Here is a 144,179-nt window from a genome sequence, read left to right on the forward strand (position 1 = left end):
GTTGCCTGGCAGCCCTACAGATCCTTGGCAGCTAATATGTGAACCAACCCTTAGCCATAGACCATGAGCAGGCATATGCAGATCATGCGTTTCTGACAGTCAGATCTGACTAGATTAGCTGCATGCTTGTTTCAGGTATGTTATTCAGGCACTACTGTAGCCAAATAGTTCAGTGGGGCTGCCAGGCAACTGGTATTGTTTAAAAGGAAATAAATATGGCAACCTCCATATTCTTTGCACTACAGTTGTCCTTTAAATTAGTCAGAGTTTAGAGAAGCTCTTTTGTATAGATAACAAGTGAAGTTTAACTCTTCCCGTGCTGGAAACAATATGAGACTTGTATCTGTTCTACTAATGTTCTAGTTCTTAGCTGTACTACACATACAAATCAATCATTATATCATAACTTTATTTTCACTTCAGATTCCCTTTAAGCATTACTAAAATTACAAATGAAATACTCTGCTGTTACACGCATGTGAACACGTTTTACTTTTGGGATGAGTGAAACAGTTAATGTGTGTGGTTGGTTGAATAAATCTTTAGTTTTTCTGTTAGATGTTTGCAGGGTGAATATTTGTGTGCATTGTATTCACCACCACTGAGAACAAGGAAATGATGTCACACACCCTCCCCACTTCCTTTATGAGAGCTGCTCAGCTGAACAGTATTAAAAGCACTTTTCATCCCCTGAACTTCAGAATGTGTTTAACATAACCACTTCAAGTTGTTAATATTACCTTTAGTGCCAAAAGCGTTGGGAGTGTCCAGTTGGTCTAATTATGAATTTAATTTTTTTAGACGTCAGGGCTTAATTAGCTACTTGTGATAAGACCAACGCATTAAGCAGTTAATCAAATAAAGACAAACCAGAAACTTTCTAAGACTCTTAATAGGTTTCATGGCTTAGGAAAAGGCGAAATGCCTATGGAACCTGTATTTATGTGGTATTATTAAGCCTTTTGAATATTGTATACATTGTTTATTAATGTACACTTCTGTACAATTGTGAATTTTATCTTTAGATTTTGATTTTCAACTTATAGGTGTGCAATAAATTGTCTTTATGTGACCCTCCTATGCTTTGTACTTTTTATGCTGTAATTGTTTGAAGAATATGTAAACCTGAAATGCATTTTTATATGAAAATACAGATTCCCATATATGGACAATATTTTGTTTTCCCAGTTTATATAAAAGAATTAATATTTTTATTGGCTACGCACAACTGGGTCGTGCCTGGAATTAGATTTGGCACATACAGGACTTAAGAGAAAATATAACATAATGTATACAGCAGCGTAAGCGCGATATGCAGCAGTGTAAGCAAGAATACTGTATTTTTCGCGGTATAAGATGCTCCGGAATATAAGACGCACATAGGTTTAGAGGGCAAAAACCAGAGGAAAAAAAAAACTAAACCAGGTGTGTCCATATTTCAGGATCGTCTTGCACATGACCTCCCCCAAATGGTGTCCTCCTGTTTCTCCCATGTGTCCTCCTGTCACCCCTATGTTTCCTCCCGTCTCCCCCATGTGTCCCACTGTGGCTGTCTCTCCCACCCTTTTTTTTTTTTTTTTTTAATATAGATATACTGTACATATGTACAGAGGGAGATACTGGTTCCTTGGCAGTTTAAAACAGCCCTTATTTCCCACAATGCAATGAGGCTCCCACAACGTGATGTCAAGACCTAGGTTCTGACATCACAGTGGGAGGGGTTTCACCACAATATCCACCATACAGACCCCCCCCCCCCCCCCAATCTATTTGAGAAAAGGAAAAGATTTTCATGGGAACGGGGCATAAGCTACTGATTGGGATGAAGTTTAATCATTGGTTACAGTTTGTCTTTAAACTGTTAAAGGAATACTATCGATACAAGTGTTCTAAAATGACAGCGTGCAAATAATGTCTAAGTAGCTGTGTAAAAATTTTCCTACTTTTCATGTTAAATATCAGAGGCAAAAGCTATAATTTGAGGGTAGGATTTAGTTATATTGGAACAAATCAATTGCAGAAGGGGTGTCTGCTTCAATGCACAGCCAGAGTTGCATATCAGACTACAGAAAGCAAATATCAAATATATCAAACTCTGAAAGCAAAAACAGTATGAAAAAGCTGTGACAATTAGTTATATTTCCTCTGCTTTCTTCAGACACTTCAGTCAGAAACACAGGAGCTGCAGCTGTTGGGAGCTCTCTCTCTCTCTCTGTCACACACAGAGTTACACATAAGTGTGAGGGGAATTTCCCCTCTCCTCATAGCTCAGTCAGCCATCAATTTTGGCGTCAGTAAAGTTTGAAAGTATTTTGCTAACAGTAAACAATGAAGTTGCTACTAAAATGTATACACCAGTACTTAGCAGCGCTTCCCAAACAATTCCTGTGTCAATTGAAAAAAATGTGAATCGATAGTATTCCTTTAATTGCTTTATAGCAGGTGCTTCCAAAATACAGGCGCTAACCTCATACTGTGGATTAAACAGACAGAAGATTGCAAGGGGACTGCTACAAGGATCATTTTAAACATCCTGCATCTCACAATGCTTGCACATCTTGCAGTCTTTTAGCTTCCCTAAAACCACTGCCAGCTTCACTTTCAAATTCACCAAAGAATAGTGGAAATGATGCGTGACTAGAGTAACAAAGTACAAGAATATTTACAACTCATAAAATACTGTATTTTATTTTTCACACGCACACATTAAAAACCTATTTACAGTTACATCAAAGTATTTACAGTGTGGAATGCTAGAAACATGAAATATTCTTCCTGGTACAAAGTTCAAGTCAGTGAGGCCAAAGCAGCTGCTTGTACATGTGGATGTGTCAGTCTACCTTACCACCGCATCAGGACCAGGCAGACCTGGGGTGGCCAAATATCTGGAAAAAAAGAGGAAATGTATCATAGTACTGCTGATTGTATCATAGTACTGCTGATTGGCCACATAAGTAGACTGTTTTATAGCTAAAATGCTGATAATGTGCAGAAACCTTGGCAACCACTTTAGTACAAAAGGGATAAAATAGTAAAAAGAAATTAAATAAAATGTTAAAAGGACATTAGCAAACACATTTTAAGGGTTCATTCACATTGCCGTTAATCTGCACTGTACATTTTTCCCCACACATCTTCTGACACATAACATGCATGTTCATAGGTTTTAATATGTGTGCAGTCAAAAAATACACTAGCTGTTGTTTTTTTTAAATGTGAAAGTGGAAACTTATTAGATGCAAACAAACCCATTGGATTGTCGGTGCTAATGGGTGTCTGGAGTGCTGAAAAACACAAACTAATCTACTTGGGCCCATAATTCACTTTTTCTCTAAGTTGATATTTTCACACCTTGTCAATTTAAATGCTTTTTAAACTCCCAGCAAGCAAGATAATACATAATCATTTTGACAGTACTTTTTCTACTACTTTTGGTATTTGTTGAATTGCGATGCAAAAAAAGCTATTTTAAAAGGAAACTTGTAATCTGGATGTTAAGTGTTTCACTAACCTCGGGCTTCTGCCAGCCCCCTGCAGTCTCCCTGTGCCTGCCGTCTCTGAACAATCTTCTGGTTGCCCATCACAGCTCAGTCTCATTACTGCAAGTTGTGGTGACTGCACTATGTGCGTCCTCGTTCTCCTCACCAGGAGCGTCCTGTGCAGGTGCAGTGTGAGGTTTCCTCTCGGCGATGGGAGCATAAACAAGGACTAGTGTGGCCAGGGCCATGCAGGCGCAGTGGCCATTGACTTGCAAGTTGGCAGTAACAAAACTGTGCTGCGGCGGGGGACCGAAGGATCGTTCTGAGATGGCGCAGGCACAAGGAGGCTGCAGGGAGCTGGCAAAAGCTCCAGGTAAGTGAATTTTTTTTAATCCACATTACAGGTTTCCTTTAAAGAGAAGATGAAAAATTATCTAGGAGAAAACAGCAGAAAAATTTGAATTGAATATGGGCCTTGAAGAAATTCAGCACTCCTGCGAAGTAGGCCTCATTCATAACTGGCACAGCTGGATTCTACATTACACTACATGAAACCTGGCTCCCATTTCAGTGTGAATGGCCTTTGATTATCTACTTCTGTCACTAGGTGGTGCTGTGCTTCCAGCTGTATATACAGTATGAATACTATCTCCAGCAATAATAGAAGACGGTTAGGATTCTGAAAATTCATTGGTTCATATAACTCCGACACTTGCTCATGTAATTGTGTAGCCACTCATTCTTGCTGGGCTTCTCAGAACTCATTTTGTTATTTCTGAATTTTGGCAGATTTCAAAAGATAAAAGAAAATGTTTACTACTATGGATTTACAATATCGTCATGCCAATAGTATATGATACAGACGCTAATCAAGTTTCCATCTGTGAAACTGCATATCAAGATAATTTGTAGTTTTAGAGATAGACATGAGTAATCAATCGGCTATAGTGAATATGTAGGGATTTATTCTTCTAAGGTTAAAGGGACTCCGAACCGTGCAGAAACTATGGAAAGATGCATACCATTTTGAAGCTCTCTTTCTCCTCTTTCCAACAATATATAAACCGCTACCCTATAGGTTTTTTTTTTGCTATTTTCACGATCGAAGTCGCGCCAAATGTATTACACAGGATGACACTTTCACCAGTGTCAGCAGCTCCATTCAGCTGCGGACTTTGGGGAAAAGTCGTCCTGTGTAATACAAGTAACTATGCATACCATTTTGAAGCTCTCTTTCTCCTCTTTCCAACAATACCTAAACCGCCGCCCTACGCCTTTTAGTTTTCGTTATTTTCACGATCGAAATCGCATTTGCCACAAATTCAATCGTGAAAAAAGCGAAAACTAAAAGGCGTAGGGCGGCGGTTTATATATCGTTGGAAAGAGGAGAAAGAGAGCTTCAAAATGGTATGCAACTTTCCATAGTTTCTGTACTGCTCGGAGTCCCTTTAAGGATTACTACTGTGCAAATGCACATATAAAGGTGTTCATTTCCAGCATAGCAAAAAAATAAAAAGCTAATAAGCTGGAGGAAGGAGGGCCGCTTTGGTCCAGGGACCCGGTGTGGTCGCTACCTCTGCACCTCCTATTGCTACGCCACTGTTCACAAAGAATGTGAGCATAGTGTTGTAACATAAATGCCTTTCTGCACCAGAATCAACTGAAAAAAGATCCTATTCTTATCTCTATCCTAAATGTACTGTAAAATAACAGTCATTTAGGGCTAGCTGAGAAGGAGTTAGAAACCTGGAGCCTTCTGAATGTGGTCCGCTTGGTGCAAAAGTGCTTTTGGAGTTTCCGATTATTCCCATTTACTCATTTTGTGTACAGATCTCTAAGGAGCAAACAACAGAGACAGGCTTGATAGATGTAGAAGACTGAACCTATAGCTCACCACTACAGAAGCTATAAAAGAGCCATAAATACAAATATCTCAGGAACTACAGATACTTTGGACACGCAGTTTCTATATGACAGGTTTGTGACAGGTAAGAGACGATTAACAATAAAAGTTTGATACATACCTGGTGTTTCCTCCAGCCCCATGTGCATTGATCGCTCCCACACCGCCGTCCTCAGCCTTCTCCAGCTCCGGTATCGGGACCTGTAACTTCAGCCAGTCGCGGTCAGTCTACGCAGGAGAAGTGCGCCCTCTACGTATCTCTCCGGTCACCCACGGCAGCGTGGAAGCGATCCCTACGCATGGGGCTGGAGGAAGCCCCAGGTATGTATCAAACTTTTATTGTTAATTGTCTCTGTTACACTTTAAAGGATACCAGAACCCAAAGGCTCTGGTAAACACTGAAAAGCAAGCGTCAGATTGTAATCACTTAGCGTCTGACGCTTGCTTTTCAGTGAAGCGCAGACGCTAGGACAGAGGAGGTGGGGGGTGTGTGCGTACCTCTGCCCATCATTATGTGCTGGGCAGAAGTGAATATTATCCAGGTTAAAGGTCAGCCAAGTCACCAGGATACGGAGGAATAGGAGAAGACTGGTGGCTGACTGCGGGAAATGACGGAAGCAGTAAGTATCTTATTTTCTCTCCCTACCCATTGCAGGTTTCATTTTACCAGAGCCTTTGGGTTCTGGTATCCTTTAACCAATGAAAGCTACAATTATACAAATGCTATTAGCTGTGAACTACAAGCACTAATTGTACATGCGAAGAAATCATTCTACATTGTTAGTCACTTTCTATTTTATCACTTATGTTTTTTCAAAAACATATTGGCCCATATGCAATTCACGTTTTCTCTTGAGTTTTCTCCTAGGTGATATTTTCACACCGTGTTATAAAATGCCTTTTAAGCCTCCAGCAAGTAAGAAAATACTTAATATAATTTTGAAATTACATTTTCTTCAACTTTTGGGTACTTTTTCAATTGTAAAACGCTGAAAAAGAGAATATGAAAATTATCTCCTAAACCCGGGAAAAAGTTAATTGGGCCCTTATAAGAGAGCCAACTGAAATCCATAACTAGTTGTGTATGCTGGTTAAAACATTGTAAATGTAATGTATAGAATACAATTACTGAAGAAGCAGTTACCTTTTTCTGATAACCCCTCTGTGTCATGATTTCTGCCTCCTCTTCCACCAATTCATCTTCCTGCTCTTCTGCCAATTTCTCTTCCCTTTCCTCCACCTCTAGGCGTATCCTCTCCTCTCTCTCTCTTAGATGCCGCTCAGAAATCTAGGAAACAACCAACAGGATGTTACATAGGAGTAAAATATTTAGTTTAGATTCTGGTTAAAACTATACAGGGGCATACACACATCCAATTTTGATTAGCCAGAGCTTACCTACACTATCGCTTCATAGTATTCAAAATCTGTTTCTCCTACTACATTGAGGTGGTGTATCAGGCTTAAAGGAAACCTAAACCGAAATTTATTTTTTTTTAAATTCACTTACCTGGGGCTTCTACCAGCCCCATGCAGCCATCCTGTGCCCTTGTAGTCACTCACTGCTGCTCTGGTCCCCTGCCGCCAGCTAGTTTAGTTTTTGCTGCCACGTGTTCATTTGCACGCATTCCCGCTGGTGCAGAAAGCCACTGCGGACATTAACACATACATTTTTATGCGTTGCGCCTCTAACGCATAAAAATGTATGTGTTAATGTCCGTGATAGCTTTCTGTACCAGCGGGAATGCTTGCAAATGTACGCGTGGCAGCCCGCCGACTTTGAGTCTGCAAAAATGAAACTAGCTGGAGGCAGGGGACCGGAGAAGCAGTGAGTGATTACGAGGGCACAGGATGGCTGCAGGGGGGCTGGTAGAAGCCCCAGGTAAGTGAAACTCTTTTTTTCGGTTTAGGTTTCCTTTAAGAGTATTACCCCATTTCCAAAAACCTTGGGATGCTATTTAAATTGTAAATAAAAACAGAATATAGAAAACCTGTATTTTTCCAAAAATAAATTACTGTAAAAACCAATATATCAAATGTTGAAACAGAGCAATGCTATTGTTTTATGAAAAATGCTTGCCCTTGCAGAATTTAATGTCAACAATGTAGTTTGTAAAAGTTTGAGTGCGGCAAGAAAAGGCTGGAAAGGTTGTGTGATGCTTAAAATAGTGTTTCTTACAAGCAAACCTGTGACTATTGGGCAGGCACGGCCGCACTCGTGCCAGAGGAGGAGCTTTTGCAATTGGCAACAGGGGACCAGAGGCCAGTAAGGGAAGTCTCATTAGGAGCCAGAGGCTTCCCTTTCCTCAGGTAAGTACGTGTTTCTGTGTTCCCTTTAAATTTTACAAATGTTCACAATAATTGTCCTTTAACCAGCTGAGCGGTCTGGACGAGCTCAGCTCGTCCAACACCGCCAGCGGCTGCCGCTCAGGCCCTGCTGGGCCGATTTTGATGAAATAAAAAGCAGCACACGCAGCCGGCACTTTGCCAGCCGCGTGTGCTGCCTGATCGCCGCCGCTCTGCGGCGATTCGCCGCGAGCAGCGGCGAAAGAGGGTCCCCCCAGCCGCCTGAGCCCAGCGTAGCCGGAACAAAAAGTTCCGGCCAGCGCTAAGGGCTGGATCGGAGGCGGCTGACGTCACGACGTCGGCTGACGGCTGTCGGCTGCCGCTCATTGCGGCCTTCCTTGTTTATTCTGGGCGCCGGAGGCGATCGGAAGATCGCCTCCGGAGCGCCCTCTAGTGGGCTTTCATGCAGCCAACTTTCAGTTGGCTGCATGAAATAGTTTTTTTTTTATTTAAAAAAAACCCTCCCGCAGCCACCCTGGCGATTTAATCAGAACGCCAGGGTGGTTAAAGGATGCATGAGGCAAATAACAAATTCAGATTTACTTACTTGGGGCTTCCTTTTTATGTGTCCCTGGCTACAGCTCCGCTCTCAGCCAGTGTCCTAAGGTTCCCTCCGAAGTGGCCAACATGGCTAGGAGTGTTCCGTGCAGACGCAGTACTTCTGCAGCTGTGCAGAACACTCCTGACCACGGGAGCATGACTGCGCACATAGAGGCCGCCGACCTGGTCAATTAGACGGACGCTATGGAGGGGACCACAGGACAGTGGCTGACAGCAGAGCTGCGGCGACGGACACATAGGCTTCCAGGGGCTGATTTTATTATATTTGCCTCCTGTATTCTTTGAGAAAATCTAGCTACATATTAGGTATCCAGATGCAGGTTTGGTGAGGAATAGACAGATCTTCCACCGCCTTCTACTCACACTGAAAAATTATCCATATATGGAACTACTTGGATTGCAAGTCTCACCTAGAAGTGACCAGAGCGGTGGTGGTGGTGAACAAGAAGGGAAAAGACTTGCACTATGGAGTTACCTGCGTCTCCAGCTCCAGCTTACGTGCGGTCTTCTGCGCCTCCTCCTCTTTCTTCTCTCTAGATGTATGCTGTTTGACTTCTTCCAGTTCTCGGATGAGTTCTTCACGAGACTGTAAAGATTCTCTCTGAGCCTTTTTGTTATGTTCAATTCGCTGCTGAATCTGCATCTGTCTTCCAGCTAGAACCTACAAAAAAAAGAAAACAGAGGAAAACCATTGAAATGACGAGTCCCACGGCAGTTAAGCCTCAAGCACATGCACAAGTACCTAGAGACTATGAAACTATGATGAGTCTTGCTATAGAGGGTAGGAAGAAGCTGGAGGACAACAGAGCAGTTTCTGGCAGGTGGGGTGGGTGGACAATAGCTTGTGGGTCAGTGTTGCTAAAGATCTGGCATGCTAGCTCTTTAGATAACTTCAGGGGGCTTCTGTATAGATGCCAGGTTCTTAGCTGAGATGATCCTCTACAACCGCTTCAGCAGATTTTAATCAAACATACATATATGCACACATTTGAAAACGCTGCCCGCTAAACGGATAAAAAAAATGTAAATGTAATTGCGGTAGTAGAATATCAGTAAATTTACCAGTAAATAATATATTCTAATATTTGCCAATATGTCAAAATGACCTAACCTCTCTCCACTCTACAAAGAACCCTCCCCCCACGGGCAACTAATAATCCTCCTCCCCCCCCCCGGGCAACTAATACAACCCCCCCTCCCCACAACTGATAACCCCCAAAATGTGCCAGATACTCAGCCGAGGCAGCCGTTATGAGAATTTCGGCTACCAATAGCCATTTGTAGCTGAAGGTCCCATAGCGGGTGCCCATTTTTGGCTGCACTATTATTAACTGCTTTCTCCATATATAGCTTTATTGCAGCCACTGAGGTCCATGTAACTGCTGTATTGCCTTCAGTACAGTCTGGACGCATATTGATTTAGCAATAACATCTGGCTAATTTCCTTAAAATATCTTAAGTCCTTTACAAAAGTGGTTTTAGTTTGCCATGACTAAGTAAACCTGAAACTAAAAAAAAATGTACATACTTAAGTCAGTTCCCTGCCTGCTGGGACCCTCTTCATCTTCGCGGCCGCACTCCCCTCTGTGTATGAGCGCCGTGTGTTCAGGCTTGCACAGTAGCATGCACCCGCTCATGCACAAAGAAAAAAGCCATACATGAGCGCGCTTGTACATGGAGGGCAGTGCAACCTTGAGCAAGCGTCGACTTTCATGTTAAAGATTGTTCAAAAGGTCCCTGCACAGCGCAGGAGGGACGTAGGGAGACCGGGGAAGCCTCTGGGCCATCCATAGGCTTTTTCCCTACTGAAGTAACTTTTTTAAGGTTGCAGAAACCGGGTATTCTGTACAACTATTTCTCAAGTCCTACCCATAGAGCCATGGTTGCACTGATGAAGGCCAGTTTAGGCCTGAAACAGTCATAGGCAAGTTGAAGGAGTTCGGCTCTAAAATGATTAGGCATACTATGCATCAGCGCCTCTTGACAGAGACGGATTAAGACCACACAGGGCCCCAAGCAGAGCAATAAGTTTGGGGCCCCTCTCCTCAGCTGCCCTGTTGAAAGCATGCCCCCCCCCCCCCCCCCAGTAAAGGTGACCAGATGTTCCTGCAGTATGGGTAGTTGGAGGTCTCCTTACTATAGGTAGTAGCCAGACAACCCCCCAGTAAAGGTAGTCAGATGTTCCCCCAGTATAGGTAGCCAAGTGACCCCCCCACTATCGGTAGCCAGATGACCCCCCAGTATATATAGATACAAAAGCAGTAGTCCCCAGGCTCAACTGTATATGAATGGGCAGCAGGGAGTCAACCAGCAAACACCTGGATCCAGCAAGGGTGTGAAACAGTCAAACGCAAAGAAAGGATAGCTGGGTCTACCTGGATTTTGCAATTATAGCTGTGGCTTTATTAGCACCATATTAGCAGAAAACACCAGTATATATAGCCAGCTGTTACTCCGCAGTATAGGTAGCCAGATGTCAACCGATGTATGGCCACTACAATTCCCCAAGGCTCATTCCTCCCCCCCCCTTCCCACTTATGTCCTCCCCTTCGCGACCATCTCGACTAATCCCTCAAATATGCCCCCAGTGTTCTCCCCAGATTTTTTTTCCAGCCAGGTGGCATGAAAAAGCAGCCAGGTGGGGCGAAATAAGAGAATGCAGGGCCGGTGCTTCTGTGAGCAACTATGCTTATAGCATAGGAGGAGGCAAGCCGATGACAGCCGGGTGCTCACCAAAACTAGCTGGGTGGAACAACCGGCTAAAAGAGCCTGGGGAGAACACTGGCCCCTCTTCCATCTCGGATATCCCCTCCCCCTTTACCAGACCACCATCTCCCACAGTCAGGTAAACACATCTTTACTGACCTCCCTCCTGGCACCATGATCCCTGCCTCGCTAATGCTAATTTCCGAAGTTTTCGGTACCCCTACTTCCATCACTGTTTTAACTCTCCCCTTCCCTCAACATCCATGCCTTTTTGGTGGTCAGTGGCAGTGCATCACTGCCTGCACACAACCCACTTTACTATAGTATGAAACCCTATAGGCCACATCCACACTCAGTACTGACAGGTGGAAAAGCCATTATGATTCGATCATAGTGAAAGAATCTGCCTGTAACAATTGATGCATGTATGGCCAGCTTTAGATTATGGTTTCTAATAAGACTGGAGAGAGGAGAAAGAAGGCAAAGCAGGTGGTTTTGGTGCACGGCGCTCAGCACCAGTTACCCAAACCAGGAGCCCCATAGCAGCAATAATACGCAGGGCGCATAAGGGAAATTCGCCGTACCCCAAATTACACCTCTCTCAGAGTTGCGATGACTTGGAGGGGGAATATTATTTAACGCCGCCGGGGAGTTTAGTGGCAGCAGGAAGAGCCGTCATTCGGTGCTCCCGGCGCCCAACTCACCAGCAGCGTACAAATACTAAGGGCTCAGTCATACTACAAGCGATTTTCTGAGCGCTTTTAGCCATCAGAGCTTTCTGAGAGCTTTTTAAAAAGCTCAAATTGACTTACATTAAAATCATGGTAAAATCGCAAATGCGGTAAAATCGCTCAGAAAAGTGCTTGTAGTGTGTCTGAGCCCTTATGCAGAGAAGGGGAGAAACGGTGAGGAGAGAAAAGCTGAAAGAGAGGGAAGAAGGTATTTGCCTCACCAGAATTGCACTTTTATTTAGCTTTCTTGTATGACACAAGAAGACACAGACACCCAGCACTAGGGGAAGAGGGAAACAAAGGTGAATGAGGGAGGGCTGGTGCACACCAAGAGCGATTTGAAAAGCGCTTGGCTAATGTTACCCTATGAGAGTGTTCCCACAGCAGACTTGTACATTTTTTTTAAAATCGCAAACATGCTGCATGTAGCATTTTTTGGAGCAATTTATTCAAAAATCGCTTCACAAAATTGCACTCGCAAATTGCTAGCAATTGCTATTGTGATTTTAGCATACACTAGCACAGAGAGAGTAGTGGAGAGAAATTGAGAATAGCCTGAGATGGAGCAGAGAGCTTATCTGTATTGCAGTCCCACATCACACAGGGGCTACTTGCCTGTAATAGGACTCCTGTAATAGGACTTGCCTGTAATAGGACTCCTCCTGGAGTCTAGGGACTGTCAAAAACGTCAACTTGTTTAACACCTTATCCACACAAGCAGTCATTATAACAATGGGCAGAGTCCAGACAGATATTTGCCCACAGACCCTGCAGGCAAGCTCTGCATCATGCTGTGTATATTTACCAGCTTGCCTGCCCTCTAATTGCACTTGTATCAGCTAGCCGAGTGTTTCACATTGCCTTACAACAACAAATCTGAATACAGCAGACACCAGACCAGCCCTTAATCACCCCCTTCCCCCCTGTATTAGATACTTTGCTCCCCTCTGCTCACACTCTGCAAATTGCATCTTTTTTGCTGCTGGGTAATGCCAAGGCGTGTCAAACTAACATGATTCACGTCTGAGCATGGCTGTGGCCGCGCTCAGGTATAACTTGGATGATAAAACTAAGGGTAGGAACACACTAGGCAGAATCGCATATGCGTTTTCCATAGCCCTGGCTAACAAGCAGCTTCTGCTGTTTTCAAAACATTTTTTATTAGTGGAGAAAGCTGGACAGAGATCACACAAATAACATTAATCATTCCAGACCCCAGCCTGTGTCTGACAGCTAAACTAAGGGGGGGGGGAGAGATCCAGGAGGACACTGTCTGTATTTGTTTTATTATCTATGTTACAGAGAGCATTACTGAAGACTGTTTTTAACGGACCATAAAGAGTTACATCAACAGGGGCAATAAATCTTTATTGGGGCTGCCGGGCCCCTGACCTTTCACTAGATCAAAGCAACTGCCTCTGTTGCCTGGTGGCTAATCCAGCTCTTAATAGACACACCAAGGGGCGCTGCTAATACAATAACTTTACTTTAGAAAAATTTTGGGGGTTCTGGTGACACACCTCACATTGACCCAAACACAATGGACTTATAACTTCCACCCGCTGCTTCCTTATCTAGTGGGATACCCCTTCTCTCCCACCTACAAACTGGTCAGATATATACAATGAATAGGGAGCGCTGGGTATGTAAAAAATATATATACCATTTATTTCTTAAAAAACAAGAAACATAAAATTGTTGCACATGTACGTTACTCACACCTGCATTCCACATACACACTTGAGTATACTGGTTCCTCAAATTATTAAATTGCCTAAAAAGTCTAAATGCACAAAAAAGTTGCAAAAAATAGTATAAATATTAGTGCTTTTTATATAAAAGAATTCCTAATAAAAAGTCTCCATAGGTTTGAGCAGCTTGCCACCGGTGTTCGCAATAATATTCACAATAGTATAGCTGTAGGACCAAAAAATACAGTGATCACATTAACTCGTTTGCTGCTATGTCTAGTATACAGGGGAATAGCTCACCCTCCTATGGGTCGTGGTAGACAAGTCCTGTGGGTCCGCTTTCAGGTCCTCCGTTGTAGTTCTATTATTAGCTCCAGCGTGTGTCTCCCCTGTGCGCTCGTAGCCAACTCACAGCCAACCGCACAGCGCTGGTCTCCAAGGGAAGCCGCTAGCGTGATCCGATCAAGCCCTTCCGATCAGATGGTGGAGGAGCGTGACGTCACTTCCGTCCGCGTTCCAGCTAAATCTTCAATCCACTTCCTTGCGTTCCAGTAATAAAGATCTGCCGCTATTTGTACTTATGCGGCAGTTTGGATGCTTATAGTGGAAAAAATCTTGTATCCAGAGGGATAAATGGGGCGCCCCACACCTCAAAGAACAAAACAACAGATTGACATGTTTCAACAGAAAAATCGTCTGTCTTCCTCAGAATCACTAGATTGTTGCTGGTCGGACATCTTTTATAGTCTTTTGACCCGTGCTCCTCCCATCCATCACAGGGTAGATTTCTTAAGGTGGTATTATCACAGCAGCACTCTATTTATCAATTATATCACTCTCCATTATCTATAGGCTCTCTTATTGCCAATAAAATAACTCAGCAAACAAGTTGGAATAGATGAAAAATTTTCAAAATCCTATCCTATACATGTGACTACCAACCTCCTATAGGAACCAGCATATCTCCAATGGAACCAGGATACTCTTACACCCACATCCCTTTACAATTATATGTATATAATATTAGCCCCAATAAATAAATACAGAATGCCTTTACTGTACAAACTCTACTCCCCCAAAGTATATGATATTAGTTATAGAACCCAAAAAGTTCCATCTCTTCATTAAGACCCTTTGGGGACATGGTGTCCAGATCAAATATCCATTTGCTCTCCCTTCTCGACATCTTAGCTATATAATTACCTCCTCTCTTATCCCTCTGTACTATCTCTATCCCATAATAAACCACATCCCAAATCCTACAATTATGGTATAGCTTGAAATGTTTAGATAATGGGTGTTCTTCCCATCCCTTAGTTATATTGTTGAGATGTTCCCCGATACGGCTATTAAGGGTTCTCTTCGTTCGACCTACATATTTCTTCCCACAGGGGCATGTCAGGCAATAAATCACGCCCTTCGTATCGCAGGTAATGAGATCTCTAATTTTATAACTCTCATCAGCCCCTTGTACTGTAGTAACTTTACCATACCCCCTAGTCTTCCTACAATTCTGGCACCTCCCACATCTAACAAAACCCCCCTCCCCCACCCCCGTACCACCCATAGATTTTCTATTCATTTCACCAGCAGCCATCGCAACCTTAAGGCCTATATTATCACATTTTCTGTAAATAATAGATGGATGAACCGGGAGTAGCTGGTTGAGGAGCCTGTCCTCCCTAAGTGTGGGCCAGTGTTTATTGATAATATTATTGATCTGCTTACTCTGCGCCCCATACTTCAAATTTAATTTTAGGGAATGGTCCACCTCCCCTCCAGCCCTCCCTCCACTTTTTTTCATTAATAACACATCTCGTTCCAACAAATCAACTTCTCTTCTAGCTACCTCTATACTTTCCTCATTATAACCTTTATCTTTAAATTTCGAGGTCAGGGTTACTACCTCTTTTTGATATTTGTTATCCTCCGTACAGTTTCTTTTTAATCTAATAAACTGTCCCTTGGGGATATTATTAAGCCAAGAGGGTAGATGGCAACTAGTAGCAAGAATGTACCCATTTACATCAGTTGGTTTCACATAGGTACATGTTTTAATTATGCCGCCTTCTATGTAAATACTCAAATCCAAAAAATTGATGATCTCCTGGCTTACTGTGGATGTAAATTTTAGATTCACATTATTAGTGTTCAGACTATTTATAAATGCAATCAGGGAGCATTCAGTGCCCCTCCAGACGAGCAGGACGTCGTCAATAAACCTTTTCCAGAGGACGAGGTCCGCGCCGGGCCCCCCACGCCCGTAAACATGGGACCGTTCCCAATGGGCCATGAAGAGATTAGCATAACCCGGCGCGAACCTCGTCCCCATCGCCGTCCCACTCGTCTGCAGGAAGAACTCCCCCTCGTACTGGAAGTGGTTATGAGTCAGGATGAACCTAATGGCATCGAGGATGAAGGTGGACTGTTCTGCCCTCATAGTATCATCCTCCCCTAAAAATTGGTCCACTGCTTCTAGCCCATCCTCATGCCGTATACTCGTATACAAGGAGCTCACATCTAGTGTTGCAAGGAACCAACCCTCCTCCCACTGTATTTCTTTCAGAATGTTCAGTGCATGTCTCGAGTCCTCCAAGAATGCCGGTGTAGTCCTCACATACTTCTGGAGGAATGTGTCCACATACCTCGATAAATTCGAGGTAAGGGAACCAATGCCAGATATAATCGGCCTTCCCGGAGGACTCACCATGCACTTATGAACCTTAGGTAGATGGTAGAAGATAGCGGTTCTTGGATATGCGACTTCCAAGAATTCTTTTTCTTTTTTACTTAAGATGCCTTCTTGATAAGCTTTTTTCACCAATAGTTCTAGCTCTTTCCCATACAAAACTCCTGGATCACTTCTCAGCATCCTATATGTATTCTCATCATTAAGCAATCTATAGGCTTCCTGTTTATAATCTGTTGTATTTTGAACAACAATCCCCCCTCCCTTATCCGCTGGGCGGATTATAATATCTTTATTTTGTTGCAAATCCTGGAGGGCTTTCCTTTCGGCCTGAGTCAGATTATCTCTATATCCAGACAAACATTTTAATTTCCTTACATCTTTCTCTACATTTCGCTCGAAAATGTGCATTTCTTTGCTCATTTCGTTGGCGGGAAAGAATTTCGAGGGATTTTTCAAAGTAGTATGTTGGAAATATGATTTTGTCGGTTTGGGGATTGAGGGGTTCTTGTGAAAATATTTTTTAAGACAAAGTTTCCTGGTGTATTTTTTTATATCTACATATGTCTCAAATTTATTAAGTTTATTGGTCGGGGCAAACAGATTAAAAAGAAACTGTACGGAGGATAACAAATATCAAAAAGAGGTAGTAACCCTGACCTCGAAATTTAAAGATAAAGGTTATAATGAGGAAAGTATAGAGGTAGCTAGAAGAGAAGTTGATTTGTTGGAACGAGATGTGTTATTAATGAAAAAAAAGTGGAGGGAGGGCTGGAGGGGAGGTGGACCATTCCCTAAAATTAAATTTGAAGTATGGGGCGCAGAGTAAGCAGATCAATAATATTATCAATAAACACTGGCCCACACTTAGGGAGGACAGGCTCCTCAACCAGCTACTCCCGGTTCATCCATCTATTATTTACAGAAAATGTGATAATATAGGCCTTAAGGTTGCGATGGCTGCTGGTGAAATGAATAGAAAATCTATGGGTGGTACGGGGGTGGGGGAGGGGGGTTTTGTTAGATGTGGGAAGTGCCAGAATTGTAGGAAGACTAGGGGGTATGGTAAAGTTACTACAGTACAAGGGGCTGATGAGAGTTATAAAATTAGAGATCTCATTACCTGCGATACGAAGGGCGTGATTTATTGCCTGACATGCCCCTGTGGGAAGAAATATGTAGGTCGAACGAAGAGAACCCTTAATAGCCGTATCGGGGAACATCTCAACAATATAACTAAGGGATGGGAAGAACACCCATTATCTAAACATTTCAAGCTATACCATAATTGTAGGATTTGGGATGTGGTTTGTTATGGGATAGAGATAGTACAGAGGGATAAGAGAGGAGGTAATTATATAGCTAAGATGTCGAGAAGGGAGAGCAAATGGATATTTGATCTGGACACCATGTCCCCAAAGGGTCTTAATGAAGAGATGAAACTTTTTGGGTTCTATAACTAATATCATATACTTTGGGGGAGTAGAGTTTGTACAGTAAAGGCATTCTGTATTTATTTATTGGGGCTAATATTATATACATATAATTGTGAGGGATGTGGGTGTAAGAGTATCCTGGTTCCATTGGAGATATGCTGGTTCCTATAGGAGGTTGGTAGTCACATGTATAGGATAGGATTTTGAAAATTTTTCATCTATTCCAACTTGTTTGCTGAGTTATTTTATTGGCAATAAGAGAGCCTATAGATAATGGAGAGTGATATAATTGATAAATAGAGTGCTGCTGTGATAATACCACCTTAAGAAATCTACCCTGTGATGGATGGGAGGAGCACGGGTCAAAAGACTATAAAAGATGTCCGACCAGCAACAATCTAGTGATTCTGAGGAAGACAGACGATTTTTCTGTTGAAACATGTCAATCTGTTGTTTTGTTCTTTGAGGTGTGGGGCGCCCCATTTATCCCTCTGGATACAAGATTTTTTCCACTATAAGCATCCAAACTGCCGCATAAGTACAAATAGCGGCAGATCTTTATTACTGGAACGCAAGGAAGTGGATTGAAGATTTAGCTGGAACGCGGACGGAAGTGACGTCGCGCTCCTCCACCATCTGATCGGAAGGGCTTGATCGGATCACGCTAGCGGCTTCCCTTGGAGACCAGCGCTGTGCGGTTGGCTGTGAGTTGGCTACGAGCGCACAGGGGAGACACACGCTGGAGCTAATAATAGAACTACAACGGAGGACCTGAAAGCGGACCCACAGGACTTGTCTACCACGACCCATAGGAGGGTGAGCTATTCCCCTGTATACTAGACATAGCAGCAAACGAGTTAATGTGATCACTGTATTTTTTGGTCCTACAGCTATACTATTGTGAATATTATTGCGAACAAGGTGGCAAGCTGCTCAAACCTATGGAGACTTTTTATTAGGAATTCTTTTATATAAAAAGCACTAATATTTATACTATTTTTTGCAACATTTTTGTGCATTTAGACTTTTTAGGCAATTTAATAATTTGAGGAACCAGTATACTCAAGTGTGTATGTGGAATGCAGGTGTGAGTAACGTACATGTGCAACAATTTTATGTTTCTTGTTTTTTAAGAAATAAATGGTATATATATTTTTTACATACCCAGCGCTCCCTATTCATTGTATATACCGGATAATCCAGCTCTGCCTCTTGATGTAGGTTTGGATTGGCTGGGAAAAAAAGGAATAATTTACATATTCACTCACTGAGCAGAAGTGATGTATAACGAGTACCTTCTTGCTCCCAAACCTGAATAATTGTAAAATGCCTTCTGTCTTAATTAGGCTTGTTTATAGCTCAAATGCTATGAATGCAGTAAGTCATTCTGTTAGAATAGCCTGGTTTTAGTATAGGACAGTCTTTGAAATAGAGATTGAAGAACCACAGGGCTCTATAATTACTTTTGCAACAGGACCAAATTGAGGTAGTTCTACCAGTCTCCAGTCCTGAAAGTTATACAATACTGGTCTCATTGTGCTAGCAGTAACTAAAGGAAAATTTACAAGGTACCACATCATTATAATTAGCTTGAAAAACTGGGAAGAAATGCTCAGAACATAAGTGGAATAATGAGTGTGTCAGAACACCTTCGGCAAATAAGCTCTGTAATCCGCAGTAGAGAACATAAAATCCCAGCTCGTCTACCTCTTTCATCAGGCGGTTGCGTGCATTGCGCTCTCTCTCCCATTCAGCCTCTCTTTTTTCCCATACTTGTCTGGCTTCTTCTCTGAAAAGCAAAAAGTATATTATCAAACAAAAGCAGACCTAGATATTAAAAGCATAAGCAAGGTATTGTGTAATAATATGTATGCAAAGCAGAAGGCACTCTGAAGCCACAAGTCTAAGCATGTGACTTGATTGTAAGCCAAAGTGCCATGAGTATTAGATGACATGCAGAAATCAAGGCTTATGTTTGAATATCAGTTATTTACAACAGCTTTTAAGGTTCGTACACAAACAAGTTCAATGTTGGCTGGGGGCGATCTGTACCCGATCCCCCAGTAAACATCGTAGGGCCAAGGCTAACAGATGGGCCCCTAGCCTGCAGGCTAGTGACGAGGTCTGTTGCTATGCGGGGGGTGTAAGGCTGACAGAGGTGTGGGAGTATGTGTGTGGGGGGGGGGGGGGGCTGAACGCTGGTCGAGTGAGGTCGGATGCTGCTGTACACATGCCAAATTCTTGGCAGAGGCGGTCGTCATCGGCCACCTCTACCAAGTTTCATCTGGCGTGTGAATGGAAATTTACCTAATGCATATGGATTTAAAAGGACAGTTTTGTTACAGGAATTTGTGGGAAAGTGTTGCCATTGTGTACATGTGTCACAATATTACAAGTGCTTCATAAATGTGGTTTGTATGAGAGGGTTGTAACAAAAAAAAACCTAAATACTCTTTAGTAAACTACATAAAGTCTTGATTGATTGTCACCAAAGGGTTTTCCAGGCCAAGTAGGCTACAGGCAGATAAGGCCAACATCTAACTATATAGCCTCAACACCAAATATCTGGCAGAAAGCCAATACAGATTACTATCCAAAGAACATCATACCTACAATGAAGTATGGAGGAGTAGCACTCTGATGCAGGGTGTTTTCTGCATCAGATACAGGGTATCTGCAGCAAATACTGCAGAGTCTAGATGTGCTAATTTGGTAGAGAAGTATGTAAAGCTGTAGCTAAGCCACAAGGGTCTGGCAAGGGGGTAATAATCCTTAATCAATTTCAGCGATTTGTTTTTTTCATTTCTATCTTGTTTTTAACTCTTGCTACTAAATCTTTCATTTGGCTGTTTTATGTTGTATTCAGTAAATACAAATGGATTTGTACGGGATGCGTGTTTTCATTACAGGCTGCAAAGCAACAAGGTGTAAATATTTTGAAGGAGATATATTTAATATGTGCTTGTTACATGTTCCCTCTCCTTTAATAAAATTTCCCCCTATCTTCCCTGTCACTTCATACTTCACTTATTACTATGCATCTTCCTTTAATGGCCCATTTGGCCAACATCGATTCAAAGTAAACCAATGACCCTAGGCTAAACAAATCTTGTAAATAATTTCCCCATAAAGGGCAACTGAAGAGAAAGGAATATGGAGGCTGCCATATTTATTTCTTTTTAGGCAATACCAGTTGCCTGGCAGCCCTGCTGATCCTCTTTCTCCAATACTTTAAGTAAAAACCCTAAACAAGCATGCAGCAGATCAGGTGTTTCTGACATTATTGTCAAATCTGACAAGATTAGCTGCATGCTTGTTTCTGGCGTTATTCAGAAACTGCTAAAGGCAAAAAGATCAGTAGGGCAGCCAGGCAACTGGTATTGTTTAAGAGGAAATAAATATGGCAGCCTCCGTATCCATCTCACTTCAGTTGCCCTTTAATATATACAAGAAATTACTGCAGGCAGGCTTTGGACTTTATAGATGCACATTAGGCATAGCCCTTAACATTGGGGTTTATGGTGCAAAAAAGGCAGACATTTCATCATTCACTCCTTTACATTTTACAGTATGATGCATACTCACAATAAAAAGATAAATATATACCAACATGACCATCAGCGGCACTTGAACATTAATCTGTGATACATGTCAGAGCTATTTTTAGCAGTAAGTACAGAGTAGAGCACCTTGAGAGGATTAGTATATAATTAGACTGAGCGGTCGTAATAACTATTATACAGACAGAGAATGTCACAGCTAGTCATGCATGTCACACATCTAGTCATTATTTCAGCGCTAGGGCTGGTTTCAGGATGTGATCATCACACCTTGAAATAAGAACGCTGGACAATCTTTACCTTTTTTCAGGAATCTGGAAGAAAATGTGTGGGCTGTTTCCGGGTTTACAAGTGTGAACATAGCTTAAATGTTTTCTGGTTCAGCATGATCAAAGCTCATTAACAGTTTGGCCAGGTATGGAGAGCATAAAACCAAAAGCAGGTAATTCAATGCTGGCACACACAAGCCAATCACTTTTCAACAATCAAAAATGAACCATCAACAATTGTTTTATCAGTCAGTGAACGTCTGGGCCTTCATGTAAATATTGATCAGTCTTATACATGTGAAAACAAACTAGTTGTGTGAAAGGTAGCCCAGGGATCTACTCAGGCGTACAAAAGTTTAGAAAAAAATGGGAAAACAGAGGAGCGCTCCATAGTGTAAAAACAGATTTATTAGGTTAAAATGCGCATAAAACAATTGCACTTACTAGAGAGTAGATGCATGCAAGCATATCAAATGTGGGCGAGGCCCTGTTCCTGGGACACCGCATTCTACATCCTCCGTGGCCTGCGGGGGTCGTTGTCTTGGTGGAAAGGATGGGGGGTGGCTAGCCCAGGGAACTTGTGCGTGCTGGCAGTGTCACAACGCGTTTCGGTAAATCTAGCCTTCATCAGGTCGCGTTGTGACGCTGCCAGCACGCACAAGTTCCCTGGGCTAGCCACCTCCTGTCCTTTCCACCAAGACAACGAGCCCCGCAGGCCACAGAGGACGTAGAAGGCGGAGCCCCAGGGTCCCAGGAACAGGGCCTCACCCTCATTTGATATGCTTGTGTGCATCTACTCTCTAGTAAGTGCAATTGTTTTATGCGCATTTTAACCTAACCTGTTTTTACACTATGGAGCGCTCCTCCGTTTTCCCATTTTTTCTGTTTTCATACAAGAATGCCTTTCAGCCAGGCATGAAGGAGCTGCCAACTGTGTGAAATCAAGTCCTTTTGCCCAGAAGCGCAAGATTTCCCTTCTCTGTTATCCGTACAAAAGTTTAGGTTTGCTTTACATATTCACTGACAATAATAACTTCTTTTCAACTAAATTACTTTATTCAATAATCCACTGTAACTATAATTCAGCAGGATGATCAAGAGCCAACAGCACACTGCAAGTAGATAAAATCCAGATACTTTATTGGCACATCCAAAAAGACACATACAATGGCTGATGCGTTTCAGACCCGCGGTCTTTAGTCATGGCTCACTCTAGACGAACAGAACCGATATATAAAAGATTAAGATCCCATCTTGTGTTCAAAGCCATCCAGCACTCTCGTGCCCAGATTAAAAATCCATTTCGCTTCACATAGTAGCAAATTATGTTAATTATTTCCTCTTCTAACAGAGTACTTTTTTTCCAGTCCCCTTAAAGGTGAAACTGCTCATGTCCTCTTTATGCACTTCAAGAAAATGTTTGGCAGCATTTTAACTATTGTCAGTAGTATGAGAAGGGCCGCAATAATGTTCAGCAATGCGTTGGCGTCTTATGATACACCCAACAAATTGTACCCTACATGCAGGGCACGAAATGACATACCGTATATACTCAAATACAAGTCGATCTTGTCTATAAATCGACTCCAATATTCAACCCTCTTAAGCTGGATTTTTTTATTGACTTAAGTATAAGTCTACCCAGCAAAGTTAATGGCTGCAGTTGGGGCCCAGGAGGGGTTAATAACTGCACTGCATACACTATTGCAGCCATTAACCCCTCCTGTCCCTTTAGTGCAGCCAATACCTCATCCAGGCCCCCAAATGCTGCAATTATTCACTCCCTTTTATGCAGCCCAGTATTTCCCTGCTGCCCCTTTCCTTGTTAATTGTTGTGGCCAGGACTTTCAGACCTGTGTTTTCTTGGCATTTCCTTTCCTCAAAGTATCTCTTACCACAGGGTAAATAGCTGCAAATGGGAATGTCACTATTAGTACACACATTACTCAGTGTTACTCAGTGTTGCCCCATGATTCGTGTATAAGACGACCCCTATACTTTAATGAAGTGAATTAGACCTAAATTTCTAGACTTATAATAGAGTATATACAGTACATCAGGTACTGGGTATTACAATTAACAAACTGACGGAGGGGATAAGGACCACCAATTGAGAAGGAAATAAGGCCTCTTTCAGACGGGAGGCTGAACTGCGCTCTTGCAGAGCAGTTCAGTCCCCTGCCAGCGCCCGTCACTGCAATTCGGATGCAATTTAAATTCAGCTGATTTGCAGTGGTAGTAACACCATGACACGCAGTGGTGTTACAGGGTGACAGAGGAAAGCGACATGTCGCATTTGAGCATGGCTGCGGCCACACTAAGATGTGACTTCATGAGGGAACCACCTGTCTAGCACTGGTGCCTGGCTGGTGCAGGAGAGCAGCTGACAGGCGGGGAATTCACCTCCTTCACCCTCCCATGCGAAAGGGGCCTACCTTCTCTGCTTGTGTACACGGAAATACTTATACATAGGAAAAAAACCAAAGATTTTTTTGTACAATTGAATTTGGAAGGAACTATTAAAGTGAAGTTACCTGAACATTGTATCGATCTCTGCCTCCCGCTGTCTCTCTAAGTGAAGCTGCTCCTCAATGACTCGCTTCATCCATGCAGCATCAGCCGCAGCTTGCTCCCTTCTAGCTGAACGGAGACGCTGGTCTTCATCCTCCTTACTGATGAGGGCTGCAAGGATCTTCATATCCATTGCCTATAGTGTTATAGCAGATTCATATATAACAGTCATCATATAACACAAAAACGGGTGCATATTATTTCGGCGCCGCTCAGTTCGGCGCGGTGAGAGCTGACTGTCAGCTCTCACCGCTGCCACTAAACTTTCAGCCGGCGTTAAATACTATTCCCCCTCCGAGTTGTTGCAACTGCCAGAGCCCAGAATTACTGCTACGCGCCCTGCACAGCATAGCATTGCTGCTATGGGGCGCCCAGTTTCGGAGCTCGGCTCTCAGAGCCGCTCGCCGAAATCAGCTGATCCGCACAAAAACTAAGCAATACAGCATAGATTGTATGTGTTATTATCAGCATCATCAAACATTTACTTAGTGCTGACACCTTTTCTGCAGCTCATAATTTCTATCATTAACTGTTCTTTAATGGAGCTCACAGTGCTGACTTCATGCAGATAGTGTCCTGGCTGTTTAAAGGGGGCAGTAACAACAAATGCCAAAAAAAAGATAGTGCCCCAAAAATATGTTACCCCCTTTTTTAGTTAAAAAAAAAAAATAGGCCCCTGTATGTCCCCAAATGTTTTTTTTCTTCTGACCTGTTGTGGGTGCCTTTGTCTAACTGCATGATCTGTGCAATGCCTGCGGGATTGTGGAAGGTTTTTTTTAGCTACAGTAACAAGCTTATCTCAGCATGAAAGTAAAGGCGCGTGCACACGCTGGACTTTTTCAAACTATGGGTCGATCGTTCTGACGACAGTTGCACGAGAGTACAAGCTTTTGTCAGACTGATATGATATGATATTGTTTTGACTGTCCAGCGTGTATACACGCCTTAACACCGCTTCCTATTTCAGATAAGATAAGGTCACTAAGACCAGAAGGTAAGTGAATCCACCTTTCCCTTTGAGAAGTTTACACAGTGGTGCAAGCCTGTTGTTGCAGGTGAAAATTAACACTAAGCTGGGTTAAAAAAGAAGAAGAAAAAGGGCAGAGGTGATGTCACTTTTGGCATCACAGACAAACAGTAAAGATGGAAACCAGCAGAAATATTTTCTTTTTTCAATATCACATTTCTCCTATACCTGACAGTGTACACTATAAACAACAGGATAGGTAAGATAAGTAATTTCTTTAAGATAATATGGAGCATTACAATGGATCTCTGACCAATGATGTCTACCTCTTAGGGCCCGTTTCCACTATCGCGAATCCGCATGCGGGCAACGCATGCGGATTCGCACAGTCAGTACAAGTGGATGGGACTGTTTCCACTTGTGCGTTTCCCCGCACGTTTTTCTGTGCAGAAAAAATCTGCAGGGTAGGGGCCTCAGAATTCGCCTGCGTGTGGAATGCAGGCGAATCGCACGCAATGTATTTAATAGGGAAATCGCATGCGTTTTCCCCATGCGTTTTTTGCCGCGATTTCGCATGCGATTTCGCATAGGTACCCATGTTAATTCACACAGGCAGTGACATGGTTAAAATCGCATACAGCCTTACCTATGCGAAATCGCATGCGAAATCGCGGCAAAAAACGCATGCGGAATCGCACCCGCATGCGATTTGCCTGCGGTGATTCGCCGGCGATTTCGGAACGCTATAGTGGAAACGGGCCCTTATACAGAAATAAGAAAGTATTACTTTTCGTATGGCAAGGCTGAATTAGAGTAGCAGATTGTTACAAGTATTTGTTTTTATTATGCCCTGAAATTGTTATCCATAAATTGTACTGTCATTTGGGAGAGGCAAGAGGAAAGTATACACACCCAACATGTGACTGTAATTTGGGGGAACATTTAAGAGAACCATAAATAAGAACTTTTTTCTTTGATTATCTTAGATGTACTCTATAGGCCTTATGCAGTGGGAGGGGGAACAAATGAAGAAAAATCTGGGAAACTGAGTATACAATCTAATGCAAAATACCAACTCCATTTTAAGATACTGGCATGCTACATGCAGTGTGTACCATAAAAGCTGGTACTGTGTGCCGATACTGATAGTAACCTAGCTGCAGAGTGTTCTGAATGCTGCCAGAAATACTGGTCTGTCTCTAAGGCTCCTTTCACACTATGCACATTGTGATCTTGTTGTGACAGTGCCAAAAGTCGCATTTTACATTATAAGTGCAATGCAATGCATACAGTGAAGCATACAGTACATTCAAAATATGCTTTACTGCCACTATAAACACGCACGCTGCATGTTACGCCAATGGAACATGCTGCACCAGTGATGAGTGGATGTAAATATACCATAGCTGTACAGTATACTATAAATAGAATTGCATTGTGTTGGGATGCAATAATATTGTCTGTTGCAATGGAGTGCAACTGGTGCCGTGTGAAAGGAGCCTTAAAAGACAACTGAAGTGAGAGGGATATGGAGGCTGCCATATGTATTTCCTTTTAAACAATACCAGTTGCCTGGCAGCCCTGCTGATCATTCCAACATCAGCAGCATCTGAACCACACCAGAAACAGGCATGCAGCTAATCCTATCAGATCTGACAATAATGTCAGAAACACCTGATCAGCTGCATGCTTGTTCAGGGTCTGCGGCTAAAAGCATTAGCAAAGGATCAGCAGGGCTGCCAGGTAACTAGTAACACTTAAGAGGAAATAAGTATGGCAGCCTCCATATGCCTCTAACTTCAGTTGGCTCTTCCAAATTGTAAAATCTCTCCCTGTACAACTTAAACACAGAGAGACAACTGAGACACACAATGCACATATCTTACCAGTTCTTCTTGCACCATTTGAGCTCGCCTCTTCATCTGAGCTGTATACTGCCGACTCAGGAAATGCCTAAGAAAAAGTATCACATGACATCACATTTATTGAACTAAAAATATTCATTTCAGTCATCCCACAGCTCTCATATTTTTTTAAAGATAGGCAAACAAGGACCACAAAGAGAATTATAAATTTCCTTTCGACATTTTGTCACACGGTTAATGCAGTAGGTAGAAGAAATTTGACAGATGTTAAATGTTTTGAACTAGTCCATCTCCTCATAGGGGATTCTCAGTATTTCCTTTATTCTTTACAAAAGCATCGCCTAGAAAAGATGTATATAAAGATGCTGGCTGGCCCCCTTACCTGCTTGCACAGTATTTGGACAGAGCAACTTTGTTTGTTTGTTGTCAGTAAATGCTTTTGAAAATTAAGAACACCCCAAGAATCCCCCATGAGGAGGTGTACTACACCAAAACCTGTCAGATTAATAACACCTACTGTAGGGGATCCCATAAATTACTCAATTTTATGGGCTGATCGAACTTCCAGTTTAATAATTGTATGGAACTAAAAGAAAATCGTTGCCACAAAACGGCCGTCCGATCAGCGATCAATCTTTTGATCGATTTCCAGCCAAAATCGGTCAGACAGATGAATTGGGAATGCTGGAAAAAATTAGCTGATAAACACTATTAGACAATCCATAAAGTGACATCCCATCATTGCGGATCTGCACTTTATAAACATGGTGATTGTCACTTGCAGCTGATAATTATTGGCACTCTTCTGCGATATTTATTTTACACAATTTACACCTGGAGGTGTCTGTACATTGCTCCAGAGTTCTTTACAGGTTGCTGGTAAAGTCAAAGCTTGTATAAGGTATTGGAAGGAATACACAGCATACATCATACATCTAGCATACATCTACTTTCATTATCTTCATACCCAAGCTCTGCTTTTTTCTGTCTTTCCTCAATCTTCCTCCTCTCTTCCTGCAGCTCTTCTACTTCCCACTGCTGGCGTAGTAAGTCCTCTTGTTCCTTCTTCAGCCTCTCAGCCTGCATAAACATAGCAGAAAAACACCACAGTTATACCTGTAACAGTATAGTACTGTGTTAGGCCCCGTCCACACTTGCGGTTTTTTAAAAACCGGAACGGATGTCCGGACCGCACCGGATCCGGACCAGACCTGATCCGTACGGTTCCTATCCGGATCCGTTCCGGATCCGGTCCGTTTGCATCCGTTTTCCGTGCGGTATGAACACGGTTGCGGTCCGGATCCGTTTGAGATAACAAGCTGTATAAAATAATACCTGGGGTCTGGGAGGTCGGCAGAAGCTCTGGGGTCGTTGTAGGGCCTCACTTCCTCGTTATCAGACGTATCGGACATGTTGCTGCCGGGGAGCTCCAGCGTGAGGTCGCTGCTGCTCCACTCTGTGGGCGCTGGGCCCATGTGTCCCCGTCCAGGATGGCAGCTGTAGCATGGAGGAAGCATGGGAGGTGGGGTGGAGCGTCCGTTTTTTACGGCCAGTGTGTTGTGCGCTCTCCGGTTCTCATTGCTTTGTATTGGCCGGATGCAATAGTCCGGCTCTGCTCCGGATACGTCTGCCGGAGGAGCCGGACCAAAAAATAGCGCATGTTGGATCTTACTCCGGAGTCCGGATCCGGTCCGGCTCCGGTCCGGACGGAACGGACGCATGTGAACGGACGCATAGACTTTCATTGCTGTGCCGTGCGTCCGTTCCGCATGCGGTCCGGCTCCGGCACGGCGATTCCGGACGGCGACCGCCAATGTGAACCGGGCCTTAGCCATCAGTAAACGTGGATGATACAATTTATAGTTGTGGAGGTTCTCATTTTTACGGGTCAAGACACATCCAAAGAAAAGCAATGCAGTTACCTTTTTGTAATCTAGAAGATATTTTGGCACCATTCAAATTGCTTCTTCAATTCAAATGAGGTTACGGAAAAGCAAGAATCAAGGCATTTCGCATGCAGTTGTATGTGAATTTTCATGCGAATTCGCATACGATTTCGCATGAATGGAGATGTATGCGAATTTAACCATGGCAGTGCCTGTGTGTTTTCCATTGATTCCATGCGAAATCGCATGCAAATTTGCATGAAAATTTGCATACCAATGCCGCATGCGAAATTCCCTATTAAATACATTGTATGCGATTCGCATAGCGGTATGCGAATTCTGATGGCTCTGCCGCGCAGATTTTTTCTGCACAGAAAACCGCAAAGGAATACTGACAAGTAGAAACAGTCCCATCCACTAGTATTGGCTATTCGAATTCGCATGCAGCAAACGCATGCAAATTTGCGATTGTGGAAACGGGCCCTTAAGGTATGTACACACATCCAATAAAGTGCACGACCAACACTGCAACATGACCGACCCCACAACAACCCGTTTACACAATTTGCATTTTCCTGGCACCATCCAACTGAACGACCAACTCATGAACATACTGCGCACGCAAGTGAAATGACATGGCCACATTCAAGTACGATGTTCGAACCCAACGTTGTACACACATGTCCAACTGCACGATCTCAGCCAATCAGTCATGTGAGGTAATCTGCTGGATGGATCTGGCAAACCGCCAGTTATCAGTCGCTCGTTTAGTAGATTGCCACACATACACATGCCAGATTTTTGTCAAACAGACCAAAATCAGACAATAATCAGGCAGTTTAGTTGAGCGTGTGTATGGGCTTTAACTGTGACTCCATGACAATCCAGTAATACTGAGGAACACATGGTATCTATGTACATAAGTGCTGGTGTGAAACATTCCTTGTGCTCAGTGAGCCTAAGTGCATTATCTTAAAGGAGAATTGAACCGAGAGAGATATGGAGGCTGCCATATTTAATTCCTTTTAAGCAATACCAGTTTCCTGGCTATCCTAATGATCCTCTGCCTCTAATACTTTTAGCAATAGACCCTGAACAATCATGCAGCAGATCAAGTGTTTCTGACAGTATTGTCAGATCTGACAAGATTAGCTGCATGCTTGTTTCTGGTGTGATTCAGACACTAGTGCAGTCAAATAGATTAGCAGGGCTGCCAGGCAACTGGGATTGTTTAAAAGGAAATAAATATGGCAGCCTTCATATTCTTCTCACTTCAGTTGTCCTTTAAGTCATGTGCAGTTAAAATAATTCATCCAAAATGACTGTTATTATTTAAAATTGTTAGTACAGACACACTATGACTCATTATGTACATGTTAATTGTTCAAGTTAAATAACTGAAAATGTAGATGAGTTAAATTAACAAGGTAAAATGGTGAAAGTATGATGTTGTTGGGCATAACACTTTCTGTTAATTATTCTGAACTGAAACCCCAATACGAAAACATGTCTAAAAGTTTACATTTTGCATAGCAGAAAAGGAAAAACCTATTGGCACTAATTCAAAGATCTTCATCTTCTTAACAACCTTTAGCTGCCTGTTCATGTTATGAATGGGAAACTATGGGATGAGCTGAATATTAATACCATCCTGCAGCCTTCTAATGCCAGAACAGCAGTTCAAGAGGGGTATTATACTTGGTCCAGGTGTGACACCTTTTTATATTGTGTCATCTTGTGGTTGCACATGGCCAGTAATGTCTTGTTTTTGCAAGATAGGAGAGGCCTTCCAGCCAGGGTTGTGGAGTTCGAATCGAGAAGTTGGAATCATTTTTGGGTATCTGAAGTTGGATGATGTTTGTACCAACTCCACAGCCCTGGTAAGTGTTAGACTAAGGAGTACGAGTCGATTTTGGGTACATGGAGTCGGTGATTTTATAAACTGAGGAGTAGGGAGGATTTTTGTCCCGATTTCACAGCCCGGCTTCCAGCAATTCTCATACTATTACATTTTACGCTTGTGACTGAAGTTCTTTGTTAATGATGCAGTATAGATCAATAGCAAATCTTTTTTTTCTTCTCAGTAGATGCTCATGCAGAGATGTGTGAGACCATAACTTGGTTCTTCAGTGAATACTGCAGGTTTCTGTCATGCTTTGTACATTTCTTAATATATTTCTCTTACCTCCAGTTCCCCCAGTCTCAGCTCCTCCATTTGTAACCGAAGGACCTCAACCCGTTCCTTCTCTGCCTGACGCCGTTTCTCCTCTTCCCTCCTCATGTTTTCTATAGCCTCACGCCGGGCAATTTCATACTGGTTCTCAAACCTTTTCTTTTCTTTCTCCTCTTCAGCTTTTTCCTGTCAAGATACATAATGATGGTTCAAAGCCAGGTACATCATTCATTACATTAAATTATACTTTTCAAAAGGCTCTATATCAGTCTAAATGCACAGATTGACCAAACCGTTGTAAAAATATGTGCATTAGTAATTGATATCTGTCTGTAAACCAATCTATAAAAAAAAAGTGATTACCTTAATTTTCTCTGTGATCTGACCTCCCCAGGCATCAACCACATACTTCTTATGCAAACTGGATTCCACCTTTGAAGAAGCAAAACATTTAATCAGAGCCAAGCTTTCCAAGGATACGATTATTTATAATTTAGTTCCTAGGAACCAGTAGGTAAATTGTGGGAGAGAGAAACAGTGGCAGCTTCCATTTCACAGATATTTAGTCCCAAAATGGGGCTTTACAGCTTCTGCAGCAGATGCAGTCTACTGAATATAAATATGCTTGGACATACTTAAACACGGGATAAAAGTCCGATCGGTTTAAACATAAATCAGAATAGCATCCCTTCAATATTCCACTACAATTTTGCAGAGGATTCTCATATGTTTAGTAATTTATTTGTTCAACAATGCTATTTCTGGTATAAAAAAAAATGTGTATACACATTTAGCAGTAATCTTTTATGAATGGAATGCTTTAAAGGACAACCGAGGTGACATGTGACATAATGAGATAGACATGTGTATATACAGTACCAAGCACACAAATGACTAGGCTGTGATCCTTTTTTTCTTTCTCTGCATGAAAGAGTTAAACATCAGGTATGCAAGTGACAGAGACTGGGTCAGACTATAGCATAACCCTCACTGATGAGGAATTAAAGCTATAAAACACTTTCCTGTCATTAAATGGCTTCTGAGAGCTGGAAGGGGATAAAAAGGGTCAATAGGTCATAGATTTTAGCTCTGGCATACTTCAATGCATGTGTCATTTAGCAGAGACAATGCAACAGTAAAAACTAGATTTAAATATACAATAAAACTGCGGGATATTTAAAAATGTCATTTTTAGGAGAAGGAGGATAGATACAATTGTTTATCTCATCAGGTTTTTTTTTTTTCCACCACGGATGTCCTTAAAAGTTGACATTTCAGCAGAGAATAAAAAAATCGCCTTAGAAATTAAAAAAGAGTTAGCTACTTACCTCAGTAGCAGGAAGCCTCAGGACAGTCCAGAGTTTTCCCAGATCCTCCAAAAGGCCACAGTTACAGCGCAGAGACCCCTCTATACCGATTCAACTGAGCACAAGTTTCTTCTGGTCACAAGCGGCTGTGGATGAACACATCCAGACCAGGCATGTCATGGACTAAGGTTCGCATAGGTCCAGTTGGATAAACTGCTCATGCATGGAGGGGAGATACGTGCATGAGTGGCTTCATTCTACTGAGCGTGCTCCACAGCCGGGAGCACAGCCAGAAGGTGGAGAGGGTCCATGCTCTGTAAACAGTGGGCTATTGGAAGATCCAGGAGGCCCGCTACTACGGTAGGCAAGTCGCTAACGGTTTCAGGTCTTCTGTAATAAGAATAATAACTTTATCTTACTAGCAACCCCACTGTGAATGACCTCTGCCTCAGCAATTTTCAGGTCCATGCTGCTTGGTAATTTTAATACAAAAAAAAGAAAAGTGTCTACCAGTGAACAGAGAGGGGGCTGAGAAGTCTATTTAGGATTGTGGTACTCTTTTATGGAGGGTTGGGGTGGGAGGGGCATTCATACGGCTATTGAAGATTACCAAATTGTTTTTCTTTTCTTTCTGTGTTTTTTTATATTTTCTTTATTTTGTGGTCATGTTTAACCCCCAGAGACTCAGTGTTGTAATGTTACAACATCACATTTAAAGGAGTACTGTAGGGGGAAAAAAGGGTACTATTCCGTTAGCCGGGCGCAACCACCAGGTGGCGCTAATTACTATTCCTCCTCCAGGCCGCCATGGATAGTAGGGAAAGATGTAACTCTGGTGGAGTTTTATCGCCACCTAGTGGATGCGCCCGGCTAATGGAAAACAACCCCCCCAAAAAAAGAGTTGAACTTAACCAGGGCTTCTAATGGTCCCCCGTAAACGTCCTGTGCCCCCGCAGCCACTCACCGATGCTCCGGTTCCTGCCTCCGTTTCATTTCTGGCATTTCAGATTTTAACGTCGGAAAACCACTGCGCCTGTGCAGCCGTGTCCTCGCTCCTGCTGACGTCACCAGGAGTGTATTGCGCAGGCCCAGTATGGTCTGTGTAGTATGCTTCCTGTTGACATCAGCGGGAGCGAGGACACGGCCGTGCAGACGCAGTGGTTTTCCGACTTCAAAGTCGGAAATTTCAGACGTTAACTGGAGGCGGGAACCGGAGCATGGGTGAGTAACTGTGTGGGCACAAGATGTCTGCGGGGGACCATTAGAAGCCCCAGGTAAGTTCAACTCTTTTTCCCCCTACCCCCCTACAGTAGACCTTTAAGGCTACAAAAATTAAACCCTCCCCACATTCTTCTTTTCAAAACCTCATATACATTACTAATAGGTTCTGCTGTGTATAGCAATGTACATGAGGTTTTATAAAGAAAATGAGGGAGGGTTTATTTGTGTAGCCTTAAATGTGATGTTGTAATATTACAACACTGGGTTTCTGGGGGTTAATGCATGGTGCTTGCTTGACTGTACAGTGACTGTTAAAGCGGACCCAAACCAAACATTTTTTAATCCAAAAGATTTAGGGTACGTACAGACATACGATAACGATCGTTCGTTCTGAACGATGAACGATGTTAAAGGAGGTATCGGACGATGATCGTTTGAAGAAAGGCTACTTTGAACATCGTTCGTGTACGAACGATCTTGGAACGAGCGTTGCGTGCGCAACATGATGTATAAACTGATTTCAAACACAAGTGTCAAAAAGAACTGTTTGAGCATGTGCAAAGCTTTGAGAACAAACGATCAACGACCGATCGTTGTACAGACATTACTTTTTGAACGATGGTCGTTGAAAAAGATCTGGCAGAATGGATCGTTCTTTACCAACGACATATCTCGTTGGTCGGTCGTTTTAATGATCGTTTGTGCACTTTTTACAAACGATCGTCGGGCAATGCCGTCGGTAACGATCGTTTCAAACGACTATAGTCGCATGTCTGTACGCACCCTTAGTTGCACCACTCTGACACATACAAAGATAAATAAACACTCCTTCAAGCCTATGAGCATTTCAGTGCATGCTTTTCACCCTTCTCTTTGCATAACTAGGGTTATACAGGTGGCAGCCATTAGCAATTCCTCCTTTGCTGGACACCATCTACTCCACCAGTCTGCCGGATTATTTCCCGGCAATATGAAAGGAAGGGAGGGGATCCTCCAATAAATGTTAAGTATTTTATATTTGTCATCATGCAGCTGAAAACAGGCTGCTATTTATTATTATAATTTAGAAAATAGATTTTATTTCTGAAATCTTGTATTTTTAATTTGGGTCCACTTTAAAGGGACCCTGAGCAGAACAGTAAACAGTATTTATTGAGACTCCTCTCCCCAGCAATAATTGTCCTGCGTTATTAGCACATTTCTGTACAAATTTTTTTTTTTACAATAAACAAAAAACATATATGAATATTTTTTAAATTAAATTAAAAGTGTCTACCTCACGTAGTTTTGTATTGTTCTTCTTCCAATTCTCAAACAATAACTCCTCTGCAAGCTAGAAGTAAAAAAAAATACAAGTTACCGGTACTACTGAACTGCAATAAAGGAAATAATTAGTGCTCTTGCTTTGCAGTGATACACCAATTAGCTGAGCTTGTGTGTAGTTTGCAGTGTACCTGTTTCCTGCGTTCCTCCCGCGCAGACCTCAGCCCCTCAGCCTTTTCTCTCATGCTAGTGAGGTCAGGCTCTCTGTTCGTATTAAGCTCTTTCAGTTCTGCTTCAAGCAAGTTACGTTCTTCTTGCAACATTTTCCGAAGCTCTTCTCTTCGGCGCTCCAGATTCTTCCTCTTCTCCTCTTTCTGCTTCTCACGGTGGTATGCATTCATACTGGAAAAAATAACAGAAATAAAGAAAAATTCACCAAAACTCAAGAATGTAATCCCACATCTACTAAACTAAAAATCATGAAAACTCAAGAATGTAATCACGTCTACTAAACCATGCAAAGAGCAATGGAAATACTGTAGCACTTGAACTTCCAACAGGTAAAAGGCAAGCCTCCCTATACAATTTTCATTGGCCAATGACTGGCCAATTTTACCACTCCATGTAGTATGAAAGCTTACCTACACAATCTGCTCAAAACATCCAAAATCTGTTGGCCCTTATACTATAAGGAAGTGAAAAAATAGGTCAATCATTGGCCAATCAAAATTGGATCACCCTGAAGTCTGGTACACACTTTCAATTATACAATATAAAATATATATCAGCGCAATCACATAAAGGCAATCATAAAAAATGGATTAATCATTAAAGTTCTCCCCTGCTGACGCAAGATTGCGAAACCGGTCGGGAAGGCGTCAGGCGGCACCATTTTATTTGAGATCTACTTTTTCGGGGTTCCTAGTGCACGGGCCCCGTATGTGAGTTTTTCTTTTATCCTTGTTTTTAAATTGTTTTACTTGTTATGTAATAAAGACGGTTTACACTTAGATGTGCCGTATATCTCTTTCATGTCACTATCCTACTGGACGGACTCCCCTTTGGCGAGTCTCTGCGACCTCAGGATATCTACTATATTCGGGAGGAATCTGTGGTGTGCAACATCGCTGGTGAAACGACACCATTTGAAAGTTCTGCGGACCATCTATCAAACTCGTTTACAACCTTATAATGTGGGTTGTTGGAATCTGGTAAAACTTGCTTCTTTACCTTTTTGTTCGAAGATCCTGTATACCAGAAAATGACGAAAGCTGTATTACTATAGACCTGCGCTGACTTTATATATTCTTCTAAATCTTTATATTCTTCCACCAGCAATACACCACAAAACACAGTGCGCTTACCAGATTTTATCAGACCTTAATTACAGGGTCTGAAATAAGGCATCATACGACCAGCAGCTGGTGTCTTCCCTGCCGGCCCTCTTTTTCGGACTAGGATATCAGCACTTGTTTGGATATACCCACAGTGTTTGCATGCATGGAAAATAAAAGGCTCATCTAAGCGTATCAACCTTATAAAATTTATTCCACAAGCTTCATAAAACAACAATATATAAAACTCACATAAGGGTCCTTGTGACAGGGACCCAAAGCGACAACAGCATATAATCTCACAGGATTATATACTAACATCCCCTGAAGAAACTGAGTAGTGAAACCGGTCGGGTGAGGTGGGCATTTGGCTAGACAGCGTCCTGTGAGATTATATGCTGTTGTCACTTTGGGTCCCTGTCACAAGGACCCTTATGTGAGTTTTATATATATTATTGTTTTATGAAGCTTGTGGAATACATTTTATAAGGTTGATACGCTTAGATGAGCCTTTTATTTTCCATGCATGCAACCACTGTGGGTATATCCAAACAAGTGCTGATATCCTAGTCCGAGAAAGAGGGCCGGCAGGGAAGATACCAGCTGCTGGTCGTATGATGCCTTATTTCAGACCCTGTAATTAAGGTCTGAAAAAATCTGGTAAGCGCACTGTGTTTTGTGGTGTATTGCTGGTGGAGGAATATAAAGATTAGCACCGAAGGATACAGATTGTACTTTCAATTATAGTTTGCCAATTATTGATCAATTTTACCACTTTCATGTCGTATGAGGGTCAAAAGATACTGAATACTATAAGCATTAACCAATTTTACCACCTCCGCGTAGTATGAGAGTCCATAGATATTGAATACTATGAGCAAATTGTGTAGGTACCTCATACTACATATATGTGGTAATATTGGTCATTGATTGGCCAATCATAATTGAAAGTGTGTACCATGCTTTCAAGTGATGAAACATCTTCTAGAACAGAGAAAGGTGTCCAGATGAAGCTACTTTATAATTCCAGTCAATTGTCTAGCTAACTAACCCTATTATGTTCCTATTGGTTCTTTAGGAGAGAGAGAGAGAGAGAGAGAGAGAGAGAGAGAGAGAGAGAGAGAGAGAGAGAGAGAGAGAGAGAGAGAGAGAGAGAGAGAGAGAGAGAGAGAGAGAGAGAGAGCGAGCGAGAGAGACATGCTTTTTGCTAAGTGTGACAAAAATCAGTGAATTCATTTTGCAGGAAGCACTGAAAGGGGTGTGTTTACTGTATGAGGACAGCTGCCTCAGCAGAGCTCCTGCGGTCTATTCACAGCTGCTGTTAAGAGCTAATTAGAAACTTTGATCTGGCTAAACAACCACAGAACTCAGAGCAGTGGATTTCTTCACCAACTATATGTGGAATAAAGACTTTTCATTGTGTACTGTGCAAGAGTTCAGTTCCGTTTTAAAGACACAGTGGATCGCAAAACAACCCCACTTGTTATCTCTACTAAAAACATAAAGAAAAGAGAAATGATATATAATTATAACTTATTATAAAATTTATGTGCTTTTGGCACAGGTTACATTTAAAGATTTACACATTTTTTAATGGACACATTGCAATCATATTAAAAGATGAAATGTACTACCTTTGTTCATAGGAAATTCGTGAACTCCACTGAGCTTGTTTACTGCTGCACACGTCTGACTGCTTAAAATACCGATTAGCCATATCCCACTCATGCCGGAAACGAGCTTCTTGGTCTCTGTGACGCACAATCTGCTTCTCCAGTGCTCTGCTACGGCTGTGGCAATTAGAGGGAAGTGTAGGTAATGCCATCTGGTATGGAACAAAGAAAATCCATTAGGCAGTTAGGAAGGATATTAAAGCAAACCTGAAGTGAAAATAAACTTATGAGATAATTAATTGTATGTAAAGAAGTAGAAGTAGGTAAAAATATTTTTTCAACACATTCTGTAAAGAAAAACAGAAAGGGACTTGCATGTAGTAAGGCCTCTTTTCCACAGGCGGCTGAACTGCTCATTGGTCAGGCAGTTCAGCCACTCGGCTGCCGGCTACAAGCGCCATTCACCTGAAATGATACGCAGCCAAATAGCAGCATTTGGTAACACTGCGCTTGTCACATATTACTCGCAGCTGGTTTACTCAGAGGACTCCAACCGCCATCCTTCCATGGAGAAGATTCATAGCAGACTCCCCAAGATGTCTGCCTCTGGTACCCATTACCCTTCGTCTCTGTTCAACAACCATCTTCTCTTTCAGCAAACTTGGACTGGATTTTCAAAAAAGGGTCTAATAAGTGATAACAGTTTTCACAGCTTGTCTGGGTCATATCAGAACATGGTGATGATTATCGAAAGGTTTAAATTAATGTGTGCGATTCTAGTAACACCTATATCAAGAAATTGTCTTTAATATATGCAGAACAGCCTGATTTCACCAACTAGGCGACCAGCAGTGAGCCACTGCACTCCTGCTGGGCAATAAGGCAGAACCTTATGTAGCTTACTACGGCCATAAAGCAGGCTGTTGTCACAAACAGGGCTCTTCTGAGTCCCAACCAGCCCACACAGTGAAATGAGAATACAACCATGATGACTTAACTTCTAATGCCCTTCCCCTGCCTGCATAGTGAAATGAGAATACAACTATGACTTGACTTCTAATGCCCTTCCCCTGCCTGCATAGTGAAATGAGAATACAACTAGGACTTGACTTCTAATGCCCTTCCCCTGCCTGCATAGTGAAATGAGAATACAACTAGGACTTGACTTCTAATGCCCTTCCCCTGCCTGCATAGTGAAATGAGAATACAACTAGGACTTGACTTGACTTCTAATGCCCTTCCCCTGCCCATGTCAAGAAGTGATAGTAAAGTGTTTAGTTTCCTCTGCTGACATGTAGCAGACAGAAAAACTGTAAGCTATGAAACTGGGTTTCTTGTGGCTTTAAGTCATTTAGAAGCTAGCGCTGTAATCACAGCGCAGGAGATTTGGGTGCACACTGAGTAACTTTGGCACCATCAGAAGACGGAGCAGAAGTTACATTTTAAAACACTATAATTCGGGCTCCAGCAATAGCTGGAAGCCGAATTATATAATTCTCCACTATCCACGTGGACCTTGAGGGGGAATAGTAATTAACGTTGCCGGGAACTAGTGCAGCAGCCGGATAGGTGGCCATACACTGGTCGATTTGCCATCAGATTCGACCAACAAATAGATCCATTTCTGATCGAATCTGATCAGAGAGGGATCGTATGGCCACCTTTACTGCAAACAGATTGTGAATCGATTTCAGCCTGAGACCGATCACAATCAGTGGAGCTGCCGCCGCCCCTACAAACCCCCCCGCCCCCCCGCATACATTACCTGCTCCGACCGGCGTGAGTTCCCTGGTCCCCGCTGACTTCTTCTCCACTCCGGGCTCCAGACCATTCCTGCAGCTACTGAACTTCCTGTCCAGCGGAAGTTTAAACAGTAGAGGGCGCTCTGTTTAAACTTCCAGCCGGGACAGGAAGTTGTGTAGCTGCAGCCGGTTCGGAACCCAGCGCGGAAAGAAGATAGCGGGGACCAGGGGACTCGCGCCGGCCGGAACAGGTAATGTATACCCGCTGTATTGCGTCGGTCATTCGAACGCCACAATCGACGCACTCCTGACCCGCCGGCGATTGAGAAAAATCTTCCACATGGACGGATCGACGGGAACGATCGATTTCGGACGGAAATAGAGGCTGTATCCTGCACCCAAGTCTCCTGGCGGCAATTACATAGGTACGCTTTAGAAGAGCCTAGCTACGTGGCCTTCTAAAGCCCAGGCAAGAAGCTATTGCTGAGCCTGTAGTGGAAGTAAACACATGTTCCTGCAAGATCTCAGTAGGGATGGTCAGTACTGACGCAAGCCAGACAGAGAAACGCTTCCTACTCAGATAAAAGCATGCCAATGCAATTCTGGGCGGCATCCTACAGTTTTCTGCAGAACGCATCCTAATCTATATAGCCGGGCATAATACTGTTATATCGATTCAGCTGTGGCTTTGCAGCCGCACAGGTGCCGCGTCCAATTCAGAACAGATGCAGCACCCAGTGGGAATAGGGCCTATAAAACACCATTCCACTGGCTACTGTTTTGAGTGACACATTTATGCAGTGTTTCATAAAAATAAAACTCAAACAGCAATGAGCATGCAGTATTTCATCCCATGTCCTGCCGCATGCATTTCCACAAAATTATATATGTACATTTTTTTTATATATATATATAGTATTTGATATTTTGATTTGCATTTAAAATAAAATTGGAAATAGCTCAGCAGCAGCTTGTGGGATTCCTGCTGGACTACACAGTAGCATGCATAGGGTATACATGCAGGCACTGAGCAGCATGCCACACACATGTACCCCAGATCATAGCACACTGCTTCACGTCACTTACCTCTGTACTCTATTGCCCGCTTTCAGCACTTGTTATTAACGGATCGCAAAGCTTAGCTAGCCACATGCACTTCCTGTTCCGGTGTGTCTCGTTGCCATGGCGATAGCTTCAGCGCGACTATGGCAGTTGCGGCGGGTCAATCCTCGAAAATGACAGTTGGAATGCGTTCTACTGAACTCTGTGACGTGTTCTGAATCAACTGGTCGTTCTAACCTGCAAGAAATCATCTCCAGGCCACATGTATTACCAGAGAACAGCCCCGCATAACACAGCACGACACGGTTGGCAAATGCCTTAAAGGGGAAAAAAGAACAAGAAATATATACATGCGCGTTCAAACATACACAGTCAAAGTACCCCAGTGTTTCTTATATTCCAGCAAACACTCCATATGCATGATTACATTTAATGTAGCATTGTTATTCTAGGTTAACAGGGAGCGTTATCCGCTTCACTGTAAGCTGTCAGGCTTGGTTTCCACTTCTGCAGGTGTGGTCAAAGTTTTTGCAACTTTGTAAGATTTTGCAACTCCGGTTGCAATAATTTTTAGGTAATAGAATGAGAAAGTGCAACCTAAGGATTGATGTAAACCTTTTATTATCAGAAAATGCCATCCAACATAACCCTATTCTCGCACTGAACCCTCCACTACCGGGCAACTAATAACCTCCCCAAAATTATTGTTTTTTTTAAGCAACTTCGGCTCCGTCTTCTGACGGCGCCGATGTTACTCACTGAGCGCCGCAATAGATGTGATTCCCATTATAGTCTATGGTGTCGCCCAAATCTAGCAGTGCTTTCCCCAGTATAGGTAGCTAGATGACCCCTCCCCTCTTTCCCTCTAGTATAGGTAGCCTGATGACTCCCTTATCTTATTTCCTCTCTTTCCCACTCCCCCGCTTTCAGTGCAGCTTGCCTCCACACCCATCAGTGTCACTCACTTCTCTGCTCGTCTCCAGTGCAGAAGCTCCCTCTTCCCCTCCATCTCCAATGCTGCCCAAGTCTGTAGCTGCCCGCCACAATGCCAACGTGTACAGAGAGCAAGGTGGCCGCTGCACAGGTGGCTGGCAGCAGGGAGATCAGGCACTTGCCTGATCTCCCTGCATTGCAGCATTTGCAAATGCTGCACCAGTTTAGCCTGCTGCTTTAGTGCCCTTGTTCCTGTGGTGCCCTAGGCCATGGCCTAGGTCGGCCTTGGCTTAAATCCGGCCTGAGAAAGGATCAGTGTGGTTTGAATAATAAAACTACACTTTGTGCTTATGAATTCTCTATGGTATGACTGACTAGGGGTGTAGTGGGGGGCGTGACTATGGGTGTGTTAGGGATGTGTCTAAGACCCGGTTCACATTGCATAAAGCCAACTGATCAATCCAAACAGATTCGGTACAGCGGATTCAGTCTCCGCTTCACCGGATCCGTATGGCTTGTTGCACACCGGCAAAAAGATCCATCAAAACGGAATGATCACTGACTGATCGGATCGTTTTTCATTCCGTTTGCCAGGTGAGGGAGGGTGCAGCAGCCGGGCGGATGGGTGAGTGAGGGTTAAAACATACTGAGTGGTCTATTGAAGCCGGCGGTAGAGAGGGTTTCAGGCTTTCCACTTTCTTCTGCATTATGTGACTAGTCACATGACACGTCTTGTAGTCATATGACGTGAAAGAAGACGGATGCCTATAACCATCTCTACCACCGGCTTCAATAGACCATTCGGTATGTTTTAACCCTCGCTCACCCACCCGCCCCCAATGCAGGGCTTTTTCTTCCGTTTCCGGTCCGCTAAGCTCAGCGGTCCGGAAAATTTGGTACTGCAGCAAATTTGCGGTCCGTCCAGCGGAATGTACGAAACTAATCCGTACGAACGGACACATGTGAACGGTTCCATTGGTTAACATTGGATCCATTCACATTCGTTCCGTTTGTACAGTATACGTTCCGCTCCCGTTATGCTTTTTAATGCTAATGTGAACCGGGACTTAAAGGGGTTCTGTGGGGGGCTGAAAATAAAAACAGACTCTTACCTGGGGCTTCTGTTGGCTCCCTGCAGCTGTAATGTCCTACACCGTCCTCCAACTATGCTCCGTTCCCCACCGCCAGTCCCGGTCTGATATTCGTCTAGTAGTGCTCGCTCCCGCGTGCATCATCAGGAACTTACTGTGAATGCGCAGTATGAAGTTTTCTTGTACTGTGCCTGCGCAGTAAGCTCCCGATGAGGCGTGTGGGAGCGAGCATGCCCACGGCCGCGCAGCCGAGTCTAATTAGACAACGAATTAGACCAGCGGCGGGGATCGGAGCATTGTTGAAGGATGGCGTGGGACATTGTAGCTGCAGGGGGCCGTTAGAAGCCCCAGGCAAGTGTCCGTTTTTAATTTGTAACACACACACACACACACACACAACACACACACACACACACACACACACACACACACACACACACACACACACACACACACACACACACACACACACACACACACACACACACACACACACACACACACACACACACACACACACACACACACACACACACACACACACACACACACACACACACACACACACACACACACACACCCCTCCTTTACAGCTGGAGCCTGGGACAGATGCCTGTCCGTGATTATTGTGGATTGCACAGAAGTGCGGCCCGTTTATCGCAACAGATGCGAAATGTGAACAGATCCTATTCATAAAATTGAATCCATTCACTGACAGTTTTGCAATGACTGGACAATGGACAAATAGTTCCGGACCGGTTTCCGCTCAAGTAGGGACAGAGCATTCACTTGTCTATTTTGTGTGCGTTTATTGCACATAAAAACTGATTTTAACTGAGAACTCATGTTAATCAATGAGTTAGTTCACACTTGAATGCGTTTTTCACACGCAGAAAAAAACTGACATCTTGCAGCATAATTCTGCTGCAGACCTGTGTTATTTTTTGGGGGGCAAGCTGCGGAGCTGTTATTTTGGTGGGCTGAGGAACCGTGTTATTTGGGTGGGCATGCTGAGGAACTGTGTTATTTGGGTGGGCATGCTGAGGAACCGTGTTATTTGGGTGGGCATGCTGAGGAACCGTGTTATTTGGGTGGGCATGCTGAGGAACCGTGTTATTTGGGTGGGCATGCTGAGGAACCGTGTTATTTGGGTGGGCATGCTGAGGAACCGTGTTATTTGGGTGGGCATGCTGAGGAACTGTGTTATTTTTCGATAGACATGCTGCACAGCTGTATTACTTGAGTGGTTGCTGGAGTTGTCATCTCAGTGCCTCAGAACTGCTGCATTCGTCATTTGGGAGCTTGTTATATTTTTAAATTAAGAAAAAATAAAAACTAATGTAGGATTATATTCTTACTGTGGGATGCAAAAGTTTGGGCAACCTTGTTAATCGTCATGATTTTCCTGTATAAATCTTTGGTTGTTACGATAAAAAATGTCAGTTAAATATATCATATAGGAGACACACAATGATATTTGAGAAGTGAAATGAAGTTTATTGGATTTACGAATGTGTGCAATAATTGTTTAAACAAAATTAGGCAGGTGCATACATTTAGGCACTGTTGTCAATTTATCGATTCCAAAATCTGTAGAAATAATTATTGGAACTCAAATTGGCTTGGTAAGCGCAGTGACCCCTGACCTACATACACAGGGGAATCCAATTATGAGAAAGAGTTTTTAAGAGAGTCAGTTGTAAGTTTCCCTAATCTTTTAATATTCTCTGAAGAGTAGCAACATGGGGGTCTCAAAACAACTCTCAAATGACCTGAAGACAAAGAATGCTCAACGCCATGGTTTAGGGGAAGGATACAGAAAGCTGTCTCTGACATTTCAGCTGTCTGTTTCCACAGTTAGGAACATACTGAGAGAATGGAAGACCACAGGCTCAGTTCAAGTTAAGGCTCAAAGTGGGAGACCAAAAATCTCGGATAGACAGAAGCGATGAATGGTGAGACCAGTCAGAGTCAACCCACAGACCAGCACCAAAGACCTACAACATCATTTTGCTGCAGATGGAGTCACTGTGCATCGTTTAACCATTCGGTGCACTTTATACAAGGAGATGCTGTATGCGAGAGTGATTTAGAAAAAGCCTTTTCTCCGCTCACAGCACAAACAGAGCCACTTGAGGTATGTTTTTTGTCATTGTCATTTTGGAATAACGTGCTGTGGACTGATGAAACTAAAATGGAGTTATTTGGGCATAACAAGGGGCATTATGCATGTAGGAAAAACAACACAGCAGTCCAACAAAAACAGACCAACAAGAGATGGGCAATCTTGCGCTGCTGAAACACCTGGGCCGATGGCGGATCACACACTCTGGCAAGCTCCTGTAAGCTGGGTTGTACAGCTGAACTTGGTAAACCAAAAACAAAGGGAGAGAGGAGCGCTCCGTAGTGTGTTATCCTTTAATAGAAATAAAAACTATGTGCATACAAGTTGCACTTACTAGATAAAAAGTGATTCAGGCATAAAATTGGGCTATCCCATCCCTCTCAGCAGCAACCAACCGGGGAAACCTGGGGACAGCTATGGCCAGTAGCAATCCTGGTCTTGGTGGTGTGGTAGACATGAGGTGCCCTCCGTGGTGCTCGACGTGTGCTGGATAACGCCATGACGTGTTTCCACTACTGTGTATAGGCAGGTGCATCTGCACACCTCTCTTGATCGCACTCCCATGGCTGGAAGCATTGTGCGCTTGCGCAGTTCACAAAGACTAATGCTGGGTACACACGATGAGATTTCCCGTTCGATTTGCGGATCGATTCGATTAAATCAAACATGTTCGATTGGATTTCGATCGTTTTTTTCATGATAGGTATGCAAAATCGACGGAAAAAACGATCGAAATCCAATCGAACATGTTTGATTTAATCGAATCGATCCGGGAATCGAACGGGAAATCTCATCGTGTGTACCCAGCATGAAACTGTACAAGCGCTATTGAGAGAGGTGCGCAGACGCACCCATGCATGCGCAGTAGCCCACAGCCGCGACCACAACTGTAGTCGGGGATATTTTGGAGGTGACAGCAGCAACCTGGAGGGCAACAGAACTACAGTGAGGTGCCTGATAGACTGCTATTGGCTGGAAGGTGTCCCAGGTAAGTAAATTTAATCTCCCGCCATGTGGCAAGTTCAGCAATTGTATGTGGCCCATTGAAACTTTACTACAAGTGTGGGCAGTTTAATAAGAATTCTTCTTTAAAATCCCTGGAAGCCAGCTCACCCACCCGTCACCCGTCTCAGTTGTAAAAACATTTTATGCCATTGAGAAATTACAAAGTACAAAAGTTACTTGAAAGTTACCAAGTTACTCATTGCTACAAAAGGATACAGACAGCTACAAAAAGTTGACAGTTGTTGCGATATATGTCAATGCTAAAAGCCCATACACACCTGTGACCGATGCCACTAGACAGGGATCGGAGGCAGCTGTATAGTTGATGACACATTCCATCACTATTGGGGGGGGGGGGTCAGCAATCGGAGGCTACAGTACACACTGTCGTTATTGGCCGCCTCAGCCAACTTTGATCAAGCGTGTGCGCAGAGCTTGATAGAGGTTTTATTGCCTCTTGTCACTGCTGGGGAAATTCCATCTAATGCTTGTCCAGATCAGACTTGTCACCAAGACACATATTGCTCTTACCATGGCAATGATAACAGTAGGAACTTGATAATTGTTGTAGAATTACAGTAGGATACTCAGCTACCGTAGTTCTCATTAAATTAAAAACGATGGCATCAATCTCACACCTGCAGCCCTGCCCAGCTACTTGCACGTTTGTTCAGCACCTCTGATGCCCAAATGACAACTTACAGAAAGTTGTTAAAAAAAAAAAAAAAAAACTTCCACTACCAGGGTATGAAAGTTCACTTGTGACCCGGTAAATGGCAACTTCCAATGTCTGTGGAAAGTGGCTCTAAATATTTCATTAGAAAACCTGGCTTTCATCTGAGACTTTATTATTTATTCACACCTGTGAAAGCAGCCACTACTCTACTATATCATGGCACAGGCTACACTGATATCTCCAGCACGTGATTGGCCAGAGCTCGCCTTCTTCCTGATGTTACTGAGATCAGTGACGTGCTAACCCCGACTGGCCCGCCTTATTCGCTGAGAAGGCTCTTGCTGATTGGGCCTGACGCGCTGTGTGAGATCCGCCCCTGCAGCCAGCTGTATGGGGAGAGAGTGGTATGGTTTAGTTCCGCTTCGGTCAGAGTCTGGGCGTTGGGTTAGGGGAAGCTTGACAGGGAAGTTTTACCTTTCGCAGGTGATCACTGGCTCGGGACCATGGCTCTACTTGTTCAGCACTCATTCAAGCCGCTGCCCGCCGACAAGCAAATAGACACCTGCAGTTTCCTGGAGTCTGTGTCTCATTTGCCGGCTTTTTTTGGTAAGTCAGCATGTCTTGGGAATAAGTGTCAAAGTCAAGGCGACAGTTTCCTTAGCAATAATCTGATATTCCCCTGTGCCATGGCAGAAAGGCATTGTGGACTGCTCTGATTTCTTCTCTTATACGCCTCTGAACTGTTGCGTGGCTGATGTTGTCTGTACTGTACTGTACTGAGTTAGTGAGTGATGAGTTCTGAAGTGTTCCTCAGTTGTTATAAAGTACTTTTTGTGGGACATGGAATCTCCTCTCTGTGGTGGATACTTACATATCAATATAATACAATAACATTTGTATAGCACTTTTTTCCCATAGGACTCAAAGCACTTAGGTTCTCTCAGATTCAGTAGTTGGTAGTAGGATTAAGTATTCATACAAAAGTTATATTTCTGCAAATGCCAAACTGAACAGGTGAGTTTTCAGTTTGGATTTAAACACCTCCAGGGAAGGAGCTGTCCTGATCTACTGAGGTAAGGAGTTCCAGAACGTAGGGGCAGCATGACAGAAGGCTCTGGGACCAAAAGTTTCCAAGTGGACTCTGGGTATGACTAGATTATTAGGACCTGTGGATCTGAGAATGCAGGGATTGCTACGCAGATGCAACATTTCTTTCATGTATCCAGGGCCCAGATTATTTAGTGATTTAAATGTCAGTAGGCCAATCTTGAATAGGACCCTCCATTTTATAGGTAGCCAGTGAAGGGAATGCAGGACTGGCGTTATGTGGCAGTGACGGGGTTGGTTGGTTAACAGTCTGGCAGCAGTATTCTGTATCAGCTCTAGACGGGACAAGTCCTTTTTTGGAAGGCCAGTGTAGAGAGCATTGCAGTAGTCCAGTTGGGATGTGGTGAAGGCATGGACTAAGGTTGGTAGATCTTCTGGGGGGATGAGGTGCTTGATTTTTGCGATGTTCTTCAGGTGAAAATGGGATGATTTCACTACAGCAGAGATGGGAGTCCTGAAGTTTAAATCCCCATCAATTATAACTCCCAGGCTACGCACATGATCAGAGCTGTGTAGATCCATGCCTCCTATTCTCAGTGGTGAAGACTGCAAGTTAAGTTGTTGTGATGTCATGTGCTGCCTTCCAATCAGAAGGACTTCAGTTTTGTCTGCATTTAGTTTCAGCCAGTTGTCACTCATCCATTGCTGTAGTTTGCCTAAGCAGGTGTTTATAGTTGGAGTTGGGTCTGTCACACCAGGCTTGAAGGAAAGATATAGTTGGGTGTCATCAGCATAGCAGTGGTATGTTAGGCCATGTTTTTGGATTCGTTTTCCAAGAGGTAACATGTAAATCGTGAAAAGCGAGGGAGATAGGATTGAACCCTGGTGCACCCCATACTTAAAGTGAACCTAAAGCCGGGGGAAAAAAATGAGATTTCCTGGCCGCAATAGCAACATAGGGGGCGATATACAGGCTGGAAACGCGAACAATCACTTGCGTTCCCATGCCTGCTGGCCGGTGACGGCCAAACCGGAAGTGCTCGCCGGCGGGTCCTGGAGCGTCAGAGCGGGGCTGCGAGAGCACCGATCGGCTGCAGGGAGCTGAGGGAAGCCCCAGGTGAGTTAATCTAATTTTTTTCCCCCCCGGCTTTAGGTTCACTTTAAGTGGTACAGAGGTGGACAGGAAGGGCACCATAGTCACTTTTTGGGTTCTGCCACTCAAGAAGGATTGGAACCACTGAAGAATTATGCCAGCAATGCCACAGTATTCCTGTAGCCTGCTTATCAAAATGTCATGGTTAACTGTATCAAAGGCTGCAGAAAGGTCTAGCAGTATCAGGATGTTAGCACTCTCCTTTGTCTCGTGCCATGAGGAGGTGGTTGCATATTTGGATGAGAGCAGTTTCAGTGCTGTGATGTTTCCTGAAGCCAGACTGGAATGGGTCAGAACTTGTAGGATTTTGGCTCCTAGCTGGAGGTATAAAGCTTTTTCAATTAGCTTACCCAGAAAGGGAAGGTTAGAGACAGGTCTGTAGCTGGTCATTGCATCTGGGTCCAGGGAGGGTTTTTTGAGGAGAGGCCTGATGATCGCTTCCTTCAGTAAAGCAGGAAATATCCCTGATTGTAAGGAACAGTTCACAATTTTGAGGAATACCGGTACAAACATGTCGGGGCAGTTCAACATGAACTGTGTTGATCCAGGTCACAGGTAGTTTGGCAGAGGTGAAGGAGGATGCTTGATGTGACTTTTTCATCAATTTCTTTGGTATTAGGTTCAGATGCTGTAAGTTGGATGGCGGACCTTATAGCGGAGACTTTGTCTGAAAAGAAATGGGCAAATTAGTTACAGAGATCTTTTGAAGACTGGATATTACGTTTTTGACATGCCGGGTTGCAGAGTTTTTCCACTGTGTGGAACAGTTGGGCTGGTTTGTTAACTGCATTTACAATCTCATGTGACAGAAAGGATGAATTTCTCAGTGATTACCTTTTGGTAGTTCTTCAAGTGGAGGATTAAAGCATGTTTGTCTTCTGGGGACATACCAAGTACCCACAGCACTTACATTTGTGCACATTTGGAGGGAAGGGATGCGGGTGGGTAGCACCGATACGGAGGAGGCGGGGGAGTGGCGCTAACGGACAGGCATAGGTAAACATTGTGCTGGCGACACGCTGTGTGTCGCTAGCACTGCGGGGGGTATAGCAGCTGGCAGGGGGGTCCTGGAGGCACACCATGGGGCAACGGAGGCTGGTGTTAGTGTGCACAACCAGCCTCTGTGCCCCACTAACATAATTAAATCCCACCTTGGGTTCTCTTTAAGGCTCATACACAACACACCTACCAACAATATGTCCAACTATCTTCCAAACTTGTCTGTTGAAAGATAAGGTGTGTGTGTGTGTGTGTGTGTGTGTGTGTACACATGATTTGCAGACAACCAGACAACCAACTTATAACAGGTTGTTAGCCAGGTCAAACCGGAGGATCAATTTTGACCAACTATCAGGCAGGTTGGAATGTGTGTACAACGACTTTGTTGTTGTTGAATGCAGGCATGTTGTGCAGTTTGTTGTTTAGCTTGCACGCATAGTATTTAAGTACATTGGTTGTTTAGTTGGTTGGAGTGTATGCGTACTTGTAAGGCAAACAACTTGTTGTGTAGTTGGTCATGTTGTGCGGTTGGTTGTGCATTAAGTTGGATGTGTGTATGAGCCTTAAAGATACTTGGATAACTTTGTGCTGATTTTGTTCAGGACTGGTATGTTTTCTGTCCATACACAATCCAATCTTGTAACACCATGTTTTAACCTGTCTGTGTAGCAAGGGTCAAGAGATTGACAGCTGTTTGAACAGATTTGTTAGGACAGTGCTAATACTATGAAAAATGTCATCTCCCTAATGTCATTACTTAAAACACACACGGTGTCACCTAACAAGAATCCTGACAAAAGTATAGTTTTACCTTCGTCATTGTTTTGTAATGTATTACTTTTATAACCCAAAACACCCACATGTGATAAATGTTTCTGAATGGATGACCAGTTGACTTAACTGTCTCCTTTTATTCTGTTGCCAGTTTACTAAAAACTTTTTCGTAGCCATCAACAGAAAAATGCCCGTAGGTTATAGTCCTGTACAATAAACAGTTTCCAGCTGCCATGTTATACCATTTGCTTAATGATGTCACGTAGTGTACCATAGCAGCAATACTGACATTGTCAGTTCACAAGCCTTTCCATTGTGTGTCAGAAACGCATTTGTTAATGTGGAACAATGACTTGCTAGTATACTGGAGTGAATGGCATCTCTGTATCTCCTACTGTGGCTCTTAAAAAATGCCTATCATTTTCATGGCCTTTTTCCTTTTAGATCTAAAAAGAATTGTATAAATCTATGTTCTAACCCCCATTTTGATATGGAAAGGACACCTGCTGAAATGAGAAGAGCATTTACTGGGGGTTGACCTTACAGAATTCTTTGCCTGGCTCTAGGGCCTTTTTAAAGGGAAGATCCAGTTTCTCTGAAAATTACATTTCACATTCTGTACATTGCAATTCCTGAAAAATGGGATCACATTGGTCATGTAAAGTCAAATTAGTTTATAGACTTTATGCTTGCACCATGCGCGTTGCTTGGTAATGCACTGCATGCTGCACGCTACTGCATCAGAAATTGAAAATGTACCAGTGTGAAAGGCCCACTGAAGCTCTTAAGTTCAGTATTGTTCTTGAGCTCTGTCTTAAAGTGAACCTAAACTAAATGGGGGGGAGGGGAGTTGTTTTAACATACCTTAGGCCAGTGGTTCCCAACCTTTTCCGGCCCGGGGAACACTTTCTGACCATATTTTTCTCCGGGGAACGGCGGGGGGGGAGGGCGCACGTGGGTGGGTAGTGCCCCAGTATGGATAGGTAGTGCCCCTGTATAGTGCCCAGTATGGGTAGGTAGTGCCCCAGTATAGCTAGTATAGTGCCCGGTATAGCTAGTATAGTTGCCCCCAGTATAGCTAGTATAGTTGCCCCCAGTATAGCTAGTTTAGTTGCCCCCAGTATAGCTAGTTTAGTTGCCCCCAGTATAGCTAGTTTAGTTGCCCCCAGTGTAGGTAGTTTAGTTGCCACCAGTATAGCTAGTTTAATTGCCCCCAGTATAGATGCCCAGGAGGGGGGAAGCAGCGCTAGGAGGGGCAGAGGAGGCAGCGGTGGGGAGGGGAAAATATCCCCCCCTCCCTCACCTGGGACCCCTCCTTCTGCCTCTCTCCCCCTCCATTTAGCGGTGGCAAGTGCGGGCTCGGCGGCGGGGAGGCATGCGCAGAATTACTCACCACGCCACGTTCCAAGCGTCGGCAGCGTCATGTCGTCACAGATCTCCGCCTTCAATGCTGCCCACTGTGCTTCCGCTAATCAGGAAGCACAGTGGGCGGTATTGAAGGCGGAGATCTGACGACATGACGCTGCCGGCGCTTGGAACGCGGAAGTGGTGAGTAATTCTCCACATGCCTCCCCGCCGCCGAGCCCGCATTTGCCACCGCTAAATGGAGGGGGAGAGAGGCAGAAGGAGGGGCCCCAGGTGAGGGAGGAGGGGGATATTTCCCCCCTCCCCTCCACTGCCCCTCCTAGCGCTGCTTCCCCCTCCTGCGCCCTACAGAAGGAACAGGTCTGGTGAGAGGCCAGACCTGTACTACGAGACACACCAGGAAACATCCCGCGGCACACTAGTGTGCCGCGGCACAGCGGTTGAAAAACGCTGCCTTAGGCTTCTACCGGCCCACCCTTCAGCCGCCCTTTACCCATGCCGGGACAAACCGATACTCCGGTCGCTCGCAGCGACCCAGTTTCATTTCTGGTGACTCAGCCAATCGATAGCCACTGCATTTGCGTGACCCTGGCCGTGCACGTCCTGCACATGCACAGCATGAGAAAATCTCGTACTGTGCCGGATGCTCCTGGCAACGGGATCGAGGCTGTGTGTGGCCAGGGCTGTGCCGTGGCCATCAACTGGCTGAGCAGCCAGAAATTAAACTGGGTCGCTGCGGGGGACCGGAGGTATATTTGATTTGCTTGTGAATAAACAGGGTTGGAACTTTTTTGATGGCTAGCAACTAATCTAGATAGCTTCTGTTGCAGATTGAGTAACATCTCCGATTGGTTTTCTTGGACCAAACTGAATAATGTGACCCCTGATGTAGGCCCTATGGTAAAACCACAGCAAAGCCCTTAAGACCTCAGGGAAGTTAATAAATCTTTAGGCAGGGAACACACTTGACTTTCAGTTTTCCGCGCGCATTTTTCTGCACACCAAGTGTGTTTCTATGCAGGAAAACGCGCACGTTTTTTCACAGCAGCTGATGTAATTGATAGAGAAAACTGCCAAAATGTGCAGTCATCATGCAGAATGTCCAGTTTTTTTTTTTTTTTCTGGTCTCCGCACTCCGGTTTCCTCCCACATTCCAAAAACATACAGATAAGTTAATTGGCTCCCCCTAAAATTGGCCCTAGACCACAGTACTTACACTACATAATATAGACATATGGCAATGGTAGGGATTAGATTGTGAGCTCCTTTGAGGGACAGTTAGTGACAAGATAGAGATATATATATATATATATATATATATATATATATATATATATATATATATATATATATATATATATATATATATATATATATATATATATATATATATACACTGTACAGCGCTGCTTAATATGTCGGCGCTATATAAATACTAAATAATAATTATTATTATTATTATTATTATTATTATTATTATTATTATTATTATTATTATTATTGACATGCAATAGACAGCCAGTAAAATGGGAGAAAATTCCGATGAGGCCTACACTGGAAGCAGAAAGGCATGTCCGTGGAACTGGGTATTCAGATCTCTCCATGAGATGCACATAGCCTTAATAGAAAGGGGAAACAATATAGCCCAAGATGCATTAACCCATGGGAAAGGAGTGGGCCTGAGTGGATGAAGGCGGGGATCCAGCAATAGTGTGACGTCTCTGTGGGGGAACATCGACCACACCTGAGAGGGCCTCAAAGAATGTTGCCCCGGCTGTCAGGGAGGGAGAGTCATTGAAAATCTCTGTGATTTGCCAATCCAGAGTGGCCGGCCAGGCCTTTGTTTTCTGAGCTTGGTGGCCATCTTGGAGCGTGTTGCAGCAGGGCTGAAGTGGGCCATGAGCTTCCCCTGCTTTAGAGCCAGATCCAGGGTGGAAGCGGTGCCCTTCTTCCCCTTCCTTGTCATGCCAGGAGACCCCTGAGTGAGATGAGGAGCTGTGGGGAGTGATATAGTATCGGTTGGCGACCTCCATTACCTAACCATCCCTGACCAAGGATTCCCACTATCGAGCGTGGACTTTTCTTGAGGAACTTTGGCCACCACGAGGCCGACTTGGGGCGGTTCTTGCCCACATGCTCCTTCGAGTTGTTGCCTCTCATGCAACCCAGCCTTGTGAATATAGCCACCTTTGTTTTTACACATTGATTCTGATATCTACGATATGGCTTTAGCAGCAGGAGACCATCTAGTGGCCAAAAAACTAGAGACCCCCTCTAAAAACGTGTTGGATCCACCTTTTAGCTCTGATCACAGCAGATATTCTTGGCATGGACTCAACAAGATGCTGATACCATTGCTGAGGAATGTTGGCCCATGCTGATATAATGGCAGTTCTAAGTTGGCTCAGATTGGATGGTGGCATTTCCAAGCTTTGAAGTGATCTTTCCACTTCCTCCCACAAATCCTCTACAGATCAGGGTACTGAGCTGGCCATGGAAGCAGGTTAAACTCTGATGATCCTCAAACCAATCTGAGTGTATTATTGTCATTCCTGGGCCCACAACAGGCGTCTTTTCTGATTTTTTTTTTTTTTTTTTTTTTTTTTTTTTTTTTTTTTTCTGTGATACCAAAAGCACTCTTGATGGTCTCCTGTTGATAAAGCCCATACTTTGCAAGTCCGTCTTGTGCGTTGGGATATGCTTTGTGATGCACCTGCATTGAATACAGCTGTAATTTATCATGTTGTTGCCCTTCTGTTGCTGCAGACAGTGCGTGTCACCCGACTTTTGCTTCTTGTTCACTGCCTTAATTGACTAGGATAGTCCTTATGGTTTATTTTTTTCTCCTCAACTGCCACTCACTAAACACCCAAGATACCATTCATCGAGAAAATCCTAAGAGTCGTTGTTTCAGAGATGCTAGCACCAACTCTTCTTGCACCAACAATCATCCCTTGTTCAAAGTCACTTATGCTGGGAATACACATTGAGTATTCTGGGGCAGATTTACTTTCCAATCGATTTCCATTCACTTCTATGAGAAAATCAATCAGAAAAACGATCACGTTCATATCGAACCTGTCAGAAATTATCTATCGAGCCATCTATCTGCTGGAAAAACTGTATTTTCAGCATTAAATCTTTTCTCTTACCAATTTTGACATTAACGTCAGTGATAACTACGTTGTCCGAAGCTGAGCGATCCTTATATAAGCAACTCTGCATTGTTACATAACTCTACATTACTGTTACACTAGTTTTAATTTCAAATAAGGGGCCCTTTTTTTATTTTTTATTTTTTTTTCTGGCCTCTGTTTATGTCTGGTATCCAGTATGGCCTATAAGTTGTAAAGCCGGTCTGTTTGTCATGTGTTCAGTATGGGAGTTGACATGTTGCACTTATATTCTGGGTTCTAGACATTTTATTAATGGTGCCCAAACGTTTGTACAACCAGAATCCAGTTTAGTCACAGATTGCCCACCTGTAATTTATTCTAAGCACTCTATGATTAATACAATAACTGCTTGCAGTGTATAATTTGCTAACCTATTTAATAACTGTCTCATAAACTTTGGTTTAGGATTATTCAGAGATGACAAAAGGCAGTAAGCCACAACAAGCTAAAACAGAAGTCTAAGAATTCATAGGAAGACATTGATATTTTTTTTTTTTGGGGGGGGGGGGGGGGCTTCAGGTGTTTATTTAGCTTAGTAGGGAGGGTCCTGTGATAAATTGGATGCCCCTCTTGTGTAAATGCAGATGTTTTTAGTATTGATTTATTAACCTTAGTGATTTTGCAAACAGCTGCCAACTCAGTGATGAAGAAGGGGCAATTGCATATTGACTAGTGACTAGGGATTGTCAATGATATGCAAATTCCAAAGTGAGGCAGAAGAAAGGAAATATTTGTGCAACGGTTTTTAATTGCTGCTTATTTAAAGGACAACTGTAGTGAAAAGAATATGGAGGCTGCCATATTTATTTCCTTTTAAGCAATAACTGTTTTCTAGCAGCCCTGCTGATCTGTATGACTGAAGGAGTGTCTGAATCACACCTGAAACAAGCATGCAGCTGATCTTGTCAGATCTGACAATAATGTCAGAGGCACTTGATCTGCTGCATGCTTGTTCAGGGTTTATGGCTAAAAGTACTAGGGCTAGTTCACACTGGGCGATTTTTATTTATTTTTATTTTTTTTTCCCTCTCTTCTATTTACAGATCACTGGCGATCAGCAAAATTCTGCTGCTAATGCAAGCCAATGGTGGTGATCGCCAGTGATTAGCGATTTGCTGATGGTGCATGCAGCATTTTTGGAGCGATTGCATTTCAATGTTCTAGAATCACAAAACGCAATCACTCCGCTTTCCTGTACAGGGAAACAGCTTTGCGATCAGCAGCGCCCAGTGTGAACTAGCCCTTAGAGGCAGAACAGCAGGCTAGCCAGGCAACTGGTATTATTTAAAATTAAATATGACAGCCTCCATATCCCTCTAGTTACAGTTGTCCTTTAACAAATTAGGCATTACTGATAAACATATGGATTCAAGCTCTGAATACACATAAGGGCTGGCTTGCACCAAGAAAGCTTTCAAATTTCCCACTATTCGAAAAGCACTTGGCTAAAGTAACCTTGTGAGGGTGTTCCCACAGCAATGTTGGGATTTTGTTAAAGGACAACTGTAACAAGGGATATGGAGGCTGCCATATTTCCTTTTCAAACAATACCAGTTGCCTGGCAGTCCTGCTGATCTTTGGTTGCAGTAGTGTCTGACTAGTACCTGAAACAAGCATGCAGCTAATTTTGTCAGATCTGACAATGTCAGCAACACCTGATCTGCTGGATGCTTGTTCAGGTTCTGTGGCTAAATGTATTAGACGCAATGAACCAACAGCATAGCCAGGCAACTGGTATTGCTTATAAGGAAATAAATATGGCTGCCTCCACATACCCCTCCCTCCAGTTGTCCTTTAAAATTGCAAACGCACTGCATGTAGCATATTTTTGGAGTGATTCAGCTTGAATGAGTGTGCAAAAATGCAAGTTCATTCAAAAATTGCTCTTAAAATTGTTTTGCAAAATTGCAATCGCAAAGTGCTAGTGATTGAGATTTTTTTTTACATGAACTAAGCCTAAGGGCTCGTTTCCACTATCGCGAATCTGCATGCGTCCAACGCATGCAGATCCGCACATGTAATACAAGTGGATGGGCCTGTTTCCACTGTAGCGTTGTTGAGGTGCGTTTTTTTCAGCGTGAAAAAAACGCACAAAAGAGCCAACGATTTCGCCTGCATCGGGAATCCGTGCGAATCGCCGCTAATGTATTTAATAGTAAAAACGCATGCGTTTGTTACATGCGTTTTTACCCGCGATTTCGCGTGCGATTTCGCACCTTTTTCAATTTTATTTAGCCCTGGCAGTGTCATGGTTAATTTCGCATGGCACCCTGCCATGCGAAATCGCATGCGAAATCGCGGGTAAAAACGCATGTGGAAACGCATCCGCATGCGTTTTTACAAGCGTCGGAATGCGGCCGAAATCGCGTCGCAACAGTGGAAACAAGCCCTAAAGGTGGCCACGCACCATACATTTTTTTTGTTTTTGTTTGTTTTTTACATTTCTTTTCAATTCCAATCAATGATTCTGATTTATTGTAGCATTTGAAAAATCTGACCAATGTATTTTTTTCCCAATTATGAAAAAAAAAAAATAAAAAAAAAATGCTGGGGTCTAATACATTAAATTGACAATCTAACCTACACAAGTGGATTTTCATAGAAATTGATCAGAAAAATTCACCACACCCGATCGACTTATATGGAAAAAAAAATGGGAAAATTGATCAGATTTCTAACTATTTAGAAAAAATTTTTTTTTTACATTTTTCTGTATAACTGATTTTTTTTTTTTTTTTTTTTTTTTTTTATTAATCGAACAGCCCAAAATTTGCGTAATTGTTGTTGTATGGTGTGTGGCCACTTTAACCTTCTTAGCGGTAACCCAAAGTCGGGCTCGGGTCGGAAACGTGGTAGCTGCTGGGAGATATAGATAAACAGCGTAGCGTGACAGCGTTTATAACGCACCTGCCCCAGAATCCAGACCCTGGCAGCCATCCTTCTGGTCCTCTTAGGCTCTGGATCTCTCTGGTGAGATTGACATCTGTCATCATGATGGAGGGAGGATTGCAGCACTGGATCCAGGGGAGGTGATTTTTATTTTATTTTTCCTGCATTTAGGGTCTGAAAGCTTGTGAAAAAATTGCACCTCTTTTAGACCCTAAAATCTGACAGTAATCATACTGCTAGGCTACATATTTGTTAAATAAAATGTGTTTTCTGTATAGTGATAGTTAATCAACTCAGGACAATTTCCTTTTTGGCTCTTTTTTTTTCTCTTTATAGCAAGAAGTTAGTCCAACTAAAGAAGGGGACGGGGCTAATAAAATGATGCTCCCAAAAAACCAATGGCTGTCCCACATGCCTTGAATTGCATTTTGCTTGTTATGATGCTATTTTATATCTTGCAGCAATCTAATTGGCTTTGTTTTTGCATCATTCAGTAACTGTCAATACTCAGTATGTGCCATCACACCCAGTGCAGCTCTACTGTGAATGCAGGAGCACACTATGCCCAATGAGGAGATGAGGTATTCACAATGGAGGCTGTGAAAGGAGGATACATTGGGCTTCTTCTCTTTACACTTGTCTTTCTGCATGAGGTTTTATCAGCCACTGAAAAATATATATTCTAAACTCCGTTGACCTCGTGGCCTGTGGTGACTGTGCATTTTGTCCCCCTCAGAGCATCAAAAATGCTTCAACACTTTGCAAAATAGACTGTACAAAATGTCTTAACAATTCTACTTGTGCAGTGGATAAAATGAAGTAATGCAATGTTTTGTGACCGGGTTCTTTAAAGGAACCAGTGATTTCTGATTTATTCTAGTATTGAGAATATTTTAGCAGCATATTGTAGCAACTTTTTACTGTTTTGTGTGCAGAACAGTAGTTTTTACTTTCTAAAATTAACCTTGTAGTAATGTGGTTTCTGAGCATGCTGTCTGACTGTACTGCTTCCTTGCTTAGTAATCTCTAACCTTTATACTGGTTAGCCTGTTGAAATCAGTGTAGCTGGTATCTACTGTGTAAAGTTCAAGGGTCATTTCCTCTCATTTTATTATAGCACATATACCGATACCTAGGTATTTATTTCCTTTTAAATAATGTGCATGGCCTGGCTGTCCTGCTGATCCCCTCTGCCTCTAATACTTTAACCTCTTGACGACCAGCTAACGCCGATTGGCGTAAACTGGTCGTCTGCGGGTTACCATGGAAACGGCAGCTCGATCGAGCGGCCTTTCCATGTCAGTTCACGGAGGGTGTCTCCGTGAACAACCGGAGAGCCGCCGATAGCGGCTCGCCGGCAAAATGTAAACAGGCGGGGAAGAAATCCCCGCTGTTTACATCATACGGCGCTGCTGCGCAGCAGCGCCGTAAGTCAGATCGGCGATCCCCGGCCTCTGATTGGCCGGGGATCGCCGCCATATGATAGGCTGAAGCCTATCCCACAATGCGCAGGACGGTTATCCAGCCCAGCAAGGGAGAGGGAGGTAAGGGGAGGGAGGGAGCGCACAAAACGCTGCGGAGGGGGGCTTTGAGGAGCCCCCCCCGCTACCCACTAATGGCCGGCGGCGATCAGACCCCCCCCCAGCAGGACATCCCCCTAGTGGGGAAAAAAGGGGGGTAGTCTGATCGCCCTGCTGCACTGCTGATCGGTGCTGCGGGCTGTAGAGCCCACGCAGCACCGATCAGTGAAAATTCCCCTGGTCGGCAAGTGGTTAAAGAGAATCTGTATTGTTAAAATCGCACAAAAGTAAACATACCAGTGCGTTAGGGGACATCTCCTATTCCCCTCTGTCACAATTTCGCCGCTCCCCGCCGCATTAAAAGTGGTTAAAAACAGTTTTAAAAAGTCTGTTTATAAACAAACAAAATGGCCACCAAAACAGGAAGTAGGTTGATGTACAGTATGTCCACACATAGAAAATACATCCATACACAAGCAGGCTGTACACAGCCTTCCTTTTGAATCTCAAGAGATCATTTGTGTGTTTCTTTCCCCCCTGAGGGGGGAGTGCATAGCAGAACCACAACACTGAAGAACTTGGCAGCCTTCCAGACACAGGCTGACAAGTCTGACAAGGGAAAGATACATTGATTTATTACAGAGACTGTGATAGTACAAAGTGCTGCAGTAAGCCAGAACACATTAGAATAGCTTTTGGAACTTGTAGGATGATAAAAAAAACAGGATGCAATTTTTGTTACGGAGTCTCTTTAAGCCATAGACTCTAAACAAGCATACAGATCAGATGCCTATGACAAATCTGACAAAATTAGCTGCATGCTTGTTTCAGGTGTTTGATTAAGACCCTACTGACCAGAAAGATCAGCAGGACTGCCAGCCAACTGGTATTGTTTACAAGGAAATACATATGGCAGATTTCATAGGTCTCACACATACACACCTAGCATACACATAACCTGTCTACCACTGGAGGCCTACAATCAGCGCACCTCTGATTGTAGGCCATTTGGAGGCGGCCTAGTGATGCGCTGATCCACCTTTTGCGCAATTTTTTATTTGATGCATAGGTTAGGATTTAGTTAGTGTTCGGTCCCCTCCCATAGGGGGATGACTTCTCCGCAGTGGGAGGGACGAGTACTTAACAAGTTGCATGCAAGCTGTTACAGGAAACCAACATCCTCCAGTGGTAGACAGGTTATGTGTATGCTAGGTGTGTATTATCCCACAAGTGGGGCTTGCACTCTCTTGCAGGTAGGCACTTATCTGTCTGATTAGATTAGCTGCATGCTGGTCTAGGATGTGAGATTGACACAGCTGCAGCCAAAGATATCAGCAGGACTGTTCGGCAACTGGTATTGTTCAAAAGGAGATAAATCAGGCGGCCTCCATATCGCTCTCACTCGCTGAAATGGCACAAGAGGGAGCACCATAGCATTGTAGTGCAGTGAGTAGTACATAAGTTACGGATGCAATCGGTAAAGACATACTGGATCAGATGTCATGTCTGCTCTAATATTGGGAGGCACTATTGGAACATGTTAAATGGTGGTATTATTATTATTATTATTATTATTTATAAAGTGCTAACATTCCATAGTGCTGTACTAGTACATAACTGGTTTCAAATGCTAGTATAGTAGGCTCATTGTCAAGTTGCAGGGTCTACTTTCAATTGAGTGCCAATCCATCCAATTCACTTTTTTTTTCCTTAGGTTTTCTCCCCAAAAGTTAATTTGTCATCTTCTGTTTAAGATAAATTTTCAGCACTTGAAAATGTACCAAAAAGGAGAAAAAAACAATCAAAATTATTCAGAGTATTTTCTTGCTTGCTGGTAGGTTAAAATGCATGTTAATTAAGGTAGGGAAATCACCTATGAGAAAGTGACTAGGAGCAGGCACACTGTATCTTCAAATTATTTCTCTTCATAATCATCTCCTTTTATTTAAGCCAGTGGTCCTCAAACTTAGGCCCGCGGGCCGAATGCGGCCCACCGAGGCTTTTGCACTGGCCCCCCAAATCTATAACTTATGGATGCGGCCCACTGTACCTTAAATATTGGCGGCCCACATATACAATAGCAGTGCTGGCCCCACCCATCCACATACTGTAGAAGCCAATGAGCAGTCATTTACTGGCTTCAAATCAAATTCTGCATCAGGTGACACTACTGTCCAACTGGAGGGCAGGTTGCCACGTGGGTATGCTTCACTGTTTGGTGCACAAAGAGTTTTTGGGCGCCGCATGAGGCCTGGAACCCACTGAAATCAGCAAACGCGAAACGCTACCGCTAGCGTTTTGTCTGAGCGGTTTGCAAGCGGATTCATGCGCGTTTTCGGTCATGTTTTGCAACATTGTATTTGTTTGCTCATCGGTTGCGTAGCGTTTTGCGTTTCGCGTTTTTATCATGATTGGTCCTGTGAATTATTTTTCATTTTGTTACAGTGTGCTAAACCGCAAAAACGCTAGCAAAACCGCTCAGTTTAGGTTTTGCTGAGCGTTTCCGCTAGCGTTTCAATACTTTACATTGAAGCGCTAACGCTCCCAAAATGCTGCAGGTCCTGCGTTTGCGTTTCTGGGAAACGCAAACGCTCCTGTGGAAGTTGCCCCATCCATTAACATTAGCCTGGCGTTTTGGCAATGTGCAAGCGTATCGCAGCGCTGCCAAAAGCGCTCCTGTGGGTTCCAGCCCTGACTGAATGGCTTGGATGGATACCTAGATTCAATGTGATGTTTGTCAACATCATTTTATGTATGTTCCGGCCCCCCGGCAGTCTGAAGTACGTTGACCCGGCCCTTGACCAAAAAAGTTTGAGGACCTCTGATTTAAGCATTTCATATATTAAGGTTTTCAGTCCCTTTGTTGTAGCATCATTACACTCCTCACTGATTTTTTTTTTGTGATTTTTTTTTTTTTTTTTTTGTTTGGGGGGGGGGGGGGGGGGGGGGTTAGGGGGGGGGGGGGGGGGTTAGGGGGGGTCGCTTCGTATTAATGCTGCTGAACAAAACGTTACTGGAATTATGCAGACATCTAACAAGTGGTGCAAGTAGAAAAGAGTAACCTGTTGAATTATACCGAGGCCCCTTTTATACCTGCAGGTTAAACCTACATTGCATTACCCTTTTTTCCACAAGGGGCTGCAAAAGCAATGAAAGTCTAAGGAGACTTTCACACCTAATGTGGTTCTTTGCGGGGCGCGGAAGTATCTGATCCATCACAAGGGCTGCAGTGCGCTACCGCAAGCACCGCGCTTAACGTACGGAGCTTGGGGTAATGCTAGTCTACGGGTGACGCAGGAAGTGTAAATGGAGCGTGGCGCGGACTGACAGGACTCCCAGTGATTTACTTCCTGCCCAGCAGGGAGTAAGTCACTGAACGGTAGGGGGGGGGGGGGGGGGGCATATGCATAGTACCCTTTTGGCACACTCTACTGCAGGGTTTTATCATTGACATTTTTTGCAATGCTGTAGGAGCTTTGGATCACATCACAGTGCAAAAAGTAGGTATAAAACGGGCCTCAAATAATACCTCACATGGCAGATAAGTGGAAAATTTCCGTAAATGACTACATGAAATTTATCATTTTTATCTATTAATGTTTTTATACCTTTTTGTAATACAGCTGTAATATAAAAAATTAAGTAACTTTAACTTGCTTATTTTCCATACAGTATATTATATATTTTTTTTTTTTCTTTTAGAAGTTAGAATGTTGCAGCATGGGGTAATTTAGTGGCAGCTCACGGTTCATTATAAGTTGTGCTAGTACATTGTTGTGGCAGGTGTTGTCTAGTCTGAGAGTACACAATGTACACCTAATGTGAATTAGCCCTTGGGGGGAGCGATGACAATGTACATGCAGCAGTAGACTTATTTTGCATGAATAGTTTGCTCATTGTTTTAGCTGTATGGTTTGTGGAATGGATTTGTAATGTGCTACATTATTTAGTAACATTGTTACAGGTGTTTGTCATTCTTCAGAGCTCCTTGGGAAGTGTCCTGGATTACGTGGTCATTGCAAGAATAGCACAAATAGCTGATGCTGTGTAATTCAATGGGAACGTTAATATTTCATAAGGTACAAATAAGGAAAACAGTTACTTTAAGGGTGACTGGCTTCCTTGGAGATTCGATTACACTTAATGGACTGGCGGATCTTGTGTTTGTGGCATCTGGGGCTGTTTGGGTTGAAGGCCTTCTCTTTGAAGACTTAAATGTACTGATAGGGAGCAGCATGTACCTATCAGTGCATGTGCTTAATTTACAGGTTAATAAGGGGAGCAACCAGTTCTGTTTTCTAGAAAAGGAACTTTTCTTTGTCTCCTCTTGCTTTGTCTTCATGTATGTGTAAAATAAACATAATCTTATACATGCATATTCTCATCATGCACCCAAAACATTTTGATCTGAAGGCCATCATTTCACTGTGCAGACAAAGAAGTACGATAATTGAATTATGTAAATGTATAGAACTCATTACACTGAGAGCAGTGCTGAGCGCTAGGCATGGATCTTCTACTTGCATTCATTAGTTTGGGAAGCCTCATTGCCTTTAAATAAGATTCCTTGTTCCCACTTTATGTGAACAGCAGTGGGCTCATCTCCAGAAGGTGGGTCTAAGCCATAGTTATTACTTTTGGGGGAGTGTGGAAGCCACCTTTTACACACACACACACACACACACACACACACACACACACACACACACACACACACACACACACACACACACACACACACACACACACACACACACACACACACACACACACACACACACACACACACACACACACACACACACACACACACACACACACACACGTTGGCACCAATAGTTAAAGAAGCGATAATGCAAATGCAATATTACCATTATTTAACTTTAGACCCATCCTGCCTCTATTTTCACACCAGCTTGCCACCCACCCCCTTTTAGCGCCTGATGCTGGGAATACACAATGGCCTCAATTCACTAAGCTTTATCAAACACTTTATCAAACGTTTGATAAATTACCTCATGAGTAAAATCTGATTTTGAATTCATTAAGGTGTTATAGATTTATTGAACATTTTATCGATAAAACATTCGATAAATCTATAACACCTTAGTGAATTCAAAATTAGATTTTACCCATGAGGTAAATTATCAAACGTTTGATAAAGTGTTTGATAAAGCTTAGTGAATTGAGGCCAATGTGTTTTTGAGGCAGATGGTTCGATAGATAATTTCCAACACGTCTGGTCTCCCTTTCGATCATTTTTCCGCTCGATTACTGATGGAAGTGAATGGAAATTGATAAGAAAAGATAAGTGACTCGAAATACGATCGAATGGCAAATCGACCGCAAAAACTTATTGTGTGTTCCCAGCATTATGCTAACAGCCCCCCCCCCCGAGGCCTAACATGAGCCCCCCTCCTCTCCTAGTGCTTACCGCTCCTCTCCTACTCCTTTACACTAACTCCCAGTGTTTAAACGGCCAGCAGCAATGTAGCCAATTGGCTATAATGCTGGGTACACACGCTATGGTGTTTTGTGCGATTCTCCCACCTGATCGTTTTGCGGCACGATTCCGCACTCGAGTCTGTGCTCGATTCTCTTATCTTCATTCGTGTTTCTTATCTTTTTCATTCACCGCTATGAGAAATCGAGCGTGAAAACGATTGGGAGCAATATCGGACATGACGGATTTTATCTATCTGATCAATCTATCGCATGAAAAAATGTAATGTGTGTACCCAGCATTAGGAGCGGATTGGCTTTAGAGATTAGTAACAGATCGTCTACAAAAGATAATCTGCTACTCAAAGTACCCCCCCTATCTAACCTGGATTTATAGCTGGTTGGCTCCTAATAAGTGATTGACTTATCTACTTTTGGGCGCAGTGTGCACCCAAATCAGACGCACACTAGCTGGTGTTTGCATTGGGGTCTATGAGACACTTGCCGCAATGGCTGATCTGCTGAAATTCCCCCATCCCTAAAACTATATGCATATGTTCTCATTTTTCCTTGACAAAAATCATTCTTTGGAGCTGTCCCAGTTGTTACGCTTAGTGATCTTTTAAAAATCATTCTAGAAGACCCTCACCCATTGACTGCCCACACTACCTCAATCTAGCAAAAACATCTTTATTTCTCCTGCCAGCTGATAAAACAAAGGCAGAGCAGGCACAACACCATCCATAGCCATGGACGTGATACTGAAACAAAACAAAAGGCATCCATGGCCTAACCCAGGCATGGGCAAACTTGGCCCTCCAGCTGTTAAGGAACTACAAGTCCCACAATGCATTTGCCTTTGAGTCATGACTGGCTGTAAGACTCCTGCAATGCATTGTGGGACTTGTAGTTCCTTAACAGCTGGAGGGCCAAGTTTGCCCATGCCTGGCCTAACCAATATGTATTAAGGCATCACTCCATATAAATAATCAAATAATCTTTATTGGAAAAATTCAAAAATAAAAAGCACAGCACGGCGGACCAGGGAATCAAGGTGCAGCAAGGATGATCATATCAAAAATAATCAACAGGTGTTCAGTAAATAATTTTATATTACACTGACCCGGGGAGTAACAGCAGTGAATGATAGTGCAGTAGACAAAGTAGGGACATCCATGCAGCAGCCAAGCTGCTATGTATATAAGTAACTGTCTTACACCATAATAACTGCACACTAAGTAAAATGCACTCACCCCGGGATGTAAAGGCTCCACAATAAGACCCGTCGGCCGTGCTTGATCTCACGCGTATCAGACACGATCCTCCTGCTAGGGCATCCAACTATCCTATCATTGTCATTGACGGGTCACTACTGTTCCAACCAGGGCTGTGGAGTCGGTACAAAAATCCACCAACGACTCAGGTTAGGATTCCCTCGACTCTGACTCCTCTAATTTGCATATTACAATCTTGTTGATTGAAAGTATGTAACATGAAATGCATCTCTTAACTGCCAACGCTTAGGAATTTTAAAAGACATCTGAACTGAGAGGGATATGGAGGCTGCCATATTTATTCCCTTTTAAACAATACCAGTTACCTGGATATCCAGCGGCTCTTCTGCCTCTAATACTTTTAGTCATAGACTAAAACTAGTCCTTGGTAAGAGTACTTGTAGAAGGTACAGAAAGGAACAAAGAACATCTATCAGGCCCTGGGCAATGTAACTGTGGGTACATGTAAGAGTGATGAGCAGGTACTCTACAGGGGAATGAGGAGATTCTTCCTCTGTTACACATTCTTCATGCACATTATGAACATGGATAGGCAATGTAACTGTGGGTACATGTAAGAGTGATGTGCAGTTACTCTGCAGGAGAATGAGGCAATTCTTCCTCTATTACACATTCTTCATGTACAGTCTGAACCAGGTTTATGGGTGATAGACAACACCCCTGTGTTCAATGTGCACAACATTCTCCGTGGATTCCCTGCAGCTCTGTAGGGAGTGCATATGTAAAGAAACCAGCCTTATCAGCCTGCCGACAGACTGTACACACAGAGAAACTGTCGCTAGAACAGCTGCCCCACGGGCGCGTCTGATGACCCGTCATTTGAATAAATCAGGTGTGTGTGTACGCACCTTAAGCTCAAGTGTGTAGTCAAAGAAAAGCAAAAAAGATGAGGGTTTAGAGGTCAATGAAATAATACAGGAATTATAAAATGTAACTAATTTTAGTGCTAATAGACAGGTATGATAAAAAAAATGTCACGTCAGTGTGCAGTGATTGGCCTCATGCATGTTTCACGGCCTTTTACAATGGCCGCTTCTTTAGAGGCAAAACGGTTGCAGTTCAGAGGTTGTGACAAGGACTAGTTAATAACCTCTATAATACCAAAATTAGAAACCTATCGTAGGCAAATGGATCAATGTTATTCTGCTGTTATATACCACATGCATGGGTAAATCTCCAGAATATTCCAGACAGCCACATTTTTATAAGTCAGTTGTGTACGTAGACGATCGATCAATCAATGTACTCAATATAGAAAGGAAATGATGTACTGGTTTCAATAAATCAATGCCAGTATCAGTGTTCTACCCAGAATTTTTTTTCAGCTGAGTGGCAGGAAAATGTAGCCGTGTGGAGCAGGACAGCGAAGCAGGTCATCTGGACGCACACACGGAGGTTGCTTAGCACCAGATGACGGCACGGCCATAGCTGCAAAGCTATAGTCTGTGCCCTGCATAAGGGTAATTCAGGGTTCTAGCGATCACCAGACCCCGAATAACTTCTCCCTCCCAGTTTCTACAGCTCGGAGGGGGAATATTATTTAACACCACTTGGTGATTCAGCAGCAGGGTGAGCTGTCATTTGGCTCGCCCTACGCCCAACTGAACGGGTGACGTAACAATATGTAATAATAATAATCCGAACATTTGTATAGCGCTTTTCTCCTGTTGGTCTCAAAGTGCTCAAGAGCTGCAGCCACTGGGATGCGCTCAAGCACAGGCCCACCCAGCAGTGTTAGGGAGTCTTGCCTTGAACTCCTTACTGAATAGGTACTGACCCTAGCCTGGTCTCCCATGTCAAACACTATCCAGCCACTGTACACACGGTAAAGGAAAAATGTAGGGCTGGTGCTTTCATAAGGGCAACCAGGGCAATTGTCAAGGGCCCCAGAGCCATCTGACAGGACACATAAAGCACACAAAATACACACACACACACACACATACATTGCACATTAGACTTTTCAAAGACATAGGAAAAGCTTACCTGGCACTACACCACATGGAGGAGGTGGGGCCAGCTTGCACTGCGTTGAATATTGATGAGGATGAGAGGCACAAGCTAGCATCTCTCGTAAGCGTGTCTGCGGAAGAGTGTGAGCAAGATCGTCTGCTGTAATAGCATACAGCACTGCTGCTCTCTAGAAGATGCTACCTGAATTGCATGGTTCGGGTTTGCAGCATTGTTGGGCGTTCAGATATGAGGAGAGCAAGGAAGACAGCTGGGCACTCAGCAGAATTAGCCAGGGGCCAGGCTTATTTACAGCATGATGGTCATATAAAAACAAACTCTTGCCATGGGTAGTCTGCATTGTTTAATTGATTTTCATTAAACAATGGTTTGCCATATCTCTAAAATTCTTCAGTGGTCGTGAAAAAGTCAGCCGAGAAATCGTGTCATGATTATGGACCTCAAATGAGATTGTGTTCTTGCCTGACTGTGTTGTAATTTATCATTTTCACAGTAGCCAGATGTTTGATTATTTTTCCACTTGTGAACACACATTCTCCAGATGTGTGTAAAAATCATGTAGATAAAATAACTGCAAGCAAGTACCCTGGGCAGGTAGCTCAAGTATTTAGCTGTGGGAGGGGCAGCAGGGCTAGTTTGACTTTTTGTATTTTTGAAAAGCCTGTGCTGCTGGCTGCTCATTTTCTGCCTCACCCTAGTTACGTATTTGAACAGTTGAACAGAATTTGCAGTTCTGCTTTTGTATTTTTGTATTTTTTTTAAAGGTCACAGCAGATCACTAAACCTTTGACAGTCCTATTGTGCACAATTCAGGGCTGTGGAGTCGGAGTCGGGCAATTTTGGGTGCCTGGAGTCGGAGTCGGGAAAAAATGCACCGACTCCGACTCCGACTCCTAATGAATTTGTAACTGTAATTAAAATAGAAAATATGATAAAATGTTCTATTTCTCAGATAATGGTCATTAAAAATAATGTATATATACAGTATATATACAGTAATAGCTGTGCTTAGTCCACAAAAATGAAATAAACCAATCAAAATTAGTTACTTGTGCTGCTTCAATAAAGCAGTCCCCGTATTTTTAAGGTCAGATATACACATCTGATTGTGACTGTATATATGATGCGTACACAGGAATCTCTTATATATACTAAATAACATCTATGCTGTAAGAATAAAGCCTGATGTGTAGCTGTGTCACTAATAGAGATGGTCAATGAGATGGAAATAATTCTGCACTGATGCTGATTTATGCAAATGTATGCACTCCCTTTGCTGATGAAATCAAATAATTTGATATGTTATTAAAATTTGGTTTGGTGACTACAAATTAAAGGGTACCTGAGACGGATGAAAAGTAAAGTTTTATACATACCTGGGGCTTCCTCCAGCCCCCTTCAGGCTAATCAGTCCCTCACTGTCCTCCACCACCCGGATCTTCTGCTATGAGTCCTGGTAATTCAGCCAGTCAGCGCAGTCCGGCCGCATCCCACTCCCACAGCCAGGAACATTCTGCACCTGCGCAATAGTGCTGCACAGGTGTAGTATGCTCCTAGCGGTGGAGTGTGTTCATGCGCACTACGCCAGACTGGCTCAAGTACCTGGACTCATAGCAGAAGATCCAGGTGGTGGAGGAGGACAACGAGGGACTGATTATCCTGAAGGCGGCTGGAGGAAGCCCCAGGTATGTATAAAACTTTAATTTCATCTGTCTCAGGTTTACTTTGTTACACAGTAGTACTATACTCTACATATGCACTCCTCACAGAGCGGCAGGGAATCCACTGAGAATGCTGTGCACATTGAACACAGAGATGTTGTCTGTTTACAATCTCCTCATTCCCCTGCAGAGTACCTGCACATCATCCTTACATGTACCCACACTTACATTGCCTAGGGCCTGATAGATGTTCTTTGTTCCGGTTTGTACCTTTTTACAAGTACTATTACTAAGGACTAGTTTTAGTCTAAAGGGAATAAATATAGTAGTCTACATATCCTTCTCACTTCAGTTGTCTTGTAAAATTCCTAAGCGTTGGCAGTTATGAGACGAATTTCACGTTACATACTTTTAATCAACAAAATTTTAATATGCAAATTAGAGGAGTCTGAGTCGTGGAGTCGGAGGAATCCTAAACTGAGGAGTCGGAGTCGGTGGATTTTTGGACCGACTCCACAGCCCTGGCACAATTATCATCTTTATCCCAGATTCTCCTCTGTTCATAAACCCAAAGGTACCCATACATCTTTTTCGTGCAGATTGGAGGTCTGTTACTATGGGGCTGGATTGAGACATGGCTCAGGCAGCAGTGGGGAGGCGGCGGGGTTACAGGCAATGGCAATAATGCGGACTGGTCACTGCTGATCTGAGGTTTGTAATTGCACACAGCCACCCTGGCCCAGCATGCACACAGCCTCAGCCTGCAGCATGCACCCAGGCCAACCCAGCCTGCTCCAGCCTGCACCCAGCCCCAGTCACTCAGCCCATACTCTGCCACAGTCACCCAGACCCAGCTTGCACACTGCCCCAGCCAGCAATTGGAGGACAGCTATGGCTACCTAATATCTAGGGGTACAACTTGTTACCTGATACTGATATAGAGATCTGTATAGATAGACCGATACACACATGGCTACTTTATTCTTTTATCTGGGGAACATGGCTACTTAATTTGTGTATGCAGGGCGGAATTTGCTACTTATTTGTTTTGTTGATGCACTTGCATATTTAATTTGTTGTGAGACACCTGGCTACTTCATTATTTTATCTGGAGGTGTGTGACTACTTAATTATTTTATATGGATAATTGTGACGACTTTTATTTTGGGCGGTATTTGAATTCTTGATGAATTATCTGATGGCATGTTCCTTCCTACTTGATTCTTTTATCTGGAGGTATGGAACTATTTTGATTCTTTTATCTGGAAGCATGTGACCAGAGTTGAATCATCCACAAGGCAACTTAAACAGTTTCCTGGGGCCTAGTTGACCCTAGCACCCTTCAAATCTTAAAAAAAAACAAAAAAAAACAGGTGTTGATTAAAGGTTGGCCCAAAAAATACTTGTCTAGAGCCCCATTGAACCTTAATCCCTCTGCATGTGACAAATTTTGAAGCACATGGCTAATAAGTTCTAATATCTAGGGGACCATGACTTCTGAATTTCTGTATCCGGGGCATGTTAACCACTTCCCTATCCTGGGGGTTTCCCCCTTAAAAACTAGAGCAATTTTCTCCATTTTACACTTCCTCCTATCCAATAATAAATACACATAATATACCTTGTTTTTTCGCCACCAATTAGGTTTTCTTTTGGGTGTTTTTTCCTATACATTTCTTCCCTCCCGTCATGAATAGCCAGGCGTGTGCCTCTCTCTCTCCCCCCCCCCCCCCCCCCCCCCCATGGATAGCCAGGTGTGGGCCCATTTAAGACACCCTGCACCCCCCAAATAATAATAATAATAATAATTCTTCCAGTATTTGTATAGCAATCTCTGACCTGACTTAGTTCCACCGGCGAACACGATCCCCCTCCCTGCAGTACCGCTTTCAGCCTCACTATGCTAAATGGATTAAGTCCCGGCTTGATAACGTCATCAAGCCGGGACCCTAACCATTCAGCATAGTGAGTCAGGTAAGATTGTTACATAGTAATCCTCCAGGCTGCCTGATCGCAGAATGGGGGGGGGGGGGGGAACCTTAATTAGTGTAGTTAGTGTGTGTGTGTGGGGGGGGGTAATGAGCCCAGCGTGTGCTATGCTCATTAAATGAAGGTAACTTATATTCACGTCGTGTGGCTTTCAGGAGCCACTTGCAACCATGTGTATATACTGTAGTTAGGATGTAAAGTGGTTAAACTCTGGTATTTGGGTAGCCCAGCTGCTTAATTCTAGTATCTAGGGACAACGCATTTGTCTTATCAAAGTAGTTCAGCTTGCAGATAAAAGCTAAACTGCTTCTCCAGCAGTATTGAATTGTAGTCTCCCATTTCTTGTTGGACTGAAATCTTCCAACTTGCCTAAGTGACCTTTCAACCAATAAACGGGGAGGGCGGGGGAAAAGGAGTGATGGGGGGGGGGTGCAATTTCAGTGTTTGCCATAGGTGCCGTATTACCTAGATACACCTGGTTGCTGGGATTATAGCACATGGGGCCAAAATGCAGAAGTGCGCGGACGGCGGCAGGTAAAGTATAACTGCATGGGTACCGGAGGTACTTGCCAAATTGGGATGCAAGTATTAATGACTTAGAAAGCACCCATATAAACGATTATCTCCGTTTGAGCCTGGATGCTCAATTTGAAATTGTGATGGGGATAAAAGAGGTCCAAAGGCAAAATGATAAACACACAAAACCCAAAAATCTACATTCCCCCCCCCCCCATGATCATGTTGAGACTTATACAAACCGAGTAAGCCTGGAACCCACTAGCAGCGCTTTTCTAAGCACTGATTTGAAAAGCTCTTGCTAATGTAATGCTGTGGGGATTTTTTTCAAAATAACACCCCTCCGGTAGGATCACGCACATAGCATTACATAAGCAAGAGCTTTTCAAATCACTAAGTGCTCAGAAAAGCTCTGCTAGTTGGTTCCAGGCCTAATAATGTTCCAAATATGGAACTTTGCAACATTCTAGCGAGCGATCTCTTAGTTTGGCTCCTCTTCTGAGATAGGGTCAGTTTTCCTCTGTTGGGCTGTGACAATAACCCTGTTCAGAAACTGGTAAAGGTTGCTATAGTCCTCTAGAGTCTTTCGATTTTTGTTTATAATTCAAGCTGCTAATTTAGCATTCCCTGAGCTCCAGTGAGCACAAGTTGGAATGTGGTGGCCATCTTGGTAAATGAATGTTGCTGGCTTCAATAGGATTGTCAGCAAATCTGCACCTGAAGGGATCATATGAATATCTACAATGTTAGAAGAGGAAATGGGCAACACTGAAGTGTCTGTAAATGTCATTGATTAATTCAAAGTGTCTAAAAAAACATAGTAACAAAACATACAGCAGTTGCTAGAAACAAAATAACTATGTCTGTAAAGAGTGTGCAAGATGCAGTGCTTGCTCAGAGGCTGAAGGGAATGGCGTAGGTTAGATTGTATCTTTGCTGGAATAGGTGAATTTTAGGGTGTGTGTGTGTGTTCACACTATGGGCGTTGCAGCATGTAAATGCTCTGCCGGCACTATTGTATGGGCATGATCACGACATCTAAATTTAGTTTCTACTAGTAATAATGAGGATTAGTGTGTTGTTTTGTTTTGTTTTTTTATACTTTAACCGCTTCAGCCTACAGGGTTGAGATTTTTTTTTACATCTGAGCAACTTTCACCTCCCATTCATTTGCCAATAACATTATCACTACTCATCACAATGAATTTATCTATATCTTGTTTTTTTACGCCACCAATTAGGCTTTCTGTGGGTGATACATTTTGCTGAGAATTAATTTATTCTAAATTCATTTTAACAGGAATATTAAGAAAGAAATGGAAAAAAATCATTATTGCTCAGCTTTTGGCCATTATAGTTTGAAATTAATACATGCTACCATAATTAAAACCTATGTACTTTATTTACCAATTTCTCCCGCTTATTACACCATTTAAATTATGTCCCTATCACAATGTATGGCACCGATATTTAATTTGGAAATAAAGGTGCATTTTTTCAATTTGCGTCCATCACTATTTAGAAGCCCATAATTTAATACATCATATTGATATACTGCTTTGACATGAATATTTAAAAAGTTCAGACCCTTAGGTAACTATATGGTTTTTTTTTTTGGTTTTTTTTTTTTATTAATATTGTAATTTTTTTGTGTTTATAATTTATTAAAACTTGTATGTGGGTATTTTTTGGTGTGGGAGGTAAACAGGGGATTTTAAATGTCAAAAATGTATTTGTTTAATAAAATGTGGTTTGGGGTGTAGTTCTACTATTTGGCCACAAAATGGCCACAGTCAAAAAGTCCTGGGAGCGATCGATCTCGCTCCCAGGAAGAAGAAAGAAGACCAGAGCTCAAAAAAGCCGCAGCGTCTGAAGAGACTCTGTCGGCTTTTCTCCGGGGGGGTCCGATCAATGAAAGGGATCAATAATCCCTTTCATTGATCGCTGGGCTAACAGCAGGCGGCGGGACCGCGCACGGGGTGCCGCAGGAACATGCGCGACCCGCGGGAGTGTGCGCAGCCTAACTGGACGAAAATTTTCAGCCAGTTAGGGTGAAGTGGTTAAGTAAAAGTTATTGGAACCAAAAATAGCTTTGTGCAGGTGTGAAGAGAGCTAAGGAATGCGAGTGAAGTGAATATGGTCTAATGCACAGGCAATAAGATGGGATTTGGTGACTGCAGAAGAGAATATTTGTTTTCAGGAAGAGTGAAGCCTGGTGTTAAAAGGAACCTGAAATGAGAGGAATACGGACACTGCCATCTTCATAAGCAATGGCAGTTGCCTGACTTCTGTACCGATGCTCTGCACTGCGGAAGAAAGGCTATTTGAGGCAATGTATTTCCTTTTAAATAATGCAGATTGCCTGGCTGTCTTGCAGAGCCTCTGTTTCTAATGCACTTAGCTGCAGACCCTGAACAAGCATGCAGAAGTCTGACTGGATTAGCTGCTTGCTTGTTTCAGGTGTGTGCAAAGCAGATACTATCACAGCTAAAGAAATCAGAAGGATGCCATGCAACGTTTTATTGTTCCAAAGGAATTCAATTTGGCAATTGCCATATCCCTCTGAATTCAGATGTACCTTTTAAGTCACTGACCTAGAATGAGCACTCAGATCAGATGCTTTGGCCCATATGCAATGAACTTTTCTTCCTGAGTTTTTTTTCTTAGGGGATGCCATATTTTTCATCTTTCCTCCCCCAAAAGTGAGTGCATCTTGTAGTCCAAATTTCCAATGTCAGAGTGTGTTATCTAAACCATACCCCCCCCCCCCAACTGCAGAGTGCAGCGTAACGCCTCACCTGATCAATCTGGTAGGCCTGCACGATTTTAGGAAAAGCTTGAATTGCACAATTTGTCAAGAATTGTGATTTCAATTTGATTCACAATTTTCAATACACAAAAATGGTGAGTGATTTTCCCCCAGTATAGGTAGCCATGTATAGGTGCCCCAGCAGAGTTTAGCCAGCTATAGGTGCCCTAATAAAGGTTAGCTAGCTATAGGTGCCGCAGTACAGGTTAGCCAGTATAGGTGCCGCATTAGAGGTTAGCCAGTTTATAGGTGGCACAGTACAGGTTATCCAGTGTATAGGTGCCACAGTAGCAGGTACCAGCGCCGTCAGCGAAAACTGCTGCTTTGACGATCTGAAGCTAGTCTTGCCCCTGCCCTGATCCTGTTTAAAATCGTTCAGCCCTACCATCTGGTGCGCTCCAGTCCTCCTCCATCTTCAGCCGGTGCTCTGAGTCCTTTGCCTTGTCCTCTCCTGCTCCAGCCGGCACTGGTACCCTCTCTCACTGTGTGACCCCAGCGCCTGTGCACTGCCAAATTATGCATTTGTGCTGCCAGGTCATGCAGTGAGAGGGCACCAGCTGGAGCAGGCTGGAGGAAGCACAAATCCAAGGACTCAGAGCGCCGGCTGGAGATGGAGGAGGAAATGGATCAGATGAGGGCTTCTACTGTGCTCTGCAGTAGCCTCAGGGATTAGTGCAGCTAGTGGTGGAAGGGTGGGTTAGTGTACTTGGGGGAGGGGGGTTGAAGAGCAGGCCTACATGCGTCTGATGATGGAAAGGTAACTCATTCCCCTACCCTAGTGCCTCCCTTCCTCCTTCCCTATACAAAGTCCCAAGCAGAGCGTAAATGAGGTTACTTACCCAGCTCTCTGCATTCCACTGATGAGATCACCCTTCAGTCGGGGGGTACCACTAGCTTCTTAATACTGAGGGTACTTCTGGCTACCTAATGCTAAGGGACATCTGTAGCATCGTATGACGGGCAAGGTAATTAAGGGTGAAGTGAAAGCTGGGACAGCCAGAAAACTTGCAGTACAGTTTAGTGGGGGTTTGTAGGTTCATGGAGGGTGAAGTCTAAGGTGCCAGGACACCTGTGCCTATAGGCACCAGTAATGTAAATCCGGGCCTGATATCATAAGTTTATAGGTTAAAAGCTTCAGGTTTGCTTTTAACTTGTTTTTATGTGAACCAGGGGTCTCCAAACTTTTTCAGACAAGGGCCAAATTGTTGTTCTTGAGTGCTAGGGGGCAAATAGCCAAATTAAAAAAAAATTTCAGATTGCCATTCGAAACACTACTCCTGTGACGATTTGTCAAATAAAACATTTCCACAGGATATACTGTGTGCACAGTGGCAGCTGCTAATCAGTGTGGCTGCTACTGCTACAGTGGTTGCTGAAAACCTACAGGAGAACGGGGGAGGCAGAGCGCAAACACAGGGTGGCCCCTGCATACAGCACTGCAGCTATGACCTGTGGTCCGTATGGAATTACAACTGTAGAGAGCTTTGGGGGTCACCAGAAAAGGCTAGGTGGACTGAATTTGGCCCCCGGGATGGATTTTGGACATGTCTGAGCCAAATATACACAAACCAGGTGGGGATGCTCCACCAAATAATTACATATACTGTATTTATTTAGAATGGAGATTGCTTTATTGACCTTCAAATACAATGACTTGCAATCTAACCATAGTAAATAGAAAAAAAAATACTTTGAGATCGTGTCGTCTAAGGGAGTCCCGATCCACCCCTTGCCGCTGCCTGGCGCTGATAGGCCAGGCAGCGCAGGGGTCTGGGGGGGGGGCTGTGCTGCAACGCGGAATGCGGCGAATCGGTGGCGATCGAAGTGCTGACGCAGCTAGCAAAGTGCTAGCTGCGTTCAGCGAAAAAAAAATTACTCAAATCGGCCCAGCGGGGCCTGAGAAAACCTCCTGCGCGGCTTACCCCGAACTACGTTCGGGGTTACCGCAAAGAAGGTTAAGTGGTATCATCCAACTGGTAGAGGCATACATCCAACTGGCCCAGTACACACCGAAAAACTCTAGCAGATCCACAAAACGCTAGAGGTTTTTGAAGCAGATTTTCAGAGTGATTCTAGGCATGTTTAGAGAGGTTTTCTAAACATGCCTAGCGTTTTTGGAGCGTTTTTGTGTAGCAGATTTCATATATTGTTACAGTAAAGCTGTTACTGAACAGCTTCTGTAACAAAAACGTCTGGAAAACCGCTCTGATCTAGTGTTTTTTTCAGAGCAGTTTGAGCTTTTCCTATACTTTACATTGAGGCAGAAACACATCTGCACACCGCAAAAATGTGCAGGAGCCACGTTTGAGGTTTTTAGCAAACTGCAAACCGCTGGTGTGCACCAGCCCATTGAGATACATTAGCCAATCGTTTTCACAGGCGGAAGTGGTTTGGAAAACGCTACCAAAAAATGCTTGGTGTGTACCAGTCCATAGTCTGGTTAGTGTGGAAACAAATTCTGAGGTACAAGAGTAGAAATTGCAGAGCTTTGTGCAACAGGCAATGATAGCAATTTTCAAGTGTGAAAAGTGTGGTAGTGCTAATTCAACATGATGCCACAATTAAGAGAACCTGAGGTGAGAGGGATATGGAGTCTTCCATATTTATTTCCTTTTAAACAATGCCAGTTGGCTGGCTATCCTGCTGATCATCTGTCTCTAACACTTCTAGCAATAGACCATGAACAAGCATGCAGCAGATCAGGTACTCTGACTCAGCTGACTCGGGTTTTACTGGTTTAGCCATATGCTTGTTCCAGGGTTTTGACTCAGGCATTAGTTATGCCAGGAGATGAACAGGGCTGCCAGGCAACTGGCATTGTTTACAAGGAAATATATATGGCAGCCACCATATCCCTCTCCTCTCTGGTTCCCTTTAAAGGAGAACTGTAGTGAGAGGTATATCGAGGCTGCCATATTGATTTCCTTTTAAGCAATACCAGTTGCCTGGCTATCCTGCTGATCCTCTGCCTCCAATACTTTTTGCCCTATACCCTGAATAAGCATGCAGCAGATCAGGTGTTTCTGACATTTTTGTCAGATTTGACAAGATTAGCTGCATGCTTGTTTCTGATGTGATTCTGCAGGCAGATAGCTCAGCAGGGCTTCCAGGTAACCGGTATTGCTTAAAAGGAAATCAATATGGCAGCCTCCATATACCTCTCACTACAGTTCTCCTTTAAAGAGAAACTTTATCCCAGGATTGAACTTCATCCCAATCAGTAGAAATCACAAGAAATCTTTACCTTTTCTCGAATAGATCGGGGTGGGGGGCTGTATGGCTGATATTGTGGTGCAACCCCTCTCACAGTGTGATGTTATGACCATAGTCCTGACAATTTTATTTATGCAAACCTCACTGCATTGTGGAAAAATCATTTATTTATTTATTTTTACTTTACTTTTGCCAAACTGCCGCCAAGCAAGCACTAGCTTCCTCTGTGCATAGAACATTCTGCCAGATCATCTGGCAGAACTAAAGATGTCGCCACCTGTGATAAATTTCACTTACTAATCTATAAATTAATATTGTAAACAATAAGCAATTTTATTCATTGGGACACTTAAAGAGGAACTGTAGTGAAAATGACAGTTAATGTATAAAGTATTTTTTTTTTTTTAATCTATCCCGTGCTCTCAGAAGTTGTTCTCTTGCAGGAAGAAGTTTATGCCTGTAATCAGTGAGAGTTATGCTGAAATCCAACAAGGACTTAAGGCTCGTACACATGCCGTACTAAAGGCAACGACGGGTCCGTCGTCACCTACCGCTGGGCGGGTTTTCAGCAGACAGTACAGCGTGTGTACAGTCTGTCGGTGGACTGATAAGGCTGCTTCTGAGCGATCCGCCGGGAGGTGACGACGGACCCGCCGTTGCCTTACATCAGACGTGTGTACGAAGCTTTAGCAAGAACTGTTCCTTGCATGCCTGAAGTTTAACTCTTTCAGGCACTAAAAGAATCCTATCACGTTACACTGTGAATTCCACAATTACACATTTCAGACACTTGGGTAAACTTTTAACAATGTTTTCATGTGTGTGTGTGTGTGTGTGTGTGTGTTTCCAATTCCCATGGCTGTGCTGCATTTGGTTCTCACTCTAATTAGTGGCTGTGCAATTACTTGTTTTATTAGTGCTTGATCTCCATAGAGCATAATTCTTGGAAACTCTGGATGACGTATTATTAACATTGGCTGCTGTGTCCCTCCCGCAGTGCCAGAAAGTATGAACAGCAGACGTTTGTCTGCTGAAATTAGCTTTGGGGGTCAATCTCCGTCTTCTCCCCGTCACACAGGCACTTCAAAATATTATATTTGCATAAAGTACTTATTTCAAATTTGAAGCCTATTGAATATTGTAGCTGTTTAATTTTTTTATTTTTTTTTGTCTGTGCAGTTCCACCTGCTGGTTTGGCAAGTGTAGCAAATACCACCTCCCTTTTTACTGATGTAGTACACAAGTTTTTACCATCACCTGATGACAGTCTTTCAGTATGGACATCTGTTTCAGTAGTTCAGTATTTATGGATCCAAACCAGCAAGTGCAGTGCCAAATAAGACATTTGTTTAAAATGTTTTTGTTTTGTTTTTTTTTTATCTTCTAATTTGAAAATAGTAAACATTGAGATGTAAATGCTCCACGGACACCGCAGAAAACGTTTATTGTAAAATCAACATATTTGCAGGCATCTTGTGTCACTATCTTTGACTTCCAGTATAAACAAGCTTCTGCCCAGAAAGCTCCTCATTTGGCAGCAGAGATCCCCTCTTTTTTTGATTTACTTTTTCCACCTGACAAGACTTCTGTCAGTGATTACTTATCTGTATATAGCGAACTGACTGCTGTTTTGTCTTTCACCTGCCAATATTTCTAAATTGAAGGTTTCTCTGATCTGGCAATAGTTTTGCTGACTGGTGAGAGGTTGCATGTTCCATCCAGAGTTTTGGTGCGATTGAAAAGTTGTGGACTGATGTAGGGCCAGTGCACACCAAAAACCTCTAGCAGATCCGCAAAATGCTAGAGGTTTTTGAAGCAGATTTCAGGCCCAGTGCACACCAAAACCGATAGCAGATCCACAAAACGCTAGCGGTTTTGGGTGCGGATGACAGAGTTTAGTCCCAGTGCACACCGGGCGGATCTTGATGCGATCCGCTGGCCGCATCCGCCTCAGTATCTGCTTGGCTAATGTATCTCTATGGGCTGGTGCACACCGGCGGTTTGAGGTTTTAAGCAAACCGCAAACGTGCAGCAAGAGGCACGTTTGCGGCTTGCTAAAAACCTCAAACCGCCGGTGTGCACCAGCCCATAGAGATACATTAGCCATGCGAATTTTCAGGCGGATGCGGCCGGCGGATCCGCCCAGTGTGCACTGGGCCTCATAGCGATTCTAGGCATGTTTAGAGACTTTTTTCTAAACATGTCTAGCGTTTTTTAGAGCATTTTTGTGTAGCAGATTACAAATATTGTTACAGTAAAAGCTGTTAAAACGCCTGGAAAACCGCTCTGATCTAGCGTTTTTCAAAACGGTTTTCCACTTTCCTATACTTTAACATTGAGGCAGAAACACCTCAGAAATCTAAAAAATGCTGCAGCCCCTGAGTTTGCGGTTTTGGAAAAAACGAACCGATCTGGTGTGCACCAGCCCATTCACTTTCATTAGCCAAGCGGTTTTCCCCCTGCAAGCGTTTTAGAAAACGCTTCAGAACCGCTCTGATGTGCACCAGCCCGTAGACCTGAGGAGAGTCACATGACCAGCTGAGGAGCCATTGGAAACATTAATGGGGATGTGTCGGAAAATGTTTCACCAGAAAAGTTAGAAAGCAGATGGCATGCAGTAAGCATACACGGTGTAGTGCACACCTACTATTATTTTAACAAAGGAATTAGCTGGTTTTAATTTCAATTTTTGTTTTGAGGACCTTAACTCTTCCTCATAAGAAAAGGAAAACTGAGAAACCCACCCTGTCTGTATTTAGAAATAACAGGCTAATTCTTCCTTATCTGCTAGCAATGAGCCACTGTAATTTGATCTGTCCGATCTGTGCCGTGGTGTGCCGATCAGACAGGCTATATGTATACACAGGAGGTTAACCCTGTATTTGCTTCCATGAAACCAGGATGTAACTACACTGCAGCATCTCGGAGGAGCTCTGTAAGCAGTAACAAAGAAATGTTTTTTTACCCCTATCCTGGAAAAAATTAAAACTGAACTGCGACGGTGGGAATCCATACCCCTGTCTCTAACTGGGAGAATTTACTTACCGGTAATTAAAATGATTAGTTTTGCTCGACTTCTGTATCCGCTTCAGACGATCCCATTGTTACTCAGGCACAAGGATGTGCAGTCACTTGAATCCGCATTTACTAAATTACTATGGTTGAATGGAAAACCTAGGATCTCTTTGAATAAACTAAAAAAATCAAAGGCAGTGTTCTCCCTAGAGCCTTTCAGCAGGGCGGAGCGCCCACCTGACTCTGCCCTCCCGCCCGGCTGCCGTTAGCCCTGGTCTGTAGCAGAGTTACTTCCTCCTCTTGAATTATTACAGCAGCAGCGGCTGTGTTTGTGCAGCCAGCTCGCTGTTATTCAGGATGCTATCTCCGCCCTCTTCCCAGCTCCCTTCGTAGTGTAGAGGGGCGGGGAAAGCTCCTGTGAAGTTAGGCAGGACAGATAAACTTGCACCGCGGGACGCCAGGCTCTATTCATGCACCGGCAAGTCTCTTGTCACAACGGGGGAGGGGGGCTGTCTTGCAGCAGTTGCTGTGTGGCAAATGCCTTCTATGTGCAGACAGAATTAGTTTAGCTTCACACACTTGTACTACCCTCACTAATGAGTAATGTGGAGAGGAGAGCTGTAACCTTGCAGAAGATTTCTGCTGATTATAAAACGGGACATTACTGACCTAGAAGAAAAAAAAAAAGAAGCAATTTAGCTGTAATCTTAGCTAAACTTGGAAAATACTTGTGGTTATTGCAGTCTAAACTTCAGAGCACTTTATTCAGCAGCCTCCTTTTGATATTCATAGCACAGTAACTTCATTACAGACTGTGTGTGTGGTGTGTGTGGTGTGTGGTGTGGTGTGTGTGGTGTGTGGTGTGTGGTGTGTGGTGTGTGTGTGTGTGTGTGTGTGTGTGTGTGTGTGTGTGTGTGTGTTTTGGTGAGTATGGTGTGTGTTTTGAGGTGTGTGTGTTTTGGTGAGTGTGTGTGTGTGTCTTATCCTGGGTTGTCCCCACCCATCCAGGAGTACCTGACCTCGGCACGCTGAGGTTGACGCGCATACACCATTACTCCGCGTGATAAAGGAAGGTTTGCGCGCGATCGGCCCGCGTGTTTCACACTTTTGTGATTCAAACACCCCCCCCCCCCCCCCCAGTGTGACCCTCCCCACCCGGCTACTTTTTCATGCCACCCGGCTGGAAAAATATTCTGGGGAGAACACTGCAAAGGAAATGTTGGGTTTTAATTTTCCTGATGTGAGGGGGTACAATTTAGCCTCTTTGTTTCGTCATGCCCGTGATTGGTTAGGAGGCACATCTTTTTATTCTATTCTTTAGAAACGGAGATGGTTGCTCCTTGGTCGCTGGGAGGGGTTTTGCACACTAAGGTGTCTCAACTTCCTACCTTTATCAAGCGCAATGTCGTTCTACGAGACACTGTTATAGCATGGAGAGATACCAGAAAGCTATTTAATTTGTCAGGCCCTCTATCTCCGAGAGCACCGTTGATAGGTAATCCAAGCTTCTTACCGGGTTCTCTACATCCAGTTTATCAGTCCTGGGCGAAACGAGGATTAATTTACTTTTCCCACTTGCTACGAGCAGATGGGTCTCTAAAGTCATACTTCGAAGCAAAAGCACAATATCCTTTCTTAGTATCACAGGTCTTTTTTATTATAACCAAATACAAAGCTTTTGTTTTTCAATATTGGGAAAGTAGGGGAAATTCCCTCAGATACAGGCCTTTGAAGATTTATTAGCAGGGTTGGGAAATGAGCAATCCCTATCGTGGATCTTTCGATTCATTAGAGATAGACAATTATCTAGGAAAAAGGGTCTAAATTCACACTTTTTGAAATGGGCTGCTCTGGGAAATATTCCGGTAAGTGAGGCTCAAGATTCTATTACTGAGGCCTGGAAAATGACTAGTAATAAAATAGAGAGTGCAGACTAGTGAGAGATGCAGCTTAAAATAATCCACAGATCATATATTCCTATAAAAGGTCCTTATACCCACCCTGAATCTACGAGAGTTAACTGGTTGCCCTAAGTGCTCTTCAATGGAACCAGACCTTAATCCTATGTTGTGGTCATGCCCGGTCATTCAATCGGTGTGGAATTTGTCCCTTGAGTTAATCCATTCTTTCAAGAGGTTCTAAAAGGAACTGTGATATTTTTTTTTGCCTCTTTCACAGTCCAGGATGATTCCTGGAGTCTGCATATATATCCCCCACATGCTATTAATCCTACCTCCGGAGATCTAAGGAGGCTTATTGGGTGAGTGCACACACGGTGGGGGTGTGTTGAGGTGCTCACAGAAGGTGTAATAGTAATAAAGGAGAACACTGTTATTGCTATAAGGGAAAAGGGGGTGGTGAATGCAAAACAGTTTTTTACGGATTTACACTATTGGTCCTTTCTCTTTTTTCACATGACGTGTTGGACCTGAGCGGAGTTTAACGGTGGAAACCAGGAAATCCAACAGGCCACAGGCAAAGAGACTTTTGTTGCTTATGGTGGACATTTACCAGGTTTTACTTTACAAACAAAAGCAAAAGACCGAGAGCCCAAATTGTGCGGTATCTTCAAGCAATTTAAAATAAGTAATTATCAAATAGTTATACTCACAAACACGGGTTGCCCCTAGGCAACCACTCCATATGCCAGTGGGGAGAATTAGAACCTGACCCCACTCAGGTATAAGATGTCGCTCTCTGTAGAAGGAAAATAGGAAGAATCCTTGCCACCATAGGTGGATCACTTAGTTATTAGGATGCAGACCAGAGGCGCCAAAAGAGTAAAAGCACAATAGAACTTAAAAATGGGGGGAGACTTGTAATCACGACTCACCACCCATAAAAACCAAAAACCAGCATAAGACTCAATGTTCAGTAAGAACAAGAACATTTTTTTATTGGTACTCCAGGTTTTGTTTGACTTTTAGCTAATTGGTCCTGGAGCGCTGCTTAGTTTGGGAACTTTATATGTTACTGTCACACATCAGATGGTTAAAAGCGCGCACCACGTATATGTGAAGTGTTTAGTATATACTTTCCCTAAGCGCAATTGTTCTGTTTTTTTATTTTTACATGTTTATTGTTATGTGCAATAATCTCATTGCTTTAACTTGCAACTTTATTTTTCTGTATTCCCTATGAACACCCCAATCAAAACTTGTATAAAAAAAACAAAGAAAAGTTGGAGCTAACAGATGTATGGAGACTATATAATATGAATGCTAGGGAGTACACTTTTTACTCGAACAGACATAGGTCAGCCTTCAGGATAGATTACTTCCTTATTTCGCAGGAAAAAAATAACAGAAGTAATAGATAGTGAGATTGGGAAGATTAGTACCTATTCTGATCATGCCCCAATTTGGCTAACAATAAAAATAGGAACCGCCCACCAGCAAAATACTATCTGGAGGCTGGATCCTACCCTACTGGAAGATGAGTATAAAAAAAAAAGTTGTCATCAAGTATAATGGAATTCATAGCAATGAATAGAACACCAGAAACCTCTCCAATCATCTTATGGGATACAATGAAGTGTGTGCTAAGGGGGGATCTATTGCAATGAAGAGTGCAAAAAACAAAGAGAGAAAACAGATAACTGCCCTATTGTATAACCTTGATAAAGCAGACAACATAGCTAAAAATAATCCATCCACGGATTATATTATTAGATTAAACACAATAAAATCAGAATTAAATCTATTCTAGGGTAAAAAATGTGAAGAAGAAATTAAGAAAAATAAAATCCTTTTTAAAAAGAATATTAACAGATCAGGTAGGTTTATGGCACAATATCTTAAGGGTGGAATAAAAGAGAAAAACCACATTGAAAAAATTAGGGATGAGAATGGAGAAATAAGGGTAAGACCAGAAGAAGTGGGGATAGTGTTTACCAACCATTATTATGAAAAGCTGTATAATTTGAATAATATGGTAGGCCAAGATCCTGGGGAATACCTGAAGAAAGTAAAACTCCCGAAGATTGGAGATGAGGGCAATGCTGGAGGGCCCAATATCAGAATTAGAATTGAAAGAAACAGTACTAAAGCTAAAAAAAAAAAAAGCCCAGGGCCAGATGGATTCACAGGGGAATTTTATGAATGTGTAGCAGAGGAGGTGGCTCCGTTATTTTGTAGTCTTGTTAATCAGGCTACTACTTCTATAACCTTTTCTAAAGAAACTAATAAGGCTTTTATCTCTGTAATCCCGAAAGAAGGGAAAAAATTAGAAAACTGTAATCCAATATAGGCCTATATCCCTGATTAACACAGATGTAAAAATGTGTTCTAGAATATCGGCCTCAAGACTAGAAGATGCTGTAGATCATATTATGAATAAGCAACAGAGTGGTTTTAAGAAAAACAAACTCATTCAGGAAAATGTCTATGCAGCCATCTGCTTTATCCATGACTGTAAGAAAAAAAACAAAGAAGCAATAGTAGTAACAGTGGATGCCGAAAAGGCTTTTGATAGAATCTCAAGAGAATTTATGTTTAAAAGCTTAGAGAAATATGGATTTACAGAAAAATGTATTAACGGAATAAAGAAACTTTATTATAATCAGTCATCGAGTATAAAGCTGAATGGCTGCGTGGCTAGAAGTTTGACTGCAGAATGGGGTGCGCCAGGGGTGCATACTGTCCCCGTCTCTCTTCAATCTCTGTGTAGAAATTATTATTAGCCAAATTCAGAATTACCCACAGATAAAGGGAATGCCACTAAATTAGAATATGCAGATGATATCCTACTGACCTTAACTAATCCAATAAGTTCACTGAAGAAAACCCTGGAGATATTGGAGGAATTTAGTATTCCGTCGAATTTCAAAATCAATAAAGATGAGACTAAGATTTTAAATATAGGCTGTTCAAACGAGACGCGAATAGCAATTCCAGAAACAAATCAATTGGGATGGTGTGAAGACTCTGTCAAATACCTAGGGACTATGCTACGTAGCAACCCAAATACACTTTTTACTAATTTTCCCAATTTGGTTAAAAAATGTAAAGAGATTTTAAAGGGAGCCGATCGCCCCTGCTTTAATCCCTTAGGAAGGATAGAGATTATCAAGATGCTTATCCTGCCTAAAATTCTATATGTGCTCCAATGTCTCCCAGTAGCTATACCACACCAACAGTTTATGGCAGAGGTTCTCAAACTGGGTGCCGCGGCACCCTGGTGCGCCGTGAACAGATCCCAGGGGTGCCGCGGCTGCCCTCCTAATCGCGTGTATCAAATCCTCTGCAGGACTTCACAATCCTGCTCTGCCTTGTAAAATCATTAGATGCAGGCTGGCTGTGCCTGCACGTGCAGAGAGCCAGCAAGCCTGAGTTAATCCCTCCCCCGCCCCCTGTTCATTGTTTCACAGCACAGTGAAGGGGGAGAGGATCTTTACCACATTGGTTGGCCAGCCGACTAGCCCCGCCTCCCCACGGAGTACAGCTAGAGATGCGAGGTGGAAGTTTATGAAACCAGAAGTTAGTTAATGGTTCCAGCCTTTTCTGCATTAGTACAGGGACAGCAGGGAGAAAGGCAGAGTAAGGTAAAATGTGAATGCTGCATCTCTTCACTGTCAGCCTACAACGCTGTCTGCCTGCCCTTCCCCCACATCCTCAGTATGTGCACAATCTCTGCTGCATCTCTTTCTGACACATAAGTAACTTCAATGTGCCCTCACTCTGCTGCCCACCACTCCTTCACTCTCCTGCCCACCACCCCCCTCACTCTGCTACCCACCACCCCCTCACTCTCCTGCCCACCACCCCCTTCACTCTGCTGCCCACCACCCCTTCACTCTGCTGCCCACCACCCCTTCACTCTGCTGCCCACCACCCCCCTTCACTCTGCTGCCCACCACCCCCCTTCACTCTGCTGCCCACCACCCCCCTTCACTCTGCTGCCCACCACCCCCCTTCACTCTGCTGCCCACCACCCCCCTTCACTCTGCTGCCCACCACCCCCCTTCACTCTGCTGCCCACCACCCCCCTTCACTCTGCTGCCCACCACCCCCCTCACTCTGCTGCCCACCACCCCCTCACACTGCTGCCCACCACCCCCTCACACTGCTGCCCACCACCCCCTCACACTGCTGCCCACCACCCCCTCACACTGCTGCCCACCACCCCCTCACTCTGCTGCCCACCACCCCCTCACTCTGCTGCCCACCACCCCCCTCACTCTGCTGCCCACCACCCCCCTCACTCTGCTGCCCACCACCCCCCTCACACTGCTGCCCACCACCCCCCTCACACTGCTGCCCACCACCCCTCTCACTCTGCTGCCCACCACCCTCTTTGGATACACGTGTCTGGGAGTGCAGACGCAGTACTCCTGAGGTGGGTGTGCCTCAATATGGCAACCGGTTTTGTCAAGGGGTGCCTTGAAAATTTTTTAGAGTCGTAAAGGGTGCCTTGACCTGGAAAAGTTTGAGAACCCCTGGTTTATGGAATGGAATAATAATTTTCAAAAATTTTATCTGGGCCAACAATAAACGTAAAATTAAATATGCACAGTTGGTGAAGGAACAGGGAGGTGTGGGCGCCCCGGACATCGAAACCTACTATAAAGGTATTCACATATCACGAGTGATAGAGTGGAGGGTAGGTGCAGAAGATAAGTTGTGGGTCATGACAGAAGAGTTGGAAGTACATCTCAGTTTAATATTCACATGGATCCCGTGGAATTTTCGGGCTGTAAAATATGGGGTTACACCCATTTATTGGGCCAACACTTAAAATTCTGTATGATTTAATGATGAAATGGAATAGGAGGGCTGGCACCTCCCAACCCCCACCCCACCCCCACCTCCCTGGCCACACTTAGAGATAATATAGAATTCCCCCCAGGTAGTCAAAAAAACTGGTTTGTCTCTAACAAAGTAGACCGTGATATACGGATTCTGCACCTAATAGGAGACCGAGAGCTGGGGATCACTGGCCTCTTACAAGAAAGCAATGATATCCATGCCTGGGGCAGATTGCAAATTAAGTCTCCTGAGATCCTTGGATAAGAAAAAAAACAGGTATAAAGGTCCGTACACACGTCGGACTGGAGGCAACGACGGGTCCGTCGTTGCCTCCCGCTGGGTGGGCGTTACGACAGTCCGGCGTGTGTACGCACTGTCGGTGGACTGATACGGCTGTTTCTGAGCGATCCGCCCGGCGGATCGCTCAGAAACAGCCGTATCAGTCCGCCGACAGTGCGTACACACGCCGGACTGTCGTTGTAATGCCTACCCAGCGGGAGGCAACGACGGACCCGTCGTTGCCTCCAGTCCGACGTGGGTACGGACCTTAAAGGGACACTTAAGTCAAACAAAAAAAATGAGTTTTACTCACCTAGGGCTTCCAATAGCCCCCTGCAGCTGTCCGGTGTCCTCACTGTCTCCCTCCGATCCTCCTGGCCCCGCCGGCAGCCACTTCCTGTTTCGGTGACAGGAGCTGACAGGCTGGGGACGCGAGTGATTCTTCGCGTTCCCAGACACATTAGCACCCTCTATGCTGCTATATGGTATATGATATATGTTATAACAGCATAGATGGCGCTATTGTGGCCAGGAACGCGAAGAATCACTCGCGTCCCCAGCCTGTCAGCTCCTGTCACCGAAACAGGAAGTGGCTGCCGGCGGGGCCAGGGGGATCGGAGGGAGACGGCGAGGACACCCGACAGCTGCATGGGGCTATTGGAAGCCCCAGGTGAGTAAAACTCATTTTTTTTTGTTTAACCTCCTTGCCGGTCTAAAAAATCCGGCAAGGAGGCAGCGCCGCACTTTTTTTTTTTTTTTTTTTTAAATCATGTAGCGAGCCAAGGGCTCGCTACATGATAGCCGCTGAGCGGCGGCATCCCCCTACCTACTCCGATCGCCTTCGGCGATCAGAGTATGCAAGAAATCCCGTTGAGAACGGGATTTCTTGCAGGGCTTCCCCGGTCGCCATGGCGACCGGGCGGGATGACGTCACCGACGTCATAGACGTCGTGACGTCAGAGGGAACCCCGATCCGCCCCTTAGCGCTGCCTGGCACTGATTGGCCAGGCTGCGCAGGGGTCTGGGGCGGGGGGGGGGCGGCTCGGCGCGGCGGGTAGCGGCGAATCGGCGGCGAGCGGCGGCGATCGCAAGTTACAAGCAGCTAGCAAAGTGCTAGCTGCTTGTAACAAAAAAAAAATTATGCAAATCGGCCCAGCGGGGCCTGAGAAATCCTCCTGCGCAGGTTACCCCGAACTGTGTTCGGGATAACCGGCAAGGAGGTTAAGTGTCCCTTTAAGACCTAATATAAATATGATAGAAAAACCAACAAATCTATTATCACGAGTGTATAAGTGTATTCAAGGGGAAACCTCAGAGAAACTCCCTTCATGGCAAAAAAAAATGGGAAAGGGGTTTTGGAAATAACTGGGGAAAAGAATTATGGCATAAGATCTACCATATTAACTGGACATACCCAAACCATAAATTACAACTTACCCAATATAAAGTATTGTCCAGATGGTATCTTACCCTGGCAAGAATGGCTAAATTCTCCAGAGACAGTGTAGATGGATGCTGGAGGTGTGACCAGGGGGAGCTGATCAGACCCATATGTGGTTGGGCTGCCCTCAGGTGAACAAGTTCTGGAAAATGATTGAAGGTTTTTGGAGCAGATTTATGCAAAAAAACTGTACATATAGTATGCTTAGAAGCTGTGTTTGGAATTATAGAAATGAAGAGAATATCCAGTTAAAAGAGCTGAGAGAAATTGGGAGCCTGGTAGCATGTAATATCCTAGCAAAACGGTGGAAAGATAAGGACCTAATAGACTTGGAGACATGGTTTGCAGAGATGTCTCTTCTGGGAGTAGGTCATTGAGGGGACAAAGAATATAGGGGAGCTGAGTAAGATATAAAAGGATTGAAAAATCTTTGGCTGGACCTATTACGGAGGGAGGAGGTCACGATAGGAAATAAAAAGGATGACCTGGCTGAATGAATGAATGTGAAAGTAAATGTGTGTGATATGGAATAAATGAGGGAAGAATGGTTAAGTATGGGACCATGCGGATGGGGAATCTAGCAAGGGTATTGGTGATTAGTTTAAGGGAGGAGATTGAGCGCTGAAGGGGGAGGGGGGATGTGGGAGGGATTTGTTTTTGGAGCACCTAATGTACTCAGCCCTAGTAGGGTTACCCTGTGTCTCACGGGTGTTTTTGTTTTGTACGCTACTGATTGGGCTTACTCGTGGGGTCAAATAGAAATTAGCTAAATAAAAATGATCGAACTATAATGCAAAACTAAGAGCCAGACACAAGTAGTGTCTCAATGAAGCCCGAGTGAAGGTCTGGAAAGGGCAAGGCTAATCTGAGTTAAAAAAAAAAGTAAAAAAAATGTAAAATGATGGGGGGACACATGTTTATTGTTATGTGCAATACTCTCATTGCTTTAACTTGCAACTTTATTTTTCTGTATTACTTATGAACACCCCAATCAAAACTTGTTTAAAAAAACAAATGTTTTTTTTCTGTATGCTGTTGCTTGCCTTTTAGAGCAATTATGAAGTGCTGGGTTTAGGTCTGCTTAAATTTTTTTTTTTTTATCCTACATGCTTCATTTGTGGCCATACAAAAGAATAAATGGAATATCATCTGGCCTTGTGATTTGAGGTATACTGCAATTGGAATTCATGTTGGTGCATTCAGCATATTGGAAAACCTTGTTCTGAATCCTGCCTTTCCCTGAATCTTCATGCATGCGCATTGTAGCAGAGAATAACTCGCCCTTGTCGCCCCTCTGCATGCAGTCCTCTGTCTCGTTCCAGCTATCACACCCTTTCTTGTGAAGGAGGAAGTATGAGAGAGCTGAAATGAGACACAGAAGGCAGCGCACAGAGGTGGCAACGAAGGTGAGTTAACACCCCTTGCTGCATTGTTGTGTATTTTATCACCTGACCTAAGGCCCGTTACAATAATGGGCGCTAGGCCTCTGACCTCACAACTCCCCTCCCGCCACATCGCCCACTGGTCAGCGTGCATGCACGGCTGCGACACGTGTGCACATGCCCACCCCCTGGCACCATCCTCTTGCTGTCCCAACAGCAGCCTGCATGCTGCAGTTGTCCACAAGATGAGTACAGTTTATATATTTCTGGATTGGTGGAAATGCAGCTGTTCTTCCATTCTGTTTGCCTGAAAACCAGAAACCTTTTTCTTTTCTTTACTTAAAACCTGAAACATGATTTGCTGATAAGCTGTTTCAGTCCATTTTTTTCATATATCAAAATGAATATGAGCGTATATTTGCCGATCTTCATGACCTGGCACATAAATTCACATATCAATGGGAACAATGGCAGTTTTGTAAACCAGTAATCTACATAAAGGTGGCCATACATGGTACAATTTTTCAATTAGATAATTTAGTTTGATTATTCCATTAGATCGAATATAAAGATTTTTCCAGCATGTCCGATCATTTTTCCCGAAAAAATAGGATAATCGTTCGAATTTCTTGATCGGAAAAAAAAATATTTTCAACTTTCATTCAATTCGATCATTTAGATCGAATAAACGGGAAAATCGAACGTTTTTATTGTACCGTGTATGGCCACCATTAGTGTGTTCTGTTCTGAATAGTCAGAATATTCTTTCTTTACTCTGTCCTTTTCACATAAATCCTATTTTTGATTTGAGAACATTTTCACAAAAAATAGATTGTATTTTCTCAGAAAAATGCAAAAATCTAAATTCTTACAGCAAAAATGTGAAGAAAAATTTGAAAATGCGGGAAAACTATATTTTAATGCGACTATTGTTCCACAAAAATGGGAAAAATGGGTGTTACTGCAAAAATTCACAAGAATACAGAAATGTATGGAATTTTCACTGAAATTGAATTTAATATTTTTTGTGAAAAGAATCCTGCCACATCACAAAAACATACAGATAAGTTAATTGGCTTCCCCTAAATTGGCCCTAGACTACGCGATACATACATAGACCTATAACTATGGTAAAGATTAGATTGTGTGCCCCTCTGAAGGACAGTTAGACTATATACTCTTTACAGCGCTGCATAATATGTCAGCGCTGTATAAACACTAAATAATAATAATTACGTGGGTTTGGGGTTGCAGTTTGGGCACTCAGTCTCTTAAAGAGAATCTGTATTGTTAAAATCGCTCAAAAGTAAACATACCAGTGCGTTAGGGGACATCTCCTATTACCCTCTGTCACAATTTCGCCGCTCCTCGCATTAAAAGTGGTTAAAAACAGTTTTTAAAAGTTTGTTTGTAAACAAACAAAATGGCCACCAAAACAGGAAGTAGGTTGATGTACAGTATGTCCACACATAGAAAATACATCCATACACAAGCAGGCTGTATACAGCCATCCTTTTGAATCTCAAGAGATCATTGTGTGTTTCTTTCCCCCATGCACTGAAGTTTCAGGCTGCTCTTTTCTTCCTGCAAACAGCTTTGCCCTTGTCTGTAATTCTTCAGTATGTGAAAGCCCAGCCAGCTCAGAGGACGATTTATCCAGCTTATAAAAGATAAGAGAGAGAAGAGAGAAGCTGCTCTAATCCTAAATAACACACAGGCAGTGTGCAGAGAGGGGAGTTCATAGCAGAACCACAACACTGAAGAACTTGGCAGCCTTCCAGACACAGGCCGACAAGTCTGACAGGGGAAAGATACATTGATTTATTACAGAGACTGTGATAGCAGAAAGTGCTGCAGTTAGCCAGAACACATTAGAATAGCTTTTGGAACTTGTAGGATGATAAAAAACAGGATGTAATTTTTGTTACGGAGTCTCTTTAAAGGATCGGCACTGCCTTAGACCCTGAACATGCACGCAGCAGATCAGTTGTTTTTGACAATGTTGTCAGAATTGCCAAGATTAGCTGCATGTTTGTTTCTGCATGGCCGTTTCTACCACCGTGCGGGCACTGCGACTGCACTGAGCGCAGGCTGGCAGGTGAAGGAAGGAGGGCGCAGGATGGAGGACACTGTGACTGCTAGAGGGAGCCTTGAATCAGTGACGCACAGCGCAGTCCGGTTCATATCACACACTCACGCAGCCTGTTTTTCCCTTCCTCTTCTCCATGTCGTCAGCTGTTCTCTAGCTCCGCCCCTCCCCTCAGCTGCACGGAGGTATTGAGAGCTGAGCAGATGAGTCCAAAGAATGAAGCCAGCAGCACCAACAAGTAACTACTGTAGTGTGCATGTAAGTAAGCTGCAGCTCCGCAAATCAGAGGAGAGGGGGCATATAAGGCTAATACCAAATACATGTGTACAAGCATCTACTTGTAAACAGTAAAAGCATGGAATCTTAAACATTTTGGGCTGCCAATAGAGTTTAGTAACTGAAAGTGCTGCACACAGGCACACAGGAAATGGTTTTATTCAGCATCAAATGCAGCACGGAAAGACTTTGCAGACAGCATGTGCTTTGTTGGAATGCCAGGCACTGTGATTGCCTGACTGACAGTCTGGCAGTATGATCCTCCCTACTCTGCTCTTCCTGTGATCAAGCCCCTGAATAGATAAGGATGGTGACAAATGAGCACAGTGAGTGGGGGATGCAGGCTTTGATTGTTTTTCACAATGAGTAAATAGGAGGGCAGTAGCTCAATTATATTATTGCATTCAGATAGATATATATGGGGATAAAATGTGTGTAAATTTAAGTTTAGTACTTAGCTGCATGGGTACAGACTAACCAGCAAGCTCACTTAGCTGCATATGATTGTGTATTACAATACTTACATGTACGGCATATCATTTCATATGGCTATAGTCCTTTCTCTTTTTCTGCTCACACTTTCCCATCACCTACTCTGTCCGCCCTCTCCGTAGTGTGTCCTGTCTGCCCTCTCCGTAGTGTGCCCTGTCCGCCCTCTCCATAGTGTGCCCTGTCCGCCCTCTCCATAGTCTGCCCTGTCCGCCCTCTCCGTAGTCTGCCCTGTCCGCCCTCTCCGTAGTCTGCCCTGTCCGCCCTCTCCGTAGTCTGCCCTGTCCGCCCTCTCCGTAGTCTGCCCTGTCCGCCCTCTCCGTAGTCTGCCCTGTCCGCCCTCTCCGTAGTCTGCCCTGTCCGCCCTCTCCGTAGTCTGCCCTGTCCGCCCTCTCCGTAGTCTGCCCTGTCCGCCCTCTCCGTAGTCTGCCCTGTCCGCCCTCTCCGTAGTCTGCCCTGTCCGCCCTCTCCGTAGTCTGCCCTGTCCGCCCTCTCCGTAGTCTGCCCTGTCCGCCCTCTCCGTAGTCTGCCCTGTCCGCCCTCTCCGTACTGTGCCCTGTCCGCCCTCTCCGTACTGTGCCCTGTCCGCCCTCTCCGTAGTCTGCCCTGTCCGCCCTCTCCGTAGTCTGCCCTGTCCGCCCTCTCCGTAGTCTGCCCTGTCCGCCCTCTCCGTAGTCTGCCCTGTCCGCCCTCTCCGTAGTCTGCCCTGTCCGCCCTCTGCCTAGTGTGCTCTCTCCCCCCTCTCCGTTCTGTGCCCTGTGCGCCCTCTCCGTACTGTGCCCTGTTCGCCCTCTCCGTACTGTGCCCTGTTCGCCCTCTCCGTACTGTGCCCTGTTCGCCCTCTCCGTACTGTGCCCTGTTCGCCCTCTCCGTACTGTGCCCTGTTCGCCCTCTCCGTACTGTGCCCTGTTCGCCCTCTCCGTACTGTGCCCTGTTCGCCCTCTCCGTACTGTGCCCTGTTCGCCCTCTCCGTAGTGTGCCCTGTTCGCCCTCTCCGTAGTGTGCCCTGTCCGCCCTCTCCGTAGTCTGCCCTGTCTGCCCTCTCCGTAGTCTGCCCTGTTTTATTATGTATTTATAAAGCACTAATATATTCTGCAACACTTTACAGAGCACATAGTCATGTCACTGACTGTCCTCAGAAGCTCACAATCTGATCCTACCATAGTCATAGTCTAATGTCCTACCATATTAATATGTATTTATATAGCAATGGCATCTTCTGCAGCACATTACAGGGTACATAGTCATGTCACTGTCTGTCCTCAGGAGCTCACACTCTAATCCCTAACATAGTCATAGTCTAATGTCCTCCCATATTATTATTGTGTTTATATAGCACTGACATCTTCTGCAGCACTTTACAGAGTACATAGTCATGTCACTGACTGTCCTCAGAGGAGCTCACAATCGAATCCTACCATAGTCTAATGTCCTACCATATTAATATGTATTTATATAGCAATGGCATCTTCTGCAGCACATTACAGGGTACATAGTCATGTCACTGACTGTCAGAGGAGCTTACAATCTAATCCCTGCCATAGTTATGTCTATGTATTTAGTGAAATGTTTGTATTGTAGTCTAGGGCCAATTGTAGGAGGAAGCCAATTAACTTAGCTGTATGTTTTTGAGATATTTGTGGAAACTGGAGTGCCCAGAGGAAACCCACACAGACACAGGGAGAACATACAAATAGTGCCCTGGCTGGGATTCGAACCGGGCGGGGGGGGGGGGGGGCGTATTTTTTTTACACTCGCCCTGGGAGAAATTTAGCCAAGAAACTGCACTGTGTTTCTGGTCTGTGATACTCAGGCATTACTGCAGCCAAATAGATCAGCAGGGCTGCCAGGCCACTGGTATTTAAAGACAAAGCCCTTTTATATTAAAATGAGACCAAAGGTCAATAGTAGTTCAAGAGGAATAAATAGATGCTGGTATTTTTTAAAAGGAAATAAATGTGCCAGCCTCCATATTTTTCTCGTTTCAATCTTAAGTCTATATTGATAAGGCTGGATAATGTCTAAAACTTGTTAATGTTAATATAGGTTTTACTTGTATTTTTCTTTCAGGTTTGCATTTCTTCTTCTTATTTTTTTAGCATTTATATAGCACTGTCATTTTCTGCAGCGCTGCACATGATTTTTATGTATACCGTTTCACATAGCATTATAAAAATTTGTGGTATATGTCAAACATGTCCTATATAGTGATGAAAACTGAAATACCACTTAATAAAATGTTTTGAAAACAAACAATTTAGCTATGAATTTTTTTTTTTTCATAAATCTTCAAAATTTAGCAATGCATTTTTCAGTCAGGTTGTCGGTCTCTTAATCTTTAAAGTAAATCCTCTAGCTTGGTTTATGAAGTACATTCTAGGAATGACCTGGTGATGATGAATAATGCATGTGTTTGCCTCACGGTGACAGTGTGCGTTTGTCTCTTATTTGTAGGGAAGACACGAATAGCATGCTGTGTCAAGCATAGGGCTGAATAGTGGCTTCTGTGTGACTGAACACGGTTGGTGAACACTTACCGTATGTTTAGATGGATGTTAATAGTTTGTAACTTTTTGCACTTGTGGCTTCTCATCTTTTACTATGTGAATGGTCAGATATACAGGCAGCTCCCTACTTACCGTATAAATATACAATGTATGACCAATTCTGATATAGTAAACTACTTTTCCCAGTCCCTTGGAGTTTACTAGAGGGATTCTACTGTATTGTGTAAACCGTTGAAAGTAGTTTCAAACGAATTAAAAGCACAATGAAAACAACCAAAAAACATTGTTTATATTATGAAAGAAAGTAAATAAATCTACATAAACACAACATGTTTATGTAAATAATTTGCAAGCATCCTCCAAATTGCCTTTGCCATGCAATTAAATTGTCTAACCCAAGGCAATGTAATTTATATTGGGTCATTCACATCAGCACATTAGTATTGTGGTGCAGTAGAAGCCATTAGAATGATGCGCAGCATGCTGTTACTGGACAATGGTGGTTGAAATTGTTGCTACTAATTTCTAAATTTCTACAGGTGTCCCGCGTTTTTCTGATTATTTACATTTTCCTCTGTGTAAAAGTAGTGATGGAACACACTGTGGTACCATACCCTCTACAGCAATATTTGAGCAGTATTGCACTGCTGGAGGTAGTGTGTTGCTATAAGATTGGCAAGAAAAGGGCATTTAACAAGAGACACACCACAATAACACTTAAGAGTTGGTCTTTCCTACAGAGAGATTACAGTAAATTTCGGAATATAAGACACACTTTTTCTTCCCCCAAAACTGTGGGGAAACGTTGGTGTGTCTTTTATTCCGAATAAACAGTGCAGGGAAGCACTTCCCAGTCCTGCTCTGCTCCCCTCTCGAGTCATCTGGCCGTTGTACGCTCTGGTCATCTTAAGGTGCTGTCCTTCACACATCCGGACCCCAGCTACTATGTTTCACTTCCCCACAGTCTCCCTCTGCAGCCGCTGCCCATCCTTTCACTGTACATGCATTGCCATCCTTCCTGGTTACAGCATCCTTCCTCTGCACTTCCTGGTTACTGTTCCCTTGTTACTGTGTGACCTGACGGTGCAGGTGCGGCACACGGCATGCGTGACCCTGGTGCATGTGCGCATTCAGGTCACACAGTAACAGGGGGACAGTATAAATGTATAATGGAAGTGGAATTTCCTTTTTATACCGTAATCTTTTATTGCCAAGCACTGTTATTTTATGAGGTATCTGTGATACCTTTTATTTAGGAACTTTTACTTTGGCGCTGAAACCGCTGGGAATTCCATTGTAAGCTGAATAGAGTAGAAGTTTCCAATACCTTTGAAAATGAATATGTAAGACAGTCAACCTGTACCTGTCACCATCTGATCTTTCAAGTCTCTGCAATTGATGATCTGATTGCTGTACATCTGTCTCGTTTACACAGAGACGTGTTATAGTGTTATTGGAGTGCTCAGATGTCTGGCGTTCCTCATCTATAAAGCATGTGTGGCCTTTGCAATGAGGACACTTTTCTCTGTAACTTTAACTAATTAACCTGACAGCAAGATGAGAAATTCTGGGGTTAGATGCTGCTTTGTCTTGATTGCAGGCTACAAGTGTGGGCATCCTTTGTTGAACTGAAAGTTCTACAGTTCCAGTGATGTGTGTTAGGTAACAAAAGCTGACTTCAGAAGAGTGGTGTGAGTGGTTGACATTATCCACTTTGGAATTCAACCAAGAGTTTTGTCTTGTGTACGAAGGGTGCAATCACACTATGGCTCTTACTCAATTCACGTTTTCTCCTTGATTAGGGATGTCAAACTCCAGCCCTCGAGGGCCATAGCCATGCCAGTGTTTAGCATGGACAGAGAAATGGAGAAATGTGTTTTTGCTTGATGAGCCACACCTTTCCTGATTCTGTCCCATCAATTAATTTGATCTGTGTCAGGTCCTCTGCCCCCGATGGAGTCACTGGAGTTTGACATCCCTATTCACTGCACCTGCGCAGGACGCTCTTGCAGGCAGCAACGCGAGCAAGGATATGCGTTGCCAGAGCTGCGCAGGAGCAGTGGCCCGCCAACTCCGAATTGGCGAAAAACGAAACAAGCTGGCAGAATGGAGGATCATTGTGGACCGGTGAGGGCACATGAAGACTGCAGGGAGCTGGTAGAAGCCCCGGGTATGTGAAACTTTTTTTTTTTTGTTTTTTTTTGTTTCAGGACGCTTAAGTATAAGCTACCAGCAACCGAGAAAATATTCTTTGTGTATTTTTTTTCCATTTGCGGAGTGCTAACAGAAGATGAAAAATTATCTCCTAGGATACGAAATTATGCTCGGTACAGAGCAAGCACTTTCCTGTCGGATCGACGGGTCAAAATCTATTATTACTGACGTCCAACTTGCTCCCGATCAAGAACGGGATTGATTTTGTGCAGTACTGATTGGAGAATTGATCCTATCATCGATAAGGAGCAGATTGGACATGTCGGAAATTATCGATTCAACCTGTTGGTCTGATGGGAAATTGCATATAGTGTACCAGGTATTGGATAAAAAAAGTTAATTGAATAAGGACCTATATATCCGTTGCATTGCAGACTAATCCTGCAGGTCAATTCACTGCCCATACAATTCTATGGGCCTGTTCACATCCCTGCATGGAGTGAGTTAGAATAAGGTAATCTGTTACAATGCAGACTTTGAAGTAGGTCATATGTGCTAATGTGCACTGTGACCATTGCAGTTCACACACTTCATTCTGCAATGCACATAGTGAATCCACCCATTGAATATAAACAAAACACAGCAGTTTTCTAGGCATCCTTTTTAGCTAAAGCTATGGTTGATTCTCAGAAAATGCATTTTGGGATAGTCTACACACCATAAGGAAAGGTCCAGATCGATCACAGCAGGTTTGCAACAATGCTGGTCTGGTCCAGCTTTGGACTCCAGTCCTGACACATGGCCAGCTGCTGAGTCCAAAACTTCGGCCAAGAAACAGTCAGCCATTTTGTGAGTATGCTTGTAGAGCTGAGGGTGATAGGGATTGCTCCAAACCTGATGGGGGGGGGGGGGTGACAATGTTCCCCTTTTACATGTACTAGAAATGCTTTCTCTGAGCGTCACCCTCAGCCTTGGTTGTAGCCATGTTTAGAAGATTGCTGCATCTATCATGGGTCATTGGTTTGGACCCTACATATGGCCATGTGGTAGGGATGGTGTGTAAAGTGGAGAAGAATGGTTGCTTCCAGGCAAATACCTGATATTTTATGTCATAATAGTCCTGCTTTTAGGATTCTACAGTAGCAATCATGAGCGTAACACAAGGTGTTTGTCGGATTCCCATGGGTTAACGCAGTGTTTCTCAAACCTGTCCTCGTGACTCCCCAACGATGCATGTTTTGCAGGCAACCTCACCTATGCACAGGTGTGGTAACTAGTAGGCCTGAAAGATAAATCGAATTTAAATCGAAATCGAGATCACCAATATCACAATTTTGGAATCGTCAAAGCAGCAATTATCACGATTACGTCATTTCCACATGGGGGAAGTTTGAAGAAGTGGCTTCAAACTTCCCCAAAGTCCTGGCGCGTGGACGTAGCTTCCGCATGAGTCGAAAAGCTGTTCGTCCTCTATCACCGCCTGCCGGCTCTTGTGTTTGGCAAAACTCTGGGTTCCTGTATGTCACATGACATACAGGAAGTATTCTGTGCATTAGAGCCTGTAGGAGGCGAAGTGGTTAGATGGGCATCGCTAGACTCGTGCTTGAAGCTATGTCCAGAACTGACGCAGCTTGGGGGATAGGAGGCACAGACACAGAGTGGGCACAGAGAGAGAGACACAGGAAACAGAGGGGGCACAGAGAGAAACAGAGCGGGCACAGAGACACAAAGGAGGCAAGAGAGAGACCCAGAGGAGGCATAAAGAGGCAAAGGGGGCACAAAGAGATACAGGGGGACAGAGGGGGAACAAACAGACAAAGAGGGGGAACAAAGCTTGATTTGAAGGAAATCGTGAATCGAATTGAAATTGCAATTTCAGACCAAAATCGCGCAATTCAATTTTTTCCTAAAATCGTTCAGGCCGAGCAATTAGTGTCTCAGCTACATGGAATCCACCTAGTTGAGACACTAATTTCCCCACCTGTGCATAGGTGAGGTTATCTACAAAACATGCACCGTTGGGGAGTCACGAGGACAGGTTTAAGAAACACTGGGTTAACTTGTATTTGCAAATACAAGCAACTAATGCCTTTGTACTTAAAACAGATGTAGTAACAATGACCATCTTCATTATTTCTATTGCTATCAATTTCCAGACTAGCCCAAACCATTTTACTGCACAGAGTTGAAGTGTGGCAACGGTTATGTCCTTGTTGCTACCTTTTTTTTTTTGTGTTGACAATATACAGACAGCAATAACAGTCAAAAAAAGTTTAGCTTTTATAAGTAAGGTGAGCTTTGAAAGAGGGTTCAAGAGGAAAGGGAGGGAAGTGACATTTTACCAGCTGGGAAGAACTTTCACTCTGCATGTTACATTTACATTTTGTCCAGTTTAACCTTTCAAGATATTTATACTACATATGGGATACGGTGTTGTAATCCATGCTGATAATTTCTCAAATCCTGTCATATGCTATGTTAGTACTTCAACAAAATGTTTTGTTTGCTTACTGAACACAGTTTGCTTTGATGTTTGTGGGTGTTGTGCTTTTAAAGGGAAGGTTCAAGCAAAATAAAAAAATGAGTTTCACTTACCTGGGGCTTCTACCAGCCCCATGAAGCCATCCTGTGCCCTTGTAGTCACTCCCTGCTGCTCCAGTACCCCGCTGGCAGCTTGCCGACCTCGGAGGTCGGCGGGACCAGGGCTGGATTTCTGGCAAGGCCACATAGGCCATGGCCTAGGGCACCAGAAATTTGGGGGCGGCTCAGTGAGGGGCAGTAAAGCTGTTCTCTGCAGCCATCCCTATCTACAAGGACAGCTTTAATCTTTGAACTCTCTGTCCTGTACTTGTGTCGTCCCTACAAGACCTGTAAGCTCTATCCTGCAGGTATACTTCAGCCTAACTCTCATGGTGACTCAATGGGTCCATCATTAACGAGATGGCAAGCATAAAAGTTCTTAAGAAAAACATAACTTATAATCTATACGCGTATTACTGAAATGGTTATTGTCTGTGACTTCCAATGATGGAAAGTAAGTAGAATTCTCGGGCACATAGAGATAACAACCATACGCATAGTTGGCCTTGGGCGGTAAAAAGTACAAATCCGGCCCTGGGCGGGACACATTGCGCACATTTTTTACATTTTTTTTTTTAGTGCAGGAACATTAACACATACATTTTTACGCGTTACTGGTTCAATGCGTACATTTTTACGTATTGAACCAGTAATGTTTAAAAATGTATGTGTTAATGTTCCTACACTAACCGGAATGTGTAAAATGTATGCAAAGCGGCCCACCGACCTCCAAGGTCGGCAAGCTGCCAGCGGGGGACTGGAGCAGCAGTGAGTGACTACGAGGGCACAGGATGGCTGCATGGGGCTGGGAGAAGCCCCAGGTAAGTGAAACTCATTTTTTTATTTTGCTTGGACATTCCCTTTAAGGAAAAATATTCCCAAAAATGTGTTCCTCCTTCTCTACGTACTATTGCATACTAGGAGTTCTTAGGTTTGCGACACTCAATGTGTAACCCTGGCGTCTACTTCACAGCACTACTTTTGACACCATAAACCCCTAGAAATGAAACATTAAATGGGAAAATACAATGCAGTTTACACATGTTAGCATTGTGAGGGTTCCCTTTTCCCCACATTCCATTCTAAAGCCTTTCAAAGGCAAGAAAAATGTCCTCACTCAAAGATTTTCACTATACATTCTTCCTTAGTATTTCAATACTTAGACACAAGGATTTTAGATCTTAGAATACCATATGTTAAATAGGAATATTATCATGGCACTAGTTGTATGGGGACACCTGTTTAAGGTAGGATATTGTGGTGCCACTTGTTATGAGAGCATATCATTGTTGCATTTTTTTACATGGGGAATATTATGCTGGCACTTGGTTATATGGAGGGATATGATAGATAAACTTAGTGTAAATTGCATATTCCATGGGTCCTCTTTTCTAACAGGAAGTTATAATTAACTGCTGTCTTTTCCCCTGAATCTCACCCTGAGTTCTATATCCGCTGGCTTCCGGTGTGTAGCCACAGCCCCTGCTGAAAAACACAATGGTGCGGGGGTTTTTTTGTACTCGATCATACGAGTAAAACACCATGGTATTTTTCAGCATGGGAGGAGCTATGTAGGAGGGCTAGGTAGGGGAGGAGGCTAGACTCATAGCCTATTATATATATTTTTTTTTGTTTATTCTTCTACTGGTCCTGGAAGGGGGTGGTATTAAATTGCAGGGCATTTTTCTTTTTCTTAGTGCTTTGACCATTAAGCTATTTTCCCCACCCCCTTTGTACAATTTTCCCAAACGATTGATTCCTTTCCATAAATCGATTCAAAAGGAATCTATTCTTACCATACACTTATTTATAGCCATGTCTGTAGTGTTAGTCTTGGACAGTAAATAAACCTATACTATACTTCCAAGGGACTGGTGATCTTTCACAGAACCATCTTGGTGTTTGCCAGTCAACTCTGCACAACCTGCCGGAAGATGCAATTTTTAGAGATTATATTGTTAATACAGTGAGATCAGCTTGTTACTTACTGATCAAAGAGCAAGTCAAGAGGGTTGCTTAATGTTAACACACAAAGACTGAAAATCAGGAAAGGCTGCTGTAGGTATGAAGGACTCGGAATGTACATGAGGAAGCGGGTAGAGGGTTTCCAAGATGGCTCTGTGATAAGTAAGTAGTAATAACTAGATGTTGGAAAGTGTGTGTGATGTTGTGCTAGTGTTTGCAGGGCAGTGAGTTGTGCTAGTGCACATGGTTTGGTGTTTTCTTATCTCACTAATCTCAATAATATTATAAATGCGAAAGTTTGGATGGATGTTACTCAATCACGCAACAATGGCTGAACGGATTTGAATGAAATTTGGCACACACACAGTACATTACCTGGAATAACCTATAGGATACTTTTTATCCCCACAACCAAAAAGTGGGCAGATACAAATTTCACTGGGAAAATGTAAACTGCAGCCATTCTTACACTGTTAATCTGAACATTTGTATAATAATCTGAACATTTGTATAGCGCTTTTCTCCTGTTGGACTCAAAGCGCTCAAGAGGCCACCCTGCGGTGTTAAGGAAGTCTTGCCCTGAACTCCTTACTGAATAGGTACTGACCCTAGCCAGCATTTTAACCCTGGTCACCCATGTCAAAGCCAGAGCTCTTAAGCAGTACAATATCCAGCCACTACTACTGGTAGGGTTCTTAAACTTTGCAAAATTTGTCACTGGATGACTGGGATTTATATTCAGAAAAGTGGGTGGAGCCTACAAAAGCCAGTCAAAATTCACCTATTGATTTTCAAGTGAAATATTGCTGCTATTCTTGCACTGTTAATGGCACAAGCCTCAAACCTGGAACAGTTGGTCATTGGGTGACTGGGGTTCAAATTCAGAAAAGGGGGTGGAGCCACAGCCAATCAGATTTGTTTCATTTCAATGCAAATTATTGATGCCAAAGACCGCAAAGCTCACAAACTAGGTCATTGAGGAATTGTGTATTGGGGTTAGAAAAAGTGGGCGGAGCCAACACCAGCCAAATACATACCCTGGCAACGCTGGGCAATCAGCTAGTATCTTAATACATGTACTGAATTATTGATTTTCTTGTGATATTAGTCAGGGAATACTGTTAAATATTTCTGAGGAAAAGCTTAGTGTAGTTGGTTTCTAATAAAATGTATTGTACTTAATCTAACAAGATATAAATTGCGTCACATCTTTAACCGCTCGGGGTAAGCCGCCGCAGAGGATATCTCAGCCCCTGGTGGGGCGATTTGCCTCATTTAAAATGCTGTATGCGCAGCTAGCACTTTGCTAGCCGCGCGTCCAGCTGGATCGCCACCGCTCTGCGGCGATCGTCCGCATGCAGCGGCGGAAGAGGGCCCCCGCCAGAGCCCTGCCCGGACCAATGACTTCCAGGCAGCGCTATGGGCTGGATCGGAGGCGTCTCACGTCAGGACGTCGGCTGACGTCCATGACGTCATTCCGATCGTTGCCATGGCGACAGGAAAAGCCAAACAGGGGAACGCGTTATATACGCATGCTCGTTTCTGGTGTGATTCAGACACTACTGCAGCCAAGTAGATCAGCAGGGCTGCCAGGCAACTGGTATTGTTTAAAAGGAAATAAATATGGCAGCCTCCATATCCCTCTCATTACAGTTGTCCTTTAACTTATGCCAGATTGGTATGAGCACTTTAAGGGCTCATTCACACTGCAGAAGGGATGCACAAATGTGATTTTGCCATCACACAGAGTGCATGTTGTGGTGCATCAAAGTGCAGATGTCGGCAGCGATACACAGTAGAACCCATCGGGAAATGCAGTATGTGATAAAATGTTCCCAGACGTGTGACACTGTAACGCATGGGAACGCACAGCTGTAATGTGAATGGTAACATGAAAGTCTGTGGACTTTCATGTTGACATGTGGATCGTAATCTATGTGCAAAAACTGACAGTGCAGCACATAATGTGAATGAGCCGTCAATCCAAAACATGCTGTGAACAGTATTGCCATGTATACACGTCAATACTCTCTCTTGCACTGTATACTAGACCCTTGCGTGACACATTTTGGCAAGTTACAGGAAAAAAAAGTTATGAAAATTTAATTTGATCACCTGTTGCACAGAAATCTTGGGGAAATTGAACGCCAGGGAGGTTAAACACTCTCCTCCTGGCTGAATGTGGTGTGGGTGTGTTTTTCCTTCGCAGGTGTCATCAAACTGATTCTGCGCTGGAAACCGCTTATGAAAAGTTTGTTAAACCCGTAAAAAAAAAAAAACACGCCTGTTTTTACATTGTTGGCCTCAGATTCTTATAAAAGAGTAACAGTGAGTGACAGTTGCTCATTTAACTATTTAACAATTTCTTGGGTTTTCTAATCACCTGAGTGAGATTCCTTGTGTATCTGAGTATCTATTACTAGATAAGCTTATGGATTGATTCATCTCCAGGCAGTGTGTGCTAGGTGCTGATTATCAGACCGAGCATGTGCAAGCCATGTTAGAGGGTTATTTGATGCCTATCAGCCCTTCTCTGTGGCACTGCCCGATCAAGTAACAGTCCTTTTTGTTACAGACGCCAGAAAAAAATAAATAAATAAATTTGATACTAGAGGCCATTCCACTCTGACCTGCAACCACAGAAATTGGGATTCAACTCATTATTTATTCATATTGAGGATGCCAATGGCTGAATTCAGTGACTGGGCTCACTAGGTAATTTTCCACTGTTGTGTGACGTCAAGGCTTTCAGGCTTGAATGTCAGAGCAAGAGACCAGGGGTGTGACTGTAGCGAGAGGACAGAAACCTAGGAACTAGTGGAAGATCAGAAATGACTGCTCCGGCTGCTTGTGTGATCTGCAGACTTATTCGGAACGTTTTATATGCTTAGCCAGGGTTTTGCAAGAAAAAGTATTGTTGTAATTGGACACAGCTGAAGTGAAGTATCCAAATCTTGTCTTTTTGTGGCAAACTGCAGCTTAAAGGACCACTGAAGCAAGAGTGATATGGAAGATGACATATTTATTTCCTTTTAAAGTGGATCCGAGATGAACTTTTACTCATTGCATAATTGTGTTCCTCCCCTATAGTTTATAGGGCATAGGGCATTCCTCAAGCCAAATACTTTTTTGTTTTTGTTTTAATACTCTAATTCCCTATAAACTAAATAAGCCCCACCCACAATTTTCAGAGAGCCTTGGCAGTAGCAAGGGCTCATGGGAGCTCAGTCTGGGCAGGAGGAGGGGGAGGTATTACTAGCCAGAGATTTCAGAGGCAGAGGGGAGGAGGAGGGATTAGGTTTTTTTCAGTCTGAGTGCTGATGGTGCAGATAAGCCTGCCTCTGTGTAATGTTTACAAACAACATGACTGCTGTCATTGTATCACAGGAAGAAATAATCATATTCTGTTAAAGCAGTATGCAGACAGATTTGCTGTTTAAACCATCTAAACTGTACATAAGATATATAGACAAGTTACTTGTTATAGTTAGTTTTTCATCTCGGATCCGCTTTAAGCAATACCAGTTGCCAGGCTGTTCTGCTGATCCTCTGCCTCTAATACTTTTAACCACAGACCCTGAACAAACATGCATCAGATCAGGTGTTTCTGACATTGTCAGATCTGACAAGAATAGCTGTATGCTTGTTTCTGGTGTGATTCAGAGGCTACTGCAGCCAAATAGATCAGCAGTAATGCCAAGCAACTGGTATTGTTTAAAAGGAAATAAATATGGCAGCCTTAATATTTTTATCACTTTAGTTCTCCAGGGACCTGAACTCAGAATGTCCTCTCTGCTCTAAAAGATGAGCAACATCACATGTAAACCTTCAGTGCAGGTGGAACCTTCAGTGCAGGTGGAAAACCTATGTGAACCCCTAGATTAATGACCTCTCCAAGAGCTAATTGGAGTGAGGTGTTGGGCAGCTGGAGTCCAATCGATGAGATAAGATGAGATTGGAGGTGTTAGTTACAGCTGCCCTGCCCTATCAAAAATGCATACACATTTGGGGTTTGCTTTTCACAAGAAGCATTGTCTGATGTGAATGATGCCTCACACAAAAGAGCTCTCAGAAGACCTACGATTAAGAATTGGTGACTTGCATAAAGCTGGAAAGGGTTATAAAAGTATCTCCAAAAGCATTGTCTATCAATGGAAACATTTCAGCACTGCTGCTACTCTCCCTAGCAGTGGCCATCCTGTAAAGATGACTGCAAGAGCACAGCGCAAAATGCTCAATAAGTTGAAGAATCCCAGTGTGTCAGCTAAAGACTTACAAAAGTCTCTGGCATAAGCTAATATCCATGTTAATAGAATCAACACTAAAGAAAAATGGAGTTCATGGCAGGATACCACAGAGGAAGCCCCTGCTGTCCAAAAAAAAAAAAAAACCACTGATCCACGCTTAAAGTTTGCAAAAGAGCATCTGGATGTTCCGCAGCAGTACTGGCAAAATATTCTGTGGACAGATGAAACCAAAGTTGATTGGAAGAAACACACAACACAATGTGTGGAGGAAGCGGCACAGCAACATCAAAACCTCATCCCAACTGTGAAGTATGGTGGTGGGGGCCTAACCTCATCCCAAATGAGATGCTGTGGCATGACCTCAAGAAAGCGATTTACACCAGACTTCCCAATAATATTGCTGAACTGAAACAGTTCTGTTAAGAGGAATGGTCAAGATTTACTCTAGACCATTGTGCACGTCTGATCTGAAATTACAGGAAACATTTGGTTTAAGTTATTGCTGCCAAAGGAGGTTCAACCAGTTATTAAATCCAAGGGTTCACATACTTTTCTAACTTGCACTGTGAATGTTTGCATGAGGTGTTCAATAAAATCATGGAAACCTTTAATTATTTATGTGGTATTAGTCTAAACACACACACCATACTTTCCTCCATACAAGACGCTCCAGAATACAACATGCACCTATGTTTAAAAAGGCAAAAAACAAGAACACGTACCCGTACACACGTACACACGTTCTCTCCCAATTGGTGTGGTCCTGTTTCTCCTTCTGTCTTTCTGTGTGTCCCCTTCTTCTATTTCCTGCACTTTTCAGCTTTTAGAATGCACTGCAGGTTAAAAACTGGAAACATGACTGTGCCTTCTGCTGGGGATATCCCATAGGTGTAAAAGATTCAGAATTGTAGCAAAATAAACACACCTTTTGTTTCTTGTGTTTTCAGATTGCCTTGGATCTGCAATATTTTCTCCAATCAAAGCTGACATTACAGGAAATATTACGGTAATTTTTTAAATCTACATTGAAGACTAATATTTTTTTCTGAATGGAGATGCCCAATTAGAGGCGGATGTAGCACATGCATCATGTGATCATTCTGCATGCTGCAGGTTATAAAGCAATCCTCTAATATCTGTTAGTTTTAGGCATTGTACACAGAAGAGGATTTGTACCCTACTTTCTGATCTATTTGTTTGATTTTCCAATCAATAAGTGATGGAATGGGAAGGCCAAACTAACTTGCATGTGAAATGCAGTGGCTGTGCTGTCCGATCTTTTGTGTCCAGAAGGTTTTGTCACTCATTCGCCTATTTCTGCCAGTCATTTGGAGAAGTGTAATGTGCAGGACCAATCAATCTTAACCTCCACATCTGATTGTGTAACTACTGAGAAACTGATCTGTTATCGGTTACCTAGTGAGGTTAGAAAAAGACAGGTGCCCATCAAGTTCAAGCTTTTAAGCCTTACTACGTCTCAATCCAGTGAGCCACGAGGGGAGAAACTCTCTGGCTGGATCAAAATATCGCCTTACCACATCTAGTAATCATAGCTAGAGATGCCCTTCCAGGTAAGGAATACATCCAAGCCCTTTTGAAATGCAAATATAACTACATAACTACATCTTACAGTGAAGAACACTTTTCTAAATATATTGTAAATCCTCCTTTCCTCCATGCACAGTTTATGCCCTTGTGTGCTTCGCACAGACCTAGGGATACAATCTAAGCTTTTATATTCTCAGGTCACTGTAAAAGCTACCTTATTTTTATTTGGACACTGAGAGTTGGAACCTTTTAGAATGTTTTTTTCACGGTCATTGGTTTAAATTATTTGGTTGATTGGTGCAAGTGCCTGCTTCTCAAATTGCAAATATAGCGTCTGTCTCCATTCATCTGTAACCGGCCCCATTCCAAAGCCCTAGTTGGCAGGGTCAATGCAAGATGTCCATGAGAGTACCCATGCACTCCTACGGGAAGATGTAGCTGGCGTACACGGTCACCAGGTGCCCAAGCGGACATACTGTGCACACACTCATAGTATGTTCAGGTCAGAGGGCACGCTCTGTGTCTACTCGCAGGAGTGCGTGCGGACATCCTGTGCTGACCTCGGCAACCAGGGCTTTGGGACGGTTACAGATGAACAGAAACAGATGCCGGGCCATGGGAGGTGTGGTAAGCCTCTGCGCACCTCCCCACCCAGGGTGTCAGTTTCCAAATCAATTAAGCTCTAAGGTATCCTTTAAATTGCATTTCATGTAATCCTTGTGTGAGTTCCCAATATTGTACTAACTTTGGGCAATGGTTAAAGGTAGGGAAAGATGCAGGAGGTTAAATGTTAAGAATAAGCATATAGGGGGGACTAAAAGTGTTTGTGTAATGCTTAAAAGGGTTGATTCAATATAAAAATAGCATGCCTTATCAGAGTTGGTTCAATATAGAAAAGCATAAGACACTGGCACCAAATGCGGCAGGGATAGATAATGCCACACTGGGCTTACCTGCAGCATGCTCCAATGGTAGTCCACAAGTCCAGTCAAAAGAGGAGAAAAAATGGGCACAGCTGCTAAAATACCCTTTATTGTGGCTGGGTAGACCAGATTACAGCAGTGGGGGGAAGATGAAGTTTGACAGCTGTTTGGCAGGGACTAGCCCTGCTTCATCAGTCTCCTCTTTTGACTGGCCTTATCAGAGTTAGCGTGCCTTATCTGAGTAGCATAGCGAGTGCTTCGAACTTATGCCTGCTGACAGGCAGCCTATTGGGCCAATCAAAGTGTGGGGATAATGTCCTTTTAAAGTGATTGGACCCGCAGAGGCTCAGGGCAGGACGAGTGGAGCTCTCGTCATTGTCAATTACCAGGCATAAGTTCGTAGAGCTCGCTATGCTGCTCTGAGAAGGCATGGTAACTCTGATAAGGCACGCTATTTGGTATAGTGAATCAACCCCATGGATTCTAATCATGAAGTTTGAGTCAGGATGATGCTGTTGGATAGTTCAAAAGAAAGCGTAAGCATTCGGCTAATGAGCCGCCTTCAGACTATTCCTGTAGACTAACAAAATGTTAGAACATACCGCTTATATACATGTGATTCGAATCATAAAAAGTGTCATACTGTGTTACTTTTTCTCTCTGTAAATTAATTAATTTATTTATTTATTTATTGCTAGAAAATACGCAATGTGTATGAAACAAATCCCACTAAGTTCAAAACGCTACAGCTGATTCTGGAAGGAGAAAAGGAATTGCATGGACCAGAGTGGCCGAAGGTTGGCGCAACTTTAGCGCTTATGTGGCTGAAGAGGTGAGAAGAGACGCTTGATATGCCATAACTCTGCACAAGACTGAAAGTGAAACAAGTCAGGTTTTTTGCTAGGTACTCGCGATACAATTTTCTGACAGATTTACGGTCAGTCAATTACGTTTTCCCAAGCAGGACAGAACCCCTAACGCATTAAAACATAACTTTTACTACTAAAATCAAAGAGCAGCGATGTGTGTATAAGCATGTAAGACAGTGCTGAAGAATCTGTGCTTAAAGGGAACCTTAACTGAGAAGGGATATGGATGTTTCCTTTTAAACAATACCAATTGCTTGACAGTCCTGCTGATCGCTTTGGCTGCAGTAGTGGCTAAATCACACGCCTGAAATAAGCATGCAGCTAATCCAGTCTGACTTCAGTCAGAACACCTGATCTGCATGCTTGTTGAGGGGCTGTGGCTAAAAGTATTAAGGTGCATACACACATTAGACCATAGTCTTTGGAAAATGAAAGATCACAGACCAATTTTACCCCCTTTCGTGTAGTGTGAGAGCCATACCTACATAGGCCTCAATTCACTAAGATCATGCTGGAGATAATAAGGCAAGAGAAAACTTACCTCCACACGTGAGAGAGTTCTTACCTTTTCATTCCTTAAGTTACCTCTCCTGTAGTTAATTTACCTCCTCTGTAGTTAATTTACCTCCTCTGTAGTTAATTTACCTCCTCTGTAGTTAATTTACCTCCTCTGTAGTTATTTTCACATGCAGCTAATTAACAGCTTGTCTTTAACTCTGGAGTTATTTTTAGGATTGGAGAGTTAATTTAAAGACAGAAGAGTTAACTTTAGGTTTGCCTGAGGTAAAATGTTTCCTGAATACTACATGCCTTATCACCATGGTAACAACTCTAGAAGAGTTATTAAAGACAGGAGATAAGTTTAGTGAATTGAGGCCATAGTCTATTCTATTGAGCTGAACTCCCCATCAGATAGAAATCTTTGCAAGATGCTGAACACAAAGATGCTGTACACATTCAAAAGATCAGTATCTGCAAAAGATCTGTTCCTGCAAAAGATCCGTTCCTACAAAATGCATTCATAGTCTATGATATCTGCAGATCCTCATACATACCTTGTTTAACAGACATTCATCTGCAGATCAGACAATCATCTGCAGATCTGAAGATCCATCCTGGTGGATCTGATCTGCATAGCCATGTCTGTTAAACAAAGTGTGTATGAGGATCTGCAGATATCATAGACTATGAATGCATTTTGCAGGAATGGATCTTTTGCAGGAACAGATCTTTTGCAGATACTGATCTTTTGAGTGTGTACGGCATCTTTGTGTGCAGCATCTTGCAAAGATTTCTATCTGATGGGGAGTTCAGCTCAATAGAATAGACTGTGTAGGTATGGCTCTCATACTACATGGAAGGAGGTAAGATTGGTCTGTGATCTTGCATTTTCCAAAGACTATGGTCTGATGTGTGTATGCACCCTTAGAGACACATGATAAGCAGGTGTTGGGCAACTAGTATTATTTTAAAAGGGAAAAAACCCTTATCCTTCTCAGTATTATTTTAAAAGGGAAAAAACCCTTATCCTTCTCAGTTTAGGTTCCCTTTAAGGTAATGCTACAGATCACTGAGTGGTCGAAATGCTGCAGAAGCTAGTCACAGAGTGCATTCCACCCCTGCCTGCTATGATGGACAGCCACTACGACCAAGCTAGACCATCCAACCACTCATTAAATAGCTAAAAGTGAGGTGGCAACACACATAAATCTATCGCATAATACTCAACATGTTTTACCCTTGCGGGCTTCATCACCAGTGATCATCTATACAGTGAAAAGAGTGAAACAAAAAGCCCCAACCTAACAAATCGAAAAACAGTCAGCATAACAGCCTCTGTCAGAGCTGTTTGCTGCTCAAAATGCCAGACTTATATACTGCCAGAACCCATGTGGATCAGTTGTCCCCACCCATCAGGGTGTGTCCACAATCCAGTGCCTCCCCTAAAAAGGTAATTGCTCCCCTAGATGCAGATACCAATAGATAATAAATCATTGCATCCAAATTGCTTCAGTGGCGATCACAGGTGGCTGCATGGAGACTGGTGGCTGCAGAATGCGCTAGGGCACGTTCATGTGTTCGCAGTACAGAGCTGCCCGCATTTGGTAGCACTGTTGCTCCCAAAAAAGTTCCAAAGCTTCACGCGGGGGGGTATTCAAACGGGGTGACATCGCTACAATGAGGGAACTGTGAGAGGAGAGGGAAGGCTCTATATGGACCCAGAGCCTTCCCTGTCTTTAGGCTTTAAGCTACAGGCCCAGAACTGGTGCGCAGGTCAGGTGCTCTGACTAAAGTTTTACCATGTTATCTGGTAGTTTCAGGTAAGTGATTCAGACGTCAATGAAGTAAAAAAAAAAAAACACAGAAAAAAAACCTTAAATCACTTGCCATTGTTGAAAAGGAAATATAGCAACATCTATTTCATTCTCTTGACTTAAATTTTCAGAAAACAGTCATCTGACTAATCCATGCATTTGTCATGGGTTTGCCTTAACTCTGAAACTGACAATCACACTACAACTTTTGTCAGTCGCTCTTACTAATCCAAGATGCCATTTGTGTGTGTTGGTGACATTTTTTAGAAACAGGTATTTCTTGAAAGAAGTCCCACTAAATGTTATATCAGGAGACCTCTTGCTAATTTTTAGTACAAAGCTTTGTATTTGATCTGCTCCTTTCTGTGTATGAGCTTACATTCTTTTGTGCTTTTGTTATGGTTATAACAGAGGGCTGAAGTTTATTCAGGTTTTATTACAAAGTATCTCTGATGGTGAAAGAGATGAAAATCACCCAAACCTCATCAAGGTTAACGTGACAAAGGCATATGAGATTGCACTTAAGAAGTACCATGGCTGGATGGTGCAGAAGCTATTCCAGGTGAGAAAAAGGCAACATGTTTAGTTGAACACTGTTGGAACTGGTATTTAAGAATACACTTGTTATTTTTAATGACTCATCTTGCCGTCCCTACATATGAAGATCAAAAGTAGAGACAATAAATCTGGTGCCAGATACTTGCAGGGAGTGGAACAGCTATACGGGACATGAAGGTGATATGCTCTCAAAGCAAAGTCCAATGTAATAAGCAGAAGAGGTGAAAGAGGCACCGTACTTTTAAAAAAATGGCTGTATTTTTCAGTTGGGTAAAGCGATACAATGGTGGACTGTGGAGGTGACAAAATGAAGCCTGACATCTGTTTTGCTAGACTTCTTGCTTTGTCTGAGGCTATACACTGCATTTTATGCAGTTACAGCAGTCCAGGTGTTATTACTCCTACAAGGGCCTCCTTTATGTCCATTTTCTCACAATGGGCATGATTCAGGAACCTTTACTGTGAAATGAGACACACATATTCTGTGCATAGTTATGCAATTTGCACACTGCTTGGAAAACATTTACATCACTCGCAATACAGAGTAAAGTTTTGAAAATCAGACCAATTGAGAGGCAATATCAGCAGCAGTGTAGGTGTTCATGTTTGGGTGTATTTGTCACTGATTATATATCAAAATGTGATAAAAGAATTACTAAGGGCATGATGAGAGGCAGTGGGTGCGGTATAATGGGGGGTGGATATTGGCTTGAACATCCACACACAATGTTTACACGAATATCTTAATGTGATCTGAAAGTTTAGAAATTCTGAATAGAATTGGGACCACTCATGTTTCAAACACAACAAAATATTAGATTAAGTTCCTAATCTGTTCATCCTATTGCCATTAAACATGTACAACGTGGTGGGTCTGTTCCAGAGTAGGTGTACCACAACACAGTTATATTCTTGTAGTTGCATTTTACAAGACCATATAGTCACCTCCATGCTGGCATGATGAAAATATTTACAAACAGAACATTCACCGTTAGTGCCTCATGTCCCCACATACAGTATTACACAGTCAATGTGCCCATATATTACTCTATTTTCCTGCATAATCAACCATTCAATTCAATCATTTTATTGTATTGGTGGAGAATCTATTATGTTCCATTCTCCTCAATCAATGGAAATTAGCAGGTGGAGGTGGGCGCTGAGGACATGGTTACCAGGACGATGGTAAGGGGAGCATTACTAAAGGGAGAGGTTGAGGGGGACATAATAAGAAGTGCTGTAACAGGAGCACATTCATTTGGTGCCCCTTACAGTGCCTCATATAGTGTCCTAGGTGCCTATAACCAAGGTGCATTATTGCTATAACTGGCATCACTGTAATTCTAATTAGTGGTTGTTAATGAGATGATTATTTCAAGTTGATGTAGATGCCAAGTTAATTTTATGTGAATACATGCGCGTCTTAGAATTTTTCATTTTTTCTAGTTTTTCATGAAGGGAGAGTATTAATATGTATTTTTCACCACTCAGGCTGCACTCATTGCTGCTCCGTATAAAGATGACTTCCTCAGGGCCCTCTCTAAAGGACATAATGTGAAGGAAGAAGAGTGTATAGAGAAGATTCGCCAGTTTCTGGTCAACTTCACTGCCACAATTGAAGCAATATATATAATGTACAACAAGATGAACGCAGAGTTGGATTACAAAGCCTAGCTGCCTTGTGCACAGACTCCTCCCCTCTCATTGCTTTTGGCTACAGCTCAGGACATGGCCTTTCTCTGGGAATATCTTCTGGAGAAGCTCACTAGATCCTTGAAAGGCCCAAAACCAAAGTTATCAAATGAAAGTGATACATTTAGCAAAGTACAAAGTGGACCATAGCACTCCTATAAGTCTGAAGGGCACCCTTTAATCAATCAGGTTTAACAGTGAGTTTGATGCTCACTGAAAAAAGTACTCTTTTCATGACGTTTCTCCTAATCAATGTTGTTGATCAAATCTTGCATTGTCTCAGGATAGGCTTGGAATGCTGAGTCATTTGCAAACACCTGTTTTGAGTTTCACTACACCCCAGTCTCTTGCATCAAATTTCTTTCTCTTACATCAAGTGTCCTGCAACGAAACAGCAAATCGATTTTTTTTGGGGGGGTATTTCTAATGCTTGATGCAAGAGCTGATCCTTTACTATGGTGACCTGCTAAAAGTCCTGAATAGATAAACTCATTCTGACATTTATCTAATTGGCTTACAAACATATTTTCTGTTCATCTACTAAAGGTTATATCATTGTATTTCATCTTGATGGTTGGTTAACCTTGAAATCGTAGAGTTCTCTGATGCAAGCAGTAAAATAAGAAGTTTTACAACGGTACAGAGTAGGAAAGTGGCAGTATTCTGGAGGTGGAGCAAAAGGAAAGCGAGCAGGTAGAAAAGACTTAACATAACTCGATGGACGTATGTCTTTTTTCAACCAAAATAACTATGTAACTATGTAAGTGTTTCCAGATTATGAACATCGATATTCTCCAGTTACAATCACTGTAATATATGGTAGCCATTCAATTTACACTGTGGGTAAAATATGCAATAGCCATTTATAATAAAATAAAGCTCCTGGGCTTTACTAGCTTTGCTTAAATTACAGTCCATTACACTGATGTAAAATAGCTATTTGATTAATATTCCCTCTAATGAAAGATGGCCTGGACTGATAATTTACGCACATTATATGTATGCAAGGGATATTTTATATCTAGGTACAAAGATGACTATCTTGTGTTTTTCTTAAAAGTTTATATTGGGTTTAAATGTTATGCGGTTTATGTACAACACAAGGGAATCCCATTTTACATGTTTAATTAACACAAATGTGAAATCACACAAGGGGGTTAACCACATTTGGTAATACAGGAAAATGGAGATTTTCCTAAACAATTTATCAAACTCTCATTCATGAAACCTATTACCGCATTGGAAAGCAAAATTAGCGACTTGTGCTGTATATACCTCAATAGATATCTATTCACAAAGATAAGAATACTTGGCAAAGCAAGTAAAATGTTTTACCTCCAGCCAGGAGCTGTCGGTAATTGACTATATGGATGTGGTAAGATTGATAAACAAGGGAGACAACCTCCTGGTCCTGCTACTCACCCGATTTGATCTGATGCACTGCCGGGCAAGATATCACAAAAAACAAGAGTGCAGGCTTTCCTGCATCCCTTTAGATGTGCTGAAGAGAAAAGAGAACCCTCTAGTGACATACATACATCTAAAGGGATGCAGGAAGCCTTTTACTCACAGACTGAAGCAGGAATGGCTCAAGCAGACACTAAAGAATCCCAGCTTGCTGCCAGACCCACTCCACAGCTGCTGAGATATTACCAGGCAGGGCTTAGTGAACTGAAGTCAGATTTTTGGGTATAGTACCAAAACTTTTACCGTTTGTGAGGAAATCTTAGTGAATTTGGAGGGAAAGAAGTCTCAAATACCAAATGGTTTTTCCTTTACTGAAAATTGAAAATTGATAAGCAATTTTTTTTTTTGAGATACATCAGCAGTTTAAAGGACAACTGTAGTGAGTAGAATATGGCGGTCTACTGTATTTATTTCCTTTTAACCACTTGCCGACCGCACACTCATACCGTGCGGCGGCAAAGTGGTAGCTGGAGGACCAGCGACGCACATGCGTCACCAGGTGCCTCCCTAAATAATCAGGAAAGGCCGCTCGCGCGAGCGGCCGTTTCCTGTTAGATCACAGAGCGGGTCTCCGTGAATAGCCTGACTAAATGTAAATGCAGGCGACGTTTGTCTCCTTTGCTTACATTGAACGGCGCTGCTGCTATAGCAGCGCCATAAGGCAGATCGGCGATCCCCGGCCAATCAGCGGCCGGGGAGCACCGCCATGTGACAGAGCACAGTCTGTCACAGGCTGCACAGGACGGATAGCGTCCTGTGCTGCCCCGATCACCAGGGAGGAGAGGGAGGGGGGCTTTGAGGTGCCCCCCCCCCCCCCCCGCAACACCCAGGCAGGCAGGAGAGATCAGACCCCCCCCCCCCCTGCACATCATCCCCATAGGGGGGGAAAAAGGGGGGTGATCTGATCGCTCTGCCTGCAACCTGATCTGTGCTGGGCTGCAGAGCCCACCCAGCACAGATCATAAAAAAAACACGCTGGTCCTTAAGGGGGGGGGGGGGGTAAAGGCTGGGTCCTCAAGTGGTTAAGCAATACCAGTTGCCTGTGCCTGGCAGCCCTGCTGGTCTATTTGGCTGTAGTAGTGTCTGAATCACACCAGAAACAAGCATGCAGCTAATCTTGTCAGTTCTGACAATGCCATCTGATCTGCTGCATGCTTGTTCAGGGTCTATGGCTAAAGGTATTAGAGGAAAAGCATCGCTAAGACAGTCAGGCAACTAGTATTGCTTAAAAGGAAATAAATATAGCAGCCACCATGTCCCTCTCACTTAATTTGCCCTTTAAAGTAACACAAGTAAGGTAGGCATGAAGCAGGATTGCGGAGAAGCAACAATACACAAGACATACCGTACATGTCTGGTCTGTCATAAACCATTTACAAAGGCTCCATGTGACGAGCTCTCGGTATAATCTGAACTCCTAGCTTGGTCTGAACACTGGAAATATTATGAATGGGTCTTGTAACCATAATTGATGTTTCTATTGATTCAGGTTGGAATATATTTGTTGATAACTTTTAATTACATGTATGTTTCTAGAACAAAACGCAACGCTGGCCTGAACTGAAAAATATACTGACACCCTTGCAGACATGTCACTCCTTTCATTTACCACTACAGGATGTTAAATGGGTCATGATATACATGTGGAACGTGGCTATTGAAACTACTTACGGTATTTAGTTTTATGTGATATGTGAGCCCAGAAATGAAGAAGCCCTTTTATTTTTTTCTCTGGTAAACCTAATTAGCTTACAGTGGTGTTTTGAGATGAAATGAATTTTGGGAGCTCATAGATATAAGGATAGCCCAAATATTTTTGGTGCTGATTGGGCTATTTCCAATGGCAAGTCAGAGGTAAGCTATACACAGAAATACTGCTGCATTTACACCAGCCAGTCCCCACAGAGGGGACAGTTTGTCAAGCTCTGGAATGTGATAACCATTTATCCTGGCATTTCCACAGGGTAGCTTGCACTATATAACATTCAATTGAATGCAGTATTTGTGGAAATGGAGGCTGAAGTCCTTTGTTAGAACTGTACTGCTGTGGATTTTTCAACTTATATCGTGTAAACCTGTATATTCACTTCAGGCAACCAGTTATGCAGGGTTGTTTTTTTCCCTCTACAATGGATTAGATAATTGAATTGCACATGTAGTAGATTTTCCCCTTTAAAAAAAAAAAACACTATTAAAAATCAGGCAAAAGAACACTGCAAAAATAACAAATAAAAAGGTCTCATACAAAAATGAGTACATTGCAAACAATTCAGTGAAAAGTACATAGAAGAATGTACATAAAAGGAAAATCTTAGTGTACCCAAGGTGAGTCTCAGGTGAAGAAACTCATACTTGTCTAAGGGGTAAACCTCTAAATTATGTAGCGGCATCTCACACCATATATATATTCTCCTTCTTTAAAGAGGGACTTTAATCCAGGATTGAACTTCATTCCAATCAGTAGTTGATATCCCCTTTCCCACCAGAAATCTTTACCTTTTCTAGAATCGATCATCAGGTGAGTCTGTATGGCTATTGTGGTGAAACCCCTCCCACAGTTGCGATGTCATGACCAAGGTCCTGACAGTTTGCGGTCTTGTTGCATTGTGAGAAATAATGGCTTTTTCCAACTTCCAAGCAAGCAATGTCTCTGTGCATAGAGCTCTCAGTAACAAGCATTCTGTGCAGATCACCTGGCAGAACTAAAGATGTCAACACCAGTGATAAATTTCACAATGTAAATCAGAGAGAGGAAAAATTTTACAATGGAAAAACACATGCTAAATTAACTATAAATTAATATTGTAAACAACATGCAATTTTATTAATCGTTCTTTTCACTAAAGTTCCTCTGAGTGAAAGCCCCCTTTTTTATGGGCAAATATAGCTCAACATGTAATGGCGCCCCCTGTTATTATTATTTATTCTATTTATAAAGCGCCAACATATTACGCAGCACTAGGCAATAAATGCATACGATACAAAGTATGACAGACGTAATAAATTAAAACATCATAGGGCAGAGGTATACACGGCAACCTGTACAAAACACATGATCATGAGATTTGGGCAGGTTAGGTAGGCCCAGTAATACAAGTATGAGGCGGTCATGGGAAAGTAGCACAATTATGGGGCAAACGATCATGTAGAATACACTAGGGAAGGGTTACACCACGTTGGTTTGGCTGTCAGTGTTTGTAAGTACCGAAAAGATCTCCTTTTGCTGCTATGTAATAAAGATAAAGCTGCATAGAAAACTTGGGGGCCTAGTTATCATTTACCAAGTCAGTAAACTTTGCTTTTGTAGTTCATAGAAATTTCTATACTTCTGTTATCAGTCAAGTCTGTGGTTTGAGTACTACAAGAATGAAATGTTATATTGTTTTCCCTTGTTTATGAAAATAATTAGGAACATAAGCAGTTGATTTGAACCTATTTGGGACCAGGGATGTTACAGTTACGTCCTCTGTGTGGCTGCTGCTGACAGGACGTAACTGTGATGTCTCTGAAATCCTGACACAATCGCACGCACCTGAGTGGGGAGATTCAGCTCTCACATGACAACTGACATCTCCCCTCACTGATCAGGAGCCATGGCGATCGTGGTGATCACTAAAGGCAGCGGCAGAAGAAGAGGACTGGGACTCTCCTCTCCTGACATTCCTCTGGCGGTCGTCATTGCCCTCCACTCTGCCCGGCATCCAGCCTCGCACTGAGTCCAGGGTTGATGATGTCATCAAGCTGGGACTTGGTATTTAGTGGCATTGCGAGGCTGGCTGGACGAGGGAAGGTGACTAATGCCTGGCTACCTATACTGGGGCCACCTAAGCCTATCTATCTATACTGGTGATACCTATGCCTGGCTATCTATACTGGGAATACCTATGCCTGGCTATCTAATAAACTGGTGACAAATATAAAATGGCAAAAATGCTCTGGTCCTTAAGGGGTTTTTATATATTCCAGTCCTCAAGTCGTTAAAGCGGAACTTGAGTGAAAACAGAGTGATGAGATAAACAATTGTATCTATTCTACTTCTAAAAATGACTTTTAGATATCCCCCAGTTTTATGTTCTGTTTAAAAACTTAAACTAATTGTTTCAGCTGACTGTAGCAGTCTCTCTGTCTTATGCTGGGAATACACGTTTCGTTTTTGCCTTCGTTTTAGCCTTCGTTTCGATTGTGCCTTTTGTGCTTTTCGTTCCCGAAATAATCGAACGTACGGTTAATATCACCACCCACGGTTTCGTTTTTTTTTTCGATTCTGATGGTTTCGTTTTTCCAATAATCGAAGGCTGCAAAGAAACGAAACGAAAATCCCTTTTTACAGGGACGGACTAACATAAACGAACATATAATCAATCTGAACAGCCATCAAGCCTACCAATGGCTCGATTAGATGGATAAAGAGAGATAATATCAAACATGTTCGATCACTAGTCGTTCGTTTTTGGGGTCTATTAATCGAAACTATGAGATTATGACTATTTTCACATACGTTTTCAACACTCGATTCGTTTACTGAACGAATCGAAGGCTAAAACGAAGGCAAAAACGAAACGTGTATTCCCAGCATTAGAGTGCTCAAATATATGAACTACTGACTTTTTTTTTTTATCTTAGAGCAATGGCTGTAATTCCTTATCAGTCAGTAGCTATAGTCCACTGGGTCCCTATTGTAGAAAAACTGTCAGTTGCATAGATAAATATTAAAATAACTGTTTGGGCAGAGAAAGAAAAGCATAGTGGTGTGCTAGGCACTGTACATACACATGTTTATCTCATCATGTCACTTAAAGTTCCTGTTAAGACTCTTGGGCTGGTTGCAAGGGATTTTGGGGGTTTAGTTAGGCAGAAAGCTGCATGGAATCTGTGTTTTTTTTTTTTTTTTTTTTTTATTAAAATTGGATTGTGCAGGATATATTTAAACATTCTTAGGTCGTCACTGCACCCTTTATTTAAATTAGATTTATCTTCCTAGGACATCACTGAATACAATACAGTGCTGTTCACTAGTCATCCCTCATGTTGTAGCAATGCATTAGTTTTTGTGGTCTTTTGTGCAATATCTGTCACTCTGGTGTACTTTGAGTGCATGAGAGCTTTTGAAACCGCCTATGCTTCTCTCAGTCCTAGGAAACTGAATTAAGTTTGATTGCACGGTGTATCAGGAACACTAAATAGTCTTGCAGTGGTTCAAAACCTTCTCTATGGTGGGTGTATAAAGATTATGGTTATAACGCTCCAAAAACAAGTGTATTAGAGGGGAGCCCCAGGTAGAACTAATGTGAGTCCTCATTGGTCTTACTCAGTTCAGCAAACTGCATCTTTTGAGTTTTACAAGTCTGATCAAAAGTATCAGATGGTGGAAGTGCCTTTCAAGCAGAACTTTAGTAGTAATAATTTAAGACTATTGTGCCTTCGTTTTCTGATTTAAAAAAAAGAGGCTAGTAAAGGTAGTAATAATTTTATATTTCTGTATGTAGTTCTCATGGTAGTGATAGAATATTTTTTTTTTCACTATGTGTAAGGGCACTATTACAAATGTCTATTATGGCTTCAGATCTAAAAGTGAAGTGAAGGAAAGGGTATTGACGGAAACAAAGGCAATCAGTCTCCTCAACCCACCCCTTTCATCTCTTTGGCCCTCTCCATCCAATGTATGTGGCACCCATTATACAAAGATATCTGCCCTCCTGCCATTTGTATTACTACCAATCATCCTTGTTTACAGAAGAATCTTGCTACAGTTGAACACCTACATTTGTAGAATAGGGATTTTTTTTTTTATTTTTGCTTTATTTTGTCTACGAATATAAACAGGAAATAAATTGTTTAAAGGGAAGGTTCAGGGACAGTGACAAAAAAATAAAAATCCAAATCCACTTACCTGGGGCTTCCTCCAGCCCGTGGCAGGCAGGAGGTGCCCTCGGCGCCGCTCCGCAGGCTCCCGGTGGTCTCCGGTGGCGCGCCCGACCTGGCCAGGCCGGTGGCCAGGTCGGGCTTCTTCTGCGCTCCAATCTGCGTTTCACGTGGGCGCGATGATGTCATCGGACGTCCTCCGGGCTGCAGGCTCAGTAGTTCAGAGCTTGCGCAGTACAGCCCGGAGGACGTCTGATGACGTCATAGCGCACGCGTGAAACGCAGATTGGAGCGCAGAAGAGGCCTGGCCGCCGGCCTGGCCAGGTCAGGCGCGCCACCGGAGACCACCGGGAGCGGCGCCGAGGGCACTTCCTGCCTGCCACGGGCTGGAGGAAGCCCCAGGTAAGTGGATTTGGATTTTTATTTTTTTGTCACTGTCCCTGAACCTTCCCTTTAAAGTGGACCTGAACTCAGAACTTCCCTTCTGCTCTAAAAGATAAGCAGCAGCATAATAAACCTTTAAAGAAAAACTTGTCTTGGTTACAGCAAATACAAATCCTGCATTAAATATTTTTGTTAACATCATGTGCTTTCAAATTAGATTGTCATGGCAGTCAGGTGACACAGATGAGAGATCATATTACAACTTGTGATTAGACATAAATGAGGGGGAATTAGACAGGCTAAACTCCCTAAATACATACAGGGTGCATTTCCCTCTGTTTTCCTTCCATCATGTGCAAGAGTTTAAGTCCACTTTAAAGGTAATAACACTGACTTACAGGCAAGTAAACAATAAACTGCTGACATGGTTCATAATAAGCTATTCATTGAATTGCCATTGTCCAGGTGATGAAATGTTGGTTAGTATGGACTCTTAACTTACCCTTTGCACTACTTTTTATATACAGTATCAATATAATGGATATTTTCACCAATGTGTCTTTGAATTAAAATACAAAGTAAGCATTTAATTAATGGACCCAGTCCATATTTTAGGCAATTTTTGTTTTTTTTAAGTATTCTGACAGGTTTATAAAACTAAATGTTTGACCAAATGGCTTGTTTTAAATGTCTGTGTGTTAATTTAAGCAATGAATAAAAGTACTACATGTCGTTGTCTGGTTGTGTTTAAAATATGTACACCTATTTAATGAATAAATGTATTTTCTGACGGCATAAAATGCAGAGAATAGTAAATACTCCAAAAATCTTCAGTTTTATTTACATCAAAATACAAAGTTTTGGAGCCTGTTTTGTCAAAGTTTATAATTAACAGTCCTGTGGGAAAAATATAAAATAGTTCATAAAAAAAAATGTACTACTATTACTAAGAAAAAAAGAAGTCAAGCACTGAAATGGTGTAATGAGAAAAAAGTAAAATTATGTTTAAAATCTCACACCAAAAAAGGTCAAGGTGAGGTGAAAAAGGCCTACTACAGCGGCATCATAACCATCACAAAAGACATTGGCAAGTGAGCACAGACATAACCACCAGATCTCAACATTCTGTATTCCAATAAAGGGTTCACTTCCCTAGCGTTTAATTTTTGCAGAATTTCTGTGCAAAAAGTGGTTCAATTAATTTTTATAAAATTTTGGCTGCAACTTTCCAAAATGTGACAAGCAACGGTCTAGTATATATTTTGAGTATGATAAGTTGCAACCACAAAATCATGTAAAAGAAATTAAATGTAATAATCGCAAACTGACGCTTGCACGTCTTTTACGTAAATGCAGTGTTTTGATCCACACTTTCCCCGTCTAAGGCAACCCTGAAAGAAACCGGGTCGATCCAAGGTTGTTTAGCGGCGTACTCCTGTGCTGCAGGGGTAAAAGTCGACGATCACCAGGATGCTGACAAATGCTTTTCTACATGCAAAAAAGCATTTACACAAGACTATGGGGGGGGGGGGGGGAGGGGTTTAGCACGGACTATACTGCACAATCACGGCAAATGAAAAAGAGCGTGGTCTGAACGTGGCCGTGGGGATCTGTAACGACCGCCATGCCCGAGCATGAGAGGAGAGCCCGAGGTGAGGGAGGGGGGAAATGTCCCCCCTCCCCACCGATCTGCGGCCACGCTCTCCTCTTATGCTGCGACCCCTCCTGCCCCACAAAAGTCCCTGGCGGGGGGGAGGGGGCTGTTTTAATTTTTCTTTTTTTGCAGGGGGGCCTGGGGATTTCTAGGTACGCCCCTGGTGGTAATAATGCCATGAACTCACAGCATGGTACTCTAGTAGCGTTACTGTTACCATGGTAATTCATGCATTACTGTACACCTGACCAAACTTATCACATGCTTTTCCATGAATTCTCCTAGACATGATCATCCCTAAAGGACAGAGAAATTATTAATGTAAATCATGCATAACACAAAGCTCTAAAATAAGGGAAAGAAAGAATTATAAGACCCACTATGATAGGGGAGCACTTTGAAAGGCAACACTTAATTGGTAATCAAAATCACTAGAAGAGATAGAAATGCAATAAAATAGAAGTTAGTATAATAAAGAGCATTGTTTCCTGTTATGGTGCAAAAGTTTGCAACCCTCCTACATGGCTCATATTCGATCACCTGAAAGATCAATGAATATGAATTCCGATCTGTGTGACATGTTATGCACATTTTTTTCCCCCTTCCAAGACATCCATGACACTGTGTGTCTCACAGCAGATGTGGGCACACAAACGCCATCTAATGGCAGCAGCAGGCTACTGCTAGTCCAGGAATGAGCTCCGGATGAAATCCGAACGCGTTTCATTCGAATTTCAATAGTGCAGCTGTGTGTGTGGGGGGATGTTAAACTTACTCAGCAGCCTCCTTCTTTAACCTGTCCCACGCTGCGTTCCAAACTGTGGTCACATGACTACAAACACTTTCTCCTTCCGTGTTGAAGGAGGAAGCGTAGTAGACGCATGATGCGGCTTGGAACGCAGCGTAGGACGGGTTAAAGAAAGAGGCTGCTGGATACGTTTAACTACTTGAGGACCGTGGGCTTTACACCCCTTAAGGACCGGCCACTTTTTTTCCATTCAGACCACTGCAGCTTTCACGGTTTATTGCTCGCTCATACAACCTACCACCTAAATGAATTTTGGCTCCTTTTCTTGTCACTAATAAAGCTTTCTTTTGGTGCTATTTGATTGCTCCTGCGATTTTTACTTTTTATTATATTCATCAAAAAAGACATGAATTTTGGCAAAAAAAATGATTTTTTTAACTTTCTGTGCTGACATTTTTCAAATAAAGTAAAATTTCTGTATACGTGCAGCGCGAAAAATGTGGACAAACATGTTTTTGATTAAAAAAAACCCATTCAGTGTATATTTATTGGTTTGGGTAAAAGTTATAGCGTTTACAAACTATGGTGCAAAAAGTGAATTTTCCCATTTTCAAGCATCTATGACTTTTCTGACCACCTGACATGTTTCATGAGGGGCTAGAATTCCAGGATAGTATAAATATGACCCCATTTTGGAAAGAAGACATCCCAAAGTATTCACTGAGAGGCATAGTGAGTTCATAGAAGATATTAATTTTTGTCACAAGTAAGCGGAAAATGACACTTTGTGACAAAAAAAAAAAAAAGTTACCATTTCTTCTAATTTGCGACAAAAAAAAATGAAATCTGCCACGGACTCACCATGCCCCTCTCTGAATACCTTGAAGTGTCTACTTTCCAAAATGGGGTAATTTGTGGGGTGTGTTTACTGTCCTCGCATTTTGGGGGATGCTAATTTGTAAGCACCCCTGTAAAGCCTAAAGGTGCTCATTGGACTTTGGGCCCCTTAGTGCAGTTAGGCTGCAAAAAAGTGCCACACATGTGGTATTGCCGTACTCAGGAGAAGTAGTATAATGTGTTTTGGGGTGTATTTTTACACATACCCATGCTGGGTGGGAGAAATATCTCTGTAAATGACAATTTTTTAATTTTTTTTACACACAATTGTCCATTTACAGAGTTATTTCTCCCACCCAGCATGGGTATGTGTAAAAATACACCCCAAAACACATTGTACTACTTCTCCCGAGTACGGCGATACCACATGTGTGGCACTTTTTTGCAGCCTAACTGCGCTAAGGGGCCCAAAGTCCAATGAGTACCTTTAGGATTTCACAGGTCATTTTGAGAAATTTTGTTTCAAGACTACTCCTCACGGTTTAGGGCCCCTAAAATGCTAGGACAGTATAGGAACCCCACAAATGACCCCATTTTAGAAAGAAGACACCCCAAGGTATTCCGTTAGTAGTACGGTGAGTTCATAGAAGATTTTATTTTTTGTCACAAGTTAGCGGAAAATGACACTTTGTGAAAAAAAACTAAAAAAAATCAGTTTCCGCTAACTTGTGACAAAAAATAAAATCTTCTATGAACTCACCGTACTACTAACAGAATACCTTGGGGTGTCTTCTTTCTAAAATGGGGTCATTTGTGGGGTTCCTATACTGTCCTGGCATTTTAGGGGCCCTAAACCGTGAGGAGTAGTCTTGAAACAAAATTTCTCAAAATGACCTGTGAAATCCTAAAGATACTCATTGGACTTTGGGCCCCTTAGCGCAGTTAGGCTGCAAAAAAGTGCCACACATGTGGTATCGCCGTACTCGGGAGAAGTAGTACAATGTGTTTTGGGGTGTATTTTTACACATACCCATGCTGGGTGGGAGAAATAACTCTGTAAATGGACAATTGTGTGTAAAAAAAAAAAATCAAGATGGTCATTTACAGAGGTATTTCTCCCACCCAGCATGGGTATGTGTAAAAATACACCCCAAAACACATTATATTACTTCTCTCGAGTACGGCAATACCACATGTGTGGCACTTTTTGCACCCTAACTGCACTAAGGGGCCCAAAGTCCAATGAGTACCTTTAGGATTTCACAGGTCATTTTTGTTTCAAGACTACTCCTCACGGTTTAGGGCCCCTAAAATGCCAGGGCAGTATAGGAACCCCACAAATGACCCCATTCTAGAAAGAAGACACCCAAAGGTATTCCGTTAGGAGTATGGTGAGTTCATAGAAGATTTTATTTTTTTGTCACAAGTTAGCGGAAATTGATTTTAATAGTTTTTTTTCACAAAGTGTCATTTTCCGCTAACTTGTGACAAAAAATAAAATCTTCTATGAACTCACCATACTCCTAACGGAATACCTTTGGGTGTCTTCTTTCTAGAATGGGGTCATTTGTGGGGTTCCTATACTGCCCTGGCATTTTAGGGGCCCTAAACCGTGAGGAGTAGTCTTGAAACCAAATGTTGCAAAATGACCTGTGAAATCCTAAAGGTACTCATTGGACTTTGGGCCCCTTAGCGTACTTAGGGTGTAAAAAAAGTGCCACACGTGGTACCACCGTACTCAGGAGAAGTAGTATAATGTGTTTTGGGGTGTATTTTTACACATACCCATGCTAAGTGGGAGAAATATCTCTGTAAATGACAATTGTTTGATTTTTTTTACACACAATTGTCCATTTACATAGAAATTTCTCCCACCCAGCATGGGTATGTGTAAAAATAAACCCCAAAACACATTATACTACTTTTCCTGAGTACGGCGGTACCACATGTGTGACACCTTTTTGCAGCCTAGGTGCGCTAAGGGGCCCAACGTCCTATTCACAGGTCATTTTGAGGCATTTGTTTTCTAGACTACTCCTCACAGTTTAGGGCCCCTAAAATGCCAGGGCAGTATAGGAACCCCACAAGTGACCCCATTTTAGAAAGAAGACACCCCAAGGTATTCCGTTAGGTGTATGGCGAGTTCATAGAAGATTTTATTTTTTGTCACAAGTTAGTGAAAAATGACACTGTGAAAAAAACCAAAAAAAATCAATTTCCGCTAACTTTTGACAAAAAATAAAATCTTCTATGAACTCGTCCTACACCTAACAGAATACCTTGGGGTGTCTTTTTTTCTAAAATGGGGTCACTTGTGGGGTTCCTATACCGCCCTGGCATTTTACGGGCCCAAAACCGTGAGTAGTCTGGAAACCAAATGTCTCAAAATGACTGTTCAGGGGTATAAGCATCTGCAAATTTTGATGACAGGTGGTCTATGAGGGGGCGAATTTTGTGGAACTGGTCATAAGCAGGGTGGCTTTTTAGATGACCGGTTGTATTGGGCCTGATCTGATGGATAGGTGTGCTAGGGGGGGTGACAGGAGGTGATTGATGGGTGTCTCAGGGGGTGTTTAGAGGGGGGAATAGATGCAAGCAATGCACTGGCGAGGTGATCAGGGCTGGGGTCTGAGGGTGTGGACGGGTGATTGAGTGCCCTAGGGGCAGATAGGGGTTTAATCTGATAGGTAGCAGTGACAGGGGGTGATTGATGGGTAATTAGTGGGTGTTTAGGGTAGAGAACAGATGTAAACACTGCACATAGGAGGTGATCGGACGTCGGATCTGCGGGCGATCTATTGGTGTGGGTGGGTGATCAGATTGCCCGCAAGGGGCAGGTTAGGGGCTGATTGATGGGTGGCAGTGACAGCAGGTGATGGGTGGCAGTGACAGCGGGTGATTGATGGGTGATTGATAGGTGATTGACAGGTAATCAGTGGGTTATTACAGGGGAGAACAGATGTAAATATTGCACTGGCGAATTGATAAGGGGGGAGTCTGAGGGCAATCTGAGCGTGTAGGCGGGTGATTGGGTGCCCGCAAGGGGCAGATTAGGGTCTGATCTGATGGGTAACAGTGACAGGTGGTGATAGGGGGTGATTGATGGGTAATTAGTGGGTGTTTAGAGGAGAGAATAGATGTAAACACTGCGCTTGGGTGGTGATCTGATGTCGGATCTACGGGCGATCTATTGGTGTGGGTGGGTGATCAGTTTGCCCGCAAGGGGCAGGTTAGGGGCTGATTGATGGGTGGCAGTGACAGGGGGTGATTGATGGGTGGCAGTGACGGGGTGATTGACAGGTGATCAGTGGGTTATTACAGGGAAGGACAGATGTAAATAATGCCCTGGCGAATTGATAAGGGGGGGTCTGAGGGCAATCTGAGCATGTAGGCGGGTGATTGGGTGCTCGCAAGGGGCAGATTAGGGTCTGATTTGATGGGTAACAGTGACAGGTGGTGATAGGGGGTGATTGATGGGTAATTAGTTGGTGTTTAGAGGAGAGAATAGATGTAAACACTGCGCTTGGGTGGTGATCTGATGTCGGATCTGCGGGCGATCTATTGGTGTGGGTGGGTGGGTGATCAGATTGCCCGCAAGGGGCAGGTTAGGGGCTGATTGATGGGTGGCAGTGACAGGGGGTGATTGATGGGTGATTGACAGGTGATCAGGGGGGATAGATGCATACAGTACATGGGGGGGGGGGGGGTCTGGGGAGAATCTGAGGGGTGGGGGGGTGATCAGCAGGGGAGGGGATAAAAAATAGCGTTGACAGATAGTGACAGGGAGTGATTGATGGGTGATTAGGAGGGTGATTGGGTGCAAACAGGGGTCTGGGGGGTGGGCAGGGGGGGGTCTGATGGGTGCTGTGGGCGATCTTGGGCAGGGGGGGGGAATCAGTGTGCTTGGTGCAGACTAGGGTGGCTGCAGCCTGCCCTGGTGGTCCCTCGGACACTGGGACCACCAGGGCAGGAGGCAGCCTGTATAATACACTTTGTAAACATTACAAAGTGTATTATACACTTTGTATGCGGCGATCGTCGGGTTGACATCCCGCCGGCGCTTCCGTATGGCCGGTGGGATGTTGCGGCGGGTGAGCGGAGTCGAGCGGCGGCGGAGGATCGCGTCGCGGATGACATGATCGCTCCGCCCATGCCCCTACAAGGACCGCCGCCATTTGTCTATACGGCGGTCCTTGCGGGGTCCACTTCCCGGCCTCCATTTGTCAATACGGCGGTCGGGAAGTGGTTAAATACCACACACACACACGTGGGATTATTGGGGCCCTTTTACATAATGCGCTTTTTTATCCTCCATAGCAGTACATTGTGAAAAAGCTTCAGTTTATCAGCGTATAGTGTGAAAGAGGCCATAGGCAACATCGACACTGGACACAGAGGTGACCTTAGAGTATGCGGGCCTGGGGTGAGTGTCATATGCGGGGCCTAGAGCAATAAGTGTAGGCCTTATACCACACCACCAAACTCACAGGCTTGTCCACCTCTAATGCAGTATGCCTTATTATTGTTTAAAAGGCCACTAAGCCAACCAATATAGGAACAATTACGATACATATTGTAATCAAATGGCCAATGGTACTACCATTCGCCATTTGATTACATTACGTATTGTAATTATTCTTATATTGGTTTTGTGGCCTTTAACCAACTGATGGGTTCTAGGCTGGCCTGGGTGCTAGGCTGAATGGGGAGTCCAGCGTTTGTATTTCTATCCAGATACGCTCCCCAACCAGCCTAGCACCCATCTCAAGCTCTTCACCCAGCTTTGTACCCATCCCCAGCTCCTCAGCCAGCTTAGGGCCCATCCCTTGCTTCCCAACCAGCCTAGCACCAATACCCAGCTGTCCAGTCAGCCTAACTCCCCAGCCAGCAGAGTACCCATTCCCAGCTCTTCAGCTATTCTTTTCCGGGTCAAAGAGTTTACTTCCTGACTGACGCCAGGAAGTGAAAAATCTCAATCGCTCAGCAAAACCGCTTAGAAAAGTGCTTTTCTAAGCTCAAAGCGCAGGGAAAAACTCTTTGAAAAACTCTCAATGCGATAGCGCTGGCGATTTATACTGTGAACAAAGCCTAAAAGTGTACCTGAGATGGGGCCTTAAAAAGAAAATATACATACCTGGGACTTCCTCATCGTCCTCAGTTGCTGCAGATGTGACGCTGGAGGGACAAGCGTACCCTGGCAAGGGGAGAGATGGCACTGCGAAAGTCAATAACTTAAATAAACCAGAGAAGAAGAATGATGACTTGAAAGAAAAGTCTTCAGTAGAAACTAACAAACCATCACCCACACAGGAAGATTTCTGACAGATTCCTGATCACTGAGGTAGTAACACAGGGTGGCTATGACTCCTAGAACTAATCTGTCCATGGATTCTGTAGTAGGCTAGGTAGATGTTACAGATTATACTCTTTGTGAAGCTGCGTTTCCTCAGATAAAGTATTTCTTTATGAAGGGGGCTTAAAGGACAACTGTAGTGAGAGGGATATGGAGGCTGCCATATTTATTTGCTTTTTAAAAATACCAGTTACCTGGTTGTGCTGCTGCTCTATTTGGCTGCAGTGGTGTCTGAATTAGACCAGAAACAAGCATGCAGATAATCTTGTGAGATCTGACAATAATGTCAGAAACGCATGATCTGCTGCATGCTTGTTCAGGGGCTATTGCTAAAAGTATTAGAGGCCAGGGTCAGCAGGGAAGCCAGGCAACTAGTATTCTAATTTGAAGTAAATATGGCAGCCTCCATATATCTTTCACTACAGTTGTCCTTGCTATACTTTTCAGTGTCACAGATAATATGAAGATGTTGTGGTAATCCTTTCAAGATGGTCTTTGCAGTTGAGTAACATAGCTGCATACAGAGTGTCTCACCTGTGAGGTTTGGATGAGATTTCCAATCTTCACTTATTCACTCCAGATAAGCAACACTTCACGACGGTAATGTTATGATCTCCAAACTTTACAATAATACATCAAATTAAGTGGAACTATTGGATAACGTTTCTTTTTTTTATTTGTAAGTGTAATAACTTTAAGGGAGCATTTATTGAACACAAAACTATGGCCAAGCAAATGGTTTATGAAGGTAAAAAATAAATAATAAAAAATATTTTTTATTTAACGCCAACATACATGGTGCTTTAGAAAGTATACTATAGTGGAGACCATAAATACTTAGTTCACACACAGTACAGTCAGAACATCCAGCAAAACAGTGTAAAATGCATATGTACAAACTCAAAGAAAAGTACCCAATAATAAAAGCACCAAACCACTCCTAATGAATATCAAAGAATCATACAAAGCTTTATTGAAAATAGTTAACAATGTTAAAACAATCTAAAAATCACCAAAAGGTGATAGCAGCCTCCTTCAGAAGCGGGAGAACCCGGGCGACGCATTTAGGCGAGCAGCAGTAATCTGATTTCCTCCCTCCTCCACCTCGTAAGTCTTGTGCTACTGTTCACTGTTTGTCCACAGGCTGCTATTTGTTCATTGGACACTTTACACTTAGTGATATTGGAGCCCTCTTTAGGACTCCGTTTTCAGCATTAACTCTATTTCACTGCTACGATTTTTTGCATTTTCCTATTGTGCAGCTTGTTGATGTCACTATCACTCAGCATATGATGCTGTCATGTTATATATTTATGCACTTTATGGCTTAGCTATTCTTGAATATTTAGAAGTGGTTGTGAGGTTATGCGATTATTCTATTATCCTGAAATATTTATATTGATTATTTTGTATACTGCTGCTATCACCTTTTGGTGATTTTTAGATTGTTTTAACATTGTTAACTATTTTCAATAAAGCTTTGTATGATTCTTTGATATTCATTAGGAGTGGTTTGGTGCTTTTATTATTGGGTACTTTTCTTTGAGTTTGTTTGTATCCTTCCATTGCCCAATTAGCACACTCCCTTCAAGTTATCTATTCATATTCATATTAGATGGTGCTTGTCCACAAATTTTGTTTACATAAAATGCATATGTAGTTCATTAATGGTATGAAAATTCAAACTCTGTAAAAAGGATAACTGAAGTGAGAAGGATATGGATTCTTTTTAACCTCCTATCGGCGTAGAGTCCTGGGGCCAGCTAATGCAGGAGATCGCGCGCAGGCTGCGCGTACATCTCCTGCTTGGGGGGCGCAGCTCTGCCCTGACTTCAGTCTCCGAGCGGCAATCGCCGCTCGGGAGACTGTTAGACGGCGTGATCGCCGTCTATTTACATGTACAGCGCTGCGATCGACAGCAGCGCTGTACTGGGGACAGCCATGTGACACGGCTGTCCCCCTGGGACACTGGAGAGCGATTGGCTCTCATAGGCAGAAACCTATGACAGCCGATCGCCATGATTGGCCGGCTGTGGGGAGGAAGGGAGGGAGGGAAAATATTTAAAGACATTTTTTATTAAAAAACAATAATACAAATATTTGTCTAAACAAAAATAAACATGGGGGGAGCGATCAGACCCCACCAACAGAGAGCTCTGTTGGTGGGGAGAAAAGGGGGGGATCACTTATGTGCTGTGTTGTGCGGCCCTGCAGCTTGGCCTTAAAGCTGCAGTGGCCTATTTTATTAAAAATGGCCTGGTCACTAGGGGGGTTTAGCACTGCGGTCCTCAAGAGGTTAAACAATACAAATTGCCGCCTGGCAGTCCTGCTGGTCTGTTTGGCTGCTGTAGTGTTGGAATAACAGCAGAAACAAGCATGCAGGCAAGGCCGGCCCGCTCATGAGGCGGGGTGAAACTTTTGCCTCAGGCGGCAAACTTCTAGGAGCGGCATCTGCCCGTCCGTGGGTGCGGGCGCCGCCGAGCTGGAGGGGTAGCGGGCAGGACGCTGGGGTATTGGGCCTAGCGGTGGGGTGGGGGGTCGGACCCCCCCTCCCTCGCCTGGGTCCCCCGAACTGTGCACCCCTCTAGCTTTAAATAGCGAGTAAGCAGCCGTCCAGCCGACAGTAAGAGGCACGGGCGTGGGGTTAATTACCTCTTCCTCGTTCCAGCGTGCGCTCCACTGACGTCACTTCCTGCAACGCTGCCCACTGTATTGTACGTGGCCGGCGTTGCAGGAAGTGACGTCAGTGAAGCGCACGTTGGAACTAGTGTTGGGCGAACAGTGTTCGCCACTGTTCGGGTTCTGCAGAACATCACCCTGTTCGGGTGATGTTCGAGTTCGGCCGAACACCTGACGGTGCTCGGCCAAACCGTTCGGCCACATGGCCGAACTAAGAGCGCATGGCCGAACGTTCCCCGAACGTTCGGCTAGCGCTGTGATTGGCCGAACGGGTCACGTGGTTCGGGCCCGAACGCGCTCTGATTGGCCGAACGGTCACGTGGTTCGGGTAAATAAATACCCGAACCACGTCATATCTCCGCCATTTGTCTGTGGGTTTAGCTTTGGGTAGGCAGGCAGGGTAGTTCGCTCTCCAGCCACGCTAGCCAGGGTCCCCCCCAGTCATTGTGTGTCGCTGCTGGGAACAGTAGTACACCGCTCGCTCAGCCACACTATATATAGCATTGTTTACTGCCACTGTGTACCTCGCTCAGCCACGCTATATATATAGCATTGTGTTTTCTGACACTCTGTGTACACGGCTTAGCCTGACTAATATAGCATTGTGTGTACTGCCACTGTGCACCTCGCTCAGCCACGCTATATATAGCATTGTGTGTACTGCCACTGTGCACCTCGCTCAGCCACGCTATATATAGCATTGTGTGTACTGCCACTGTGCACCTCGCTCAGCCACGCTATATATATAGCATTGTGTTTTCTGACACTCTGTGTACACGGCTTAGCCTGACTAATATAGCATTGTGTGTACTGCCACTGTGCACCTTGCTCAGCCACGCTATATATAGCATTGTGTGTACTGCCACTGTGCACCTCGCTCAGCCACGCTATATATAGCATTGTGTGTACTGCCACTGTGCACCTCGCTCAGCCACGCTATATATAGCATTGTGTGTACTGCCACTGTGCACCTCGCTCAGCCACGCTATATATAGCATTGTGTTTTCTGACACTCTGTGTACACGGCTTAGCCTGACTAATATAGCATTGTGTGTACTGCCACTGTGCACCTCGCTCAGCCACACTATATATAGCATTGTGTTTTCTGACACTCTGTGTACACGGCTTAGCCTGGCTCTATAGCATTGTGTGTACTGCCACTGTGCACCTCGCTCAGCCACGCTATATATAGCATTGTGTTTACTGCCACTCTGTGTACACCACTCAGCCAGACTATATACCGTTGTTTACTGACACTCTGTGTACACCGCTCAGCCAGACTATATACCATTGTTTACTGACACTCTGTGTACACGGCTCAGCCTGACTATAAAGCATTGTGTGTACTGCCACTGTGCACCTCGCTCAGCCACGCTATATATAGCATTGTGTTTTCTGACACTCTGTGTACACGGCTTAGCCTGACTATATAGCATTGTGTGTACTGCCACTGTGTACCTCGCTCAGCCACGCTATATATAGCATTGTGTTTACTGCCACTCTGTGTACACGGCTCAGCCAGACTATATAGCATTGTGTGTACTGCCACTCTGTGTACACCGCTCAGCCAGACTATATAGCATTGCGTACTCTGCCAGTCAGTGTGTATATTGCTGGGATCAGTAATACTCCACTCACCGCCAACCACTATATGAGCTCACCATGAGTTCCTCAGAGACCTCCGCTGTGAGCAGCACTCCCAACAACAGCAACAGCCAACGCCCCACGCAAGCTATAACATCCACTACAGCAGCCAGTGGTCAGCAGCAGCCCTCTCCGGAGGAGAATGTTGTGTCCATCGGTCCGTCGCCAGAACGATTAATGAGGGCTGCCATTGAGGAGATGATGGGGCCTAAAGTGGAGGAGGAGGTCGGGCTCAGGCCAGCATCCCAAGTTAATGTTGAGGACGATGAGGGGTCTGTGTCTGGGGATGTTGGGGTGGCAGAGGTGGTGGGTGGGTCAGACTCAGGAGAAGAGTTGTATGATGAGGATGATGATCGGGACCATCTGTATGTGCCTCAGAGTCCGACCCCGGAAAACATGTTGTATTGTGTGTTTAGGTACTAAAATCTGCGTTCCCACTTCCCAGTACTGCCTGCAGTGCCCGGGTCCACGGATCCATATAATTTTTTGGGCAGCACTATCAAACTGTGGTACTATGAGTGAGTTGCCATGGTCCTTCTGTGCTGCCTGTCACACTCACCGTCTGTCTGCAGATGGATTGTTCAACACAGCTACGCCATCTGACATGTAGTCCTGGACCTTGACCATCTTCTCTAGGCGATTGGTGTTGGAGGACGTGGCACTGCCCGATTGCTGTTCTGTGGGCTGCTGCATGGGTGTCAGAAAATGTTCCCACTCCAAGGACACTGCCAATACCATTCCCTTTTGGGCACTAGCAGCAGCTTGTGTTCTTTGCTGCCCTCCTGGTCCTCCTGGGTTTGCTGAAGTCAGTCTGTCGGCGTACAACTGGCTAGAGAAGGAGGAAGATGTCAATCTCCTCTCTAAAGTCTCCATCCTCAAGGGCCTGCTGGAATTGTTCCATTTTTGACCTGTCTGACACTTTCTTCAATCAGTTTTTTAACATTGTGTTTGTATAAACTGGGTATAAACCCAGTAATTGGTGTTGTCCAGATTCCAGAATAATGAATAATAATGAATAGTGAATAATGCGCGGGCCGCGTTCAATGCAGTCTAGCATGAATTGAGCCATGTGTGCCAGAGAGTCCTGCCAGACTCCTCTATCTTCATGTTCTTGTAAGCGTTGTGATTGTTGTGATGCACCATATTCGTCACCAGCATCACTTTCTTCCTCTTCTGCTGTCCTTTCCCGCTAAATTGTGGAAGTCCAACGTGCACCGCTCTGTCCCTCGGCAGTGGGGGCATCCAATTCCTGCTCCAACTCCAGCTGTTCCTCGTCCTGTTCTTTGTCATAGCTGGGACCAGCGTTTCCTGAGGCAGGTTGCCTGATGTTGGTATCATCACGCTGATCGTTTTCATCTTCAGAATCCCCCACTTGCATCATGCCAGCGGTTTCCATCTTCAACATTGATTTCTTCAGTAAACACAGCAGTGGTATTGTAATGCTGACTGTAGAGTTGTCACTGCTCAGTCACGCAACGTGGATTGCTCAAAATTTTGGAGGACTTGGCAGAGATCCAACATGGTGGCCCAATCAGATCCACAGAAGCTTGGTAGCTACTAGCTGCTGGAATGCGCCTCGGCACTGCGCAAAAGCGTGCTAGCATGTGCAGCGTAGAATTCCAGCGCGTAGGCAGGGACATCACCCAGCGAGCGATGGTGCGCTAGATTGAAGCGCTCCTGCATCTCTTGGTGAGTCCTTCAGAAGCGGTACTGGACTTTTAACAATGTTTTTTTTTTTTTCCTTCAACAGAAGATCTGCCACGTTGGAGTGAGGAGGACGCCGCCGACCCCGACACCAAGCTGAACCCCGGCGAACTCCAAGCAGAGGATCTTCAGGAACCCTCAAGGCTTTGAGCAAGCTGAGGAGGATCAGCAGTCCCGACGAGACCTCTCCTCATATGCGACTGAGTGCAGTGGAGCTCCCCAGAACAACCTCTCAGTTGTCACTTTGTCACTGGTCACTTTGTCACTTTGTCATTTTGTCACTTTGTCAGTTGTCACTTTGTCACTGGTCACTTTGTCACTTGTCACTTTGTCATTTTGTCACTTGTCACTTTGTCACTTGTCACTTCTCACTTTGTCACTTGTCACTTTGTCATTTTGTCACTTGTCACTTTGTCACTTGTCACTTCTCACTTTGTCACTTGTCACTTTGTCATTTTGTCACTTGTCACTTTGTCACTTGTCACTTCTCACTTTGTCACTTGTCACTTTGTCATTTTGTCACTTGTCACTTGTCACTTTGTCATTTTGTCACTTTGTCATTTTGTCACTTTGTCACTTTGTCACTGGTCACTTTGTCACTTGGTCACTTGTCCAGATGATCTCAGTACACCTCCTGAGATTCAAATTCCTGCACACATTGCTCTGGGATTTGGGTGTGATGAATGATGCATCTAACTGGCCACCGGAGGCAATTAAGGCCTTCAAAACATTGAAAGCAGCTTTCTGTTCCGCCCCCATTTTGCGTCATGTTGAGTTGTTGACGTCATGTTCATCCTCGGCCTCGCCTTGCATTTCAGTGCGAGGTGCATTTTCCACAGAAAAAGGTTGTGAATCCGGGCACAACATTTGTGGCTGTTCCATTGACCTTTCACAGGTAGAAGATTGTGGGGGTGGGAATAGCTCCTCCGAATAGCCCATTGTGTCCTGAAAACTACTCATTGCATTGCTTTGCGCACACATTTTTTTGTCCTCATGCAAGGCCTGAGTTGCACCTGAAAGCGTGGCCTTCTCCTCCTGCGCCTCCTCCTGTTCCATCACGTCTGCTGCTGCTGGGTTAGCATTGACGCCCGGTCCCTGTTTATTGAACCTCTTATCTTTATTACATTTATGACTGCATGGCGGTAAAAAGCATGCTATCCGCACGCTTCTTGTCCTCATGCAAGGCCTGGGTTGTTGTGTCTCAAAAAGCATGGCCTTCTCCTCCTGCGCCTGCTCCTGTTCCATCACGTGTGCTGCTGCTGCTGGGTTACCGTTACCGGTCCCTTTTCCTGGAACCTCTTCTCTGTATTACATTTATGACTGCATGGCGACAAAAAGCATGTTACCTGTGCAAAGAAACATGACATTTTCCACATTTAAAAGACAGTTTTTCCTTTGAAACTTTACAATCAATTTTCTCAAAAACTATAAGCTCTTTTTCAAATATTTTTTTTCCTCTTGTACCCACTCCCAAGGTGCACATACCCTGCTAATTTGGGGTATGTAGCATGTAAGGAAGCTTTACAAAGCACGAAAGTTCGGGTCCCCATTGACTTCCATTATGTTCGAAGTTCGGGTCGAACACCCGAACATCGCGGCCATGTTCGGCCTGTTCGGCCCGAACCCGAACATCTAGATGTTCGCCCAACACTAGTTGGAACGAGGAAGAGGTGAGTGATTCCCCCGTCTGACCCCCCTCCCCACCGCTAGGCCCAATACCCCAGTCCTGCCCGCTCCACCTCTAGCTCGGCGGAGACAATTTTTTCATAATTTGCCTCAGGTGGCAAAAAGTCCAGGGCCGGCCAATAATATCAGAAACTCCTGATCTGCTGCATGCTTGTTCAGGGGCTATGGCTGAAAGTATTAGAGACAGAGGATCAGCAGGTAAACCAGGTAACTGGTATTTAAGAGGCAATAAACATAGCAGCCTCCATAGCCCTCTTCCTACAGTTGTCCTTCAAGATCCTTCAGAGCACAGCCGTCTCAGCCATTAGGCAGCTATACATTTTTGCCTAGGGCGACAGGAGGAGGGAAGAGCACTGTTGCACTGAGTAGTGAGATAAGAAATGCCTCTCAGCTCACTCAGGGGTCAGATTACAACAGCAGCTAAAAGCAGCGCCTGACTCCACTCATAGCTGATTAATTCAGTTCCTGCAGCTCATTGATTCAAAGAACTACAGTAATGAATGAGTCAGTGAGAGAAGGCACTGGTCCCAGCTCACTCAGTTCCAGCTCACTCAGTCAGGGATCCATTGGAGTACAGCATCAGCTTCTGAGTCCTGACTGATTAAGTCAGTTCCTCTCTCTCTCTCTCTGCTACTGGTAACTCTGTGGATTTAGAGAGCCATACACTGGTCGATTTGCCATTAGATCGACCAGCTGACAGATCCCTATCTGATCGAATCTGATCGAATCTGATCAGAGAGGGATCGTATGGCTGCCTTTACTGCAAACAGATTGTGAATTGATTTCAGCCTGAAACCGATCACAATCTGTGGAGCCGCCGCTGCCGCCTGTCCCCACACTCCGTGGCGCTCAAATAGAGCGCCCTCTATTTGAACTTCCTGGTCACTGCAGTGACAGGAAGGGCCGGGATGGAGCGGGTGCAGCGCGGAGAAGATGCGGAGAAGACGCCCGGGAGCCAGTGTCAGGTAATGTATACCTGATCGGATCGGCCGCCGCTAGCGACGCGTTCCCTACCCGCGGGCGATCGAGGGTCATTTCCCGCACGGCGCGATCGACGGACCGATCCAATTTCGGGAGGAAATCGGATCGGCGGGTGCGTTTAGCGCGAACGATTGGCAGCAGATTCGATCCCAGGATCGAATCTGCTGTCGAAACGGCCGCGAATCGGGCCAGTGTATGGCCACCTTTAGTGTAGCAGTCAGGCATGGACTGCCCCCCAGGTCGCCTTTCATTCAGTGATTTAGGGCTGGTCCAGTGCCTGGTGTATTCAGGTTTGTTGTTGTAAGGCAATATCAAACACTAAGCTAGCAGATAAAAGTGCAATTAGAGGGCAGGCAAGCTGGTAAATATACACAACATAATGCAGAGCTTGCCCGGAGGGTCTGTGGGAAAACATCTGTCTGGTCTCTCACCATTGTTAAGATGACTTCCTGTGCAGATAAGGTGTTAAACAAGTGGAAAAATGTTGACAGTCCCTACACTCCAGGAGGGCTGCTTTCTGACTTGTGTGAGAGACCGCCAGGGACAGGAATCCTATTACAGGTAAGTAGTCTCTGTGTAATGTAGGACTGCAATACAGATAAGCTCTCTGCTCCATCTCAGGCTATTCTAAGTTTCTCCACTCTGCCTCTCTCTGGGCTACTGCACGACAAAATCGCAATAGCAATCGCTAGCAGTTTGTGAATGCGACTTTGTGAAGCGATTTTTGAAAGAATCGCTCCAAAAAATTAGAAAAAATCCCAACGCTGCTGTGGGAACACCGTCATAGGGTAACAATAGCCCAGCGCTTTTCAAATCACTGTCGATTTGAAAAGCGCTCAGAAGCACTCTTGGTGTGCACCAGCCTCCTTCATTCACCTTTGTTTCCCTCTTTCCCTAGTGCTGGCTGGCTGTGTCTTCTTGTCATACAGGAAAGCTAAATAAAAGTGCAATCCTGGTGAGGCAAACATCTTCTTCCCTCTCTTTCAGCTTTTCTCTCCTCATTATTTCTCTGCATAAGGGCTCAGACACACTATAAGGTAGCGAAAGCAGGGATTAGTAGAGATGGTGGTGAAGGGGAGGACATAGGTAGGTGTGTGTGTGTGTGTGTGTGTGTGTGTGTGTGTGTGTGTGTGTGTGTGTGTGTGTGTGTGTGTGTGTGTGTGTATAGAGTAGTGTGCAGTGTGCGTGTGTATAGTTTGTGTGTACTGTGCATGTGTATAGTGTGTATATAGTGTGTACTGTGTGTGTACGTGTGTATAGTACTGCGTAATATGTTGGCGCTTTATAAATACAATAAATAAATAAATAATAAATAGTGTGTGTGTGTGTATCTATAGTGTGTGTGTGTGTGTATGTATAGTGTGTGTGTGTGTATGTATAGTGTGTGTGTGTGTTTGTATAGTGTGTGCGTGTGTATAGTGTGTGTGTAGTGTGCGCATGTGTATAGTGTGTGTGTATGTATAGTGTGTGTGCGCGTGTGTATAGTGTGTGTGCGCGTGTGTGTATAGTGTGTGTGTGTGGTGTGTGTGTATAGTGTGTGTGTGTGTACTGTGTGTGGTGTGTGTGAGTGCATGCCGCAATAAGTATATTTTATGGTGAAACGCTCTGCTGCATTACAACTATTTTCTGGTGAACCCATGCCGCAATAAGTGTATTTTCTGATTTTCTGGTGAAACACTGCTGTATTATGATTATTTTTAGGGGTTTTGGGGGTGGGGGAATGGGGCTGTGGGGCAATCACGTGGGGTGGGGGGGGGGGGCGCCACAGGATTTCTCGCCTGGAGTGACAAAATGGCTAGAAGCACCCCTGCTTCAGAGAGATTGAAAAATGCCAAATAAATGTAAAACCCTAAATGTCTATGCACAAGGCCTAATAATGCCTATGTAGGAGAAGTACTGGGTGTGAAGCAGGTCATTCGGGTGCCAGCAGCCAGCTAGTAAAATGGGTGCTGTATAGGCCACACTGTTAATTGCTGCTATAGTGACACCCAGTTTTAATTTGGTGCCAGAGCTGGACTTTGGTTTAGCATGATTTGGCAATATTAGGCACAATTGGCAGGATTCTTTCTAGAGGATATTCAGAACAAGCGCTTAGACAAACTATTTTTAATTGTTTATTTTAGACAAAATAGTGTATAAAAGATTACATAAAAATGACAATGAATGTATCAAAGGAACAGATTGATATAGTAAAATATTGTGAAAAAAAGTAGAAATAATAATGGATAAAGTCCGAGCAGTCTATGGAATTACGGTGTTCTTTTGTCCAAGAATTTTAAGTCCAAGAAGATGATAGGAAATTCTTTGTTAATAATGCAAAGGGAAGTTGGGTTGGGTCCAATCAGTCAGCAGATGGATCAGGGAAGGATGGATTAGCATGGAAGGGATGTTGATGTCCAGACTTTTTACCCCCTTTCTCCTGGGGTAGAGAGTGTAATGAGAGATGGGCAGACTGCCATCTGATCCAGTTCTGTCCCTCTTAGATGGAGAAATCAGTTTGCAATATGAAGAATTATAATTCCCGGACGATACATCCGCCAGTAAACATTACAAATTTGGACTGATCATGATCGCTCAAATGTATACAGATAACGGTGTAGTTATAATTTTGTATTTCAGAGATATCCACATCTCTCAGCACCAACACATTCATGTTGTGTCCAGCAACAATCCCTCGAATTTTCATACAACTGACATTACTCGAAACATGGAAATATGATCAAAACTTATATTACTTCTAGGTGAATTAAGCGTGACATTTGATTCCATGTTTCCCTTGGCAGAACATGGGAGAATTTCCTTTTGAATCTTAGCTCATTTTCATCTCTCAGGAGAAAGTGATTTACAACAGTGAGCTGGTAAGGGCTTATCTGGATGCCTTTCAACTACTATCTCAGCTCTACCTGGTGCCATCCTGTCACTCAGCTAGATTGTTGAAGGAAGGGTTGATTAGTTTTTATTGCACTTCTAGTAAACAAAACTTTCTGAAAAAAAGCTCTGAAATGTAATTCCTGACAGAAACACTTTCTTTGTAAGTAAAACTCAGACTTATGGCCCAAACTCACGGGCTACAATTGTCGCCGCAACACGCGGCGCGCGCGTGTTGCGGCGACAGGTCGCCCGTGAGTATGGGCCGTCGCACGGGCGCGCACCCCGAACTGTCGCCCGTCACTGATGTCGGCAGGCGATTGAAAGTTTCAATCGCCTGGCGACAGTCGCCGCCGCACCTCCGCCGCAACTGTTGCTAGTCCACGTGAGTACGCGGACTAGCGACAGCAACCTCCATTGAGGTATGCGGAGCTTCCGGCGGGGGGAGGAGGACCGTCGGTGACAGCTTCCGTCGCGCCGCTGGTCCCTCTTCCGCGTGTGTATGCGGAGGGACCTGGCGAGGAGCTGTCACCGGCCTGTCGCCCACACGCTCACGTGTGCTGGCGACAGGCCACTTTTGCTGCCCGTGAGTATGGGCCATTATGCTGGGTACACACTATGAGATTTTCTGGCCGATTTACCGTCAGATCAATTATTTCCAACATGTCCAATTTACTTTCCAATCACTTTCTTATTTAAGTGAACGGAAATCGATCGGAAAATGCTCGGAGATCGATTGGAAAGCAAATCGGACATGTTGGAAATAATCGATCTGACAGTAAATCGGTCAGAAAATCTCATAGTGTGTACCCAGCATAAAGGCTGCCATACACTGATCGATTACAACCAGATCGACCAACAGATAGATCCCTCTCTGACCAAATCAGATCAGAGAGGGATCTAATGGCTGCCCATACACTGCAAACAGATTTTGAATCGATTTCAGCATGAAAGCAAATCACAACCTGTGGAACTACTGCTGCCTCATGCCCCTGCTCCCCCGGCCAGCTGCAATACATTACCTGTCTGCCAGCGCTAGTCCCCGCTGTCTGATTTCTTCCAGCATACTCCTCCATCTTCGCTTCACATCCTGTTCTGTCCTGTGACAAGCAGAAAGTTCAAAAATTAAAGCGCCCACTACTGTTTGAACTTCGCTTTCTCACAGGACAGAACAGGAAGTGAAGAGAAGACATGAGAGACATTGGGGACCCGG

The 144,179-nt window shown here is 43.6% G+C and overlaps 2 protein-coding genes across 2 annotated transcripts; one reads left to right on the plus strand and one right to left on the minus strand.

The window, feature by feature from the left end:
• Window positions 1–2,661: 2,661 nt before the first annotated feature.
• On the minus strand, window positions 2,662–40,507 carry TCHP (trichoplein keratin filament binding). Its single transcript, XM_068271473.1, has 13 exons — window positions 40,400–40,507; window positions 37,593–37,783; window positions 34,816–35,026; window positions 34,638–34,694; window positions 31,197–31,265; window positions 30,846–31,019; window positions 27,742–27,854; window positions 26,796–26,862; window positions 23,906–24,078; window positions 19,250–19,331; window positions 8,765–8,950; window positions 6,527–6,670; window positions 2,662–2,885 (listed from the first exon to the last, which is right to left on the minus strand). The coding sequence occupies exons 2-13, from the start codon at window positions 37,781–37,783 to the stop codon at window positions 2,853–2,855; spliced, it is 1,500 nt and encodes a 499-aa protein (XP_068127574.1). The 5' UTR covers window positions 40,400–40,507; the 3' UTR covers window positions 2,662–2,852.
• A 6,091-nt stretch (window positions 40,508–46,598) lies between these two features.
• GLTP (glycolipid transfer protein) lies at window positions 46,599–119,823 on the plus strand. Its single transcript, XM_068239252.1, has 5 exons — window positions 46,599–46,811; window positions 108,142–108,200; window positions 110,364–110,497; window positions 113,261–113,411; window positions 114,899–119,823. Exons 1-5 carry the CDS (start codon window positions 46,709–46,711, stop codon window positions 115,079–115,081), a joined length of 630 nt encoding a protein of 209 aa, XP_068095353.1. The 5' UTR covers window positions 46,599–46,708; the 3' UTR covers window positions 115,082–119,823.
• Window positions 119,824–144,179: the final 24,356 nt, after the last annotated feature.

Source organism: Hyperolius riggenbachi, chromosome 1 (genome assembly GCF_040937935.1).
Source record: "Hyperolius riggenbachi isolate aHypRig1 chromosome 1, aHypRig1.pri, whole genome shotgun sequence".
Classification (NCBI taxonomy): Eukaryota; Metazoa; Chordata; class Amphibia; order Anura; family Hyperoliidae; genus Hyperolius; species Hyperolius riggenbachi.

Bases quoted from the DNA above. Each gene is read 5' to 3' on its own strand.
- GLTP (XM_068239252.1), top strand. From the start codon at position 46,709: ATGGCTCTACTTGTTCAGCACTCATTCAAGCCGCTGCCCGCCGACAAG. The intron at 108,201-110,363 runs GTAATTTTTTAA...ATTTATTGCTAG, and splicing joins ACATTACAGGAAATATTACG to AAAATACGCAATGTGTATGA. The intron at 110,498-113,260 runs GTGAGAAGAGAC...TGGTTATAACAG, and splicing joins GCGCTTATGTGGCTGAAGAG to AGGGCTGAAGTTTATTCAGG.
- TCHP (XM_068271473.1), bottom strand. From the start codon at position 37,783: ATGGCATTACCTACACTTCCCTCTAATTGCCACAGCCGTAGCAGAGCA. The intron at 35,027-37,592 runs GTAGTACATTTC...TATTTTTTCCAG, and splicing joins CGAATTTCCTATGAACAAAG to TATGAATGCATACCACCGTG. The intron at 8,951-19,249 runs GTAGACGAGCTG...TTTTTTTTGTAG, and splicing joins GCAACCGCCTGATGAAAGAG to GTTCTAGCTGGAAGACAGAT.